A 144,179-nucleotide genomic window follows, 5' to 3' on the forward strand; every position below is an offset into this window, starting at 1 on the left:
GAAGGCTTGCCCAGAGACCTCAGGTTGTCCTGGCTGATACACAGCTGGTTCATCCAACACCCCTTGATTTCATTCTATTCTTTTCCCACCATCAGTCTTAGGCCTCTCCTGTGGGTCCACGTACATGCAGCCTCGTGTCATCAGTACCGGCCACATCAGTCAGCATGCAAGTCCACCCCTCCGGGGCCCTTGTCAAAAGGAGTCCCTAAGCCTTGGACCTCAGGGGACCAATTTGGCCACGCTTCCTTGGAATGGCCTGCCTTCTGCCAACCACGTCTAGTTCATTTTCTTGGCATTTGCAGAGTGTGGCCTGTTACTGGTCTAGGGCCGGTGATAGGAGGAAGGTGAACAGAGGAGGCTAAACGACACTAAAGATAGTTGTCCTTGGCAAGGAAAACAAAAACCCTACCCTCAAGATGACAGTAGTAATAAAAGGCACAATACATCATGCAGATTTTAGAACTTACAAAGATAGGCCGGGGGGGATACTCCTCTTCAAAAAGTAGCTGCAGTGCAAACAAGGCTGCCTGTAGGGGGTAAAAAGAACATCTTTATTTCTGAGAGACTGCATCCCTGGTCAGTCTAACTGGCTCATCAGAAGCCTCCCTTTTTCAATACTCCACTAGGTAAGATAAACATCACACTCTCTGGGGAAGAAGCATGTCCGCCCTGCAAGGTACAATCCCAACACGCCTTTCTCAAGTATAACACCGTGCACATTAAAACAAAACAAATGTCGGCTCAGAGTTTACTTATAAACGAGTATTTCCTCTGAGGAGGAGCTTAAGAGCTACACTCTTTCTTCCTTCTACCAGTAAAAATTAAAACTAAAGAAGAATGGGGGTGCCTGATTGGCTCAGCCAGTTAAGCGTCCAACTTCGGCTCAGGTCATGATCTCATGGCTTGTGAATTCGAGCCCAAGTCTGGCTCCGTGCTGACTGTGCGAAGCCTGGAGACTGCTTCAGATTCCGTGTCTCTGTCTCTCTCTGCCCCTCCCCCACTTGTTCTCTCTCTCTCTCTCTCTCAAAAATAAACATTAAAAAAAATTTTAATAAATAAATAAATGAATAAGAATGCCTTCACCTTCCACCATATATCCATGATAGGTACAGAAACTAACAGTGTGCATCACTGCAAAAAAGACTGAGCTCAAAATGGGCTGTAAAGTACAAATCCCAAGTTGTTGTGTACACACCCATGTTTTATTAAGTTCCAGGGAATTTATCTTCTCCTTTTTTCATTACATTTCTTGATTCTAAGAGGTGCACATTTTCATAATTTTTGGAAATCAGAATGCAACGTGTACTTAACGTAGATCTTCATTGTGATGATGGGGTTCTTTTGCATAGAAGGATATTAAATCGATGATATGAGAATTTTTTTTTTTCTTTTTTAAGAACTGACAAGTTGAGAGGCGCCTGGGTGGCTCAGTCAGCTAAGCATCCGACTTCAGCTCAGGTCATGATGTTACAGTTCGTGGGTTTGAGCCCTGTGTCGGGCTCTGTGCTGACAGCCAGCTCAGAGCCTGGAGCCTGTCTTCCGATTCTGTATCTCCCTCTCTTACTGACCCTCCCCTGCTCACACTCTCTATCTCTCTCTCAAAAATAAATAAAACATTAAAAAAAATTTAAAAAAAAAAAAAAAGAACTAGACAAGTTGATCCTAAAGACCTCATGGAAAATATACATGTAAGAACAGCCAAGAAAATTCTGACGGAAAAACAGAGGGGGAAAGAGGTTAATGAAAGCCTACCAGTTACTCAGGCTATTTTAATTATAATGCTATGGAAAATAGCAGGATGGGAGTGTGATATCAGACAGATTACTGGAATAGATTCTACCCAGACGGACTTTCGAATTTAGGATGCTCTGGGTGACATTCCACACGATTCCTACTACTGGGAAATAACAGGATACTTAATACACGATGTTAAGATAAGTAGGTACACCTTAGAGAAAAAAAGTACTAGTTAGATCTCTACCATATTCCTCACCCCAAAATAAATTCCAGGGATGTCTGGGGGACTGAGCCAGCATCTCAATGACTCTTGTTTTTGGCTTAGGTCATGACCTCTCTCAGTGGTGAGATCAAGCCCCTCTCTCAGTGGTGAGATCCACACCTAGTATGGAGCCTGCCTGGGATTCCCTCTCGCTCTGACCCTCCCCTGCTCATGCGTTCTCGAGCTCGTGCTCTTTCACTCTCTTTCTCTCTTAAATAACTAAATCTCAAAAAACATTATTTAAAAAAAAAAAAAAGGGCATCTGGGTGGCTCAGTCAGTTAAGCTTCCAACTTCAGCTCAGGTCACGATCTCACAGTCTGTGGGTTCAAGCCCTCTGTCGGGCTCTGTGCTGACAGCTCAGAGCCTGGAGCCTGCTTTGGATTCTGTGTCTCCCTGTCTCTCTCTGCCCTTCCCCGCCTCTTTAAAAAATAAACATTAAAAAAGTTAAAAATAAAAATTCCAGACACATCATGGGGGAAACCAGTCCCTAAGAATCTAAACAATGTCACGTCACACTCTCCTGTACCTGCACAGCACATCTACCACGCCCCCACACTGGTACAGTGGCTGTCCAGGGAGACCTGGATCCCAGGGAATAGGAGAAAGAAGGATATTGACTTTTCACTCCATACTTTTATGTATCTTTCACATTTAGAGCCATGTATATGTATTTACTACATCTGCATACATGCACCGAGTAGCTGTACCTGTAAATATTTACTTTCATAATTTAAAAAAAAAATTTTTTTGAAACTTAAAAAGATAACCTTTTGAAGTTTTTTTCATTCCACTGGCCTCAATTAGAAATGTTCAAGAACAGAATGGAACAGAAGACTTTTATTTAACTTTGACAAAGGCTGTGTTGGTCTTCTCACCGTATCGGGGGACTCATCACAGCCCCCACCCCACTGTCTCTTCCATCTCCCTTAACTCACCTTGGCATTGGCGGTATCAAAAATAGTTTCAATGAGTAGGATATCAACCCCGCCATCCAGGAGCCCTTGGGCCTGCTCTTTGTATGCTTCAACAAGCTCGTCAAATGCTACAGAAAATAAACCACACCGAGGACTTCAGTCATCAACATCCTCTCAGTGGCCAGGACATGTATTCATCTTTTCTAATGATACAACTAACTAGTGTAGAACCAAAAACCTACAAACCATACTTGCCTGAACTTGTCATCTACACAAAATTCTTTACCATACAGAGTATCACCATTATTCAGCTAAGTTTAATTCTTTTTGTTTTTTATTGTCTTGATGTTTAAGAAATTGACCTAGATTTACAGATTTTTCATAAAATCTCAATATAAGTGTGTTTATATATGCCAGTTTATAATGTCAACAGTGCTAGTATGTTTATATGGTTTAGACAGCTTTCTGACAGGAAATGGGGATTTAGTGGGTTATTCTATAAGAGACCAAGGTCTGATGTCCATATTTACCCAACTTCTAAGTTTCAGGCTTTTTTTTTCCAATAGGTTTTATTTCCTCAGCAGATAAAGAAACACCAAGACACCATGTACATTTGAAAGCAGGCTCAAAATAATGATAATGATGATGATGATACTCATAATAATAAGAATTAACTTTATTATTTAGGGGTTAACTACACTCCAGGGACTGTTCTAAGTCCTTTATGTCAATTAAGTCACAATAATCCTGAGGAAGATCCTGTTACTGGTCCCAATTTACAGATTTTAGGATCACTGAAACACAGGGATACTTGCAGAAGGTCAAAGATTATATACGAGAAATACTCACTAATGTTCCTGTAATCTGGTCTTTCCACTGATGGGGACACCGAGAGGGTCTTATTAGTTGGACCCAGAGCTCCTGCCACAAACCTCTTAATTCCTTTGGGAAAAGAAAAACAAGTGTAAAATCTCTAATAGGTTAAACTTTTTGTTGTGAATCAACAGGCTCTAAGATTTTCCCTCGAACACAGGTCTCTAACCCTTTATCCACAACTCTGCAACACAAAAGCACAAATGCTGTTCTTAATTCATTTGACAACAAAACGTGACATGAACTCTCCTGAACCACAAGAGGCTATTTATAGTCTTTACTGCACTTAGTGAGATAATTCATAGATTTTACTGCACACACGTGTTTGGTTATCCAGGACCCCACTGGGGAAATGATGAAATGTAGGTGAATGTGCACATATTATCACCAAGCCAGCCCAAAAGACTCTGAATTCTCGCATATCTGGCTTCAAAGCGTTTCAGTGAGTAACCCCTTTTGTATCACCACAGCCATGTTTCGGTAGATTATCTCCCCTTATTCTTAAGAAATCTTGAAGGTCCTGAACTTGACACAGAATCTATGAGAGCCCCTCACGGAAGCATTCAACTTGAAATGCTCTCCAGTATTGTGTTACAGGCCTTTCACTGTGGGAGGATATTTAATCAGGATTAACAATTATAAAGCCTAAATTAAAGTATGAAAGAGATCAAATCTTACTTTTTTAAAATAATCCTTTAATAACCTTTCCTCCAAGCTAGATTCCAGGTGCTTCTAAAAGAGCCTCCAATGTTATGCTCATTTACATGTCACGACAGAAGCTAAGGGGGAGGAAGGGGGGGTGCCCTGCCCCTTGCCTTTGGTGACAGTAACCACTCAGTAACCTGGGTTATGCTAGGTCATTTAACTGAAGACCACTGACTAGTTGATAACCCAGCCTTTGAACAGGTTACCTTCCCCAAAGCTGACCAATAATGTGGCCATAAGAAAAATGTCCTCCTCTTTCCTCATTTCAGGGGGGTCAATATTCTCTGACCTGCGGCCCTGCTGGGCTGACAGTCTCTGCATGTCCCTGGACTTAAGCATTATCTCTCAGAAGCAGAGCTCCCATGAACTGCTTCAGTCTTCATTAGTATGCTGTGTCTAACTTCCTAACAATTCTGCTTTATATTTTCTCCTGTTGGCAAAAATCTTACATTTCCAAAATCTTTAGTGGCTCCATATATTTCTTCTATTCCTTTCCCTCCCTCAAAGCCTCCCTACCAGCTGGCGCCCAAGTCATGTGAATGGCAGCCAGCCAGGAGGTTGGTTATTTCAGGGAGCCACTTTTCAAGTCCCAGCAAGACTAAATCTAATGCCACACTCCTGGGTGTGCAGCACAGAGCCTTCAAGGACATCAGTGGTAGGAAGCGGAAAATGCTCAAAAGGCAGTATCTCTTTACCTAAATAAGCCAATCATGGGGATGAGGTAGCTTTAAAGGGATAGGAGCAAGTACCTTAATGTTAACCAAGATAACCAGCTGGCTATCACCTTAATTACCTAATGATGTGCTTCCAAAGGGAGAAAAATAATTTTTGTTGCAAATATGCAAGGAAGCTGCTGCGGTCCTGGCTACAAAAGTAAGCTAGAGCCCCAGTACAGTAAACACAGCATCAAGCCTGAGCCCCCAGGCACGGAATAAGTTCAGAGATGCTAAGCACCTGATTAGGGAAGGGCAGAGAGTAACTTACACACAAAGACAAAGCAGTGTCTGTGGCGTGGCCAGCAGGCTGACAGTCACAGGAGGGAAAAGGGCCATAAGGACAGCACACTGTAGCTCAGAATCTCAGAGGAACCATCTCTGTGAACAGGAGAGGACAATGTTCCTTACCTGTCTGAACAGAGACCTCCTCGGCGGCTTTCCGGGCCACTGCCGCAGAGCACTTGTTCATCCGGTAGGCCTAGAACACCAAGCGCAGACATTAGCTGGCTCTTCTCTTCCTCCATACAAGTAAGGATCCTGCCCTTATAAAACCCAGTTTTATTCATTAAGGAAGTACAGAGGGAATTAACAGAAGGTTTGAATGAAATCTTAGCCAAGAAGGCCTATCAGCTGCCCCAGCCGTGAAGACAGCAGGAAAGAGGAGAGTTTTTGAGACCTGCTTTTAGCTTCTTCCCCTAAACCATGAGCAGTATAATAAACAGGCAATCCCTGGACATGTGGTATGTCAAAGAGTAAGCTGATATAGTTAAATACTCTGTGAATTAGAGAAAGGCATGGTAATGGGAAAAACACAAGCTTCAGAAACAGGCGACCTGGGCTGGAGGACCAGCTCTGCCAAGGGCCTGTGTGGCCAGTCCCCTTTGCAATGTCTCCAGCCTTGACTTCCTTCACTGGACAGTGGCTGCACGCAGTGGCTCCCAACTTTCTGCAGATCACTGACCTTTAGAATTTCATAAAGGGCCATAAATCCTCTCACTGGGAAATAAAATGTACAAACACTCAAAGTAATGCGGGCAATTTAAAGAGGTTTGTAGGCCTCTTCAAACCCTTTCACAGACCAGGTTAGAAGGTACTAGACTTGTGGTCTTCAGGATCCCTTCTAAGATTCTATGTGCCATGTATCCTCATAGTTAGCAATTCAGAAACCAGAATATCCTAAAATAGGGGGTGGCAAAGCCCCCGGGGCAAATCTAGCCTGGGCCTGTTTTATAAATAAAATGTTACTAGAATACAGGCAAGCTCATTCATTTGCATATTGTCTATTGCTGCTTTGGCATTATAACAGCAGAGTTGAGTAGTTGCTGTATATGGCCAACAAAGCCTACAAAATTTATTTAACTGGCCCTTTACAGAAAGTTTGCCAACTCCTGCCCTAAAATCACATGAAACTAATCATTTTCCCTGGATAACTGAAAAGACACATGATCTCACAAAACCCCAACATGAGAGAAATCAGTATTGGAGCATCAGAACTACCTGCATGAAAACAGAGGCATGTGTCGGGAAAAATCCACACAAAAAAGGGAACGGCAGCATCTACTATGTATTCCCATCATCCACATTTTACAAAATTTGAAAAAGGGGCATCATGTTGATCAAAAAGAAACCCGATCTCTACCCCACACCCACTAGGATGGGTACTTTCACAAAACAAAACCCAAAAAACAGAAGCTAACAAGTCAACACAGCCGTAGAAAATTGGAACCCTCGTGCGCTGTTGGTGGGAATACAAAACGGTGCAGCCACTGTGGGAAACAGTATGGTGGTTTCCCAAAAAATGAATTACCATATGAAGCAGCAATTCCCCCTCTGTGTACTTAGTCACAGGAAACAAAGATGCAAGATCATCTGTACTAAGTAGCAGCACTGTTCGCAGTAACCAAAAGGTGGATTCAACCCAAGTGTCCCCAACAAATGAACAAGAAAACAAAATGTAGTATGTATAAATATATATAATGGAGCATGATTTGGCCTTAGAAAGGAAGGAAATTCTAACACAGCCTACAGCATGAGTGAACTTGGAAAACATTATGCAAATAAGCCAGTTGTAAAAGAATAAACACTGTATATGATGTACCCAGAGGAGTCGAATTCGTAGAGAAAGAAAGACAGTGGTGGTTTCTGGGGTGGAGGCGGGTGGCGGGAGAACAGGGAGTTTCTGTTTAATGAGAACAGAATCTCAGTTCTACAAGATGACAAGAGTTCCTGAGATGGACAGTGTGATGATCGCACACCATGAACGTACTTAATGTCACTGAATTGTACACTCAGAAATGGCTAAGATCATCAATTTTAGGCTACGTATGTCATCCGACAATTAAAGAAGAAAAAAAAAGAAAATCAAATCTGCCACCTAGGACATAAAAAGCTCTTCCCAAACTGCACACACAGCCAATCATAATGCCTTGATCAGCCGCCACTGAATAATAAGTATCATTTTTATTTGATTATGTGCCCATAAGAGAAACCAGTTACAAAATGAATGGTCTGCCATGTTCAGAAGCAGAAGAGATTCAAAGTGCTTTGCAAGCCTGACCATGAAAAGTAGGTATCTAGGCACTGGCTGGACTCTGCAGCTTCTGGTGGTTTTCTCACCAGCAACTACCACCAAGGCAGCAAATGCTCAGGAACGTCTTAGACTTGAGGCACAATGGAATTCTTACCAAGTGTTCGAGGCCATAATCAGCTTGGGCAATATTAGTGCTGCTGAAAGTATTTGTTTCAATGATATCTGCTCCAGCCAGCAAGTAGTCCTGTAACAGGAGACAGTAAGGTCAGTGCTGTGAGTTTTAGAACGCCTGTCCCCCAACAACAAATACAATTTTTCATTGGCACCACCACCAGACACCCCCAACACCACTTACTAAGCATACAGCATGACACTAGGGGTGAGAGGTGCAAAAAAATGTAAACATTTCAGAGAAAGGAATGTGGTCTAAATAAACAAACTCAGAGTCTGAATTGACAGAGTTCACATGCTAAGCTATATGAACTAAATCAAGTTCCTTAGACTCTGAGTTTCAGTCTCCTCACTGGAAAGTACTAGAACCCAACTCCACACAGTGGCTGTATAATAACACAAGCATCAAGTTCTGGCCCGAACAGCACTCTCCAGCCTCGGCACAATCACCCCCACTGACAACTGCATTGTGAGCACCCAGTTCTGCCGAACTGTCTCGGCCCTGACATCCCGGTCCCTCTAGGCCAGAGCTGCACTCTTGCAGGAGCCTGAGGATCTCCACACCTTCCTGTGCTCCCTGTTCGAAATCCACCTTCCACACTTCACTCTTTGGACAACACCTTCTAACCTCAATCTGATGAACACTCTGGAATCTCTCAGCTCCCTAGATTTTCCAGTACTGTTTGCAGAAGAGCTGGAAAATGAAAACCAAGATTTACCTATTTACAAGTTACAAACATCCAAGATATCCACCAACTGGGAAATAAGCTAGAATTGATCCAGCTGATAACATGCTTTGTGGCAGCTAAAAAATACCGTGTGTATTTACATATGCTGACGTCGAAAAATCTCCAAAAGTATCGTTGACTAGAAACCAAAATTGATTGATATGTAAAGTATGACCACAAAGTTTAAAACATGCAAGTACACAAATGGTAATAATTTTCTACAGATACATGTGTATCCACATACACATACATATGCATATATACACATATAAACGCATAACAAACTGATCTGGAAAGACACACACCAACTAATGTAAGTGGTTAGATCAAGAGAAAAAACAAATTTGGAGTGGTGGTCAAAAGCAAATTTATTCTTACCTATGGGTTTTGTTTAATAAGAGCAAATTAAACTTAATTTTTCAAAAAAGAGCAAGAAAAATTGGAAACATTAATGCCTAGGAATAAATTCATTAAGTAACAATATATACACAGAGTACATTATGAAGTTATTAAAACATGTTTTAGAATATTTAATGCTCATGTATACAGATAAAAAAATCAAATTATAATACGGTATAAAGTAATCCCAATAGAATCCCAATTTTCTAAATTTCAATATAAAAAACTAGATTAAAATATAAATTAAAATATGTGAATAAGTTATGTATTGGTATTGATAGGTTCTGGTTTTGATTTTCTCTTTTATGGTTTTCCATTTACCTAGTTACTTCCTTTTTTTAAGCAATAAACACGTATTATCTTTACAATTACAGGGAAATTTTTTCTAAAATCACAACTTTCTCCCACTTTGTGTCAATTTGAAAATGTTTATAGTATACAGTTTAAAAAGTGTTTCTTCTAGCTCTTCAACCTCTTTCTATGTCTTTTTTCCTGGCTCAGAATCCCACTCAAGGGCCCTACGCAGAAATCATGCGATCAGGGGCAACATCCCTGCTCCTCCCTTTCCTCGTGGGGAAAGCTGCCAAGATTAAAGGACTTTAAGGAGAGCATTTGTAGAGGCAACAGAGGTGCTGAATTCTGTTTTGTGACAGTGATGCCTAAGGCACTCACAGGGCAGTCCTCGTGGCCTGCTCCCACAGACATTCTCCGGGTAGAACCAAAGTTGTGGCCACACCAGCCCTTGTGGTTCTTATAACTGCAAAATACATCTCAGCAACAACCACGGGGCACTTTGGGGAGAAAAAGGTATATTACTCACAAGTCCTGGAGGGTACCGGCATGCCCAGGGCCACACTGCGAGGGCTGAGGGGCACATGGAAGGGTGAGCACAGGCATGGGGTTCTGCTTCTTCTGGGGTATAAGGATGGGGTGGCAGTGTCACTCTTTATTACTGAATTTAAGGCATGAGAGTAGGAATCAAGGCAAGGAAAGAGAAAAATGGGGTCACTCAAATAGCTGGTTGTCTGGATCACCCAAGACTCTAAAAGCAGAACTTCATGGGTGGGAACAGCCTGGTTTCTTATCTAAGTGTTCAGTCAGTAGCTGGGTCATGTTTAATACGAGATTCATGTCTTTGAAATGGATATACTGGCAACCAAAAGCTTAATGTCAGGCACTTGCATTATAATCACAGAAACTTACTGCCAGATAACTACACTACGCCAGAACCTGGACATTCCGTAAAAATTAACCATTGGGGGATCTTATCTGTGGTCACTAACTCCACTAGAAAAAGTGTGAAAATAACCTGTTTCCTTTCTTCATCCACATGGTATGTTCTCTGCATTCGTAGAACTCTAGCTAGTAAACGTACCCCTAAAAATGGGAAACCCACCTACACTACACTAGAATTCCCATTATGAGCAAAGGAAAGGCATTTTCTTCAAATGAATGCCCTTCTCCATCTTACATAGAACGAAGTCTTGACCACATAATAAAATGATCCCTTCCATACTCAGTGGAATACTTAATCATGAAGTGATTTGTTTAGCTGAATTTTTTTTAAATAAGAGCCTGAAACACCTATAACAATGCTGCTTATTTTCTCTAGAAACTAAAATGCTCTCACTTAGCTGGTAAATATGCTTCTTCCTTCTAACTGAATCCAGACCAGGAAAAGTTAATTAAAACAGATTAACTAAAATCACGTTAATACCTCTTTTAGTCACAGTTTTGTGAAATTCCTATGATAACCTATACAACAATTTCATTGTGTTTATTTTTAAATTTTAAAAATATACTGTAACCAGTTACCTCCTCCTGATCTCTTTATGTTGACTAACCAATTTTATCGGACACAGAAAAACAGAATGAAAGGGGATGGGATTTCAAGTCAGGGAGGCTCCCTAATGTCAGATAAGTTCCTTAACCTCTGTGAGGCTCAACTTCCAAATCTACAAAATGAGAATAACTACCTTTGATTTTATTTTGTCAGGGCTGTCATGTGACAAGGAAAGTGTATGTGAAAACCCCAATTTGTCTGAGAACTTTATGGTATCTTACTGGACTTTAAATGCCTTGAAGGCAGAAAAACCACCTTTCTGAACTCCTTATCCTGAATGCTCATCACAGTGCATGACCTTTATTTGGTGTCCAATAAGGCTTCTTTGTGAACAAATCACCTCTTTCTTCTGTACCCTCCAGGCACTGGGGACAGTCCGCCCTCAGTACACGAAACAACTTACAGAATAAGGAAATGAACATGGATGACCCTTGGGGATACTTTACCTTATGGATTTGGTAAATGACATTGGGTTGAGTTACACTTAAAATGTCATTGTTGCCTTTTAGTGGCCTGGCGTGATCTTTAAATTCGTGACCTCGGAAGTCTTCTTCACTTAGCTTATGCTGCTGGATCATGGTGCCCATCCCTCCATCCAGCACCATAATCCGCTCCCGTAGAATGGCTTCGATCTCATTCTGCAGGGTTTTCTTCACACCTGGTTTAAAGAAAGTGAAAATCTGACTTTCAAAACTGAAAGGTGAAAAAGACAGGGGGAGGAGGTTTTTAAGAATTACTGGAAAGCCACAGAACTACACTTATTGGAGTCCCTGAAAATTCCTAATGTTGAGCCTCTTCCTTGGTTCATCTTTTCCTGGCTACCCTCAACACATTCCATTATCTGCTGTCCCAAACCTTCTTTTAGCTTCAAGTCCTTTTCCCTCTGTAGGGGATCCTACCTAATCCTGTCCAAAGAAGTCTTCTGTTGGAGCTCCAAAATTCACCCGCCTCTACCTCAAAATCCTCTTATAGCTTGGCTTACTCCATTTTCCTTCTCTCTCTACCTAGGGAGAGAGCACTTCTCTACTCACTGCAGATCTGATGGCAGAGGATGCCTCTAGACCTCCCATTTTCATAAAAAGTCTAACCATTTTTCCCCAGGTCCCTACTGTATTCACTTTTCAATCCAGAAATACAAGCTGTTTTCAGTCTTTAAGACAGTTTACTATTTACTATAAAACAACTTCGCCCCCACATATACAAATTCTGAGATCTTGTTAAAGGATTCATCATATACGCAAGAGATCAAAGTTTTTTTAACTCTAAACAAAACATCCGATTTTTTATGAAAACTTTGACACATTCTATAATTTATGTGGAAAATAAAAGCCCAGAAAAAAGCTGAATTAACTTTGAAAAAGTAGAGTTTATATACCATATAAACTAAAATATTATACCATAAAACTACATTCCCATAAGGAAAAATAAAATATAGGACATCTTCATTACTTAGAATAGGGAAAGACTTAAGACTCAAAAGCCTAACCTATAATATTAAAAAAAAACGATGAATTTGATTCCATAAAAACTAAGGATTCTTATTAAATGAAAGTCACCATAGACAAAAATAAACTGATTACAAACTGGAGGAAGATTCTGCAGTGTCTAAAACTGAAAGGGACTAACATCTATCATATACAAGGAACTCTTACAAAGATGTGAATAGTCAAGTCACGGGGAGGATAAATAATACTCAACACCTATTGAAGAGATGCTCAAACTCATTAGTGATTAGATGTGAATTGAAACAAGATGAGGGGCACCTGGGTGGCTCAGTCCATGATCTTTCAGTTCGCTAGTTCAAGCCCCACATTGGGCTCAGTGCTGACAGCTCAGGGCCTGGAGTCTGCTTCGTATTTTGCGTCTCTCTCTGTCTCTGCACCTCCCTGGCTCATGCTCTGTCTCTCTCTTCTTCAAAAATAAACATTTAATACAAATCAAAACCACACTGAGATACCACCTCATGCCAGTCAGAGTGGCTAAAATGAGCAAATCAGAGGACTCTTAATGCTGGCGAGGATGTGGAGAAACAGGCACCCTCCTACACTGTTGGTGAGAATGTACACTGGTGCAGTGTGGAGGTTCCTGAGGAAATTAACAATAGAACTCCCCTATGACCCAGCAATAGCACTGCTAGGAATTTACCCAAGGGATACAGGAGTGCTGATGCATAGGGGCACATGTACCCCAATGTTCATAGCCAAAACACGGAAAGAGCCTAAGTGTCCATCAATGGATGAATGGATCAAGAAAGATGTGGTTTATCTATACAATGGAATACTACATGGCAATGAGAAAGAATGAAATCTGGCCATGTGTAGCAACATGGATGGACCTTGAGGGTGTTACTCTGAGTGAAATAAGTCAGGCTGAGAAGGACAAATACCATATGTTTGCACGTATAGGAGGATTAGGAGGAACTTAACGGAGGACCGTGGGGGAGAAGAAGGGGGTAAATAGTGGGGGAGAGGGAGAGAGGCAAACCATGAGAGACTCTTGAATGCTGAGAACAAACTGAGGACTGATGGGTGTGTGTGTGGGGGGGGGGTGATGGGCATGGAGGAGGGCACTTGTGGGGATGAGCACTGGGTGTTATATGGAAACTAACTTGACAATGAACTATTTGTAAAAAAAAAAAAAAAAAAAAAAAAAAAAATTTAAAAAAAAAAAAAAAAAAAAAAACTATGATCAATATTGCCAATAAAACAGAAGACAAAAGCCAAAAAAATAATAATAAACATTTAAAATATTAAATTGTGCTTATAAAAAAAAAACAAGATGATACTTGGGGTGCCTGGGTGGCTCAGTCAGTTGCGTGTCCAACTTCAGCTCAGGTCCTGATCTCACAACTCATGGGTTCAAGCCCAGCATCTGGCTGGCTCTGTGCCGATAGTACAGAGCCTGGAGGCTGCTTCAGATTCTGTGTCTCTGTCCCTCTCTGCCCCTCCCCTGCTCGCTCCCTGTCTCTCTCTCTCTCAAAAGTAAACAAACATTTAAAAAAAAATTTTTTTTAAGATGATAGTTATTTACACTCAGTGGTTGAGCAATAATTAGAACACTGGATAAACTCAGAGAAAATGTAAACCCTTATTTGCTGGAATGCAGACAGCCATTCTGAACAGAACCCCAAGGGGTCTTCCTCCCAGACCTGTGGGTTTAAGTGTTCACTGTTCTTATATTCTCCAGTAAAGGATTATCTTTCACTGGCTTCTAATCACCTTTGCCCTCCAGAACCTTCTCATAAAAGTAAGCCACCTTAAGAATTCTTTACCTTGCCAGGAAGAGCAGTCATTGAGATCTTCCACGAAGAACACTAACCAAAATATGCTCGTGCTTATCTGCATTCAGTTCACTGTGTACAGAACATCCTGTACATTTTACTCCCGACTAGTCAGGTTCTTAACAGGGCACATCCTCCCCAACATCTCTCACAGTGAAAACAGCAATATGGAGTTTCTGCACATCCCCATTTAGCTGAGGCCTTCTGCTGTTGGTACATCTACATAAAAGGGAAACCACCTATTTCCTTTTTTAATTAAATGGGAAGGAGAAGGTAAGAAGTCATGAAGCAGAGGGGCGCCTGGCTGGTTCAGGTCAGTTGGGAGTCCTACTTCGGCTCAGGTCAGGGTTCCGTGGCTTGTGAGTTCGAGCCCCATGTCGGGCTCTGTGCTGACAGCTCAGAGCCTGGAGTCTGCTTTGGATCCGCTGTCTCCCCCTCTCTCTGCCCCTCCCCTGCTCATGTTCTGTCTGTCTCTCCTTCAAATATAAACATTAAAAAATTGTTTTAAATAGAAAAAAATCAAGAAGCAGACACATTATTCAAAGAACTCTATATAGGCCTCTGTACATCTTATTTGATAGCATCGGTGACAAAACGTTTCTCAGTTACATTTCTACTGGTTTCAACACCCCTACTGGAACCCTAGAGTCAAGAGGCTCACTAGCTCCCCTCTGGTAAATTTCCTTCTGAGACAGGAGTGCAGTATTCGCCCCCTGCCCAAGATGAACACCCTCACTCTGTCACAGGCAGCTGCTGTTCTGTCCTTATGACTGGTTCTCTCCTTGCTACACTGCCTACCTCATTCCTCACATGTTTTCATGGGTAGATTTGACCACAAGTTTTAACCAGGGATGACCTTACAGATCCAGAGCTCATTATAAAGCTGAAATTATTTTCGGTTCTTGAGCTAAACTAGTTTTTTTCCTCAGTGTTACTCTCAGAGACACCAACCTCACCATCAGCTACGATCACTACTTCCCATCACGACCTTTCTACCTGCTCATTTTGCACAGTGATAATCCTGTGTACACTGGAGTTCGCAGAACTACTGCTCTACCCCTGTTGTGGAAAAGAAACGTTCACTGCAGTTTCAAACGGTTCTCTGGGTTTGCTATGTCTCTCAGCTCGTGAACTTCTTTGGATGAGGACAACAGGTGCTCAATAAAGGCGTACTCCGTAAGAACGTTAACTCATGCCAAACTTCCAAAGCCCTGCTGGAACACGTTGCACCAAGCTGCAAAAAGTTTCGTTACTTTGATATTAAGAGCCTGTTTCAGAGACAGGACGCGGGGACCGGGCGGTGCTTCGCGGCTGCTGATGGTCTGGGGAGCGAGGGGTACAGGTGCGGAAGGAACCAAGCAGAACAACGTGGGCCCTCGGGCTGCTCCGCAGGCTCAAAGATGCCGCCCGCCCGCGCGCGCGCGCGCGTCTCCAAATGGGGAGGAGAATCACCCCGGGGATTAGGAGCCCACAGCAGGAGTCAATAAACAACCGAACCGCGGAGACCCGGTGGCAACGTTACCGGAAGGCGTCAGCTCCGGCAGCGCGGGTGACATGCCGCCGAGTCTCCTCCTCCTCAGGCCAGGGGCAAAGCCGGGAAGTCGCGCTCTACACAGGAGACGGCCAAGAGCGACGCCAGCCAGCGCCCGGGAGCCTGCCTCCGAGGCCCAGGTCGCTGGGGACGCCAAGGGCCCCAGAGCCCGCCGCGCCCCAGGCCTTGCGCGCACCCCGCGCGGCGCGGGAGGTGCCCCCACAGGACCTGGGCGCCGCGCGGGAATGACAGACGCACCCTCGGCGGCTACAACGCTCGAGCACGTGCTTTCTTCCCGGTCACCCGGCTTGTCCTCCGCGCGGGGCTGGCGGCCAGAAACGCGCGGCCCAAGGCCGGGTCGCGGGAAAGGAGCGGACCGAAACCAAAAAGGAGGAAAACGTGGCGTCCAGGACGCGGGACCAACGCTCTCAGCCCCCTTAGGCTTTGGGACACCTCACAACGCAATTAGTTTCTGCGCTCAATCTAGCCTCTGCGCGGGAGGTCCCGCCCCTTCCAGCCTATGATTGGTCTGTACGAGCACGTCACGGCTGTATTGGCTGATCTATTTGAACCAATCACCCGAGGGTTCGCCCCAGGGCTCTCTGGGAGTTGTAGTCCAGGATCCCAGGCAGTCAGTGTTAAGAGCCCCAAACGGTAAAGTCGCATGGAGGTTTTGCGCATCTCCGAGCCGAATATCCAGAAGTGCGGCCAGAGTGGCCTCTCCAAGTTTAAATCGTGGTGCGAAGTCGGCGCTGGTTTTCAACGTGTTGTAGTGTCAAGAGCCAGGACTGTGGAGTCAGAAGACCAAGTACCAGTCACAGTTTGCTACTGACTGGCTCTGGGCAACATAATTGATCTCTGAGTCAACACCACTCTACACTCTGTAAGCAAGAAATGATAGGGTGTCAGTAATTGCTATTGTATAAGGTCGTAGTAGGGAGAAAATGAGATCGTTTGAACGCATTGTGGAAACTCGAAGGTACATATAGGCATGTTAACTGTCACTGACAGTAAAATTTTATTGAGCACTTATTATGTATCTTGCATTGGATATGCAAAGAAATGCCTCTATCTTGGAGAAGGAACTCACACCCTACTTAAAACTAATAATTGAGCAGGACAAAAAGAGAATCATGTATAGGTGACACAAGAACTGCAGTACTCTAAAGGTCTTGGGGGGAAGCTTCAAGGAATTAACTGGGTCTTGAAGACTAAAAGTGTGTGCCCAGTGAGGCCATTTCTATTGGGAGAAAGTCCCTGGGTAGAACACAGTACTTGAGAGAATTTGAAAATAAAGGACGGGTTCTGTAAGGATACGCCTGGTAGATGGGAGGAAAGCAAATGAATTTAGAAAAATAAAATTGAGACCAAACTGCAAAGTTTACGAAGCTTTTATTTAAGTACAAATTTGCATGCCTTTCTTAACTTTATTGTATGTAATTATACCTCGATTTTTTACATGTAAAAATTATAATAATAATAATAATGTATATAGCATCTTTACCAAAAATAGTCATACTTGGAGATGGGGAGATCAGAGTGAGTGGGGAGAAAATGGAGCAAAGGAGAGTGTGAGAGGGATAGTATGGCCCTGAAAGGCTGAAGATCTTGTTAAGATTGTAAGGGCTAGTTTTCAATTATCGCCTGTCTCACAGTTTGTTGATGAGTCCCTCGAAAAATTATATTTTAGATACCTAGTACTTAGTATCCTCTATCTTAGTAGAAATTGCAGGAATTGTGTATCAAGTCTCTATTTTTAACAAGTCATCAGATACTTGCTTTATCAGCTAAAACAGACCAGATCTAGTGTTTTCTTAGTCTAAAGGGGCAGTGAATTCCTCGTAAAGAAACTGACACAACCTAAAGAAAAGTTCCAGGAACACTGTTAGGGGTTGAACTGTGTCCCCCAACGCAAATGTTGAAGTCCTCTAAATGCTAGCACTTCAGAATATGAACTTCCTTGGAAATAGGCCTGGTGCACATGTAACAAGTTAAGATGAGGTCCAAGTGGAATGACACTTAGTCCAATGTGACTGATATCAGAGAGAGATGTCTCTCATTAGAAGAGGAGAGAGACACCCAAGAGAAAAAAACAGCCACGTAGCAGCCAAAGCAGAGGTTGGCATGACACCTTGGTTTTAGTTTTCAGGACTGTGACACAATACATTTCTCTTGTTTGTGGCCCATCCCCCTCCCCTTTGTGTGGTACTTCTTTAGAACAGGCCTAGGAAACTGATACAAATACATCTTTAGATGAGGTAGACCACCAAGGCAAAGCTTCAATTTCTCTGTCTTTGTGGAAGAGAACCTATTTTCTTATTTTGATGATAGTCTGAAGCACATCTTCACCCTGACTCTCATTAAGCTCATCCATCAGACCCATTATAAGGCTCCAAATGACCCCTTGGGAGTTTGGGGCGTCTTTCCCAGTGGGTTTGTCTTACAGAGAAAGAAGCGCTGACTGGTCAAGCTATATAACCAAACCTCACTGTATGCCAGCAGTAAACTGTATTCTAGCTTTATACGTTATTCCATGGGCTTGCCTGTGTATGTCAAACCCATTGGGTTGAACTGCTGTCCTGCTAGTCAAGAGTCCTGAGACAGTAAACTGAGAGCCAGTTCTGGAACAAGGTGTTGTTTCCCCTGGGGTGTGTCAAGAAGACCATCGAAGATCCCTGACTCTGTCGTCCCTCCCTCAAATCCTTTCATAATCTCAAGACTTTGAGCCATCCTCAGAGCACATAGGTCAACAAGCACTTTGATTACCAACGTGAATTGCACTAATTGAGCTGAATTTACTGAGCGTATGATATACAGTCTTGTCACCAAGTACAGGGAAGTAATAAAAGAATATAGAGGAAATCTGAAGTTATTTTTTGTTAATTTTTTTTAACGTTTATTCATTAATGAGAGACAGAGCATGAGCATGGGAGGGACACAGAGAGGGGGAGACACAGAACTTGAAGCAGGCTTCAGGCTCTGAGCTGTCAGCACAGAACCCAAGGCAGGGCTCGAACTCACAAACCACGAGATCATGACCTGAGCCGAAGTCAGAAGCTTAACCGACTGAGCCACCCAGGTTCCCCAAGAATTTGTTCTTAATTAACTTTTCAATTTAAGAAGTACTTCTGATTCCCCTGCATGTTTATAATACAGATTTCCAGAATTCAAAGATAAGACTTTACAAAGTGTTTATCAGGTCACTTTCCCTTCTTGTATCTCATTCATAAAAGTAAAAGTTTAGCAGTTAGCTAAAATTTAGCTCTCGGTTCATCATCTTAAGTAGATTAAATGCCACATTACTATTTATTAAACAAAAATATTTGTACTCATAGGCAAAATCAAACCAAATCAAACCAACTGCTCCCCAAAAACCCAAAACCAAAAATCCAAATCAAAGCATATTTAAAAGAACAACCCCCTCCACCCTTTGGGTTTCTGAAAATGTTTTAAAGAACCTTGCAATTAAATTTACACAGGTTCTCCTCTCTGTCTTCTGAATAATGATATTTTCAGTGTTTGGAATTAAGTTTTGTCTAACCCATAACTTAACCATGTTGGACGCTGGCATTGGGCTGCCTGGGACCCCACTCTGCTTCTCTCAAGTTTTATGAGCCCTTGGGTACTTCCTTTTTTCTTCATTTCTGCCTCTCTAAAAGAGGAACAAATATATAATTCCTATTTTATAAGAATGAAGATTAAAATAAGAGACTGCACATAAGAACTAAAGAGTTCAACACACGAGAGCTAGTATTATCATGTAACTGGATCAAGCCCATGTTTTGCCTTCCAGTTGAGTGATGTCTACATATAGGTGCTGGCATAATGAGGCAGGTCAAAGATGAACTGCCTTTTGCTAATTAAGAATGTTTTTGTAGTCAGTGGAGCAGGTGGCTGATTTCCCCAGATGTCAAGTCCTAGAGAGAGATGGTAATTCTCTCAGTGCAGGAAAAAAGCAGATGCAAGGCCTCCCCGGGGCTGTTGGTGACAATAAAACAGCTTCACTTCAGGGGCCCTTGGGTGGCTCAGTTGGTTGGGCATCTGACTTCAGCTCAGGTCATGATCTCACAGTTAGTGAGTTTGAGCCCATGTCAGCTGCGCTGACAGCTCAGAGCCTGGAGCCTGCCTCACATTCTGTGTCTTCCTCTCTCTCTGCCCCTCCCCTGCTCATGTGCTCATGCTCTCTCTCTCTCTCTCTCTCTCTCTCTCTCAAAACAAATAAACATCAAAAAAAATTTCAAGAACAAGTTCTTTTTTTTTAAGTTTATTTTTAAGAGAGACAGAGAGTGGGGGAAGGGCAGAGGGAGAGGGAGACAATTCCAAGCCGGCTCTGAGCCGTCGGCACAGAACCGGACTTGGGGCTCAAACTCACAAACCCTGATATCATGACCTAAGCCAAAACCAAGAGTCAGATGCTTAACTGTCTGAGCCACCCAGGCAACCTAGAACAAGTTCTTTTTTCATAACTACAAAAGGAAACTGGTTAAGGTTCAGTGCTTAAAAATTTCAACAATCTAGGGGCCCCTCGGTGGCTCAGTCAGTTGAGCATCTGACTTCGGCTCAGGTCATGATCTCCCAGTTCATGGATTTGAGCGCCGCATTGGGCACTGTGCTGACAGCTCAGAGCCTGAAGCCTGTTTCAGATTCTGTGTCTCCCTCTCTCTCTCTCTCTGCCCCTCCTCTGCTTGCATTCGGTCTCTCTCTCTTTCTCAAAAATAAACATTAAAAAAATTAAAAATAAACTTTGTTTTCTGGCCCTGCCTAGGTGGCAAGAGGCAAGGTCCAATTAAGATAATCAGGGCGAAATTTAGAATTTCTATGGTATTTGGGATGTAATTCAGAGTTATTAAAAAATAAGAGCTCTTGGTGTCTGACACTTAAAAATCTGTTGCAATCCTATGAATTGTTGGCGTTAGTATTTGTTCCTTTGTTCAGCAAATATTTACTGACACCGGCCCAACACTGGAGCTACAATACTGAGACAGACCCAGGTCCTGCAGCCTAGAACGTAGGAAAAATGATAGATATAACATAATAAATTAGTGCCATGGAGGGTATCTCCATAAGCTCGGTGCTCTTATTATCCTATTTTAGGATGAAAAACACAAGGGAAAGAGAAGTTGGCAGATCTGACTGCAAGCTGTTTACACATAATTGATCACAGCCAGTTACAGATTTTGTTTCTTCTCTACCTACGTTCTTTACTGATTAACCTAAAAGAAAAGGAAAAGAAAGAAGAGAGAAAAGTTAAACCCAAGGTCCCATTTGCAGCTGGTCCTCAAATCTGGAAAAACTGGTTTCAGCACTCATGCACTTACTTTGTCACTAAGCTAAGACTTCCCTTTGAGCAGTTAGGGCGAGAGCCCTCTCCCCCCGAGAAACGGGACCTCCCAAATCGCTGGTAAGGTCCGCGTTACTCAGAATCCCAGGTCCTCATTTATAATATAGCTTGAGTTTACAAAACGTGGCTGCTTTCTTAGTAGTTAAATAAATGCCATCCATATTCCTGAAACCCTGGAATTTTAATATGCTACATTTTCAGTGGGAGATATTTGGGGCGACAAATACTTAATGTTCAAAGGAAGTTCAACAGGGGCGCCTGGGTGGCTTAGTCGGTTAAGCGTCCGACTTTCGCTTAGGTCGTGATCTCCCGGTTCGTGGGTTCGAGCCCCGCGTCGGGCTCTGTGCTGACTGCCGGCTCAGAGCCTGGAGCCTGTTTCAGTCTGTGACTCCCTCTCTCTCTGACCCTCCCCTGCTCACGCTGTCTCTCTCTCTCTCTCCTGGAAATAAATAAAACATTAAAAAAAAAAATTTAAAAAAAAAAAACAAAAAAAAACAAAGGAAGTTCAACAGACAGCCTCCCCAGAGTGTTGGCACAGGACCCTCCTGAGGTCTGGTAGGTCAGGCACCTTGCCTGCTACTGGGTCTGCCCTTTTGTCTTGCATATTTAATTAAGTCTTTTATTCAGTTTAAGAAAGTCTTATTTATGCGCAGACTGTTTCTGCCTTGGTCCCAACTACATTTACAGCAACATCGAATAACTGGTACCCAGTAGCAAGTGAATAAATGTTTGCAAGAATAAATTACTGGGGACTCCCTGGCTGGCTCAGCTGGTAGAGCATGCGACTCTTGATTTGTAGGTTTGAGCCCCATGTTGGGTGTAGAGATTACATAAAAATAAAATCTTAAAGGGCACCTGGGTGGCTCAGTCAGTTAAGTGTCTGACTTTGGCTCGGGTCATGATCTCACAGTTCGTGAGTTCAAGCCCCACGTTGGGCTTGGTGCTGCCAGCTCAGTGCCTGGAGCCTGCTTCCGATTCTGTGTCTCCCTCTCTTTCTCTACCCCTCCACAACTGGGTTTTCTCTCTCTCAGAAATAAATAAACATTAAAAATAATAAAAAAATAAAATCTTTTTTAAAAACAATAGATTACTGGAGAAATATGGAAGTCACCATTTTTCAGACCTTATTGAATAAACACTGCTAGTCAAATTTCACAGCAGACTATAAAGGACACAGAGAGGAGTTTGTTTTATTTTTACCAAGATATACCTGAAGCTGTAATCATTCTCTAAAATCGAAGATACGATTCTTTTAGTTTCCAATGGTAAGATAAATCTCACAAGGTTAACATTAAATAAAGCAAAATAATCTCCAGATCAAACTGAGCATAATTTAATGAAAGGTATTGATGCTGGTAAAGAAACGCCATGTTCCTCAGAAAATGTGAGAACTGGGTGAAGCTGAATATTGCTTAGGATTGGAGGCACAGAGAGTGTCTGCTTTGCTAGTGGGCTCTTTAACTTTCTGGTGTGGTGGGCATATACCATAGAGGAGATCCATACCTCAGGCTGTCAGGGTTTGACAACACTAGCTTTCAGGGTCATCCAGCTGCCGCCTGGGTGACCACTAGTCCTTCTCTGGGGACAGACAACCATCTTGGGACAGCTCTTTCCGCTTAAAGTAGAACAACAGTATACCTGGTATATGAGTGAGAATCCCCATGTATCAGTATCTGGTACTTCTAATAATATCTGACATAGTTTTTGCACTTGGATGGCCAGTTGGTATTAAGGACCTTGATATAAAGTCCTTATTAAATCCATCAATTTGGAGATCTTATGAAAATGAAATATTGCCTGAAAACACTAAAGTTACATAAATGTATGTTTTTCTTCAAGTAAATATTTAATCACCAATTACTTCTTCTATTTGTCAAACGGGATTAATTTACATTGCAGGCTTAATTCTGTAGTGTGTTAAATTGTGGAATTTTTTATTGGGAACTAATTTAATTTCAAATAAATTGAAACCTTTGGCATTATTCAGATTATCAAAATGTATCATTGATAGTGACATCAGAAGGGTGCCCTTGTGCCTCAGTGGTTGAGTGTCTGACTCTTGATTTCATCTCAGATCATGATCCAGGGTCTTGGGCTTGAGTCCCACCTCGGGGTTCAGTATGGATCCTGCTTGAGATTCTACCTCTCTCTCTTTCTCCCTCAAATAAAATTCTTAAAAATATTGACATCGGAGCTTTAGAAAGTCAATAAAACAAGTACTAAATAACTGCCTTAAGTCGATAAGTACTATGTCAGGTGCTTTGGGGGGATACAAAGGTGTTCAAAATAGGATTTCTACCCCCAAAGATCAAAGAGAGAAAATAAATAAGACAAAGCAGAAATTGAAAAGGGGAAATACACCTGAAAAACTACTGACTAGAGAAATGGAAGAAGTTCATTCAAAATATAAAGAACTGAGAAGGATTCAAGGAAGGAGACGGGTTTGGACCACAGTGTAAAAATTTGGTGCTATGGGACGAATGTTTGCTCCATCCCCACACCTCACACCAATTCATATGTTGGAATCCTAATGCCCAATATGATGGTGGTGGGATGTAGGGCCTTTGGAAGGTGCTTAGGTTATGAGAGTAGAGCCTTCATGAATGGGATAGGGCTCTAGACAGCTTGCTTGGAAAAGGGTATTCCTTGGTCACAAGCAATTGTTCGAAGAAGGGCACATAGATGTTCTAAGAAGCTCTGCCACACATGACATGTCTTTCTATTGCTCATGTGCTTGAAGAACTGTCTGACTGCCTACGAAATTCTTGAATCACAGCTTTTCCCCCTCAAAACTGTTTACTGTGTTGTCTTTCTTTTTCTTTTTTTCTTTCTGACAGCTCTACTAAGATATAATTCACATACCATGCAATTCATTTATCTTAGGTGTACAAGTCAACGGTTTTTGGTGTATCACATTATTAATTTTTGTAATGTTTTAATGTTTATTTATTTTTGAGAGAGAGAAACTGAGCACAAGTTGGGGAGGGGCAGAGAGAGAGGGAGACACAGAATGTGAAGCAGGCTCCAGGCTCTGAGCTGTCAGCACAGCTGACATGGGCTGGAACTCACTAACTGTGAGATCATGACCTGAGCTGAAGTTGAACATTTAACTGACTGAGCCACCCAGGTGTCCCACATTATTAATTTTTTAAATCCTTTTATAATATATAAAATAAACTTGCCATGTTGACCTTTTTTAGGTGTACAATTTAGTGGCATTAATTACAATCACAGTATTGTGCAACTATCTCCATTATCCATTCCCAAAACTTTTTCACCACCCCAAATAGCACCTTCATAACAATTAAGCTGTAAACTCCCCAATCCCCCTCATCCCAGTCCCTGGTAACCTAAAATCTACTTTCTGTCTCTATGAATCTGATTATTCTAGGTACCTCATGAAATTGGAATTGTATAACATTTGTCCTTGTACCTGAGTTACTTCACTTAGCATGATGGTTTCATGGTTCACTCATGTGTAGCATATTATCAGAGCTTCAGTCCTTTTTAAGGCTGAATAGTATTCCATTGTATGAATATACCACATATTGTTTACCTTTTCATTCGTTTGTGGACACTTGGATTGTTTCCTCCTTTTAGCCATTGTGAAGAATGTTACAATGAACATTGGTATACAAGGATGTGCTCCAGCCCCTGCTTTCATTCCTTTGTGTATAAATTTAGGACCTGGGATTGCTGGATCATATGGTAATTCTTTGCATAGCTTTGTGAGGAACTGCCCAGCTGTTTTCTGTAGTGACTGTCACATTTTACATTCCGACCAGCAATGTACAAAGGTTCCGATTTCTCTGCATCTTTGCCAAGACTTGTCATTTTTCATTTTATGGATAAAAAGTATCTCAATAGGAATGACATGATATCTCTTTGTAGTTTCGATTTGCATTTCCCTAATGATTAGTGATGTCGAACAATTTCATGTGCTTGTTGTCCATTGTATATTTTCTTTGGAGAAATATCTGCTTAACTCCTTTGTCTATTTTTGAATTGGGTTGTTTATTTTTTGTTATTGTATTATGGAAGTTATTTATATATTCTGGATATCAATCCCTTATCAGATACACAATTTGTGAAAATTTTCTCCCATTCTGTGGGGTGTCTTTTCACTCTCTTCATGGTGTCCCTTGAGGCACAAAAGCTCTGTTTTGTTGAAGTCCAATTTATCTATTTTTTCACATTTTGTGAACTATGCTCTTGGTGTCATACCCATTAAAACATTTTTATTTTATTTTATTTTTTTTTTAATTTTTTAAATGTTTTATTTATTTCTAGGAGAGAGAGAGACAGCGTGAGCAGGGGAGGGTCAGAGAGAGAGGGAGACACAGACTCTGAAACAGGCTCCAGGCTCTGAGCTTGCAGTCAGCACAGAGCCCGACACGGGGCTCGAACCCACGAACTGTGAGATCATGACCTAAGCGAAAGTCGGACGCTTAACCGACTAAGCCACCCAGGCACCCCTCATTAAAACATTTTTAAATCCAATATCATAAACATTTCCCACGATGTTCCTATGTTTTCTTCCAAGATTTTTGTAGCTGTAGTTAAGATTAGGTCTCTCATTCACTTTGAGTTAATGTTTGCATATGGTGTAACATAAGGGTCCAAATTTATTTTTTGCACGTGGAATCCAAATTTTCCCACCACCATTTGTTGAAAAGACTGTTCTTTCCCTGAATGGCCTTTCCCTGAATGGTCTTGGCACCCTTGCCAAAATCAATTGACCATACATGTCAGGGTTTATTCTTGGGTTCTGTAGTTTATTCCATTGGCCTATATGTTTCTCCTTATGCCAGTACCACACTGTTTAGCTTGGTAGTAAGTTTTGAAATCAGGAAGTGTGAATCTTTCAACTTTGTTCTTTTTTTCTCAAGATAGTTTGGCTATTTGAGATTCCTTGAGATCTCATATGAATTTCAGGGTGAGTTTTTCTTTTTCTATAAAAATGCCACTGGGATTTTAATATAGATTGCATTGAATCTGTACATTGCTTTGGGTAGTATTGACATTTAACAATATTCCAGTTCATGGATGTGGGTTATCTTTCCATTTATTTAGGTCTTCTTCAACTCACAGAAATGTCTTGTACTTTTCAGCGTGCAAATCTTTTACCTCCTTGAGTCAATCTATTCCTAAGTATTTTGTTCTGCTTAATGCTACCGTAAATGAAATCATTTCACTAGTTCCTTTTTAGGTTGTTTGCCGCAAATGTATACAAATACAACTGATTTGGGGGTGTTGATTTTATATTTGAATCTTTACTGTGTTCATTTATTGGATCTAACAATTTTTTGTGTGTGAAATCTTTAGAGTTTTCCATATATAAGGTCCTATCATCTATGAATGAAGATCCTCTTTCTTTCCAGCTGAGGTGTCTTTTATTTGTTATTCTTGCCTAATTGTTCTGGCTAGAACTTCCAATACTCTGTTGAACAGAAGTGATGAAAGCAGGCAACTTTGGGGGAAAAGTGTTCAGCCTTTCACTATTGAATATGATGCTAGCTGTGAGGTTTTTGTATTTCATATGATCTTTAACATCTTGAGGGAGTCTCTACTATTTATATTTTGTTGAGCATTTTTATCATGGAAGGGTGTTGAATGTTATATTCTTTTTCTTAAAATTTTTAAAAGTTTATTTAATTTGATAAAGAGAGCATGCAAGCAGGATAGGGACAGAGCCTGATGCAGGGCTCAAACTCAGGAACCACGATATCATGACGTGAGCCAAAATCAGGAGCTGGATGCTGAAGTGAGTGAGCCACCCAGGTGCCCCTATGATATTCTTTTGCTGTATCAATTCAGGTGATCATGGATTTTTTCTTCCCTTCATTGTGCTTCATTATGTCATGTTAGATAAAAAAGTTGAAAGTAGGCAGGGACCCTAAACTGAGTGGTTTCGAATTAGGATTGAAAGACTCAGCTGAGGGGTCTCTGTTCTTCTGCCTCTACCTTAGGCCAGGCCCTTATCTCACACTAGGACTCTTACAACAGCCTTTTCAAAATAGTCCTCATTTTACTGTCAGCGGATCTTGGAATGATTATAATTACCATACACGAAAGAATTTTCTGTCTTAAAACTGCCATAGGGGCTCCTGGGTGGCTCAGTTGGTTAAGCATCTGACTCTTGATTTTGGCGTAGGTCATGACCTCATGGTTCACGAGTAAACCCTGAGTGGGGCTCTGCGCTGACAGCATGGAGCCTGCTTGGGATCTCTATCTCTCTCGCTCTCTCTGCTGCTCCCCTGCTCACTCACTCTCTCTCAAAATAAATAAATAAACATTTTTAAAAATGCCATAGCATGTTATGAGGGTGGAAGGTGGGTGCTATTGGTATTTCTCTAGCTATCTCCCAGTCACTCCATCTGCACACTGCTCACTATGTGACCAGCCCTCCTGACACCTGCTTTCCTCAAGCACCTCCTTCATTCAGCAGTTGTTCCTCCTCATTTCTGGCCACAACCAACCTTAAGGATGTTGGCGGTGAGCAGTGAGTTCTGGAGTATGCCTGTATGTAACAGATGTGTAACATCAATGAGCTGCCCTGACCATAGCCATCAGCCAGGAGCCATGTTCTCTGGGAAATCCCTGGAGGCCCAAGACCTGGCACAGAAGAAAGCAGTCAAGCTTCAGCTAGTGGTGGGCATTGACATAAGCAGGTGTAGGCATCGACCAAGGCCATGTGTCCCTTGCCAAAGAAAACAGAAGCTTAGACATCATTTGTTCAATGAAGATTCACTGAGTGTCTGTTTTATGTAAACATTGCGATAAGCAGTAGGGATTAAGATGAATATGGCATGGTCCTCATTTTTGAAGAACTTGCAGTCTACTAGGAATAAAGAATTTCTTTTTTTTTTTTTAATGTTTATTTTATTTTTGAGAGAGAAAGAGAGAGAGAGCACAAGCAGGAGACGGGCAGAGAAATAAGGGGACAGAGGATCCGAACAGGCTCCGTGCTGACAATAGAGAACCCGACATGGGGTTTAAACCCACACACAAACCTTGAGATCATGACCTGAGCCCAAGTCACGTGCTTAACTAACTGAGCCACCCAGGTGCCCTGGGAATAAAGAATTTCTAATTCTGGACTTTAAACAAAAGATTTTGTTTGTCCCTGATCTCCAGACTATACATAACCTGTTTCATTTTTAACCTCATAATAATATTGAATGAGTACATATGCTAGGACATAAATATAAATCTTAAATGTAAATTCAGTGTTTTACGTTTAAATCCAGAGTCTTAAAGGCTTTCATACATCTGAAGCAAACAAATAGTCTGCTTCTTACCTGTTTATTGCTTAAGTAAATACTCCAGCAGGCTAGGGATTCATTTGATTTTGCAAATTTCATATATATTCCCATTTAATATTTTATTTTCTCCTGAACCATTTGGTATAGACCATCTCATGCATAGAACAGAATTGGGTGATTCAGACACCCAGACCTGAGGGGGAAATGTGTGGATTTTTGGTATATTGAAGAATGGCTCCTCCAGTCTACACCCTGGAAGGAAATGGAATGTGGCCTGCGTGTGGTATTAGATTAAGACTCAGAATTGCCTACCTTCAAAATTCATTTTAGAGTAATGGATAAGAACAGTTCTGGAAGTCCCAACTCTGCTAGCTGGGTGATCACAGTCACTTAGCCATTGTGGTCTCGGTTTTCTGTAGAATGAGGATCATAGTGAATTCAAGGGGACTGCTGTGAGGAACAGCTGTGATCATGGCTGTCACCTTTCTTCTCTGAGCCTCCTTTCTATCAAAGGAGGGAATTTGGATGAGATGATCGCTGGGCCATAATTTCCTGAAATCTTATTTATGTCTTTAAGTCGGTATTTCCCAAAACATGTTTCTCAGGAGGATTTTAGGTATGTGACAGGACATTCCTTATTTTTAATTTTTTAAAATTTTTATTTATTGTTTTGAGAGAGAGAGAGAGAGAGAGAGAGAGAGAGAGAATGAGCAGAGGAGGGCCAAGTGAGAAGCAGAATCTGAAGCAGACTCCAGTCTCTGAGCTGTCAGCACAGAGCCCTACATGAGTGAGCTGCAAGATCATGACCTGAGCTGAAGCCAGACGCTTAACCCACTGAGCCACCCAGGGGCCCCAGGACATTCTATATTTTAATAGTCATGGCAGACGAGGTAGAATTGACCAGAGGACCTGCACTGCTCAGGGGATATGCCTGACACCTGCAGTCAGATTTGCTCAGCCTCACAAACCCCAAGCACCTATCAAGATGCTAACTGAGCCCCGCCCCTCCTCCCCAACAGCTTTCCATGATTATCAAAAGTAAGTGGGGCAATGAATGGTTACTTTTATGATAACCATTTTGGGGCCATCAGACACAGGAAGAAGAGGCAATACAAGTTGAATTCCATAGCAGCTATTTGGTGTCCACAGAGCTCCCCAGTAGGATTCAGACCAGTAGATTCATGCAGCACATGAGCTTCTGGAGGAATGCTAGAACAGACCCCTCAGCTGGAAGGGGGAGAGAGCTGAGTGTGGTACTGCTGTGTGGACCCCAGACCGCAGACGCCCGCTGCAGTTTAAGGAGAGAACAGGCATTAGCCGTAACACCCTGTAGTCCATTCCTTGGGCTCAGAAGCACTGCAGTAGCAGGTTAGGAGTGGCTGGCTGAAGTGTATGTGGTTTCACATCCCAGTATAACCTGCATATCAGACACAGTGGGTGATGAGGGGCCGAAAACATAAAATGGCAAGGAGGGGTTCAAGGCTGGGCAGCAGCCTTTTCCCCACTGATGCCATCTGTAAATCTTCTTGTAAGAAAGTGATGTCATAATGGAAGGTCCAGGTGGAAGATAAGCCGTTGGCATGCTTCTCCTTCAAGAGCCATATCACATAGTCTCTTTTGATCAAACAATGTTCTCAAAAGAGGTCAAAATTATTTTAAAGAGAAGAAATGGATGGGTGGGGACAGGAAAAAGACAAAGAACCCTACCCCCAGAGATAAAATTATTCTGTGTCGCCAAAACTGCTTACATTCACTCTGATGGGAAAGAGTCAGAGGGTGCTGAGTGGTGAACCTGTGTAGAAAAGAGAGGAATGAAGCATGTGAAAACAAAGAATGTCTGAGAATTGTGCTTCAAATTAAACTATGCAGTGGTTGCAAATGAATGAATGAATGGATTGGACGAATGAGTGGATGTGTTGAGTTTGGTACAAAATGTCACTATCTTCCATGATCTCCCGGTTTGTGAGTTCGAGCCCCACATCAGGCTTGCTGTTGTCAGCCTGTCAGCCCAAAGCCCACTTCCCATCCTCTGTCCCCTCCCCCCACCCCTCCCCTGCTTCTGCTCTCCCCAAAATAAATATTTTATTTAAAAGTTCATAATGTTATTATTTGGGGTAAGGCTAAGCTGCTAAAACAGAGACAATAAATAGAATGGCTTAAAGCATACACAGTTGACCCTTGAACTGGTGCCAACCCTCCTCGCAGTTGAGAATCCACATATTAACTTTTGACTCCCCAAAACTTAACTACCAGTAGCTTACTGTTGGCTGGAAGTCCTACTGATAACAGTCTATTAACACATATTTGTATGTTATACACATTATATACTATATTCTTATAATAAAGTAAGTCAGAGAAAATAAGATATTATTAGGAAAACCATAAGGAGAACACATTTATAGTTCTGTTCCACGTTTCTATATATATGTTTAAAAACCCTGCATATAAAAGGATCCATGCAGTTCAAACCCATATGTCCAAGGGTCAACTGTATAAGTGAGTTTCTCTTTCCATGGTAGTCTTGAGGCGAGGAGCCCATGTCACAGGGGTGGATCTGTCAACAAGAAGCCAGAGGTCTTCTAAGCTGTGGCCGTTCCATTACTATTGGTACTATTCGTACCATTACTGTTGGTAATGCCTGCTGTCTCCTTCTCTTCCTTGTTTAGTCCATTACACTCAGGAAGTGTTGGGGGAAATTGTTTATTTTAACACACCTTTGCCAATATCTTTTGTAAAAAAAAAAAAAGCTTTTATATTATTATGTTCTTTAATTATATTTGCATCAAAAACTGGAGCTGCAGGTTTAGATAATTAAAAAAATGGAAAATGTCTCCCATGTAACCTAATTACCAAAATCACGCTAAACGATTAACTGAGTCTTCCTTTCTGTCATTAAAAAAAAAATCTGACTTTATATTTCAATTCAAATAAACTGTTAACATAGTTTGAGGAGTAGAATAAAAACCACTGAGAGATAAATGATGCAACAAATCTTGTAAAAGCAGCTAAGTCAGGATTAAAATGCTGTTGTGGTAGTACAACATTCTCGTTATGTAAATTTTTCTCATTTACTTATGCAACATAATATGCAGCTACAAGCCTAAGTTATTCATGAAGCAGAGGAGATGCTAAAAGGAATGTTACTCTTTTGGCACACATGTGCGCATAGGTATGCTGAACTCTGGTGTTGGGTAATAAATACAAATCATGTATAAAATTAAGTAATTTCATTAATATTGTTAGACACACTGATCAAACTTTTTCAAAGTACTTAATGAAAGAGTAAACATAGACTGGTAAAAATCAATTGGCCTCCTATCTAGTATAAATTGTAATTTTTTTTGCTAACATGAAATAGTACGTATTAAATATTTTATAAGATGAATTAAGTTCAGGACTGTAACTGGAATATTTTATATGCCTGGATAAATACGTCTTAAATAGCTTCTTGTGTAATGCATACCAAATCTATGCCTTAAATAGCTTCCTGTGTAATACATACCAAATCTCAAAAGAAGTCATGTAAAAATTTACCACAGATTTTGTCTGGTGAAACATGAAAAGTCGGAAAGCTCTCCTGTCCTGGCCCGTGCTGCTCTGGTTGTTTGGTGGTGGTTTTCTAACCAGTGAATTCATTCTAAGGATTGTTCTAGAGAGTAGCTGAAAAAAATTGCTTATGTTTTAAATACATGAGCCCAAAAAGCGTCATTTAGATGGTTAATATTTTGGGGCGCCTGGGTGGCTCAGTCTGTGGGGCGTCTGACTTCGGGTCAGGTCATGATCTCTCATGGTTCGTGGGTTCGAGCCCCAAGTCAGACTCTGTACTGACAACTCAGAGCCTGGAGCCTTTTTTGGATTCTATGTCTTCTTCTCTCTCTGCCCCTCCCCTGCTCGCGCTGTCTCTCTCTCTCAAAAATAAATAAAACATTAAAAAAAATTTAGATGGTTAATCTTTCTTACTGAGGCTCTGATTTTCCATCTCCAATCTCCCTCATGAGTAATTCATTCTTTTGGCAATCACTGAAGAGAGGGAAAGGGGAGGGAAGTGAACATCGCCAATAGTTTATGACACATGTATCTGATTTCAGAAGGTCCCCACAAGGACTAGCGTGTTCTACACCTGATGCCACAGTTCACCGTCAGCAGAGCAATGACTAAGACAAGAAAAGCCAGAAAGTTTTAGGGCTGGGAGTATGGTGGCTTGATTAAGCACACCCATTGTTTGGAGTCCTAGAGATTTTTACACCTTAGGTTAGTGCACCTTAGATTTAGAATAGGCGAGGGGTGTGCTTTTCTTTTGAGAAGCAGAAGGAGGGTTCTCCAAGCAAAAGTGACAAAGGAGACCCTGTGATATTAAGAAGGAGAACATCTGGGAAGCTGAAGATTGAGAAATGCATCAAAAGCGCCCATTTCCATGAAGCATTTGGACATCTTCACATGCACAGGTACGTCTGCTGGAAGACCACTACTCTCGAAGTCACTGATGAGTTTGAATTCATTCCTGCCTCTCTGCAGCCAGCCACTGGCCTGATTAGTTCCACCTTTTCTCATTCCTGCGTGTGCTACTAAAGAACACGGAAACTCACAGACATGCGTCTTCACTTGGTGCTTACTACCTGCCCTGTATCAGGTCCTGTACTAAATAAAGGTTGCACAGGGACAGGGAAAGACAGGCCCCTGCCCGTCGGTGATCTCAGCACAGCACTACCCCCGGGCACTGTGTGACATACTCAAAGCAGGAGCCAGAATAAACTCTGAAAGTAGAAGAGATTAAGGCTGTGAAGATGGGGCTAGATTAGGGAAGGCCTCACAGAGGAGGAGAGAGACCCAGAAGGATGATTGGATTTGCCCCACCTGGAGAAAAGCAAAGACCCTCCCCAACATCTGAAGCACTTGACCTAACTGTCAGACTGGATGATGTTTTGGAGATAACACTGCACAGGGATGGGTGGGTATGAGGTGTAGTGGGAATAGTGGCCAGAGGGAAGGCTGGTTCCCTAAGGGTACTCTTTGACATTAAGCATTGATCTCCCTGTATTTGTTTGCATGTCCCATTGGTGACAATCACAGGGCAGAGCACAGAGTCCCGAGGCTCAGAGAAAGCAGTGGTTCTCAGCTTCAAGTGTGTGTACATTAGATAGATGGGGGAGAAAGAGTGGTACAGAAGACTGGCTTCCCCCACTTCCACCGCTGAGTGGCCTAGGGTGGGATCCAGGCAGCCATAACTTTAAAAAGCATCCTTGATGAATCTAACATACATCTGGAGCTGAGACACAAGAGTGGGACATGTTGAGGAAAAAAACAGGGGAAGGAAATGTCCCTGGCAATGTGCACGGACAGGCCCTTGGAACTGTAAGGAAGCAGGAGGGCTCTGAGCACCAGGAAGGGTCCTGGAGCAGACAGTATGCACCAGATCAGGAAGTAGTTTTGATGAGGGCTAGAATTCTTGGTTTGGGCCATTGGTCACCCAGGTAGTTCTGAAATTACACACTTAAATGCTGACCATAATACCATTTCATCATTCATTCTGAGTATTCAAAGTCTCTTTCCCTTTACAGCTATGGTTTCTATAGCGAATCCTTCTCCATCTCTGGTAGCTCATCTTGTAAGGACCCATTGTGACTTTTTATCGGTGTATTTACCACTGTGGTTTCCTGGCCATGCAGAAGGATTTGCACATGTGCCTTGGTGGACACCCAGGCATTTCTTCTCCCCACTTGATTTTATCAGTAGGGATGTCTGCACTGCTGTGGGGATAACTTCAGAAAGACTGTAAGGTCCTGGGGAATCCTTGGCCATTGATTCCAACCGACAAATCACACCCACCTCCGGCTCCCGGTTTGAAATGAATGATGGTCTGTCAGTTTCTTAATATCGAGTTGTTAATAAACACAAAGGGCAAACGAAACCTGTCTCCTTCGATGCTGATTCCATCTGAAACATGAAAGTGCCCCAGACAGGACAGTATCATCACTGCACAGGGCCCTGGGTATTTAAGAAAGCTCAAGAACACAGTTGGGCACCCTCAATGTCTTCCTGTCACTTTTGTTAGCTTGGTAACAAGTGGCAACTTTGCCTTCAACTTCAAGTCTTTAACTTTGTATCATTTAGATTCCTTTTCTTTCACTTAAGGGCTGCAGGGAGGTCATCTGTCATCTTATTTCATGAATGTACATGGGTCAGGTACACAGCAAGAAAGAATCCCAGGCCAGATGTATCCATCTAAACCGAAGTCATTGCCAGTCATGTCTAGGTCACCAACCAGATGGCGCCAGTGTTTGGCCATTTGTAGTTGTCCCACTATTTACCTTCTCAGTAAGAGCTTCTCTTAATTCTTTTAGATTTTTTATTCCGATGATCCCTTCCTTTACCTCTGATCCAGTGGTTTTCAATTGAGCATTATTAGAATCCTCCAAGGGGCTTTTAAAAAAATAAGGATGTTCAGGTCTTAACCCAGAGCTTCTCGAAACTCTGGGGGTGAGAGCTAGATATGCACACATTTAAAAAATACCTATTGGCTTTCTGAAAGTGAGCTCCTAGGTAAAAATTCCTTCCTAATCCATTTAGTTTCCTCATTCATTCATCACATGCCTCTAACTGGCTCACCCCTAATTCCTCATTTCAAATTCACCCTCTACCTAAAAAGCCCATCTCTGACTCTTCAAGGCAGACAAATATGAACTCCAACATGAGTTTTAAAATACAATGGAGACTTCAAGTGATGAAGTTTGTGGTCAAGAAACTGGTTATTGTTTGGAATAATAAAAAACAGGAATTCTTTTCTTTTCCTTTTCCAAATGAAGTTTAATTGATAATTCAGCTTCAGGAATAAAAATAAGTTCTGAAATGAAGAGTATAAATATGTTTATTAAGTGTTTTTCAGAATTTATGTCTTTTCTTTCTTTATTTGCATATAGTGCTGATCCATTCTCTTGCCTGAATGTTGTAAAGAAATTAAAATTTTGGGTAGATGAGCTACCTATTCCCATCCTACAACACCACAAATCCCCTAGTAGCTTCAAAGGCAGAACACCTTCCCAGTTTTTCTGTAATGTTTATGGCTAGAATATAGCACCTGCTTGAAATAAAACAGGGACTTCAGAGTTCACCTAAACACGACCCCAAAGGTGTCTGACATTAAACTCATGGACTCGGATATTTTAGGAATTTGAAAACTACCATCTACCTACAAAAATGAAGCCCATGCAATTAAATTTATAAAGGCTGAAGGTTCTAAATGGGCCAATGTAGAAAAACGTATTAAGTTACCAGACAGTTATGAATGGAAAATATCACATTTCTCTTGATGGAAGTCTATAAAAATCTGAGGAAACAGACTGTAGGTAATGAGCACATTACTGCTTTTCTAGTAACACTTTAACTGCTGTTTGCAACTGTTTTTGCTTGTTTATAACTAATTTCCTGATCATTAAGGACTAAGATATAAAAAGAATTCCTGCTTTATTCTCTATGAACTATCAACAAGATGGAAGAACAGAGGGGGCGTTATGGCATATCGCAGCACAAGCAGAAAAATGAATGAACACTGACAGAATCAAGGCGGTGCTGGGAACACATGGGGTGTCCTCTGTGCGGAGGCTTTGGATGTGGACAGCACCAGACTCCCAACCTGTTAGGATGTAACATCTAATCCCAGCGTGGATGCACACCACAGGCTCACAGAAACACCTAGTCATCCCTGCTGCGCAAAGTGAATTTGGCCAAAGACATGTAAAACTTCTGCAGTGGAAGAACTTACCTCTGCCCCTGCTGAAAGGTAGGCCTTTCCTACTTTTTCCTAAGAACTCCTTCTCCTTACCAGGTCATAAAACCAGAGGCATAAGGCAGTTTAGCCTGGAGAGCTATACATGTCCCAGTCTCTGACCTGCTACCACAGACACTTACTTGAAAACAGAGCACTTATAGATGGAGGACCTGTACTCACAAGCTCTAGAAAAAGCATAGAAATGTGGACTCAATAAATAATCTTTAAAAACTTATTTTATCTAGTGCTTTTTTTCTTCCTCCCTGGCAATTAAACTGACTTTCCTATTTCCTGAGGAGGTCCCTACTTTGGAGGACTGTAAGGCATTGAAATCCACTAACTGGCTACATAGTCCTAAATACTGAAGAACTGACTATAGTCTCTACTTAAAAAGTTTTCAGTACTAATGATCTTTCGGGTAGTTTTTTTTATTCCCTGGACAATATTAAATGCAAATATGCCTGCTCTTTGGATGAGCAGTAAAGTAAAACACTAATTTCCCAAATATATTCCCCTAGGGATAATCATATAAACATATTAAATATGAAAAATATTTTTGAAAATATCAAACACTTGCCTAATTCATGATTCCCCCCCCCCCCCCGCCAATCTTGAATCTTAGGTAGTTTGTAATTTCCTGGTTTTATACTTTTCTTCTGTTCCTAAGGCCTTCTAATTTCATACTACAGGAGTAATTTGCTTTGTTTTATCAAAGAAACCAACAAAAACCTGCTATCTCATTGTATTTACCTAAAAATCCAGAAATAAAGAAACCTACTTACAAAGCACGCTACCTCATACGCCGTAGACCCTTAAATTTCAGCCAAGTTACACTGCTGTCAATCACTGAGCTGCAAAATATTTCTCTTTCTCTCTTAACTTAATAAAGCTTGTCAAAGGTTCCAAGAAACCAACTGCGACTTCAGCTTTTATTGCGTTCTGATGGGGTGAGTGGTTACAGAGCCCCAGCGTCACAGATCGCTCTCCCCATACAGGGCGGAGGAGAACGCGGTGTAATCCAGGGCGCCGGGCACGCTGCCTGGGCCGGAGTAGGCGGGCATCCTCTTGATGCAGTACTGGGCCTGATCTGGTGGCAGCTCCCGACGGAGCTCCTCTGCCAGGATGTACGGCTGGAAGAAAACACGCAAGTGCTGGTGAGATCAGTAGCAGAAAACACAGGATTATAAACGGTGTTAAGACTTACACACGGCCTGCATCTGTTTGATTTAAACAAAGGATAGAAGGCGGGATGGGGTGGGGAGTCTAACGGGGATGGTAGTGGACATGGACAGAAGGCTGCGTTCCACTCCTAAGAGTGTATCTGCAAGGTGATTTGTCTTATGGCCAGCAGGAAATTTAATATGTTTCATAAAGACAGAGGGAGGACACTCCCCGGTATTTCTCAAACTGAGCCATAATGCAAGGGGGAAATGCTACGGCCTAAGATTAGAACTGGAAAGATAGGGATAGTTGGTTTATATCACACACTGATGAGAATACAGGGATGGTTACTTAACGTGATCGTTCTCTTTTTTTAAACGTATGTGATATGTGTTTTTAGGAAATGGAGTCATTTTCCTACTTGGTTTATTAAAAAGCTAACTTTGCCACTGGAGAAAACCTCTTTTTAAAGCAAAATAAAATTGACATTTACAATGGGTTTTTTTCAAATGTAAAATGTCCAACAGGAAACAGGATAATTCTGGTAAACGAGACTGGTTGGGGGCACCTGGGGAGCTCAGTTGTTTAAGTGTCTGACTTCAGCTCAGGTCATGATCTCACGGTTTGTGAATTCAAGCCCCGCGATGGGCTCTGTGCTCACAGCTCGGAGCCTGGAGCCTGCTTTGGATTCTGTGTTTCCCTCTCTCTCTCTGCCCCTCTCCTGCTCTTTCTCTCTCTCTCTCTCTCAAAAATAAATAAAAATAAATAAACATTTTTTTAAAAAAGACTGGTTGGTAAGAGTAAAAAAAAATAAATAGCGAATATACTGTAACTTATAGTAGAGTTTCTTACAGTGCATTAGATGAGCTTTGCTTTATTATCTCCTCTCCCACTATCCTCACTCTCATGAAAACAGGATGAATTTTAAAACAAACATTAATTTTAGGATAGTTTATCTTGCCTGATGTTTTAAGGTAATAAGCATGGCTCTGCTGATGTTTTAACACCCTAAATTTCTCTTCCCTCTCAGCCAGAACACAGAGTAAAAGAATCATGTCCCACATTGAACTCATACATACTGAGATGTTATAGCTCGGGGAATGAGACTCAAGAATCTTGAACTTGCAATTAAATTCCTACTTCATTTCTAGCCCACACGCAATGAAAAGCCTGCCAATATTTTAAATGACCGAATGGTTATATTTAACTTTGCTCCCGTGGCTGGGCACAAAGTCGAGGTCATTGATCCTTAAGAAAAGGTTCCCAGTTCCATGGTAGCTGATTTGTGCTGTGTCTTCTTTCTGAGTCCTGTCTACCAACCCAGAACGTAAACTGGTGTTTAACCAGTGAAACACAAAAAAACCTCTACAAAATATGCACTTAGTTCTTCCTGTCAAATTCTCTGTAAGGCCCACACACAAATGCCAGCAACAGAGTGCCTGTGTTTTCTCTGTTCTGTGTTTGCCATTGTCAGGTTTACTTGCCGCTTTCTGAATTCAATGCTGATGTGGTACAAAATATCAGAGTGGTTTTTACTTGGCAACACTGTTTCTTGTTTTACTAAATAATGCCAGGGATTCCCAGAAAAGCAGAAGGAAATGTGTCACTGCAGACCTTATCAGAAGCCAGGATCCGGAAGGAGGCAATGACCTGCTCGGCCGTGTCCGTGTCTGCGGTCTCTCTAGTCATGAAGTCAATGAAGGACTGGAAGGTGACGGTGCCCTGTCCGTTGGGATCCACCAGGGTCATGATGCGGGCAAATTCAGCTTCACCCTGAGGCAAGGTTGCAAAGAAACATGTAATTCAACAGGACACAACCCTCAATGATGCCACTGTTCTGCTTTTACCTCCTGCAAATTCCATATCGTCTGAAAATTTAAATAGCGACTTAAGCTTATTGTCATGGAATGATGTTACAAGTTGCTTTAGCATCAAGCCATGTAGCTTTCAGGCCTTAACATACTTCCAGAAGAGGAATTCAGAGAGAGAGATGGGTCTTTTCTCGACTCTAACCAACAAGAGTAACATTGCTAAATGGAAGGCAGTTCAGAACATGGCTCTTGTGACTTTTATTTTAAGGGTCTGAGAGGAGTCAAAGCAGCTCATATTCAAAATACACATTAATGGGTAACAGAGAAGCCAGGGTGGACTGGCATTCTCTCAGCCCCTGGGGAAATACAAGAGTTTTCTTAGTTGATTTATTACTAAAAAAGTTTCTACCTTCTAAAATATTAGCAGGAAAAGCACTTGGGAAATCATCAGGCTACTAAAAACCAGTGAGGTGTATGCACTTTATAAATGGATGAACTGGGCAGTATGTGAATTACATCTCAATATGGCTGTTAACAATCATCAGAACGGGTGCCTTGGTGGCTCAGTCAGTTAAGCATTCGACTCTTGATTTCAGCTCAGGTCTCCATCTCACAGTTCATAAGATCCAACGTCGCACTGGGCTCTGCGTTAACAGTGTGGAGCCTGCTTGGGATTCCCAGTCTCCCCCTCTCTCTACCCCTCCCCTGCTCATTCTCTCTCAAACTTTGCCCCTCAAATAAATAAAAATTTTTAAAAACTTTAAAGAATAAACAAAAATCATCAGAAAACTTCACGTTCTCTTCCTTTACTAGAAAAAAAATCTGACCAATTATTAAATAAAGATACATGTTCTGGCTCTGTGAAATTCTTTTTATATAGCAGCAGGCAAGGCTTCAAAAATATCCTATACAATGAAAGTGCACTGATCCCAAACGTGCCATAATTTAAGTGAGTCACCTCCTAGAAGTCCAAAGTCAACAAAATACCGAATCTTAGCAAAATTTTCACTTCTGTCTTACCAAATCATAACCCATGGAAATCAAGCAGGCTCGGAAGTCCTCATGATCCATCAGGCCATTCTTCCTCTGGAGACAAACAAAAAGAAAAAAGAAGCTGAGTGTTGGGGACAAATCGAAGAAATGTATATGACCAAGTGAACAGAATCCAGTAAGAAGAAGGCCATGTTGAGCCCTCCCAAAGAGACTATAAACTTATAAAGGGATGGAGCTAACACAGGAATGTTACAAAATAGTTTCTTAAAAAGGAAAAAGGAGGTTGGTGGGGCGGGGGGGCGCCTGAGTGGCTCATTCAGCTGAGCGTCTGACTTCAGCTCAGGTCATGATCTCACAGTTTGGGAGCTGGAGCCTGTGTCGGGCTCTCTGCGGTCAGCCCACTTCGGATCCTCTGTCCCCTTCTCTCTCTGTCCCTTTCCTACTCGTTCTCTCTGCCTCTCTTGAAATAAACTTAAAAAAGGAAAAGGAAAAAAGAGGAAAGGGGGATAACCACCAGACAAAAATGAAAGGAGACTAGAAAGTAGAAGGAGAAAAAAAAAAACACCCAGTGCCCAAAGCATGGCCCAGTCAGGAACTAACTACTGCCACCTACCGATGACAGATCCTTAACAGTCTGGAAAAATCCTCATGCTCTCCTGGCCCCAGGCGGTCCTCTTTGTGAAGCTTCCCAAAGACACCAGAATTCCTAGAACTCCCACAATGGCAGAGTGACCCCCAAACTACTCTCAGGCTTGTGGGCCAGATGGAGCGGCCCGTCCACGCCTCAGACGGCCACGCTCGGAAATGCAGGGGGCATCTGCACAGATCAGCGTCCAAGAAGGCCCAAGTGGACGACGGCTGTCACAGCCTAGGAAAGGCTGGGTGAGGACAAACAGCGCCCTCAGCTCTACGGACCCCAAGGAGTCCCCACAAAGCCCTGGACGTAATAGGAAGTGTATACTGTGCTGGAGGTTTTCTTGAAAGTATTGAGGGGAGAGCTAAGGTTCAAACATCAATATAAACTTAAAAATAAGAAAACACCTTTAAGGTTATTTTCTGGCGTTTTCGCTTACCCGTGAAATGACCTTTATGTTTTCACGCTGGCACTTGGGCCCAGTCACTGGCCGGCCCTCCCAGGGACATCTGCTAGTGTGATGCTTCCCTACCTCACTGCCACTCTGTTTCATGCTGACTTCCCTTCATTCTCTTCCTCTGGTTCTTCAGCCTCCCTCACATGTAGCTAATTGCCCAGTCTGGGCCCTTCCCTGTTCCTGCTGTCCAGGCTCTCCTGCCACAAACACCATCACGTGAGGACCCCCGCAGGGCTCAGCCCTGAGCCCTAACTGGGTTGCCAGCTGGCCAGGGCACCTCTTCCTGCAATGCTCACTCCACTTGCACGGCACCCATGTTCTCGTGCCTTCGAGGCTTGGAAAGTCCACGTGGTTTGTAATCTCTCTCCTCTGCACCCCAATCCCGTGGTTATGTTCTCCCCGATTTCTGTCTCAGTGAGTCTCAGCTCTGCTCTCTTGTCCTGACTCGTACGTCTGCTATTCCCCCGCCCAGGAGCTCCTGTTCTTCTCCTCTTCCTTCTCCAGGAGCTTCGGTCCACACACCTCTGCTCACTTTCTCTCCCCGCCCCTCCCCTCCCGTCCCGTCCAGTCCATGGTAGCCACAGTGGCCAGGCATGTTTCTCTAGAACACAGCCACGATCAGGTTACATTTGTCCTCTAAAAGCCCAGTAAGAACTCCCTCAGGGCACACCCGCCGTGTCCTCTGCCAGTCCTACCCTTACTATTTAATGAGACGACGCAGCAACGTTCCTGACACCTCTCCCAACTAAGTTCAAGCAAACTCCATTTCCTCCACGACACACACTCCTCAGTATTTACACCAGTTTTACACCTGGGGCGTCTGGGTGGCCCAGTCAGTTAAGTGTCTGACTTTGGCTCATGTCATGATCTCGCTGTTTGTGAGTTCGGCCTCCACGTTGGGCTCTGTGCTGACAGCTCAGAGCCTGGAGCCTCTCTCTCTGGCCCTCCCCATGTTCTGTCTCTCTCTCTTTCTTTCTCAAAAACAAATAAACATTTTTTTAAAAAGGCCTTGGGACATCCTGCATTGCCCTCCTTCGGACTTTAGTTGCAAAAGACAATCTCATTATCTTGGATTCAAATAAATGTGCTTTTTCCTGTGAGGTGGCCCCAGCGAGCGAGAGAGGTCCTCCAAGGAGCGCAGCTGGGTTTGTGAGCGAACAGGGATCCCTGACGTGGACCCGAACACCTGGCTCAGGCCACCCATGGAGCATGTTCCTACACAACAAAGCGGTGCTCACAACGTGCTAACTTCTGTTAGGTTATGCCTCAGGCCTCAGTCAGAGGTGTGCAGTCTGAAATCTTCACCAGGTCTGAATTTGGGGCGCAGCCCAGACGCATTCAAGAACCACTTACTGATCACTGTAAAGCATACGCAGCATCCTGTTCAGGGGATGGGGACATCCTTTTTTAGGGGATCTTTACCAAATGGAACGCAGAAGTCCCTTTTAGCCATTATGATAAGCAAATTGGGAATTTTCTTATAAAGAATTGGTTTTACCATGAAAGACTCTTGAATACTGAGAAATGATGGGTGTGGGGGAGGGAGGGGGAAGATGGGCATGGAGGAGGGCACTTGTGGGGATGAGCACTGGGTGTTATATGGAAACCAAGTTGACAATTAACTATTTGTAAAAAAAAAAAAAAAAAGAATTGGTTTTAGGAACACCTGTGTGGCTTGGTCAGTTAAGCGTCAGACTTTTCACTACAGTTCATGGGTTCCAGCCCAGTGTCAAGTCTCCATGCTGACAGTGTAGAGCCTGCTTGGGATCCTCTCTCTGTCTCTCCTTCTCTCTCTCCCCCTCCCCAATGTTCTCTCTCTCTCTCTCTCTCTCTGTCTCTCTAACCCTCCCTGACTCGCATTTTCTCTCTCTCTCAAAATAAATGGATAAACTTAAAAAAAATCGAAATTGGGGGGCAACTCAGTGGCTCAGTTGGTTAAGCATCCAACTTCAGCTCAGGTCATGATCTCACAGTTTTTGAGTTCAGGCCCCGCATCGGGTTCTGTGCTGACAGCTCAGAGCCTGGAGCCTGTTTCTGATTCTGCATCTCCCTCTCTCTCTGCCCTTCCCCGACTCGTGCTTTCTCAAAAATAAACATTAAAAATCTAATAAATAAATACATAAATAAATTATCATAATTGGTTTTACTCAATATTGTTCAAATAAAAATACCAGGTAATATTTTAGAAGCAGCACTTAACTCTTTATATGCCTTTACCATGAAAACGATCATCATTCTGTTGGTACATCTTCCTTAAAACACGTCAGGAGTCAGTTTTATTAATTAAAAAATTAAAATAAGCAAACAAATTAAATTTTATATGTCAAGATGGTAGGTTAGGTTTTCATTAGGTGCTTTATCTATCTAAGTAGTTACTGAGGAATTGTATCTCAGAATTTTGATTTTGAGTCTTTAGAAAAGAACTAAGTCCAACAACCACACTTCATCAAGGATACACTTTCACTTAGAACAAATCTAGCTTTGCCATCAACTACAAAGGAATCCGTCAGGTGGCCTGCATAAACCACACATGAACCTTGACTTTGAATCATCTTGAGCAACATCAGAGCCTAGCACTTCATCTTTGGTGGCTTCACATTAATCATCCTGTTTCCCTGTAATTTTTACTGGGTGTTAACACTTAAACTACTAGCATGAGTATTACTTCAAATGCATGTTTTAACATCCCCAGTATTGCTTTTCGAGTAACTACAGGAAGATGTAGACATACCCTGTCAAAGTGGTTGAAGGAGGCCCTGAACTCATTCATCTGCTCCTGGGTGATGCCCTTGGCGTCTCTTGTCAGGATCTGGGTCTCCACTTCATTGATGGTTCTGGCGATGGTCGTCAGCAGCACCTCCCACCCAACACGAATGTGCTACCAAAGCAAAAAGGAAATGATCAGCCCTGGATCTTACCAGTGCATCAATCTTGTCTCCTCATTTTCATAGCCAGAGAGCAGACTCAAAGGGAGAAAAGCAGGAATTACTAAACTCTTTCATTATTTATACTTATTTCATTCTATTTTTTACTCTTTCTAAGAGTCTGTAGTGGAAACTGCTCAGAAGTGAGAGTGTGGGTTCTAATAGCACAACTGGCACTTTGTAAACAAAACATACAATACAGAGTCTATCTGTCATTACAAATATCTTTCCATTTACCAAGTAGCAGGACAGGTCCTGGATTGCACTGCTGGCTACAAGGAGAGTAAACTGGGCCAAACTGGTAACAATGTTAATTAACCATTTGTTTTGGCTTTCAAAGCAGTGCAATCAATTCACTGTCATGATGATGATAGTGATGATGGTGGTGGTGGTGGTGGTGGTAGTGGTGGTGGTGATGGTGGTGGTGGTGGTGGTGGTGATGGTGGTGGTGGTGGTGGTAGTGATGGTGGTGGTGGTGGTGGTGGTGGTGATGGTGGAAACTAACAATTTTACAGTGCTTGATATACTTCACAAAGCTTCTACACATATAGTGACAGGGAAGGCTTGAAGATCCCTAACTTCCACAGTACAGAACTTCACAGGAACAGACACAGACAACTGTGTGTGGAGGGGAACACCCCAAGAGAAGGTGAAATGGTCACAACTAGAAGCAACAACAGCAACCCAGGCCGGTGTGGCAGCCGTACCTCCATGGTGTAATTGGTGTGCTTGTTGTCAAAGACCAGGGCCTCCTGGATGAGCTGATGGTCTCCCTCCAACTTGTCGATGTTGTTCTTGTAGTTGATGATGTTGTGCTCATACTGCTTCAGCTGGTTCATCTGGTCTTCCAGCGCTCCTGTGATCTGGATGGAGCTCCGGGCAATCTCCTGACGGAAGAAAGAGGAGGGAAGAAACGGGTGAGTGTAGAGGCCACTACAGATGTCACGCCAGTGTTCAGCAGCAGCAAAGTCAATGGATTATCTCAGGTGGGGTAGGAAATGGGGCGGACCATGGTGTGAAAGCAGCTCTGGTTATAATTCATCTAGAGGGTGGGGAAAGTCAACTGAGATCCAGAAAAGCAAAGCAAGAAGAGGGGTGAGTGTTATCTCACCCTCCTTCCCCTAAACATCTAAGTCTCCCCGGGTCAGCACCACCCTGTTCTTCAGGAGTGGGGGGTGATGTATGTGTGAAACGAGCTGCCAGACAGATGTAAGACCAGCCAAATGTCTTATAATTTTATATGTTCTCCCTTTAAGAAAGGTTACATTTTATCCTCAAAAGGGAGGTTGGGAGAAACACAAGAAGGGCAATATATGTATGTCTCTTGGCTGCTCTTAGTGATAAGATGAACCCAGAAATCAGTGTCATCCAAAGATCACTTTCCCTTAAGTGTTCTGAAAGTGCACAGTATTTGTTTTATTTTTTAAAAAAAATTTAAAGTTTATTTTGAGACAGAGATAGCACGTGTGAGGACGGGGCAGATAGAGAAGAAGAGACAGAAGAGAACCCCAAGAGGCTCCCAACACAGGGCTCAAATCTGTCCAAACCAAGAGTTGGACACTTAACCAACTGAGCCACCCAGGAGCCCTTGAAAATACAAAGTCTTTGTGACTCTTCACATGTCCTCCTTAGGGACAGAGGGTTTAAAATCTACATCCCACAGAAGCTAAACACTGAGAAAGAGCCCCATCATCTTTAATGACAAAATGGCGGATGGCAATAAGAACAGCCTGGTCCCCCATTACTGTGCCCCCCATGCACTGCACCAATGGCCACAGGCTACAAAAGCTCAGGGACCCCAAAGAGTAAAGCCTAGCATGACATGAAGGGCCCTCATGGCCATGAATGGGGCAACCAGGGGCAGGAGAGAAGTCATTGTTGGGTCAACTCAGGGACTAATTCTGAGGCTGGGGAAAAGCTCTCTGTGAAGGGCACCACCCTACCTCCATCTTGTTCTGGATCCACGGCCCGATGGCATTGGCCTGTGCAGCAAACTGGCGCCGCAGGCGCTCATTGGCATGTTGGCGGGCCAGCTCCTCCTGCAGGGACTGATCCCGGATGGGCACGAGCTGCTTCACCTGTCAGGGACCAAGGGCAACAGCAATCAGAGGCTAGCTTTCAACAGGAGTGACCGAGATATGTGCTAATAGTCCAGAGTGGAGGGGTGGAAACAGACGGAAGGGGAGGGGTAAGGGTGGGGAGGAGGGTGAAGAGGGGGATGGGGAAGGTAAAGGGGAGGGGAGGGGGTGTCCCCACTACAAGAACTAAAGGGAGAGCTTGGTCTAGTCCTAACAGCCACCCAGTGCCTGCCGAAAACCTGGGTGCATCTGCCTCAGGGACACGGATATTCTCCCAGCCAGGGGTTCCCGCCTATAGCACTAACCCCACCCAGGTCCAGAGTGCAGAGGATTTGTGCACTTGACTGAGGGAAAGCAGACATCTTTATTTGCAATAACTCTAACTGAAAGTTAGTGTTTCCTTCGATTATGAATGTGGGCAGCAAATCCACAGTAGTATTTAGCAGTACTATGACTTGATCACAGTAGAAATCACAGACGTTCTCATATAACGTTAGTTATTGCCTGCTTCTCAAAATAGCGGGTACATGCATCCCTGCTTCAAAATGATCAGGTTTGCTGTTAGACCTTGGTTTTAAATGTGTTAGTACAGGGGCACCTGGTTGGATCAGTCAGTTAAGAATCTGACTTCAGCTCAGGTCATGATCTCATGGTCTGTGGGTGGTCTGTGGGTTAAAGCCCTGTGTTGGACTCTGTCCTGACAGCTCAGAGCCTAGAGCCTGGAGCCTGCTTCAGATTCTGTGTCTCCCTCTCTCTCTTCTCCTCCCCATCTGTGTTCTATTAAAAATAAAAAAAATTAAAAAAAATTTTTTTAATAAGAAAATGTGTCGGAACAAAAGCACATACATTACTATATTGCAGCCTTTTAGGGTTTTTTTTATTTTTTTAATTTTTTTTAATGTTTATTTATTTCTGAGAGAGAGAGAGGCGCAGCGTGAGCAGGGGAGGGTCAGACAGAGAGGGAGGTACAGAAGCCGTAGAAGGCTCCAGGCTCTAAGCTGTCAGCACAGAGCCCGATGCAGGGCTCAAACCCACGAACTCTAAGATCATGACCTGAGCTGAAGTCGGACACTTAACCAACTGAGCCACCCAGGTGCCCCTTATTTTTTTAATTTTTTAAAAAATGTTCATTTATTTTGAGAGAGGCCTCAATCCAGTGAGCACAAGCTGCGGGGGGGTCAGAGGGAAAAGGAGAGACAGAATCCCAAGCAGGCTCCACACAGCACTGAGCCCAACATGGGGCTGAGTCCCATGACTGTGAGATAATGATCTGGGCTGAAATCAAGAGCTGGATGCTTAAGTGGACTGAGCCATGCAGGTGCTCCTATTGCAACTTATAAAAACCATTTTAATGCCTATATTTTAACATAATTTGTTTCTGTTGCAACCTTAAGTGTTTTTATGAATTTACAAACATGATTATCAGAAGGGATCCACAGGCTTCCGCAGGCTGCCGAAGGGACTGAAGACACACAAAATAAGTTAAGGCCTTCTGCTGGGCTTGTGAGGTTTTCTTTATTTTTGTTTTTTAACATTTATTGATTTTTGAGAGAGAGAGTACGAGGGGGGAGGGCAGAGAGACAGAGGGAGACAAAGAATCCAAAGCTGGCTCCAGGTTCTGAGCTGTAAGCACAGAAGCCTGATGTGGGGCTTGAACCCATAAACTGTGAGATCAGGACACGAGCCAACGTCAGACACTTAGCTGACTGAGCCACCCAGGTGCCCCTCATGAGTTTAACTCCTATCTAATGTTGACTGCAGGAAAGTAATCTACCGGCCATCTCTTTTGTTCCATTTGTACACTGTAATCTGCACTTTCCTGCCGCACCTGAGTTCTCTGTGAACCCAGAGGCCCCACCTCAGAAGTCTTTTTTGGGTCTTCTGCAAAACTGTTTCCAAAGATATTACCATTCATAATGTCCCTTTCACAAAACTCCATGTCTCCAATTTGCTTTTTAACTTTGTGCTGGGAGAAATGTTTGTCCCACTAGAAGACATGACAGATTTCCCTTTTCTTCAGAGGAACTACTTAGCCTAACATCTTTCCCTTTCCATGTCGGCTGTCAGAGGCTGGAGCTAAATTTGAAGCTCAAATGCAGTAAGACGGTCCCTGACTCAGATAAACACTCTCCTTCCCATACCTGTTCTTCTCCTCATTTGCATTATTGATACCTATACACTTATTGCACGCATGTTTTTATATGAAGCCACCTCAAATCCACTTGGATTTATTCCTTAGAAGCCATGTAATAGCATACACACATAGGTAGGCTACAACTTAAGCTGTGAAAATATATTTTTCTTAAGCACAAGACAAAAAGGCTCAAATGATCCCATGTGGACTATAATTAAATCAGTGGACAGTTTCCCAAAATCTAAAAGGCTCTAAGTTAGCAGGAATACTTTCCCTCCCTAGTTTTCTGAGCGATTTTTCTGTATTTAAAATTCACACACATTTGGGATATGTCTATCCCATATTCTAAAAATTCTTTAATGAAGTTCTTACCGTAGGCAAGCTTGAGTGCACCAAATTTCCAGTGGGGGGTTTAAAAATAGTTTCCCTTATGGTATTAGCATCCTGGCCTACACTGATTTTGCCAACATTCTGTAAGATTTTCCTTAAGGAAAAACATTTCTCCTTTCCTTCCTTATAAACCAAGGCTGCCGAGTGGCATTTAAGAGTTTAACTCATTTCATCTGTTAGAAACAAGACAACTGACTCAAAATGGAGTCACTTAGGCTATGCCCCATGTCACCAGAGACTCGATTACAGTTTTAGGTCGCTCAGGAATGGAATATTAAACTGGTCAATCACCTGATCAGCACTAGTTAGGTCATCTGCCTGACAGACAGATCCCCACCAGCCCCTGAAGGAAAGTAATCTCACAATAACCAACTGGCTTTTTTTTTTTTTTTTTTTTGCCTACTATAATCTCCTTGTTCCTGCTCCCCTCTGCCCAAAAAAGTCCTTCACTTTGTACAGCTCGCCAGAGCTCCTTCATAACTGCTAGATGGGATGTTTCCAGGATTCAAATCGATTTTGGCTCAAATAAACTCTTAAAGTTTTACTGTGCCTCAGTTTATCTTCAAACATATCTGTGACGTTCGGGGCGAGGCAAAACCCTAATCATGATGCAAATCAGTCACTCTGGTTCTCCCAAGTGTTCACCTCTTCCCTCAGCCTCGGCTTCAGGAGTGTCAGCCTGTCCCACAGCCGGTTCTCAGTCACCTACCTTGTCCCACCTGGCCCGGAGCTCGTCCATGGTCACAGTGCTGTAGGGATTGCTGGAGCTGATTCTGATGTTGTAGCTCTGGATCACCTTCTCCACCTCGTTCTGGATGGCCATGATGGACTGCCGCTCACTGTCCGCCTCGGGCAGCGTGGCCTTGAACTGCTCGTGGGCAGTGATCAGACTCTAACCCAGAGACGGAAGTGGGGAAAACGTTATTACAGCGTGAATTTTACAGGCTTCAACGTTACCTTCGGCACACATGCAAATGCTTTTTATAAATGCAGGAATCTGTGCGGGAAAACAAATTCTGGATGTTTTAGAAAAGCTATTTTATGCAGAGAAGTTCATCAGTAATGGAAAAAAAGACACCAGGATGACTAAGTTATGGATAGTAATCCAAAGTCTTCAAAAACATTTTCTTTTTTTTAAAAAAATCATGTTTGATTTCACTATTTTTTATTTTATTTAGTGTCTATTTATTTTTGAGAGACAGACAGCATATGAATAGGAGAGGGGCAGAGAGAGAAGGAGACACAGAATCCAGAGCAGGCTCCCAGCTCTGAGCGGTCAGCACAGAGCCCAACACAGGGCTCAAACCCACAAACTGTGAGATCATGGCCTGAGCTACAGTCAGACGCTTAACCGACTGAGCCACCCAGGCACCTCTGTTTCCACAGCTACTGTTTAGGTCTTACCCTCCACTGACACCCAGAACTTAGCTGCCCTTCCTAACCTTTGCAGTCCAACACGAGAACGTAATGTTTGCGGTCTTTATATTTAAAGACCACCAGGAAATACATCTCTACTTCTTAAAAAGAAAAGGCCACAAAAACCAATTCTTTCCTCTACGTCTTTTCAAACCTCCATGGGGGCATCTGGGGGGCTTAATCAGTTGAGCATCCGGCTCTTGGTTTCATCTCAGGTCATGATCTCTCAGTTTTGTAGGTTCAAGCCCCGTGACAGGCTCTGTGCTGACAGTGTGGAGCCTGCTTGGGATTCTCTCTCTCCCTCTCTGTACCTGCCTCCCCCCCCCCCCCCAACACACACACACTCTCTTTCAAATTAAGGAAATAAATTTTTTTAAAAAGCCTCTCCTCTGGCCCTAACATATAAGACCTCGGCCCCTTGGTTCTGGTGTCTGAAGCTGCCACAGAGCCACCGTGTGCCACACTAACAGTTACTTTAAGTGCTGCAATAGGTAGATTGACCTTTCCCCAAACAAAGAAACTACTTCATGCACCAGGTATGGCTTCCACAACAAACAAGAGGTCTCGCTTATTCCAGAAATAAAGGATTTTAGATTGCTAACCTCTGCTTAAAGGGCACAGGCAAAAAACCCAGCATTCAACAAAGTAATTTCTTTCTCCCTCCCACCAGGTGCCAATCCTTCTAGAACCCTTCTGGGCAGGGAGAGGTGGGTCCAAATCCCAACCTTCAGCATTCCTTTACATTTGGATTCTTTCTGATGACTATCTATTTTATAGAAAGAAGAATTTGAAATTTTTTTCCTTTCTATTCCATTGTATGTCAAGTTCATTGTACACTGGTCTCTTAATAAACTGGGTCCTGGGTATTTGAGAGTAATTCTCCTCCCTACTGTGACTAGTGAAAAGCCTTATTTACAAACTTTGAAGTTCTAGAAATCAGAAGCAGAGCTTTTTGGTTTGTGGGAGACATGGGGTGCTGCTTTGTGGTTTCTTATGCTTTATGATCAGCAAAAGTATATAGAGCTTAGTAAACAGTCATATGGATATATTTGCAAAGCACCTGGGGCACCTGGGTGGCTCAGTCAGCTGAGCACCCAACTTCAGCTCAGGTCATGATCTCAAAGTTTGTGAGTTTGAGCCCCACATTGGCTCTGTGCTGACAGCTCAGAGCCTGGAGCCTGCTTCGGATTCTGTGTCTCCCTCTCTCTCTGTCCATCCCCTGCTCATTCTCTCTCTCTCTCTCTCTCTCTCAAAAATAAATAAACGCTAAAAAAAAATTTTTTTTTAATTTGCAAAGTACTTAACTCAGCAGCCAATAAGCTCACAACTTTCCGTGGATACCTCCCAAGAGCATATAAATTTTGTTTTACTCAATGATTCCACAGTATATTTTAAAAACAGGCCTTTTAGATGTATTCGCCATTGTGTGATTGATATTAACTTAGCTGCAGCCAAGAGCAGTATACCCCTTTTTAAGCTAAAGGTCAAGGGGTAATTTGGGCTTCCTAGCTATGCTTTTTTTGGGGAAAAACAAAAACAACAACAAACAAAATCAAAATCAAAAAAAGAAAGAAGAAACAAAACAGAACAAAAAAAGAATTCTAAGTTTTAAAAACTTCAGTTCGTTTCTAGCACAGGGAGAGTCCAGGGGTCCCGCTGGGGGCGGGGGTACCTGGATCTCCTCAATGCTGTGCACGATGAACATGTCCTGTAGGTCCTCCATCGCGCCTTCCATCCAGTTGTTGAACGGGGCGGCTCTCTTAGCAAACTCCAGGTGAAGCTGATCGATGGTTTCGAGCAATTTCTCAGTTCTCTGGAGATCAGTTAAACAGGAGTGTTACCGTAGATGGATAACAACTTTTCTCCAAAGACAGAAACATGAATTCCAGGACAGTGACCTCGCATCTGACACTGTGTTCATCACAACGCTCTCACCACCAGCACGTGTAACAAAGATTAGCCAACGTGCAACGATGAAACTGAGCCCTGCGGTCCCTGGAGCGCCTTCTGAATCAGAACGGGATTTAATAACATCCAGAGCAGCCTTGTTGCGAAAGAATGCTCTGCTACACACTGAAGCAGTACCTTTAAGGTCAGATCTGATTCCCTAATGAAGCCAGCCAGAACATTCAGGGCATCTTCCTCATTTTACAGACAACGGTGTGCAGAGAAGACACACGCCATTCCCAGAGGTCACCTGCCCAGGTGAAGACAGAGGAACTACAGTTTAATGTTCCTGAATCTTCATTCAGGATTTGATACAGAGATCTTTGCCTTTCTGGGCATGTGGAAGGACATGGCTTCCAACCACAGAGAACACTGTAACTGTTTCATGTGGCAGAGATGACATGGGTAGACAGGGAAAATGCCAAGCATCCCCTATCTAGAAGTCTCCCATAGTTATCCATTTTTTCCTTCTGTTCTAAAATCTTTGAGGGGGTCTCTGTTTTTCTCTCAACCTTCCTTTCTTTGGGTAGATAGGTTAACAGTCATTTGGGATCTAGGAAGCTCAATATCACGTATTACAAAAGTGTCATCAGATTCAGAAAAGTTCCTTCTCAGTATGTGTATGCATCTTCCATAGGGATAGACAATGAGGTACAGCTAACTACAGCCTCTTCCTGCTGCTTATCCAAGTCTTCTACTTGAATAAGGCCAAGTTCATCCTAGATCTGTTTCATATCCCTTTTTCCTCCAACATTTGTTGCCTTTTCCCTTTCCCCACCCACAAGTGAAGTTCTTCCTGATTCCCTGACTCAGCCACAGCTCAATTTATTCTTTAGAGAAGGCCCTTTGGAAATTTATTATAATCACTACCTGACACAAAATGGATTTATACCATAATCTTATTACCCCTGGATTTCTTTTTTTAATTCAAAAGTATGCTTCGCTGAAAAAAAATGCTACACTGAAAACAAAAACTATGCTTTTCTGGGGGGAAATAAAGCATTCTTCACTGCTCTATGGATAAATACGGTAGAAAGCCACCAACTATGCATCTCCCACTCTCTCCTGTTTTTCCTGTTCATGAGTGGCTCCTTTCATGGCTTCTTTCATGTTCTGCACACATCATGCCTAGGAAAAAACAAAATCAATAACGGGAACTTAAGAGCTTCTATGAGAAGATTTCATGTCAACAGGTGGCTGGCATGATTTCGTGTCAACAAGCTTCACCTCCAAGGCTTCTCTCCTCTTCTGAGTAAGCGTCCCCAATCTGTCCCACTGGTCACAGATTTTCTGGCACCGGTCGTTGACATTCACAGCATCATGATAGTCCAGTTCACTATGAGAAGTGAAAACAGAGATTAACTTTCCCTGATGCTGTGAGGAAAATGGACACAGGGTCAAAATAAACAAATTTTTTTTTTTTTTTTTTTTTTTTAGTATTAGAGATCTGAGAGAAAACTGGCAAGGTGTTTTGGGGGTTTTGTTCATCACCACCACTGCAAACAGGATCATTACTCTTTGAGAAATTACAAGAAAAAATAGTCAAACTCTTGCTGGTCAAACAGTTTTCCCGAATAGACAGAAATGCTGTCTTCCCAGTGCCCCAAGCTAACTCCATTCTCCCTTGGTTTTCTTGGCCAGGACCTCAGAGTATTATTTTTAAGTAATAAATGGACCTGTAAATGAAGCCAACCATCTGACCTGGAGGACAGTCCTGTGGGCCGCCTGAAGCCACAGTGACTGGAACATCAAAGTGAGTCAAGGGGGTGGGAGCTATCAGCTTGCACCTCATTGTGTCCTTGGCTCCCCTCAAAGGGCACCGGCCTCACAGCTGGGATGGAGCACCATGTCCAGAAGGGGCGCTGTGGCCTTATCTAGCATTGCAAGGACTTTGAAAAACTAGCAGAACAGAGCCCTTCCTCTTCCTGACAGAAGTTCTGACTTGTCTAATGCCACTGGTGTGACAGTTAAGAACAAAATGACTTCTTGCTAAATAACTACTCTTCCTCACCATGCATCCTAACAGGACCTTTGTAAGGTGAAGTAATCTGAACTTAGCATTAATGTTTTTTTGTTTTTCTGAGAGAGAGAGAGAGAGAGAACAAGCAGAGGAGGGGCAGAGAGAGAGGGAGACACAGAATCCAAAGCAGGCTCCAGGCTCTGAGCTGTCAGCACAGAGCCCGACGTGGGACTCGAACTCACAAACCGCAAGATCATTACCTGAGCCAAAGCTGGACACTTAAGCAACTGAGCCACCCAGGCACCCCTGAACTTAGCATTAAAACAGATTCCAAATTAGAAGGTTAACCTCGTATCTCAGGGGGAAAATAGCTGGAATGATGTATAAAATGTGATCGCCCTTTCAGTTAAGATAGAAGTTGGATTCACGGAGGTTCAAAGACACCTTTAGCAGAGACTGTCATGAACAGTCCAAGATAAGACAGCTTTATAGAAACTCCCTCCCCTCCTACCAATTCATTTCCCTGAGACGTAAGCTTGTTTTTTTCTTCTTTTGACCCTAACTTAAGGCAGTGGTTGTTCACCATGTGCTTTTCTTTTCCTCTTAAATAGTATTAACTTATTCTTATTGAATGTTATTGCCTCTGCTACTGAATGCATGAGGTTGTGATCTGAGTGTTCTTTTCAGTGGGCAAAGCTTGTCCAGCTCTTACGAGCAACTTTCTACATATACGTACACTTCACTAGTCTGAGACAGACTTAGCTTCTTGTGTTCCTTGCTATAACCCAAAAAGAAACCCAAAAGACACCAGCAGTTTGCACAGCCTTGAATACAAAATGGAAAGGCTACGGCTTTCCAAAGTGCAAATATTAACAAAAATAAAGACTTCAAGATCAAAACCAAAACCCAAATCCTACAGACCCATAATGGAGACACCAATGCTCACTTCCTCATAATTACCTTTAGGGGTGTACACATTTCTCCTTTTTCTAATTCATCTGTAAGAGTGCCATACATACCTGCTCTCAAGGAGTGAGGGGTCTGCATAGCTGTGCAAACTGGTTTTTACACACTTTGAGAGCCACATAATCACTTTGCTATTTTAGGAAAAGTAAAAATGACAAAGAAGTAATACATTAAGATGAACACAGGGGCACCTGGGTGCCTCAGTCAGTTAAGTGTCTTGGGTTATGATCTCATGGTTCATGAGTTCAAGCCCCACATCAGGTTCTCCAATGTCAATGCAGAGCCCGCTTTGGATCCTCTGTCTCCCTCTCTCTCTGCCCCTCCCTACTTGTACTCTCTCTCTCAAAAATAAACTTTTAAAATTTTTTCAAAAAAGATAAATGCAGATTTAAGTTTTATACGTGCTGCCTCTTTTGACCGTGTGAAGAAACTGGCACTGGGGATACCAGGAATAATAATACAAAATTACTACTTAAATTTTATGGGCAACACTTAAAAGCATTCCAAAGTACTCACAGGAACTGTTAAAGAACATTAAATAGCTTGAGTTTCTTTCATCCCTTATTTTAATTGTAATCGTTAACAAGCAGCCAAACACCCAACCTTCAAGAACCATGAGAGGCAAGATAATGTCAAGACCACAAATAAAGTGTACAAATCGGATTATGAAGATCACAAACAATTAAGAGCTTATTTATGAAGGCTAAAAAAATAGTAGGATACTCTTAAACGAGGCTGTAGCTGGTAATTAATGAGTTGCGAGAACACGGAAGTTATAAAAATGTAACACAATAAATGTTTATTGTATGTTTTTAAAAATTGTTTTGTGACAGTTATCATTATGCAATTTTGGGCGCTCAAACTTCTGAAGCTATATCAGTGGGAAGCAAGGGAGTAGGGAATGAAAATGTTATACTAATCAAAAGAATTTGTATATTTACCTTTTTTGGGTTTTTATTTATTCTTGAGAGAGAGAGAGAAAACATGAGTGGGGGAGGGGCGGAGAGAGAACAGGGCAAGAATCCCAAGCAGGCTCTGTACCAGCAGTATAGGGGCCGACTCAGGGCTGGAACTCACTAACCATGAGATCATGACCTGAGCTGAAATCAAGAGTCAGACACTTAACCCATGGAGCCACCCAGGCGTCCCTTTCTAAGCCTTTTTTAAAGACCCTCACCATTGGGGCACCTGGGTGGCTCTGTCAGTTAAGTGACTGACTCTTTATCGCAGTTCAAGTCAGGATATCACCATTAGTGAGTTCGAGCTCCACATCAGGCTCTCTGCTGGCTGCGTGGAGCCTGCGTGGGATTCTCCCTTTCTCTCTCTCTGCCCTTCCCCTGCTCAAACTGTCTCTGTCTCTCTGAAAATAAATAAATAAAATTAAAAAAAAAAAAGGCTTAGAAAAACTGCAGGGAGGTGTCTCCCCAGAGGGCAGCCACGGCCAGATGCTACATCAGGGAACAAGTGGACCTGGAGACTTCAACCAGCCAGGACTCCATCTGTGCAGGGTCCCTCCCATAAATAGAAAGCATGGAAATGAGAAAGCACTTATTTGATGACAAAGAAAAATCGGGGCCATCACGTCTCCTCCTCAGAGGTAAGGCAGGCATTTCAGTTTTGTCTTGGGGGTCTGAATGTGCTGCGCCCTGGCCTGGCCGGGGTGAGGCGGCCCCACCTGGCTGTGGCCCCCCCTTCCCCCCTCCCCCGGCCTCCACCTGTGGAAGGAGTGGGGGTGCTGCGACTGGGAGAGCGTGGGGATTCTGGCACATCCAGAGAACCCCAGCTGAAGTCTCCAGGTGGGATCCCCCTAAACTGCGCACAGGGAAGGAAGGGCAGGCCAGCCGCACCCCGCCCAGGAAATGCCCTGGAGAAGCTGTCCGAGGAATCCTCCCATGGCACCCCTGGCCTGTGGGGGGCAGAGCAGCCCCGCTGCACGCGCCTGCCCGCTGCACGTACTTAAGCTCCTGCGCGATGGCCGCTATCTGCTCCACCCGGTCCTGGTGTGCGGCCAGGTCGCTCTCAAATGCCTCGTGTTTTCTCAGCAGGGCCCGGACCTCGGTCAGGGAGGCCGACTCGTAGTCCTTCTGCAGCAAGATCTGCTCTTTGCCTGCAAAGGGTGCATAAGGGAATATGACTACTCTGATGTCACACATCGGCTTCCTTGCACCTGCAAAATTCTCGGTGATCCTTAGGATTCCAAAGAATCAAGAGAAGGACAAAGAATGATAGGTTTCAATCGGTTTCCAGGCTATAGCTGTGCTAACGCTGCCTGCGCCCCTCTGTGTTCCAAAAAAGCTCATGTCTACACATAAAGAGGGGAAGCATGCTGAGTCCACACTAAATAACAGGTCTGCATTCTTCATAATTGAGTAAGAAGTATCTGTGCGGTGTGATGCTCCATTAAGTCAGCAAATTAGTGCACATGAGTTAGCTGGGAAAGTTGAACACACGTTTGTACTCTACTGGCCTGCCCTCGGGTTCAGCCTTGACCCCACTTCTTTATGGTTGAGAGCTTTCTCTTCTCTCCTTAAATGCAACCTGTAGTTTCCTTCCTGATAGTATTAGAAGCTTTTCTCTTTGAAGCTCCACCTATTTCCCCACAAATATTTCTTAAGTTGAGCAACTACTGCGGTTATAACTGAACCCACATTTACTCCCTGGTTGATGGCCTTTAAGAATTTAATTCTAGGGGAGCCTGGGTGCCTCGGTTGGTTAAACGTCCAACTCTTGGTTTCAGATCAGGTCATGATTTTGCGGTTTTATGATTTCGAGCCCCGCATCAGGCTCTGCGCTGAGCACAGAACCTGCTTGGGATTCTCTCTCTCCCGATCTCTCTGCCCCTTGCCCACTCGTGCTGTCTCTGTCTCTCTCAAAAATAAATAAATAAAACAAAAAAAATTAAAAAAGAAAAAGTTTAATCCTATACAGCTACAAGTGGAAAGCAAATGTTCATATATTTAATAATGACAACATAGCACTTACTATGCGCCAGATACCAATTTAAATGCTTTATAATGTGGACTCATTAAATCTTCATTAAATCAAAAGCCTGTGTTGGAGGTGTGACTGCTATTCCACTGTGAAGAGGACACTGAGGCACTAAGCTCGTCCAAAGCGCACAGCTGGGAAGTGTCTGCACTGGGACTCCCGCCTGCCTGTCTCTAGGCCCACGCCCTCCAACCACAGAGCTGTGCGACATCAACCGTCAAACAGGACCAAAGCCAAAGGGAATCAGAGCGTGAGGGGAACCTCCCTGACCTTTCTCAAACTAGATTATGTGATGGGGAGAATGTTTTGTTCTTCTCCCTCAGCAAAAATTATGATCATAGTATCAAGGCTATGGAAAGATTTGCAAGGACTGAAAATAGATGAATCCAGCAAAATAAGGAAGCTAAGACTATAGAAAACAAGACCTCCTGACATTCCTCCTTCCAAGCTGATCTTCTAAGTGGGAAATTACGTTGCTTTGTGGCAGGAGCTAGGATCTGGGCCAGGGCTGCCTGACCGACAGGGAATAAACAGATACGTATGGATCAAACAGAAAGTAAGTGGGGAAGACAGAAGGAGGCCAGAACTTACATAAGTAAGCGTGGGAAGAATTCATTTTTGAGTGCCATTTTGTGAAAAAGTACATTATCTGCTCAACTAGAAAATACGCCTTCACGCCTACCTCCCAAAGAAATTTAGTACTGGGCCAGCAGGGCAGAGCGAGGGGAGGACCCCTGCCCACCGGGTCAGTGGCACTGGGGACAGGGTTGGAGACTGCACAGTGTGGCTCCGTCCACTGCTCAGCTCCGGCGTCGATGAACCCAGCCCCAGGCTAGTCACTTGCCGTAAGCCCACGTTTCATGCGTCGAAGCCTTCTGCCTGAACTTCTCCGCCAGGTGCTCCACACGCTCCAGCCTCCGTATCTCGTTGAGGAGCCATTCTTCGTACCCCTTCTCTGCCTGCTCCAGTCTCTGCCAGGCGCCGGCGATGTCCTGGGGGTGTTCGATGATGGGCAAAGGCAGGTTTGTTACACTCTAGGATTTCCTATAAATCCCCTCCACTCCAACAGCGCTCCAACAGCGTTTTCTTCTCCTTGCTCCCCTCCCCCCACCCCCCCCAACTATTCAACTGTTTTGGCTTTTAAATGCCTTCATTCTCACCGGGGCCGTTTACAGCTAAAATGGTTGTTTGCATCAGCCAGTAAATACCTGACACTTGTCCAGATATGGACAGAGAGGCTTACGGGGCTTTAATTTTCTGCCTAGAAAAACACGAAGCTGCAGAGTGACTCAATTCAAATCAACTACTACTCAGCGACTATGCTCAATCAGCTAGCCAGTCAGGCACCAACAGTCATTTCCTGGACATCACACACGTGCCAGGCACTAGGGAGGAATTTTTGTATAAGAGTAAGTGAAACCTGTAAAGTTCCCGGCCCCTGAGTGGTTTTCAGGATTGTCGAGAACGAAAGAGTAAGAGCAGTTAACCCTTGAACAACACGGGGGTTAGGAGCACCAACCTCCTGCACTGGTGAAAATCAACATACAAACTTCAACCTCCCCAAAATTTAACCACCAATTGCCTACTGTTGACCAAAGGCCTTACTGGTAACATACACACCTGATTAACACATATTTTGTATCTCATTTGGGTTATATACTATATTCTTACCATAGAGAACACTAAAAAAAAAAACGTTATTAAGAAAATCAAAAGGAGGGGTGCTTGGTTGGCTCAGTTGGTTAAGCATCCAACTTCGACTCAGGTCAAGATCTCACGGTTTATGAGTTCAAGCCCTGCATCAGGCTCTGTGCTGACAGCTCCAAGCCTGGAGCCTGCTTTGGATTCTGTGTGTATCTCTCTCTCTCTCTGCCCCTCCCCAATTTGTGCTCTCTCTCTCTCTCAAAAATAAACATTAAAAAAAAAAAAAAAGAAAATCAAAAGGAAAATATGTTTACAGCACTGTCCTGTGTTTATTGGAAAGAAATCCATGTGTAAGTGGATCCTTTTGGTTCAAACTTGTGTTGCTTAAGGGTCAACTGTAATTAAACAAATTCACTGCAGACAGTGATTGGCTGTGAAGTAAAAAAACAAATTGGGGTCAAGTGATGCTGAGAGACTAGTGTGGGGGGATGTTCCTTCAGGTAGGTCACTTGGAGAAGATAGACCCAAGGAGGTGTGGCATTTGAGCCAGACCTCAATGAGAGAAAAAGCCAGTCACATGAAGAGGTGGGAATCGGCACTGAGGCCTGAAGTAGGGATGGCCCCGTGTGAGGGGAGCAGCACTGAAGGCACGTGACACACTGTGGGAGTGGGGATCAGATCACATGGGATCCTATACTATAGGCAGGTTAATGAATCTGGATCTTATGCTAAATATTCTAGGAAGTCACTGGCAGATTTTGAGTAGAGACATATTCTGGTTTGCATTCTGAAAAGAGCCCAGCAGCTGCCATGCAGAGAATGAATGCTAGGAGCCAGGGACAGAGGCACTGCAGGGGCCCTAGAAGAGAGGGGGGGTGTCAGCAGACAGCGGGTGCTGTGCAGGTGCAGAGCGGGGCAAGGACAAGCTACAATCCGGACGCAGACCGGCGGAACTGCTGAGCAACTGCATGTGAGAAGGTGACAGACAGAAAGAGTCCAGGGTGACGCCTGGGTTTGGGGCGTCAATAACTCAGGGGGCATGATGACATTTGCTAAGACAGAGCACACCGCGGAGGGGCTTGGGGACAGGCCAGGTGTGACAGCGCTCTGAGACGTCCATGCAGGTACATGGACCTGGATGTCGGGGAGGCATCAGAGCTGGTGATGTACAGCTTGGGAGGCACTGGCGTTCAGGAGGTGAGGAGAGAGCCCATGGGGGTACGGAGGTGGAGAAGGGGGTCAGCCCCACGCCCGGGAAGCGTCTTCCCACAGGTGGGGGCGGGGGAGGGGGCAGCAAGGCCCCGAGCAGCAAGGACTCGATGGTGTGGGAAGGGAAGAGTATCAAGAAGGAGCCATGGTTAACGAGGTCAAAGTGGCAGAGAAGAGGGAAGTAAAAGTGACAACAGGAATGCCACCACAGATGCCGCTGAGCTGAGCGGGAACAGTCTCAGGAGGGGACAAGCCAGGTGGCTGCACGTGAAGGGCAGAGGAGTAAAGAAGCAGCAACGAGGTGAGAGGGGCTGCCCCCAAGAGCTCCCTGTCGATTGCCTGCCAAGAAGGGGAGTCCAAGGCCAGGAGAAGACTGGGTAGACTGGGAGGCGGCGACGGTGGCGGCGTTTGGGATTCTCGAGTCCCCTGTGTGCTGGCGCGAGTGACTCTGAGGAGCGGGTTGGCCACAGTGCAGGGAGGGAGACACATGCGGCACCAGCCCTGGGATGGTGCCCGGGGCCTAAGAGCAGGGCAAAGAGGGAACGAGATGTAGGTGCGGGGAGGCCCAGGAAGAGGAGGCCAGGCTGCAGGAGAGCAGGGAGGGGAGAAGGAGGGAGGTAGGGGCTGCTCTTGGCGAGGCCCCAGGTCAGGAGCAATGAGGGGTAGAGACCTGCTTGCTAGTGGGGAGGAGACATCAAGAATGAAGGTGTTACGGGGCCAAAATTATATGCATTAGCTGCAAGGACTGGAGAAGTCAAGGCCTTCTGGGCGGCCCATCCGAGAAGAGACTCCCTGAACAAATGGGGGCATCCGACCCAGCACTCACCGACACCATCTTGCCCTCGGAGGGCATGAAGGCAGGCCGGTTGCTGATCCGAAGCTTGGTCTGCAGTGTGTTGAAGTTGATCTCCAGCTGGCACTTCTCCTGGACCTTGGGCGGCTTGTGCTTACGCCGGTAATCTCGGAAGTCCTCCAGCTTCTTCTGCATGGCTTGCATGGTCTTCTCAGGGGCCCGGTTCTCCAGCCAGGGGATCGTGCGACGAATCCATTCCAAAAGCTGCTCCCAAAACACAGAAATGCTGCTGAAAATACCAGTGAACTGCCCCCCCAGTTAAAAAAAAACCAAAAACACAAAAAGAACAGAAGGACCTAACAATTGGAATGGATTCACCTAATGTTCCTAAGATTACAGAGGATGAATATGATACTCCCGATCGAGAGGAGAAATTAAAACGGCACCCCTCTGCACAGCGGCATGAATGAAAACCGGGGCCCCCCACCCCCCCCACCACCACTACCACGGCCATTGGTGATTACCCCAACGATGCCACACACAGGTCAGAAACTTATAGTCAGCACGAGTCATATTTTTACAAAAATGGGACATTTACAGGAAACTCGGGGACCGGACATGAGCAGACAAATGCTGGATGGAGCTTTCAAATGAAAAACAAAAACTTAACAGGGTGAAATGGAAAACCAGCAAAGACCTGGGTCTGGCTTAAAAATGCAACTGTCTTTTAAATAAGCTCAAATCTAACGAGGCGATTTACTAAAGAGATGTGCTGTCAATCTGGGACCGACTCTATGCCAATGTATATTTTAATTTATTATCTAGCTTTCAAGGATATACACAAGATCAACGTGAAAATGGTAGTGAATTCCTAAGGATAAAGTGTGTATACCCCCCTTGTCTTGAATTACCACCAACTTGAAAGGCCAATAATAATTTGCACTTATGATCACTTGGGAAATGACAGCAGGTAAGAATGAAAGCTAGTCAAAACGGTGACACACCCATAATCTAAGGGTCCGAGGAAGATTAAACGAAGGACCAGGGGAGACAAGAAAGGATATAATTACTGAGGAGTGTCTGTCCTTCGATCCTGGTGGTGCCTGAAGCTGATCGCTGGGGTTAAACAAAGCTGCGAAACTGAATTTTCCATAGTGGCAGGATGGAAATATAAATCCAGTATCTTCAGAAAGGACTACTATGAACCACTCCTTTGGAAGACTGATTCCCAGTATCCCGATGCTTCTACCAGGACGGACCAAATATTGGCTAAATTCAGTCAGAGCAAAAATTATTTGGTCTGTGATAATGTGTCACTGTCATGGAGGTCAAGCCAGAGGGGATGTGGCCGTGCACGGCACTCAGCCCATCCCTTGTATGGGGTAAGCCGCGGAGCGGCAGGACAAGGCTGTGCAAGTTGCTCCTTAAACTGTAATGTTGCTACTTAAGCTATAATCGGAACAAAAAGAACTATGTGGAATGTGCTATTCTAACCAAGAACTCGGCTGAAGAGCTGCAGGAGGCATCATGGAAACTCATGGGCAAGCACCTTGGATGGAGGGCCCTGTCTCCCCCACATTTCCCTCTAGATTTTCATAGACACACACAAGGCTGAGCCTCGAGTCACAAAAGTTCCCCCGACACCCAGTCGTTGTGTGGAGCAGGGCTTCTGAATAACGGAGGGTACCCTATGTGAGGACAGTAACCAGCGAAGCAGAGAGAATAAACAAGGAATGCAGAGTCATCTGGGGGCGTCCAACCCTGGGTGCAGAGCAGAGAATGGCATCACGTCTGCCTTCTTAAAACACGCACACTACCTCTGCACCTCAGGGTGGCTGGGAAGCCCGTCAGGATTGCTTTTGTGCCAATAAGTATGTTGTTATGCGATGGACCACCTCCGAGATCCAGTATAGTTCCCTATTTTTTATCCCATCTGAGATGAAAAATGCAAAGAAAGGAAACACCGATAGTTGGTGTTCGCCCTCCATGCCTCACCCTCTGGGTGGGAATGGACACGACTGCCGGTCACCCGCTTCCTTTACCTCACTTGCTAGCCTCTCATATTCTTCCATCAGCCTCTCATTCTCTTGATTCACAGCAAGAACCTTACATATCCTGTTAGCTGCTGTCTCGGCCTGTAAAACACAATAGGTAAACAGGACAGCTCTGTGACACGGAGGCGCATGCACAGAACAGAACGTGATAGGGGAGGAGGAGGGGGAGGAGGAGAGGGCGTGCTGTAAACGGTGCAGGTTCAAAGTTAGGGTGGAGTAAGACTGAGGGTATGGCTGTTTCACACTATGGGTCGTTTCACACCTTTTTTGACACAGACTTACACGGCTGGCTGAATGTACTGTGGGGAGTAATGGGGAGATACCATTAGTCTAAAACAGAAGCTTTGTAAAACATCAAGCAAGTTAGTGACAAATAAATGGGTCAAGGAAGCCAAATTCTCCCGTCCCTGAAGGTCCACCCAAGTACTCTACTGTCCTCCCACTGTGCTCTATTCTCACTCTCCTGGGTGAGAGCTCTCTAAATACCATTAGCCTTTGGAAGTCAAAGCAAAACATAATTGGGTCCTGAATATGTATTACTGCACCGAGTTCACAGAACACCTCTTGTCCTAAAATGGGGATGCAGAACTTGCTAGGTGGGATCCTTCCGCGGAACAAGATTTGTTTAACATGCACGAGAAGTCGTTGAGGTGTATGGAATTCTCGGCCGTCGCTTTGTGGAGGGGAACTTGGGCCAGGACTGGCAAAGTGCCCTGAACCATGACCACGTGACGAATCGCGAAGAGCAAGTTGCCCTCGGGACCTCCAGCCTGTCCCAAAGCCTTGCCGCTAAAGCCAGCCATAGGGGCCGTTTGTGCAATTGGCTTTATATGCTGATGACAGTCATAAAGAAATCTCAGACAACAACACATACTTTGTCACCCCAGTCCATGTGTTTTCTCCAAGTAGAGACTGGTGAGGGGGCAAGAGACAGGTGCACATGGAGGTAGCTGAGGGAGAATCACCCACAACATGTGTCTTAAGAAATGTGGATTTCTCTGAGGTTTTAACATTATTATCCTTTTGCTATTTCAATTAAGTTAAGACTAGTCTTGAAAGATCTCAGAACCAGTCACTGAACAGTGAAGGCAGTTTCCAGGCAGAGGAGAACAAGGGACACCAGAAAGATCCTCATATCTCCTTGACAAATGTCCCCTTCACTGTTCAGTGAACGTGGTGCCATTTTCACGGCACCTGTTTTTTCCTAAAGCACAAATGTTTCCCACAATTTACTAATGAAATAAAAGCAAGCTCTCAGAAGGAAGGAAAGAAAGGTGCTCCCAGGTTAGGCATCTGACTTCGGCTCAGGTTGTGATCTCAGTTTGTGGGTTCGAGCCCTGCATCAGGCTCTGTGCTGACAGCTCCGAGCCTGGAGCCTGTTTCAGATTCTGTGTCTCCCTCTCTCTCTGCCCCTCCCCTGCTTGCACTCTGTCTCTCTCTCTCAAAATTGAATAAACAATAAAAAAAATTTTTTTAAACCTTCAGAAACTGTCTAAAGTTAAGCTGTTACCAAAAACAATTCACAGTTTGCAACTTGCTATATTAGGTCATCACAAAACACTTAGAAGGATTCCAGGGTAAGATGTGAAGCGCACAAACACACACCCAGGTAGGCGCGTGCGCGCGCGCGCGCGCACACACACACACACACACACACACACACACACTAAAACCAAACAGCAGCCCGGATCGACACGTGTTGAATACCTGCTCCGCGCCCGCAAACGCGTGGTAGAAGCAGGAAACGTATGTCATGATAGCTCTTTCATCGGGCTTGGGAGTGTTCACAATGTCTGAAGGGAGGGAAGAAATAACACAGAAAACAAACACACACACAGATGAAGAGTAGAAACCAGGGTGAACAAGGGGAAGAACAAATTGGTTTACAGTGCTCCGTTTTCTGCGTGTTTCTCGGGCCCAAAGTGCTGGTGCTCAGGAAGGTTCTCCAGCCCTGACGTGGCTTGTGAACAGAACGACTTGGACCAGCATGGCTTTAAAACAACCAAACGGAAGGCCTATCTCCCTCCCCTGCCCCGTGATAAGCTTGTAAAAGTGCAGCTGAGGCATTCAAAGGGGGCCTGGGTGCTGCACACCAGGGCTTGCTATCACTTGCTAATGACGCGTGAGGCCCATGTCCACCCATCTTTTGACCACAATCAGGTCATCTGCCACTTCTGCTCTGAGCGACGCATGTGACCTCACAGGATGCTGGGAATCTGGGCAGCGCTCCATGGCCCCATCTCTCCTGCCACCCTCCCACCTTCGTAACTGTTGGCTTTATGGCTCCTGTGAGGAGGACGTTCACCGGAGAGGGCATGGCATTCAATGCCTTCTGTGTGTACTTACCTTGCCATTTACAGAAATCACCAAGGGTAACAAAACATCTAAAGAGAAGGATATACACGGCTTGTACTTATTGTGACTCTTGCTACCATCTGCACTAGCTGCCAAAATAACCAATAGGAAGAGAGAAAACAGAACCGTGTGAACACACATCCTTTCTTCTTCCACCTTGGCAACGCCATGTTTTTTGCTGAGTTGCTTTTTACCTTTAAACTCCATACAGTCACTGGACAAAACGAAATTAAGAAAAAGATACCCCGTAATTCCCTAAGGGTGAAAACCTAATCACTGGGTTTTTGGAGGGTATTAATAGAAAGAATGTGGGGGTTGTGTAACAGTATGGAATCTTCTGGAAAACAAACATGAACAGCATACTACTGCATGGACAGAAGGGAAGTTTCAAAGAAAACTAGACTAAAAAAGACAAATGACTGCCTCCTCAGAATCGGACAGGCCTCCTTACTTAGAGGAGAGGAGAAAAGAGAAAAATGATTGGAAAAAAAAAAAAATTAAGACACAGAAGGTGAAGGGTGAGTGGTGACTCATGTTTTACATCCTCACCTTCTGTGCACCAGCAAAAGCATGATAGTAACAGGAAACATAAGTCATTATGGCTCTCTCATCGGGTCTGGCAGTGTATACTAAATCTGTGTGGAGAAAAGAAGGTTAACTGCTCGGATGTTCGGTACCCACAGGCTTCGCCAAGTGCGGCCTCAGAGAAGCCAAAGCAATGAATCTTCCCCCCTCAGCCCCACACACTTATGTTGTCAAAACTTTGGCTCCAGTCAAAGAAATCATACCTACAAAGTCATTACTCTCTGTGTACTTCTGACAAGTGTCAAAGAGAAGCACACGGCTAGCACGGACAACCCCTAGACCGGCAAGGAAGTCACATCCACAGGCAGAATCAGAACTCAGGGATTCCACAGAATGCACACAAGCACCTTCCCTGAGACTCTCTACTGCTGCACACAAGGAGCGCCCCGGGTGCAATGAAGATCCCTTCTGCAAGTCCTCACAGAATGTACACACCCACGAATGTAAGCCCGGTGCTCACCGTAAGGAAAGGTTTGTGGAGGAAAATAGGGAAAAAGCTTCCAGAACCTTCTAAAAGCAGGGAAGATGGTTAAGATGAGGAAAAGTTTCCCCAGCGTTTATGACAGGTAGCCCGTTCATGGGAGAGAGACCCAAGTAGCCACTCAAAAATCCCCACTTAGGGTTCAGAGACTGACACAAACAACAGGAAGTGAGGTCAGCAGCAGTAGTTGGAAAGGCGGGACTTCACCAGAGGGCTGGGTGTTCTGAGAGGAGGTGGCCAGCAGGCAACGTGGCCAAAACAGGAACTGCTAATAGAACAGTGTGGTGATGAGAAGTCAAAGTGCAGGTGGCAAGGATACAAAGGGTCACATAGCAGGGGTCCTGTTGAGCAGTCATATCACAACATGCCCCACACTCAAAGGCAGTCAAGCTCATGACTTTGCCAGAAGATTCCTGTGAAATTACAAAGAAAATAATATAGTATGTAGGCCTTTTGCTGTATGTAGGCCTTTTGCTGAACCATTTGAAAGGAAAGGAGAAGAAAAGGAATGGACTAAGACGTGTCACAAGGTCACGAGGGAGGAGGAAATGAAGGCGCACCAGGATATCTCACTGACCTGGAAGGATACACAGGAAGGATTCATGCCCAGACCAGGACTCCGGAACTAAGGAAAAATCTACCCACCAGGAAGCATGTCAGCATGCCGGAGGAATAATGATGGTGACCCTGGACTCACCCTCAACTGCAGAGTATTAGGGAGGCATTAATTAGCTAAATGTCACCCGTTTTTTCCTCCCTTTAGTATTCTAGCTATTAACTCGAGTGGGTAAACCCTAGGTGGTTAATTACTCTATGGGAAGGTCAAAGGAGATACTACACAAGTGTAAATTTGGCTTAGAGAGAAGACAGACAGAAAGGAAGAGGAACTATTCTCCGTTGCTACTTCATTACTTTATTGACTTTTTCCCTTTAAAGAGCTTTTGAAAACCATACACAAATTTGGAGGAGAATATTCAAGTGTTAACACCCAATAACGTGGGTGTTTGATAAAATGGTTACTTTAAGGGGCGCCTGGGTGGCTCAGTAGGTTGAGCATCTAACTCTTGATTTTGGCTCAGGCCATGATCTCAAAGTTCATGAGATTGAGCCCCATGGTGGGCTCTGAGCTGAGCATGGAATTTGCTTGAGATTCTTTCTCCCTCTCTCTCTCTACTCCTCCCTCCATTTATGCGCACATGTGCTCTCTCTCTCTCTCTAAATATTTTTAAAAAAATTTTTAATGTTTTATTTATTTCTGAGAGAGAGAGACAGCATGAGAAGGGGAGGGTCAGAGAGAGAGGGCAACACAGAATCTGAAACAGGCTCCAGGCTCTGAGCTAGCTGTCAGCACAGAGCTCAACACGGGGCTCGAACCCACAAACCAAGACATCATGACCTGAGCCGAAGTCGGCCGCCCAACCGACTGAGCCACCCAGGTGCCCCTAAATAAACATTTTTTTTTAATGCTCAAATAAATGGGTAAAATTAGAATGCTACTTTAAAGATCACTGTTAGGAGTTGGGCTGTGTCCCTCAAAAAGATATGCTCAAGTCCTAACCCCCCAGTAACTGAATGTGACCTTATTTGGAGGTTGAAGTGATGGATGATACCACAAGCTAAGGAATGCCCGGGGCTTCTTGAAGGTAGAAGAGGCAAGGAAGAAACCTCCCCTCCAGGCTTTGCAAGAAGCATGACCCTCCCAACAGCTTGACTCCAGAGTAGAGCCTACAGAACCACAAAAGAATAAATTTCCGTTGTTTCAAGCCACTGTTTATAACTTACACTGCAATCTGCAAAAAATAAGGAGGAACAGAAGATTGACAATCGCCTCTGATCAAGTTCTTTGCTTTCCCCCAGCCATGTCAATCAGGGGACGAAATGGACCATAAGGGAATACTAGTATTAACAACAAACACAGTAACAGAAGTTTCCTGAGGGTAGGACCCCGCCTTCCACATCTCATGATCTCCCACAGGACCCAGCGGAGGTCCTGTTCATAGCGGGCGCTCAAGACACGCCTGTTGAGTGAGAAGCAAATCGCGAACGCGAACAAGTGAATTGAATGGACTGTCTCCACCTATCTGTGCTTTCAACGGTGTGCCACAGACACAATGCACACAAATTCATCACATGCAGAGGGCACAGAAGTTACTGGAAACCAGTCCCCAACGTGAGTGGTGCTCAGCTGCAAAATGCCGAGAAAGTTAGCTTCTTTCAGATTTAACTGAATGTAATTCAGACCCAAAATGAAACGCGGAAGCTCGAGAGACATACTGAGGGCTGAACGTTCCATATTCTATATTTCGATTCTGTAACTTCTGGCTGGAAGGAAGGATTTTTTTTCCTTGTGAAGTCCTGAACATCTCACAAGATTTCTTTGCTAAGCCTGTCTCCATTGGAAAGAGAAATAACGGTGTGTTGGTACAAAAATAAAAATAGTTTTTCTTTGCAAATCACAAAGCAAAGCATTCTGCCTCTTCTTTGCTAAAGCTGAACCTTTTACCAAATTACTTTCACATAGTTTTGCTGCATGGTTTAGAGCAGGTTTTTTAAAAAGAATTCGAGAACAAGGTACAAATAAAACTACCTTAACCCTCCTGTGGCCAAGGACAGGAACTTCCTCAGATTCTTAAGTACTTCAGATGTAACTTGGCTATAACGTTTTACAAACCCCCACACATGGCCAGAGCATGCACAATTCACAGATTTTATAGGAGTCAGTAAACACGATTTTCCTCTTACCTTCAGCATCCAGCATTTTGGGAATATCCAGGTGTTTCTCTGCAATTTCCATGGCCAGGTTAATATTTCCTATTGGGTCATCCTGCATGAAACATAGCATAGCCAGTTTTTGAAAATATCTTTTGGACAAGGGTTACAAGTAATACTTTTTACATACCTCACTTTTAGGAGGAGGTTTCCCATGCACGCCACATAAACATGACAGTGTAATTTTCCTTCTTACCTTTTCCCAATTCTTTCAAACATTTAGAGAACAACCCAAAATGACGTCAAAGCCACACAAGCCATGCACACTACAAATCACAAAATGTAAGCCAAATGAAGAGGCTTTGTAGACAGAAAAGTTGTCGGATATTCTCTCATGGACTGGGAAGAACCCTGAAGACCTCCAAGCTTATTTTCAACTCTACTGATGAAAACATTTAAGTGATTCCAGAAGAAATCATGAAACATACATTTTCCAGATTTGGAAGGGGATCATGGAGAATGTCCAACACCTTTGTTTTAGATGTAAGAAAGCTGAGGGGTAAAGAGGAGGAAAACATGGTAGTGGGTGAAACGTATGGATCCCTAAAGAATGTTAAAAGATGGCTACCAAGAGCAAAAGTTCTGCTTCAAGGGGCACCTGGGTGGCCCAGCTGTTAACCATCTGACTTCGGCTCAGGTCACAATCTCACAGTTTGAGTTCAAGTCACGCATCGGGTCAGCCCCACTTGGCGTGAGACCCGCTTCTCTCTCTCTGCACCTCACTCTCTCTCAAAAAATTTAGAATAATGATTCTGAGACTCTGTGAAAGCTATCTCATTTACACTGTAATTGAGAGAGATTAAATGTGGCAGTTAAGTATTTTCTTGGCTCAGATACTGGCCACGTGACCTTGAGTAGATTTCTGAATTCCATACTCCCTTCATCTGTAAAACTGGGATAATAATAGTACATACCTCATCAGTGCATTATGTTTTACTGTGCATTGTACTGAACGAGTATGTATGTATATGTAACATACACAAAATAATACATATACACAACATACATATTAGTACATGTATGAATATATGCATGTGTGATATCTATGCATGTGTAACCTACATATTAAGGCATGTGTACATATATAATAAATACATGTATTTATTTATAACAAAGTCTAATATGGACCTTTATAACTATTAACTGCTACTGTTAACTAATCTCATTTTTCAATCATCGGAAATGGCAAATTACCACAGGTCTGTGGACCACTGGTAATAAAAATCGACCATTAAAAACTGCTAATGAAACTCGTTCAATCTAGAATAAACCCTCCGTTTTGCAAATGAGATAGAGATTCACTGAAAAGAATATATACTATCTCCAAGTCTGAAACTTCTCAAAAGCACTCCAGAATAAAAGAATGTGCTTTGAAAAGCTGAGGCACTCTGGCAACCTTGCGTTACAGTACAGGTAAACTCCTCAGGAGGTAACCCACTGTCACTGGAGACAGGCCAGGAGGGAGGCAGTGAGCAGGTGACAACTATAAAGATGGCAGGGGCATCTCGGCGGCTCAGTGGGTTAAGCGTCCACCTCTGTCTGGCTCAGGTCATCATCTCACGGCCCATGAGTTCGAGCCCCGCGTCGGGCTCTGTGCTGACAGCTCAGAGCCTGGAGCCTGCTTCGGATTCTGTGTCTCCCTCTCTCTCTCTGCCCCTCCCGTGCTCATACTCTCTTTCTCTCAAAAATTAAACAAACATTAAATAATTATTACAAAAAATAAAAAGTCTTCCAATGAAGACTTCCAATGAAGTCTTCCAATGACCGTGCACACCACACAGGTGAGGGCAGCATGCAGCAGAAACGATTCCACAGCAAAACACGGCAACTAGTGAAGGGCCACGAAGCACACCAGCAACCAGAAGGAAGTGGGCCGTAGCCACCACTTGGGGGACCGTTTTCAGGGCAGGCAACACCTCGAGTCCTCAATCCTCACACATCGCTATGTCTAGGGCAGCAAGGATTGCCTACCATAAGGTTTAGAAGGGGCCTGGTGTCCTTTCTTCCATCACAGATTGACATTTTTAAACCACTGCTAACGAAAGAATTCTGAAACTAATGGAAACTTAAGTGCCCTAAAGCTTAAGCTTAAGCAGAGAATTAAAATGTCCTCAGCTGAATTTTCTGAAGAGAGGAAAACCAAACTGAATGACAAAAACCCTTTTCAAAGACTAAGGCTAATACCTCCTGTCAATGGCAAGGTAATTATGAAGTGTCCCTTGTGTGAGACACGGGCTAGTTAATCAATTCGGAGTGAAAATGTCTGCAGCTCAATCCTGCAGGAAAGGTAAAGGGAATTTGAAAAGAAGGCAGAGTATATTTGAACCTTTCTTTCCCCCCAAAACATAAATGCTTCACTTCTCAGATTTCCAATTTGGGAATTTAAAATCTCTGAGACACATCTCTAAAAACCTTCGGAGGAAATCAAGCCCAAGTCGACGAACATATCTTCATTTGGGCCAACAGGCTGGTGTGATTCTGATCTTGTCCCACCTTAATTATTTAATATTAATAATTAATTAATCGCTCATAGAAGGATTTTCCTGGTCCCCCTTCCCATTTGCACTGCGTGCACGGCTGGCTGGGGAGACGGTGCTGGCAGCAGCCGGGGTGTTCATGTAAGTTCGCTGCTGGTGTGCTCATTCTCAGGACGACATGCTGAGGGGTGAGGTGTGGGGTGACAAGGCATGCCAGGCCCCCAGAATGACCTTGTTAAGCTTTGAGTAGTCAATGAGGTCAGGCCGGTGTCTGTGGATGAGCGCACAGAGTCCGAGGCCGTCTTTCCAGCTGCACAAAGGTCAGGAAGAACAGGAACACGTGTTAATGCAGACAGAACAGCAGCAAGGCTCTGCCCTGGGTCAGACGGAGCCCTGAAATGTGGGACTCAAAGCGCCTAACGAACGCCCTTCTGCCTGACTTAACGTACAAAAGGGTAGGCTTCCCTCCCTACCCAACCCAGCGACACGTTGCGGTCCCTTCCTGGAACACCAGTCTTCTTTTCGGGACGTTTCTAGGGTCTGCTTGGCTCTTCTTCATATATGGCTTCAGGCTCACCCTTGCCAGGACCCCGGCCCACGCTGGTTCTGAGCTGGGAGAACTCGCAGTGACAAGAGGGAAGAAGCCTGTCTACTGCATCCCTGCTTCCTCTCCGGTCAGTGCCCTCCCATCCCAATCCCCTCCTTCCTCTCTCCTCCAAGCCTCCCATGTGGATCCGCCTGCAGGGTCTACCCAATAAACACACACAAGGATGTCTACCCCAAAATGTCCAGGACACACTTCTCTCCAAGATTCTTAGTATACCTGAAAAGTCACCTTGAGCTCCCAGGTACTGTGTCTTTCTCCATAAGATTCTTTACATTTACATGTTTTTTAAAAGGCAAAGGCAAGCAAGCACATAAGGGACTTAGGAAGCAGGGCCTGGACTTCTGGTCTGGTTCCCCAGAGACACCTGCGCTAACCCTTCTTTAGATGACCCTGGGCTGTGAGCCTGCCAGTGGGGACCAGGGGTTCACCGAGGGCTGTGAGCTGGAGGTCTGTTCCTCCAAGGGGTAAAGGGGGAGGAAGGAAGCCCCAGAAAGTGGCTGGGCCAATCTTGGGCCCAAGGAGGAGAGCAAGAAGGTCAACGAGAGGTGAGTCTGCAACCAGTTGACTTTTGCGCTGGCAGAAGGTCTCAGCCCTTCGCGGCTCCTCACACCCTCCACGAAGAATGTTGCCAGACAGGAAACCTCTTTCCCACCTCTGTATGCTCAAGGCCAAGCTCAGTGCCTGACCCTCAGTAGACACTCTACTAATGCTTGTCTGCCCACAAGAACCTCCCTGATTTTTCCTTGTGGGATCATCTTTACCCTTCATTTCTCAGACTGCCCATGGTGGCTGGGGACCCACTGTACAAAGGGTGAAAATACAGACAACTCTTCCACCCACAGATAATGACAGAAGACCTGCACAAAGAAGAATGCTGAAGCACGTGACAAAACCATGCTCTCAGACTGAATCCAGGCTCCTGTCATTCTGCAAACATGAGTGTTGTACTTCTCTTGAATCCCAGCACACAAAGCTGGCCGATGAAGGGTGTCTCCCTGTCGTACACTGTGAGGCATCGGTGTGCAGACAGCATGTTGTGGGAACACGCATTTCGCCTCAGTGTCTTCCTTACGGAGAAGCCCCCACCTTCTAGCTCTTTCCAGCACCAGGCGAAGATGACGGTGAGGTGCAGTCCCACACCCCCAAATTGTGAAGCCCATTCGTGTGCAGCAAGGCATTCACTTAACAATACCGAGCTGTTCTACCAGCTCCTCAAGTCTTAATCAGACCTTCCCCCGAGGGAGATCTTAAGCATTAGAGATTCTATGGCCTCAGCTCCACTACATACATAAAACACATCTCACACAGGAGCAGGAAGACACCAGTATAAGGAACCACTGCCCTCCCTGCCATCCAAGGATCCTCGTAAGAATGTTAGGACCCAGGGCCCTTGTTGCTTACCTGGTGTGGAAGTTCTGAATGTTCACATTTCTATAAGGAGCGGTTTTCCTTTGACACCAAAGCAGGAGACCTTCTTTGGCAGAAGTTTCTGTAATGGTAGCCAGGAAAAATTGTCCGTGTGGAAATACTCACTATTTAATGCACCCAACTCCTGGTCACTTTCTAAAAGGAGACCCCCAAGGAGGCCAACCACAAAATGTATCATCTCTTCTCGTGGTCTCTTAGAAGGGTACGGGCTGGAACCCAGCACCCAGGGACGGATTTCTGATGACACTTAGAAGACTTGAAAAGGAGGGGCACCTGGGTGTCTCAGTCAGTTAAGCATCTGACTCTTGATTTCGGCTCAGGTCATGATCTCACGGTTCATGAGTTCGAATCCTGCGTTGGGCTCCACACTGACAGCATGGAACCTGCTTAGGATTCTCTCTCCCCCTCTCTCTGCCCCTCCCTCCCCTCAAAATAAATAAAATAAACTTTAAAATAAAAAGAGGACAATTCCTTGAAAAGGGCAATGCAGGAGCAACCCCAAGTTATGATATCATAATTATAAAACCAGACTTCAGGGATTTGGGACATTTACTATTTTTAAAGGAAACTTTAAAAAATGTGTGTAGTTTATGACCTCACTAACCTGTCATTCAATTCACTTATCATTTGGAATCCTGGGTAAATGTAATCCACTAGAGGCCATGGTGTCTCAGATTTACTCCCTTACCCAGTGATTTGTATAGGCTGAAAGGCTTTCATAATTTCAGGTTTGGCCACCTGAGTTCTGACCAAGTGGAAACAACACCCCCCTGTGGTAATCATGAAGGTGTGTGGCTCAGACATCCTGCTGCTGGGAGCACAGGGCAGGCAGCTCACAGAGGTCCCAGCCATGACACTCTGAATCCACTCCGCGCTCCCTCAAGGCCATACTTCCTCAGCTGCTCCAGCCAAAGACTGAGTGAGGAAGGGCCCCTAGTACTGGGCCATTCCTGTGCATGTGGGGCTCCCCTGAGAGTCACTGAGGCCTAAGGGCTTCCCACCAGTCTATGAACAAGGCCTAAGGATAGCACTGCAGGTAAGACTCTTCTCTCCCCAGCCCTCCCTTCCTTCCTCCAGCATGGGTGTTGGCCAAGTGCACTGGCCATTTCCTGTTCTTCATAGGCATCCTCTTCCCCCGTCCCCCCGAAATCTCCTGCACGTCTGTTCTGTACTGAATGTTTGTATCTTCCTAAAATTCCGATGTTAAAGCCCTGAACTTATTTAGATAGGGAGTCTTCAGGAGGCAATCAGGGTTAGATGAGGTCATGAGGGTGGGGCTTTCATGAGGATTAACACCCTCATAAGAAGAGATACCGATACCGGAGCTCTTCCACTCAAGCCATCTAGGACATAGCAAGATGGCAGCCATCTACAAGCAAAAATGGAGGTCCTTATCAAAAACTGACCACACTGTCACCCTGATCTTGGACTTCCAGACTCCACAACCATGAGAAAACAAATTTCTGTTGTTCAAACCACTCAGTCTATGGTTTTTTTGTTTTTTTTTTTTTTTTGAGCAGACTAAGACCGCATCTAACACCCACCTGGCACTTGTTTCTTGGGGAACTCAAAGTTACATTTATCCAAATAGCTCCTCAAACCCACTCCCTAAATCTAGGATCCTATATGTATTTAAGTGTTAACAATTTAGAAAACCCCTTTAAACCTGTGGATTCTAGACTAACATTGGGCCTTGGCCTTCCATTTCAGTTAGAGCTTGAAGTTTATTTTTTTCATATCAAAATAAGTGTTCTGTAACTATTGATTTAAATTATCTATTCTACTTCAGACTTTCTTTTGACCTATGACCCAGTTGAAATAAACACACTCCCAAAATTTCATGTGCTATAGGAATAGCTTGAATGATTCCTGTTCACGTCTCTTCTCTAGAAAATTATTGTTTGGAAAAACAACTGAAAATTCTAAGACTTCATTCAAATACTAATTGATACAGATGTTGAAGTATGAAACTCCCTATCTAGTGGTCCTGGCCAATATAACTAATATGAAAAAGTATACCAAGAGGAAATTATGTACTGTATATAACAAAGTTTAAATGAAACAGACTAGAAAGGTAAACAGAGGTAAAGTAGATGAATAAAATCTCACAACTGCTATGGAAGTTTAAATTTGCCATTCACTGGGACGCCTGGGTGGCTCAATTGGTTAAGCGTCTGACTTTAGCTCATGTCATGATCTCACAGCTCATGAGTTCGAGCTCCATGTCGGACTCTGTGGTGACAGTTCAGAGCCTGGAGCCTGCTTCAGATTCTGTGTCTCCCTCTCTCTCTTTGCCCTTCTCTGCTCATGCTCTGTTTCTCTCAAAGATACACAAACATTTAAAAAATAAAATAAAACAAAATAAAAATAAATAAAAGTAGGGGCACCTGGGTGGCTCAGTCAGTTAAGTGGCCAACCCTTGATTTCGGCTCAGGTCATAATCTCTTAGTGATATCAAGCCCCACACTAGGCTCTGCTTACTTGGGACTCTCTCTCTCGACCCCTCCCCTGCTCATAATTTTTCTCTCTCAAAATAAATTAACATTTTTAAAAAAATTAAAAACAAAAAGCAGTATTTGTTCCTTAAGGTGGCCTTAACTATTTAAATATTTAAATTTGGAAGTGTATAAAATTGGTAAAGTTATCACGAATTACTGGTTTTTAATACAGCTTGAACTTTTAAGAAGCATTTTGTTATTTTCGCTGGAATGAAGGAAATGTACTTTAATAAAAGTACATTGTATGGAAGTTTTCAAATTCAGACTGTTTACTCATTCAAGCTGGCTGTCATTTCTGAGCCTGAATTATTGAGATTTTAATATCATTATGTCTTACTTCGATTTTAAATGACACGAATGGGGCTTCAATGCCAGAAGGGGATAATCTAAGTGGGTCAGAAACTCCTTAAGGGTAAACACCATAGGCTTCATGCCATCTGGTCCAACAGTAGATAAATTATTGGGTTTTTTTTTTTTAGTGTTTGTTGGTTGATTAGCAACTGACATTTAAAAAGACCAGCATCAGTGGGTATTCTGTCCTGGGCAGAATTACCAACAACACTCCCCTCACCATTCAGGTACCTGGTTACCTGTCAGGTGACAAATTACAGGATACTTATTGGCTGGACAACTTATACTGTCTTATTTAAATATGTTCTGTGGCTATACACTTTGTGATTGGAAGCCTAAACAGGCCAAGTTCTAATTTTGAGAATGTCAATTTGACACTTTACAACAGTGCTGAATTCATCAAAATATTTTGGAGTACTGTGGGTGTAAAAGACTAAAGATTCTCATCTTTCAATCTTCCACATTGCCAAGGATTACAATTCTATTATAGTGAGGGAACAGTTGTTAGGCCAAAAGATACAGTAACAATAGAGATTTTGTTAACAGAAAGAGAGACAGAAAGACAGAAAGACAGAAACAGAAAAGGATGTGGGAGGGGAGGGTGAATGAATGAACTCAGATTTCAACTGACTGTTTTTCTATACCTGAAAAAAGTGTCTCAGCTTCAAGTCTACAGCACTGTTATAGTTGTGGACCTACTAGTATAATAAGCAATTAAAAGCTCAAAAAAAAATGCTCATTTTAAAAAGCGACTTCTGTTCTGAACATGTGCTCATCTTTTCCAAAATGACTCCACCCCCATGAATGAAACAGTATTGCTGGGGTCTTTTCCCATACAAATATAAAACCTGTGAAAACCCAACTCCCATATCATTCATTAAATCATGTAAATGACGGTTCCACTTCATGAAGCCCTATTCGAATTTGACTTTATGAACTCAATTTACACAATCACTCCAAGTATCTTAATACCATCAGATTTTTCAACCACATCTCTTACCTTCAACTGAAATATCCTGAATAGCAAAGCGAAGGATGATGGTCCAGATCATACCCAGCGTCATTTTCACATTGCCATCCACAATTTCTTTGCGTGAGAAAACACAACAACAAATTAGTGTATCCATAACATGAACCGGTGCATGAACTTTTCCTATAACTTGTACATTTCCCCTAAGTTATGACTTCTGAGCTATCGGAAAATATATGCATACACGGAGAGACCGCTTTATGTTTTTCTAAGTGTGGCAGTGTGTCTAGCTATAAATACTGTATTCATAACCAAATGTCTCTAGTTTAAATGAATTCTGAGTTAATAAGAAGCACAAATCTTGCAAATGCATTATCACTGAAAACAACCCGAGAGTTTCTGAAGCATAAAGACTAGATGGGCGAAGGCTCTAAGTCATCAAATCCAAAGAACACAGGCTCTTTAGACCTGTGATCTTTAGACCCTGATCTTTCCAGCGGTCCCCCAGGTGGCAGGTTCACAGGATTCAGTTGCGGAAACTAAGGAACGGGAGTCTCAGCTCCTGGCAAACACTCCAGGGCCCCAATATCCCTATTAACTAGTTTTTAAGAGTGACTGGGAAGGTTAAGCTCTCTCTCATCCTGATAATCAGGCTGAAGAAGACGGCCTTATATTTGACTCTAGGCTTTACAAACAATCTCAGAGCCTGGTCTCCCATTCATGCTACCTTTTACTCTCATCTCTAGACACAAGAGCCTACCAGAGAGCCTGACATGAAGCAGGCACCACTAGCAGCGAAGGAAAGAAGTTGTCCAGTGGCAGGCACATCCGCCCCCACACTGTGAGGTCAGTGTGGCAGCCAGGGGTATTCTTCTCACACTCCATTTACCTTCAGCCCCGATGGACACCAGTTTCACGCCTTTGCTGGCTATGTAATCCAAGGCTTTGTTGACATTAGCAATTTTGTGGAATCGCATTTTTCCGCGGTCAGGTTTGGGCAGCCTTTCCCCTGTCGGATGAAAAAAAGAATAGCATAGGCACAGAGAAACTAGCTCCTTGACGTGGAACCAAGATGCCAAAACTCAGAGTCCATGCTTCCTTAAGTGGAAACAGGTGTCTGACTATTTCTGATGGGTCTCTGGCTTCTGTAAATCACCGTACAGAGGAACACGGACCAAAAAAGCTTTCAAGACCAATGGACCGATGTGGAGCCATATGCTTTTCAGATCCGCTGGGAGACTCCAGTTTGGCCTACATACGAGCCAACTTACAAAGGAGAACAGAGAAAAGCTGGTTGGGATCCCAGGAGCCTCTGGAGTTGCTGACTAGCTGTTAGAGGAAGTCAGGATGGCCTCGTCCAAATGACAGCGGTGGCCGCCAGGGCTCATCTGAGACACCTGATTATGAAGATATATGGATCAGGGCAGACTTGCCATCACCCTCCCAGTCATACTTCCTCCTGAGCGATCCCTTCTCTCATCCAAAGTCTAACCCAGCCAACTGAAATTCAAGGCAAAACATAACCCCTCTGGGATCTGAGCTCATGTTTTCCGAGTTCTGCCAACACTTATACCGGCTTGCTGCATGAAAGATGACGTCTGGGAGGTGCACTAGCTGGGCTAAGAGTAGAGAGGGCAGCATGGTGGGTAATCACATAACTGTCATTTTTTTCTTCTCTTATTTTGTTTCGAGATGGGTGGTACAAACACGATTTTAATAAGTCAGTTTTAAACAGAAGTTACTCCTTTATCAGAGCAGAAAAAGAAGTCCAGGCAGACCGCTCTCTGGAAAGGTTCTCTTTGCCGATAATACCATGTTCTTGCCTAGGTAGGTTCAAGGGAAACTTCTGGTACAGTCATCTCTAACCAGACACATATCTGTCACTCACACGCGGATGCACAGGATTTGGGTAGGATGGGTATGCAATGTCCAGGACCAACCTGAGATGACTTCCAAAAGCAGCATGAGTTTAAGGCCATTCCTGAAGTCCTCCTCGATGTTCTCAATCTGGGTGCCAGCTTTCCTCAGGTGGGAATTACACCAGGCGGTGAAGGTCTGCAACGAGAACCAGACACTGCTGGGCACAGCCCCATTGGCAGTCAGCCCCACTCCATGCGGAGGAAACTGACATCCTACGCACTCTGGGGAGTCTAAGAGGCTGGAGCTCCTCCGGGGAGAATCTGGTGGGAAGAACAACTTGGAAAAACTAACAATTTTATTAGTTTCCCCTTTCGGGACAAAAAAATCATTTATTTAATATGCCAGCCTGAGGAATTTGTGCCTTCTGTTTAAAAAGGTACCCTGTTCAGGGGAGTCTGGGTGGCTTAGTCAGTTAAGCATCCAACTTCAGCTCAGGTCATGATCTTACTCACAGTTAGTGAGCTCAAGCCCCATGTTGGGCTCCGTGCTGACAGCTCAGAGCCTGAAGCCTGCCTTCAGATTCTCTGTCTCCCTCTCTCTCTACCTCTTACCTGCTTGGACTCTGTCTCTCTCTCTCTCAAGAATAAACATTAAAAAAAAAAAAACAAAAAACAACCAGGTACCACGTTCAGGGGCACCTGAGTGGGTCAGCCAGATGAGCGTCTGACTCTTCATCTCAGTTCAGGTCTTGATCTCACATTTTGTGTGATTGAGCCCTGCGTCTAGCTCTGCACGGACAGCATGGAGTCTGCTTGGGATTTTCTCTCTCTCTCTCTCTCTCTCTCTGCCCCTCCCCCCACTCATGCTCTCTTTCTTCTCTCAAAATAGACTTAAAAGAAAAAGGTATCACATTCACACCTACGCCTTCACCTTCTGAAAACCTCTTACTTTGTAAGAAATACAGACTACATCAGAGTGTGCTTATTCCCTGCACAACAAAAATAAGCTTGCTTGAAGAATGGATGAATAAATAATGTTTCAGGAATGTTCATAATGTCTTACTTTAGAGCAGAGGGTGGGCGGTATTGTGTCGCAGAAAGGAGAAGAGAGGAGGGGACCCATAACCACTAATTACCTACATCTAGTTTTTCCTGAATCCACAACAATATTAAGCTAGTAACTAAATTAATTAAACAAATTTGCAGTAGAGTCAATCATTAAAAATGATAATGGTGGTAGTAACAATGACTTCCTACTGGCATATTCCAGGCCCTGGGCTAGACCCTGGACTTCAAAGACCATTAGATACAGCCCTGCCCTGGGAGGGCTCACAGCCTAGTCATGTTAACAAATTATGAAGACAATCTTTAGCGGAAAGATGGACTATATATGAAGTGACATCCAAAGTCATTCTGTTTATTTTTCAAGCTGCTTTTAACTTGGCTTCCACTTGTGCACGATTTCCTGCCAAACCCATTTTAGAAGTGCTCCTGGCAGCTGCTGGCTAAGAATCCAAACTGTCCCCTGTCTCACAACAGCTGTGGGACTCAAGAACAAAATGCCCGGCACGTTACTCTGTGGGGAGACACATAAATAGGGTCTGTGTTCTAGATGACAAAATGAATCCCTAAAATATAAACAGCTTCCATGCAAGGCCACAAAAAGACACCATTTCCATACAAAAATGATTTTCTTGGGTAATAAAGATTTACAAGTCTGACTGTCAGTTTTTTTCAACAAATATGTGACGGCATTAAGTTCAAGGGCAAAAACGTAGGCATTTTCTTAGACTTAGAAGAATTCATTTTACTCTGAGAACCTAAAGTAAATAATTAGTTCTCCTAACACACATCTAAACTTTAGTTAACTCTAAACAGAAGAGCAACTTGAAACCATATACTTTAGATTTTTCCCCAGTCGATGGGATAGCCACTAGCCGTGCATAGCTACTTACATATAAATTAACAGAAGTTAAAAGAAATTAAAATGTTAGTTTCTCAGATGAACAAGCCACTTTTTTAAAAAATATAATTTATTGTCAGGTTGACTAAACTAGTCTTTGACAAAGCAGGAAAGAATATCCAGTGGAAAAAAGACCATCTCGTTAGCAAATGGTGTTGGGAGAAGTGGACAGCAACAGGCAGAAGAATGAACCTGGACCACTTTCTTACACCAAACACAAAAATAAACTCAAAATGGATGAAAGACCTAAATGTGAGACAGGAAACCATCAAAACCCTGGAGAGGAAAACAGGCAATAACCTCTTTGACCTTAGCCAGAGTAATTTCTCGCTCAGCACAAGCCACCTTTCAAGTGCTCAGAAGTCCTATGTGGCTGGTGGCTATTGAGCTGGATGGTGACCATACTGAACATTTCCAGCATCACAGAAAGTTCTATGGGACAGAGTTACCCTAGATAACCCAACTTTGGTGTCTACAGCTAAGACTGTTACACAGAGTCCACCATTTATTTATTTCAATATTAACTTTATCTATTTACTTTCTGAATAAGAAATAAAGTTCCTTGGTTCAAAATCCAAGTCAGGGAGCCTGGGTGGCTCATGGGGCACCTGGTGGCTCGGTCGGTTAAGCATCCAACTTGGCTCAGGTCAGGAACTCACAGTTCAAGGGTTCAAGCCTCACATTAGGCTCTGCACTGTCTGTGCAGAGCCTGCTTGGGATTCTCTCTCTCCCTCTTCCTCTTTGCCACTCCCTCACTTGCTCTCTCTCTCTCTCTCTCAAAATAAATAAATAAACTTAAAAGAAATTCAAGTGGTACAAAGGGTATGAAGGGAAAACCATCCCTCTCTTCCTATTCCCAGCCATCCAGCTCTCTCCCCCAGAGGGAACACACACATTCTTTTTTTTGTGTGTGTATCTTGTCCATGATCTTCAACAGATATATAAACACACAGATACACACGTTGTGTTTTGTGCCTTCAATACAAATCAGAATATACACAGTTTGGTACCTGTAATTTTCTTCCCCACTTAAAAAATATAACTTAGAGGTCATTGTGAATCAGTACAGATCATTTCTTTCCATGACTGCATAGTATTTCACTGTAGCACATAAACCACACTTTACGTAATTAGCTCCCTGTGGATGGACATTTAGGTTGTATCCAGTTATCCTTCAGTAAAATACATCCCAGGCCCCATTTTAAGCAAGCAAAACTACTTTACACATGGTTTGGGATTTTTTACTCACAATACTGAGACTAATTATATATCTAACCCGTTGGGACAGGTGTAGGAAAATAGGCCATGATTTTTTAAAATATAATTTATTGTCAAATTGGCTAACATACAGTGTGTACGTACAGCGTGATCTTGGTTTTTGGGGTAGAGTCCCACCGTTTATTGCTTACATACAACACCCAGTGCTCATCCCAACAAGTGCCCTCCACCATGCCCATCACCCATTTTCCTGTCTCACCTGACTGCCCATCAAGCCTCAGTTTGTTCTGTGTATTTAAAGCTTTGCGCAGTGGCAGTATCGTAGCCAATGAGGTTTATCCAAGGCGCGATTATTGCTAATTGTTCTGTGTATTTAAGAGTCTCTTGGGGCGCCTGGGTGGCTTAGTCGGTTAAGCGTCCGACTTTCGCTTGGGTCACGATCTCGCGGTTCGTGGGTTCGGGCCCCGCGTCGGGCTCTGTGCTGACTGCCAGCTCAGAGCCTGGAGCCTATTTCAGAGTCTGTGTCTCCCTCTCTCTCTGACCCTCCCCTGCTCACGCTGTCTCTCTCTCTCTCTCTCTCCTAGAAATAAATAAAAATATTTAAAAAAAAAAAAAAAAGAGTCTCTTGTGGTTTGCCTCCCTCTCTGTATCTATTTTTCCCCTTCACCTCTCCCATGGTCTTCCATTTAGTTTCTCAAATTCTGCATATGAGTGAAAATATATGGTATCTATCTTTCTCTGAAAGACTTACTTCACTTAGCATAATACCCTCGAGTTCCATTATCCATATTGTTGCAAATGGCAAGATTTCATTCTTTCTCATTGCCGTGTAGTATTCCATTGCGTAGATAAACCACATCTTCTTGATTCATTCATCAGTTGATGGACATCTGGGCTCTTTCCATGATTTGGCTATTGGTGAAAGTGCTGTTATAAACATTGGGGTACATGTGCCCCTATGCATCAGCACTTCTGTATCCTTTGGATAAATACCTCGTAGTACTTTTGCTGGGTAGGAGGGTAGTTCTATTTTTAATTATTTGAGGAACCTCCACACTGTTTTCCAGAGCAGGTGCACCAGTTTACCTTCCCACCAACAGTGCAAGAGGGTGCCCGTTTCTCCACATCCTCTCCAGCATTTGTAGTTTCTTGAGTGGTTCATTTTAGCCACTCTGACCAGTGTGAGGCGGTATCTCAGTGTGGTTTTGATTTGTATTTCCCTGATGATGAGTGACGTTGAGCATCTTTTCCTGTGTCTGTTGTAGGCCGTGATTTTTAAAAATCGATTTGACAGGCAAAAAATATAATTACATAAAACATTTGTAGAGTTCTTTTTGTTCAGATTCCACTTAAAATGAGCAACTACTGCTGGTGCAAATACCTTATCTTGTGACCACGTGATTTAAGTCCTTTCATAATAAAAGTCTCAGAAACACTCCTGGATAGAACCCCAAAGCTGCTCATGAAATCCATGCAAGCTTCCTGACCCCGCTATGCAACGCTGTGGAGGTCTATTTGATCCTACCTTTTTATAGGTCTACATGCAGGGAAGGTAATTTACCAGAGGTAATTATTCCTTTGTGCAAATCCAGAGAATGAATCTAATCTAAAAGGTCAATTTATTTAGTTAAGTCTAATGAAGGGTCCCTATCTTTAATGATCATTCTTAAGAGCCAATAAAGGTGGTAAGTAACCAGTTGGAATGTGAAGAAAGGACCCCGACAGCTCTGAGATAATAGCTTGCAAAGGGGCCAGTGCACTCTGAAAACGAATGTGAAGCTTTATTAGAATGTTTAATTTTCATTCTATTTACAGTTTTAATTACCATGGTCTATAAGGACTGTTCTTACACATTTCCAATCGTCCTCGGTTTCTCTGAAAAGCCTGCTAATTACGGAGGAGACAAAGCAACAACAGCAAGAATAACCCCCACACATTTTACCTGAAGGCTCTTTTGTGGGTTCTCTTGCTGGTTGATAGCAACATTCATCTTTAAAGTGCATGGGAACTAAATCTTGGAAGACTAACATGGGGGAGGGTAAGTCCACATGGTTTTTGAGGCAGGCTCCTTGGGTCAAATCAGATGTCCTTTCTTAGGAGAAATGATACTCTATGAACCAGACACAGCCCACCAGGAAAAGAGGCGACTGTCTCCACAGGTCACAGCTCAACCCAGAAACTGTCAGGCTGCAGGTGAGGTCCTCCAGTCTCCTCTTCTGCTTCCTCTACCTCCCTCCTGGAGAACAGCCCGTTCCCCACTCCTCTCCACCTAGCAGTAAGTATCAATGTTTTCTGCAGCTCAAAGACAGGCACATAAAAACAAAACTTTCAGGGCCATACAAAGATAACCAAGATGGGAAACCAAAGAAACATCTACAGATGTTCCTGACTTATGATGGTTCGACTTCTAATTTTTTTACTTCACATCGGTGTGAAAGCCGTTCACATTCAGTAGGAACCATACTTGGAATCTGGGATCTGTAGTTTTTCCTAGGTTCATGCTATGTGGTACAGTCCTCTCTTGTGATGCTGGGCAGGGCCCGCAGCTCCTGGCCAGCCACAGGACCACGAGGGAACACAACCAATACACGAACCAACATTCTACACCCATGTACACGGCCCTTCTGTTGGCATGGTATTCAACCATGAGATGGTCAATACTTTATTATAAAACAGGCGTGGTGTCACATGCTCTTGCTCAACTGCAAGCTAACAGAAGTGTTCTGAGCATGTTGAAAGTTGGCTGGATCACTCTCAACAATAGCTAAAACATGGAAAGAGCCTAAGTGTCCATCAACGGATGAATGGATCAAGAAGATGTGGTTTATCTATACCATGGAATACTACATGGCAATGAGAAACAATGAAATCTGGCCATGTGTAGCAACATGGATGGACCTTGAGGGTGTTATGCTGAGCGAAATAAGTCAGGCAGAGAAGGACAAATATCATATGTTTGCACATATAGGAGGATTAGGAGGAACTTGACGGAGGACCAAGGGGGAGAAGAAGGGCGGAAATGGTGGGGGAAAGGGAATAAGCAAACCATGAGAGACTCTTGAATGCTGACAAAAACTGAGGACTGATGGATGTGGGGGGGAGGAGGGATGGGCATGGAGAAGGGCACTTGTGGGGATGAGCACTGAGTGTTATGTGGAAACTAATTTGACAATAAACTATTTGGAAAAAAAAAAAGAAAGTTGGCTGGATCAACTGATGAATGGATCAAGAAGATGTGGTTTATCTACACAATGGAATACTACATGGCAATGAGAAAGAATGAAATCTGGCCATTTGTAACAATGTGGATGGAACTCAAGGGTGTTATGCTGAGTGAAATAAGTCAAGCAGAGAAGAACAGATATATGTTTTCACTTATAAGTGGAACAGGAAAAACTTAACAGAGGACCATGGGGGAGGAGAAGGGGAAAAAATAGTTGGGGAGAGGGAGGGAGGCAAACCATGAGAGACTCCTGAATGCTGAAAACAAACTGAGGGCTGATGGGGGTAGGGGGAGGGGAAGGGGGGGTGATGGGCATGGAGGAGGGCACTTGTTGGGATGAGCACTGGGTGTTATGTGGAAACCAACTTGACAATAAACTATAAAAGAAAAAAAAAAGAAAGTTGGCTGGGCTGAGCTAGGATGTTTGCAAAGTTAGGTATAGTGAATGCGTTTTGGACTTACGGTATCTTCAGTTTATGTTGGGTTTGTCTAGATGTAACCCCATCTAAGTCAAAGAAGATCTCTATCTCCAGAAGGGAAAGGCTAATAGTATTTGGAGTTCTTATCACCTTCTAAAGCAGCTCACATGAAAACAGAAAAGGTGAGAAGGCAGTGGAAAGCGCTGTCTTGACATGTATATTCCTTAGACAACAGGGGCAAATATCAGCATCTCTTCCCGAAAGAGAAGGAATCACCACCAGTGAGGCACCGGCCAGGATATGCGGTCATGTGGGCACAGATTGGTCTTCCTGGCCATACAGTCATGCCCTGGCCATGGCACAAAAACTCTTCAAGCAACATGGTGCGAAGGAGAAGGGCCCAGAGGTGAAGTTCCCATGGTTTGTAGGAGTAGGTTTTCACACAGAAAGCCTGAAGGATATTCAATCAGCAGTCCCTCCTCTGTTATATTCCTAAATGTAATCCAGAGGCCCAGAAAATGTTCTCCAGCCCCTGAAACATGGCAGCTGAGAACAATATCGGTTGAAGGAGTTTCCCAGGAGTACCTGTTACCAAGAACTGTTGGTCCCATTCAGTGGCTGGTGAGGCCACTCCTTTCATGAAGAACTAACTTACTGGCAAAGTCCCTAGTTAGTCCACAAGAACTATAAGACTATTGTCTTTCTCAAAAGTAATTTCTAGGACAGTGTGCTAAATGGTGAGAAAAACATACTATGTCCTCACTGAAATGCTGAGAGACGCCTGTGTTACTGAAAGTTATACATCTGCATTTGATTTCTTTCTCAATTAATTAAGACTACAGACATAACCACCCACATTGTAGACTTTTCCACAGAGAGAAAGGGAAGGTCGTCTCTTAATTGAGACGAGTAATAATTCTGGTTATTGACATAACAGAAGTTCACATCTCTATCCGGAAGAGATTATTACCCAGATAAGGACAAAAATCCATCTTGAGTCTGACATGGTTGTCTGAATAGGAGTCCATTTCATGCTATCAGTTAATGATTAATTCTTTCGGCAATTCGGTTCTGGGCATGGTCTGCCTAACTTTTCAATTTACTGTTCTGTTTTCTCCAAACCAAAAATACGGCAAGACAACATCTACACATTTCCTTCATGCTTTTTAAACTAGCTTTGACTCTGATGATAATGACATAAAATATTCATTTCAGATCACATTTCCTGAAACATGTCCCCAGAAAGGCTTACAGGATTTTTCTGAAGGAAATAGAATAGGGCCCACTGAGGGCTGGGACATTCAGGCAGAGCCCATAGCATGAGGCTCAGGGGATAGAAAGGTCTTAGCTTTCAAGCCCACCAATTATAAAACAGCACTGCCTGTCAGGTCCAAATCAGTCTGGGGCAGTGTCAAAGAGCTCTGTGATTTTGAGACTGCCGATAGCTCGCTTTGCTTTGCGAGTGAAGACATCAGGAGGCTCACCGTGTGGATCCTGGCCTGCATCTCGTGGGGTGGGATGAACTGGCCCCAGGTAAGCCGGGGCAGTGGGCCCCAGGAGAGGTGAAGGTCAGGCCCGGCCCCGCCTGCAGTTATGGCTCAGAACCCAGATTCTATTTCTGACTCTGAATCTGTATAACTATTTGTCCTTCATGCCCTGACACTTTCCCAGCTACAAAACATGGGATAACTGTCACGATCAACTCTATGAAATTGTTGAAAAGGTTATCAGGAGGAGAGGAAATCTGAAAGCCGGTCAGCCAATGCTACCTACTGCAGTGGTTCTGAACACTCTCTCACGTACACCTACTGGAAACTACTCTGTGGTTTAAGTTGATTTTTCTAAAAATGCTCCATTTATTTTTCTATTTACAATAATCACTTTAATAGAATGCTCTTTTCCACTTCATAGACTCCCAATTTGCCAAGATTCCTTCTAATCACTTTCCTGGGTTTTTTTGTTTTGTTTTGTTTTTCTAATATTTGAAAAGTAAGGAGTAAGGAGCAGCTAGAAAGCTGCAAATTTGTAAAATCTCTGGTTAAGGCAGAAGAGAGGGCCAGAGCTGTTCCTCTGAAGTAAATGTTGTTTCAGCTTTAGTGTTGAAAAAGGAGACACCACCCACACAAAGAGCAGGGAGCCCACTGACAGAGAAGGCAGAAATTCCCACCCCTTGTGGCCTGCAAAGGCAGAACATTCTGGTTCACTACAAAGCTTCACTGTCCCCTCAGCCGAGAGAGATTCCAGTCCACACACCACAAGAGGACGTGCACTGGGCGATCCATATGAGGGGCACTCCAGAATCATATCAGGAATCAGCAACACGGCCTTATGTGTAAATATTCAGACACATAAGCATCTTGGAAAACACTTAAGGAAGTGGACCCAGAAGTCACTCACAATATTGACTGGTCAGCACAATCATCTGATCTTGAGAAAAATCCCAAACTTTCAAGGTTGCCAAGTGCCCAGGTAGATCTTTTAACGACTCACACAACATTATAAAAGAATTTAACCAGAGAAAGAAGTATGTAAGCATTAAAGGGTTAATTTTAAGGATCCTGCTTATGCTACAACCAATTGCAAGATGTCTTGGAAGTCCATTTGGAGCCCCAATGTTCTCAAAAGTTGCATAACCAGAGACGTAACCACACAGTCGGTAGCCCTTTTATTCTCTGCCCACAAATCTCTACTTAGTGCTCCAAGATCCTGCTAGATAGCATGGAATGCGACAACTCAGGTCAGCAGTCGCTGAAAAACAGCAGCCCTAAAATCTGAAGCCTGGCTCTGTGATGGGCTCAGCATCTGGCGTGAGCAAGTTGGCTCCTCTCTCTGTAGCTTGTTCTTCCCCTAAGGAATGCACGGTTGACCTAATTCAACTGGTTGACGGTGATGCCTGATAAATTAAACAGAATGCAAAATATGTCACAAATATAAATGCTGTAGAAACACAAAAGAACAGCACTCAGCGATGGCAACAATTCAGAGAGGGCTGAGGTGCTCTGAGGTTTAATTTAAAAGGGAATTAAACCATTGCATAGAAAAACAGACAGCCTATAGTCACGATCTAAGTCTACGGAGCATGAGATATTCCACCTCCAATAACTAAGCATAAACTAGCTGTTCCTTCGCACATTTTATAAACTGTTGCAGGAATACAGAAAGAAAAGGGAGGCAAGAAGGTCTGGGATCCAAGAAGCCAGAAAGATGCCAGGCCTACATCTTTCCCTGATTTTCCACAAGTACTCACACCACCGGTCAGAGAATAAAGAGCATCATTAGCATCTTTAACTTCTTCGAGGCACAAGGTGTTCAGAACCTTATTTTTGGCTGATAGCAGGAAAAAATTATGCCCATGTATTTTTTTAAATGTATTCCCAAGAGGCAATTAATATAAAGGGTTACATTTGCATCAAGACTTGGTTCCAAATACAGCTCAGTATAAAGAGTCTTAAAACTAAGTCTTGTAAGGGGCACTGGGGTGGCTCAGTAGGTTGAGCATCCCCCTTCAGGTCAGGTCACGATCTCACTGCTCATGAGTTCAAGCCCCATGTCGGGCTCGGTGCTGACAGCCCAGACCTGGAGCCTACTTTGGATTCTGTGAGCCTGCTTTGGATTCTGTGTTTCCCTCAAAAATAAACACATAAAAAGTTTTTAAAAATTAACTCTTGTAAAAAGGCAAATCCATTTCATCCTGTTGCAAATGGCAGACACACACTAGTTTCTCAGGCTTTCATATGTCTGCAAGCACACACCAAAATGACCACAGTGGCCTCTAATCCTGTCTTAATCACCTCTGTATCACTCACAGAACCCAACACCCAGCAAGCATACCTGATTCACACAGAGAGGACTAGCACTTATTCGAATTTTCAATACTTCAAACAGTAGCAATTCAGTCATAAACAAGTTAGAAGCTCAACAGTACCAAAATATTGCTTTTTAAAAAATGTTTATTTATTTTGAGAGAACAAGCAGGGGAGGGACAGAGAGAGAGGGAGAGAGAACTCCAAGCAGTTTCCATGCCTGACTTGGGGCCAGAACTCACGAATCGTGAGATCATGACCTGAGCGGATATCAAGAGTTGGGTGCCTAACCAACTGAGCCACCCAGGCGCCCCCAAAATATTGTTTTTATTAACTTGAGTCCCAGGGACACTCAGAAATACAAAGCTAATTACTCAAAGACAAAGTTAGTGAGGAAAAAAAGCAGCAGCCTTTTCCCATTGATTCACAGGCCCCCCAACAAGCTATCAGCAAGCAGGGTTCGGGGTCTCTTGTACCCAAAGTTAGGATATCCCTAGCAATCTCAAATGTGGGGAGGAGGGTAGAAGAACCCATGAACAACTCAAGGGGGGGCTGTCCACATTAAGAGTCCTCTAGGGACTTGGTGGGAAAACAGAAAAAATACTGTCAGAAATACCTGACGTGGGACACCCCCTGAAAAAAAACAGTTACAAACAGAGAGGGAGAGAGGCAAACCATAGGAGACTCTTAACTACAGAGAACAAACTGAGGGTTGATGGAGGTGGGGGGGCAGAGGAGAGGGGAAAATGGGTGATGGGCACTGAGGAGGGCACTTGTTGAGAGGAGCACTGGGTGTTGTATGGAAGTGATGAATCACAGGAATCTACCCCCAAAAACCAAGAGCACACTGTACACACTGTATGTTAGCCAACTTGACAATAAGTTATATTTTTTAAAAATAATAAAATAAAAATACTGGTGTAAGTGATACACTTATAAGCGGGGGGTGGCTTGGCTCTGTTCTCCTGACAGTGCCTGGAGCATAGTACACAGGAACTATTTGTTCAATAGGATCTCATTTGCCAGACTTTCTGGGACCGAGTAAAGAGGATAGCAATCAGATTTTTTTTTTTCTGACTGAAAAGATAAAAAAGACTGAGGAGTTTAAAATCTGTTATCTGCTCAAGTTCCAGGTTTTTAAAAAATTATCATGTCAAACTTCATTGCGGAATCCTTAAATGTTAAAAGAGACTCTGTAATCTTGCCAAAAAAAGAAGAAGAAAAAAAAACCTTGTAAAAAATAAAAGACAACCTCATGGCTGAGGGTATCCAAAAATAGAATCACACTAATGGATGATCTTTTAAGTGGGTAGGTTAAAGATGGCTCTCCCAGCATTTGGAAAGATAGTTCTACCCATGTCTGGTTTTCATCAGAAATTCTGAACCGTGAATTTTAGGCTTCAGCCACCAGGTTACTAAGACTGACTTCCATTTAGGTCCTGGGCTGTTCAGAATACATAAAGAAAGATTCTATAAAGCCCTAAGGCTGCCTAACAGGGAAAAAAAAAAATGGTTTTCAGGTTTTTTTACAAAGCCAAATCTAGCCCAAACTGATCCGGCTCGAGGAATGGCCTCTCCGGTATGCAGAATCCCCTCTACAACTTCCAGAAAAGAACAGAACAGATTAAAGTTTCTGAAATTTGGAAAGGGGTAAGGAAAGCTAATGAGGCTACTTTGTATCGGGAAAAGTCTGGGCTTCAACGGGAAACCTGTGCGTTGCCTCCTATGCTATTCCAGAACTCCTGTCATAGATAAAGGAGAGCAATGCAAATAATTCTTGCCTATAGGCAAGAAAAGCATTCTGTTCGGTATAGGGACCATCCTTCTTTCTGCCATAGGAAAATGTCTGCTGCCCTTTGGACATTCATCTTGCTATTTCCTAATCTTTGGAATTAATCTTTGTGCCTGTTCTTGGGATTTTCTTTTGAACCACTCGTAACTCCTCCCCATTTTTCTTTGTTAAAAGTTAATCACATTTTTAACGTGCATTCTGTTTTGTACTTGTGTGAGAGTCATGGTTTTTAACTGTACTTAAGAATTGTCTTTTAATAGTTCAGGCTTTAGGGTCTTTTTTCTAAAGAGAGGTCAACCTTCAAACACGCTGAAGTATTCATTATTCCAATCGAAATGTTACTGATTTCAACGAAGACAAGAATGACCTGTGGAACTGACATCTATCATTTGCTGATCTTAAGTTACGGTATGTTTCCCTTGTCCTGTAAAAATGACAACTGTCCTAAGTCTCGGCTTACTGGATTCCTTTCCCATGTCAAAGCCTCCATTTAAAGTCTAATATGTGTCCCCATGTTCCCTCTCATACGAATCACCATAAATAATCCTAAATTTGGGTTGAATTATTTAGCACGTTTTCCTGTTTCATAAAGATCTTACATTTATCTAGAAGCTCAAGTATTTCCATCTGTTAATTTCCTCCCCCCAAGAAAATTTCCCACAAACATTTTATCACCACTTACAGGAGTCCTTATTACTCATGCTCTCGATTTTCATTTCTCAGCTACAGTTACTCATCTCTGCGTCCCTATTATCAGCAAAGTATGTGAAGTAACGCAGCAAGAACATCAAACACTTCTCTGCTCCACCGATTCTTGGAGTTTTGAAACAAAAAAAAATTGTTTCAAATTTTTTCAAAACAATTTTTATATAAAAAATTTATAAAATTTATCTTTAAAACTTTTTATTTAAAAAAAGTTCTAGCGTTATCCTTCTAAAGGACTGTTAGCAAATGATCTTGGTAAACCACCCCTCCTTTTAACTGTTAAATGGAAAAGAGCGCAGGTTAGAAATAGGCAGATTCTTTCCAAACTATTCTAGGGCTGGAAGCATATGTTAAACTAAACCAAATCAAGTATCTTCAGTATCAAAGTCTCAGTCATTCTTGCTCTAAGAGATTTTTTCAAAAAGGTGGGGAGGGGGCGCCTGAGTGGCTCAGTCAGTTAAGCGTCTGACTTCGGCTCTGGTCATGATCTCACAGTTCATGAGTTCGAGCCCTGCATCTGGCTCTGTGCTGACAGCTCAGAGCTTGGAGCCTGTTTCTGGTTCTGTGTCCCCTTCTCCCCCTCTGCCCCTCCCCTGATCATGCTCCATTTCTCTCTCTCTCTCTCTCAAAAATAAATAAATATTGGGGCACCTGGGTGGCTCAGTAGGTTAAGCGTCCGACTTCGGCTCAGGTCATGATCTCACAGTTCGTGGGTTCGAGCCTCGCGTCAGGCTCTGTGCTGACAGCTAGCTCAGAGCCTGGAACCTGCTTCAGATTCTGTATCTCCCTCTCTCTCTGACCCTCCCCTGCTCATGCTGTCTCTCTATCTCTCTCAGAAATAAATAAAAACATTTTTAAAAATTTTAATAAATAAATATTAAAGAAAAAAAATTTTTATGAAGGGGGGTAAGCTCAAAGTAGCACATGGAAGCTCTCGGGTGCCTGGTCAGCCAAGACAGAGCATTCCCCAAGGCAGGAGCCTGACTTAGCCACCGGCCGGGCGTTCTGCAGGGTCACACCTGCCTCCCTCCAAGCTGGCACAAGCTATGTGGAGAATTCCTTTGAGGACTTTCTGGTAAGCAAGCATCTAACGCTCCCAACAAACAGCCTTACATATGATTGATCCTGAGCTATGCTTCCCAAAATAACTTGTTCCCTTGCAGCCTGGGTAATCGTGTGCAAGATGCAGCTCTGTGACAGGGCAGACCCAACTGTTGCTTGGTTTTACACAACAGCAACATTTATTATACTTTTATTATTCTCTTCTTGAGGATGAATTTAAGGCTTTTCTTTGGAAAAACAAACTGATTTGTTTTGGAGCCTGCTTTGGATTCTGTGGATTCCATCCTTCATCCGGGGAATGGAGGGGGCAGTTCACCATAATGTTACTAGTTTCAGGGACCCAAACAAATGGCTGCCTCTTAAGGGATTAAAGCATTCACTTAGAATGAAACAGCTCTCTGAAAAACACCACATTCTCCGCATTGGTGTTTTGGGTCAGAGCGCGATCCTAAGTGAGGAAGAGTCCCCATCAGGTACGTCTACAGTGTTCCTCTCTATGTGGGAAAAGCTCGGGTTAGCAGAAGGGGTGAAAAAAGGGGAGCTGGGCATTTCCAAAGTTCCTGCTCACTCCGCCCTGGAGAGAACCAGGCTCTGATTTCTTCCTTCAAAAAGTTCTTGCCTAGGGCTCATGCTGAGTGGAGAGTGTTCACAAAAATATACAATGAAGCCTTCATATCATGAGCCATTTCAGACAATTACATACTATGGTACAAAATTCATACACATATGCTTCCATACTATAGCATAAAGTGTTCTAGTAGACAATATGGCAAAATGTTAACACCAGTTTTCTCTAGATTGTGACTTTTAAAATTTTCTTATCCATATTTTCTGTAGGGAACGTGTATGACTTATGCAAAAATGTATCTTAAAAAAGTAACTTGGGAAATTATATACAATTTGTTAGCCTAGATTTCTTTGGTCTTCATCCTGGCTATCTGTAATTATGCTAGCTAGCTTTACTTCATCAATCCTCCTTAGTTTTCCCTGAAAAAGAAAAACTACATAATTGGATACAATTAAGCAACCCCAGATTCCTGAAGTTAATCAATAGAGTGCTGCTTCAGGATTTTTTTTTTAAGTTTCACATTAAAATCCCTATTTCGACATCACATTTCAAAACCCTAATGGAGAAGGTACACGCTGTCCAAGTTCTAGGACCGCGGAATAGAAATCCTTTGGAGTCCATAATATCCAGTTACCCAGATGCCAGGTACAGCAATAGAGCCCACTGTCACACACCAGGTATTTCTGACAGGATTTTTTCCTGCCTCCTCACCAAGTCCTTAAAGGACTCCACCAGCGACAGCCCCACCTGCGTCTGATTATAGAAACACAGGAAATTTTTACAGTAATCATGACTTTATCACACAGTAAATGTGCTTATCATCACTGCGCTCCCAGATTTTCAATATACATGTTTTCAAATATAAATATATATACCTATATAGGTATACACACACACACACACACACACACACACACACACACACACACAACTTAAATTGCCTAAAGAATAAAGCTAGAGTTTGACTCTGGTGACTATGCCACATATTAAGATAACGTGTGACCCTTCATTTTTCAGACTTGCAAAATAACACAGCACATATTAACATCAAACTGTCTGAAGTTTGGGTCTACACAGTACTTATGAAACCATATAGATAACATATCAAATACCAAAAGCACATGGCGGCATGCATTTCAGAGGGGGATCTGACCCACCACTGGGGGTCAGTGGCTCCGTGTCCCTCCACACACAGGGCTCCACCCCACGGCTCTCTGCAAGGCTTGGTCTTCTAAAAGATACATGAATTAAAAGATTCGGAAATTACTAGACTCTAGTATATAAATGTGTCAAAATATAATAAAACTCACTTCACCATTATCTGCATTTTTCAAAGTTCAGAAATAGACCAGTACTCTGAGAAAAGGCATTGCTATCCTACATATACATTACTTGGGTCTCAACATTATTTTTTTTTAATTTTTAATGTTTTATTTATTTTTGAGAGAGAAAGAAGGAAACAGAGCACAAGCAGGAGAGGGGCAGAGAGAGAGGGAGACACAGAATCCAAAGCAGGGTCCAAGCTCTGAGCTGTCAGCGCAGAGCCCGATGCGGGCTTCAAACTCATGAACTGTGAGATCATGACCTGGGCCAAAGTCAAATGACTAACCGACTGGGCCACCCAGGCGCCCCTCAACATTATTTTAGTGTTCTCTGAGGCTCTGCATGTACGTCCTCAGAACACAATGACCACAGAGTTTGCGTCCAGCTTGGACCACTTCTGAAAGTCAGAGGAAATATGGTTATTACTATGGCCCCAGCTGAGACCTTCCTGGGCGGACTTGGATGCAGTCTCCCTAACTCTTACTCCACTTTTTCGTCATATCCCTTTATGAAGAACAGAAGACCTGAGAAACGAACACCACATCATACACCTTAAGTTTGTACAGCGTTGTATGTTAATTATATCTCATTAAAGCTGGGGAGGAGGGGGGGATATAAAATAAGTAAAATGAATTTGTTCAAGGAGTGAGATAGCCTGTAACTGCGGCATGCATGCACCCCACCCCCATCACTTTCAGGACTCCCCAAGAAATGCACACATGTAAGCAGGCAAGGGCCTGATCTAGGTCTAAATAAAATCCCCGGAAGCAGTTTTGGCAAGACTGCCCCTAAAAATAACCTTTCCCCAAGAACCCTTTAAATGTCTGTTCTCTCCTTCCTCCGGCTGTACTCTGGGGGTGGTGGAGGAAATAAAGATACAGAAGTATCAAATTCAGCATCCTCAGACATCTTCCCCACCTCCTGTCTCCAATCCAAACTCCCTGTCCAAAAAGGTGAAAGCAGGAGTCATTCGAACTAAGAGGGAACTAGACCAATAACCCTGAAAGAGGTTATAGGGTCATTTTATCAGATCAGTTTGCAGCAGGAGGAGAGAGATACTCCTTACACACAGCGCACACTCCTATCAGTACAGACACATGGGCACAAACTCAGCAGTGAACCATTCACATTTGCAGGACGCTAAGAGGCTTTGCCTCTGCCCAAAGCACTTCACGCTAGGCAGCCTGAAATCTATCCTGAGGGTTCTTCCTGGAATTAGACAATGGGGTTATTGTACAAGAAAGGTTACCTTTAAAATGCGGGTGACCTCTGGAAAGGCAGGTCTTGGGAATCTTTTCACTTAAAGGAAGAAGGCAAGGGATGCCTGGGTGGTTCAGTAGGTTAAACGTCCGACTTCAGCTCAGGTCATGATCTCACAGTTCGCGGGTTTGAGCCCCGCATTGGGCTTTGTGCTGACAGCTAGCTCAGAGCCTGGAGCCTGTTTCAGATTTTGTATCTCCCTCTCTCTGACCCTCCCCTGTTCATGCTGTCTCTCTAAATAAATAAATAAATAAGTAAAAAAAATAAATAAATAAACAAACTTCAAAAAGAAGATTAAAGGGAGAAGATGACAAATGGCCTCCTTCAAAGTTCTGCTTTGTGCTGACTTCTTTCAAAATTTTTTTAGGGAATAAAACACTTGTTGAACATAAAAACGTTTTTCCTTTTAGAACTGGGCATGCCTGGTAACCATTTCACAACATATGCATATATCAAAACATCCTATACACTTTAAATGTATACTATTTTTATCTTTCAATCAATTACACCTCCATAAAGCTGGGGGGAAAAAAGAATCAGACATCGCCATCCATGAAACGTGTTTTCCTTGGCCAGCTGGGTTCAGAAGGATTCACTATGCTCTGCATTCACCCTATTTTTGTGTATGTTTGAAACTTTCCACAATGTGAAGTTAAAGAAAAGAAGAATATATTTTTTTTTTATTTTGTTTATTTATTTATTTAGAGCAAGCCAGGAAAGGGCAGAGAGAGGAGAGTCCCAAGCAGGCTCCACACTGTCGGTGCAGAGCCCAATGTGGGGGTCAAACTCTTGAACCGTGAGATCATGATCTGAGCTGAAGCTAAGCGTCGGATGCTTCACCAACCGAGCCACGCAGGCGCGCCAGTAATTTCTTTTTAATGTACAGTCCTTGGCACTGCCACTTCACAATGTTCAGGCTGAATCTTGGTGGGATCCCAATCTTAGAGAATGTTCCCGTCCACTAAGACATCGTGCCTGCAGGGGGAGAACTGATCTGTGCTCTCGTCTCTTGGATTCTCATTTGCTGGTTCCAACAGAGAGTGGACTCGAGTTCTTAGGCATCCTGAACTCTGGCTTCTTTTGGAACGGACTCAGACAGACCAGCAGTTAACTCCAAAGGTATGGCCTTAACAGAGTGTCCTATTGAACTCTATCCAAGATGTTTTGTTAGCTTTTCCTGTGGTGCCTTTTCTCCTCCTGTGATACTTCTCTTGGACAAATCAACTGCAACAGAGCCTGACCTGGAGAAAAACCTTTGAATGACAGTATTTACCATGCCCTAAAATTTAGTTTTCTCATTTCATCAGATGCTCCCAGGCGTATGCATTTAGGAATGAAAAATTCACAGGCACACACACCCTTCCACATAGGCGGCAGGTTATTGGTAAGTGAAAAATTAGGAATACAGAATCCCAGGCTTCTACTCGGAGTTGTAGGTTATAAGTCTGCGTACAAAGCAATTATTTAAAAAAAAACAGAAAATGTTTAGTAGTTCAAAGCACAGCCTTCAGAGTTAAGCAGCCTGGCTAAAAAACTCAGCTCTACCCCTTCCGGACCAGAGGATGCCATAAAATATCAGCTTCTCCGCATGTGATAAAGCTTCTGTTGTGAGACAGGGCTGTATCTTTGTAATCTGGAATTCGGTGTGTGTTTTCGGCTACACTTCCCCACCTCAACAACCCTTGGGCAAATCACTGGCTCAAAAGGAGAATAATACTCCGTTCTCAACAGCGTTGTGAAGATTGAATAAAATAATATCTATGGTTAAAACAGTAACTGGTAATTCTGAATAAATAACTGCTCTGCCCTATAGTTTGGAATACTAAGGATAATAGGTCAAATCTCCCCCCCCCCCCCCCCCCGCTTTTTCTTAATTCTTCACATTATCACTTTTACTGCCTTGGAATTTTTTTTTGTTTTGCTGTTATACTGAAAACAAAATTTTTCGTAAATATCTTTCCATTTCAAAATTTAACAGAAGAGATCGAAGTATGCAATAAAATAAACAGCCACTTTCTACTTCATAAATTTCCAATAATAGAAATTACATAGTTGCAAAATGTAAAACACATAGCTTTGCGTTTTTCCAACTAACAAATCTTTCCCCACACCCCAGCCCAATCTGACCCTTACCCTCTCACCCCTGCCTCCTCCCAAAAATGTGTTTGTTTCAAAATAGAAAAATATGATCCTCTGTATATGACCTCTAAACTGATTACAATTCTGAATATGTCCTTCATCATTTTTGTGACCAGTACTCTCCAACACCCCAAATACTACTAATAATCTCTAAAATCCTTAAGACCAAATCTCTAAATGAGGGCAACAATTCATTTCACTTCCTTAATTTTATAAATAACATAGAAAAAAAGGAAACCTATCTGAGGGTTAAATTCTACATGTAGTAGAAGATGAAACAAAGTCTACTGTTTTCAGCAATCCTCACGAATTTTTAGACAGTCTTCCTCAGGAAAGCCTGCCACTGGCCATTTCAACTGCAGTTAAGTGGTTCATGCCATGGACCTGAGCATATCACCATAAATAATTTCTTACGGCTTTTCACTTCCTTTGAAAGCATAACTCAGCTCATCGGCTAAAAGATATCCCATCCCACAGTGCCAAATCCCTGGGTTTCTCTTCCAGCAACTAAATCAATTCAAATGCCACATTCAGACTGGCGAAGCTCAACTGGAATACCAAGGTGAGATTTCTCCAGAAAGAAAATCAAAGACGCTGCAACAGTTCAAGTGCTTCCAAGTCTTCTAATGCATCCCCATCTTCACGCACAGGAGTCTTGCTCCCAGGTGCAGGCAAGGACACTGCTTCTTCTAGAGCCATTTTTTTTTTTAATGTTTATTTATTTTTGAGAGAGAGAAAGACAGAGTGCAAGTCGGGGTAGGGGGGCAGAGAGAGAGAGGGAGACACAGAATCTGAAGCAGGCTCTAGGCTCTGAGCTGTCAGCACAGAGCCCAACGCAGGACTTGAACCCATGAACCATGAGATCATGACCTGAGCTAAAGTAGGATGCTTAACCAACTGAGCCACCCAGGTGCCGCCCCCCCTCCCACCCAGAGACCTCTTGTCTTCTCTAGATCTTCTCCCATGTCCCCCCTCCTCCATAGTTTCACCATTGCCTAAGAGCAGGTAACTCCTATACCTAAACCTCTAGGCTTGACCATTCTCCTTGATATTTCCATTGGATGTCAAGCCCCCAATCCAAACTTCACATCTTTAACTTCTATCAAACCCAATAATCCCTTTACCAAATGAACACCAAAGGCATTAGAGATAAGGATAAAAATAATTAGAATTCAATTCTATGGTTTGGCTATCACATGGTATGGGTCAAGGATCTCAAATATAGCTGGACATAGTGGTAACATAGTTTTACTGGGTTGAATGGAAGAAATTGCAATTTTGGGAAGTCAAAGTGGTCAATATCAAGAATGTCATACATTCAACTTAGTATATGTAAAATAATTCAAAATTTTTATAAAGAGCAATGACAGTGCCTAACTTCTAAATACTTATTTTTGTGGAGCAGTGGTTCAGTAAGTTAAGCATCCAACTCTTGTTTGGCTCAGGTCACAATCTCATGGTTCATGAGACCAAGGCCCGTGTCAGGCTCTGTGCTGACTGTGCAAGGTCAGCCTGCGATTCTCTCTCTTCCTCTCTCATATACTCTCTCTCGCTCTCTCTCTCAAAATAAATAAATAAACTTTAATAACTATTATTTTCACATCTTATTTTACTATCATGAAATAACTTAAAGACTCCTTATGACTCTAAAAGGTAGGATTTCTTGGTTTCCTAATCTCAAATATAATTGTCTATATAAGACTCAATCACAATTCACATAAATACAGTTCTCATTTGCCCCAAACAAGGGTATATTCACCTCTTTGTCCATTTGGTCCTCAAAATCACTAAAAAAGGAGAGGTTTTTTTCCCAAGATTGCATGCCTTTTAAGAAAAAAATGGTCACAGACACTACTAAGAATCTTTTTTCAATGTATAATGATTCCTAGGGATTGTAACTAACACATTTAGCTGCTAGCAAAAACAAACAAACAAAGCAAGACAGCCCAAAGTCATGCTAACTTCTTAGTCTTAGACTTGGCATGTCCTTTCCAGGACACATATACTCTTTAGAATCACCCATGTCTATTCTCTCTTATCCAATTCCACTGGGAAGTACAGCATATTTTCCAAAAAATTGGTTTTACCACGTTTGGTATACAAAAACACATATTTGAATTTATACTTATCTGAATCATGAGTGAATTTGTAATTTTCTTCATTAAGTGGGTAAAGATTTTCAAGCTGGAAAATAAAACTGGTCATTTCAAATCAACTTCAGGTTATCAGAAACTTTGCTCATTAAGATGGTGACACATTATAATTTAAATAGATCTGCATGTATGAACGTTTAATTCCAAAATTGTCTAAATTGCAATTATTTTTAAATTAAGCAGCTTGTCTCTGAAGCTCAATCTTAGACTAAGAATTAAGTCAGACAACCCCATCATGTTGAGAAAAATACTGTAAGAAAATATTTTTTAAAAGCGCCACAGAGTAAGCATGAGTTGGACTTAATACATGTATAGCTGAAAGGGTTATAAAGTCCGCAAAAACAGGTTTTTAATTATTACATTTAAAATTTTTAATTGTACTAAATACTTTTCAGAAATAGAACTCAATCTTTTTCATTCCACAAATGCATTCAGAGTCTGAGCTGACTCAGTGCAGGGCCTGGGGAATGAAAGAGTGCTTGCCATAGCCCTCAGAGGGACACCAAGACACCACCACCAGGTGACCCATGTTCTAGAAAGCTAGCCTCCTGCATGAGGGGCCTGATGGAGGAGGAATTCCAGAATGAGCAGAGGAGGTAGGCGCTGAGTATAAGGCCAAGGGGTGAATCACTAATGGTGAAGACTGCTCTGTGGGGCTGGACCTTGAGCCTATGGGGGAGAAAGGAAACAGTAGACAAAGGCTACATGAGACCTGGCCTCACCAACCACTGGATGGGTCCAAATTCTCTCCTGATGGCAATAAAAAAACCACAGAGGAACTTTAAGCAGGAAATACCATGACCAGGCTTGTGTTCTTTAAAGACCATTCCTGCCAACATCACGGAGAAGAGCCTGGAGAGAAGCATGAGCTATGGAAGGGTGACAAAACAGGAGGCCACCACGTGAATCCAAGCAGGAAACACAGAAGTTCTGAAGACCTTAAAGTCTGTAACAGGTGGAAGGGGCCGGGTCCAGAAGACTTTAGCAGGTGGGCTCCATAAGACTGAGAGCTAGAGGGAGGCACCAAGAATAACTCCCAGGATCCCGCTTGGGTGACAGGGAGGAAGATGTCTCCATTCACCATGACAGGAAACCACGCAGGTGGTCCATTCTGGAAATAGTCTCTCCTTTCTTTCACCAGCCTAGTTGAACGGGGTGTCCCTCCTGTGCGCTTCGCACTGACCTGTCTCTTCAACTGGCTGTAAGCTCCTTAAGGCCTAAGGTAGTGTCAACTTGATTCTCTATCCCTGGACAGGAAAATGTCCAACGATGAAAGAAAGAATGACCGTGCCTGTGCTTCATTTATATTTTGTTCTTCAGTAGGGGTGCAGGTTAAAAAAAAAAAGCAAGTTTCTGATCTCGAAAATTGCAAGGAGGGGGACGGGTATGTGCCCCCAGATGTGCATTTGTGTAGAAAATGTTCCCCCAGACCTCTCTGGAAAGACCAATCCCTTGCACTGAAGATTTTTCTTCCCTTGGAATGTGTCTAGCACAGCAGTTAGCAAACGCTCCCCCTAATCTTTGCTCTCTGTTCTTTCTGGAAGAATTAGTACCGTTCCCAGGGAAACAGTGGTACAATTCTGACTGTCCTCCAACGTATTCCGTACCGACTCCTCTGCTCATCATGGTGGCTCCCCCGCCCACTCGGGGACTGTGACTTTTCTGTAGGTGTCTCCCAGCTGCAGCCTGTGACTGCAGAGCTTTCTGACAGCGTTCTGAAGCCACGTTCATTAAGTTTCCCAGCTAAGAATTATATCCGTCCTCCCACGCTCTTGGAGAATCTTCTTTTGAGTTCAAGTTTCTTCCCTGGTGAACTTGGCTGAAGGGGTGGGGCATGGCCCAGAACACATCCCAGCATCCCCAGGGAGGGTCTGAAGACAAAGAGTGACCTTTCTGCCTTACAACTTGTGCATCTGTGATTATCCACAGCGAACTAAGCATGTATTTGGAACTGTCCCTCAAGGGGCAAAGGTGTCTTGGCTCTCATACTAGAGTCTGCCTTTCTACGCCCATCGACATCCTTCTCTGGACATCAAAGGCCCCTTAGAACACCAGCCCTCCCTTCAAGTGATGGCCTCAGGGACACATGACTTGTCTGCAGCCTTGGAGCGTACCCCCCTGCCTGGGATAACATATCCTGTAAATATGTAGCTTTCTATCTCCTGGAGGGTAAAACAATTCTCATCTGTTTGCTTGTTCCTTATCGATACCACGGACTTGACTTTCCAGTCGAGGAGCTCTGACGGCGGGATTATGTCTGCTTAACTGGATTTACACAGCAGACTCCCGTGGGACCGGATGGGGCCATTTAATACTTTTATAATCCCTCCTGACCACTCTCAAATTGATGCCTCCCTCCCCATTTCTCCTACCAGCCCCTAGATCTACACCTTGCCACTCTACCCTACGGGTCCCATCTCAGGCTTCTGCCTGGGTCTCCTGGCCTCAGGCCCTCCCACATCCAATTCATTCTGCAAACAGTCCAGCTTCTTCAAGCACGGCCCTCTGGAGCTCCATCACCTGCGGCCCTGGTCCCCTGTAAGCTGGCCCTCTCTCTTCTCTCTGAATTTCCACCTGCATCATGAGCTTCAGCCAAGCCTGTCTCTTCCTGCTCCCCCAAGCACATCACAAGCAGCAGACACATCCAAGAATATGGAGCTGGGTGTCCTAGGCTGGCCACATAGGCTGGCCTCCTTGTAGGTTCTCACTCTCTAAGCTTGTCCCCATAGGCCTATGTCAGAGGGTGGTGAGAGGTGTCCAGGACACAAAAGGGGTGAGGGTGCTTTCATAGTAACAAAGGGGGACATAAACACTTATTATGATAACATCACACTCAACACTGCTCCTCTCCCTCCCCCCTACCAAAAAAAATAGGCTCTTCCCTCCACTTCTCTAGGCAGGAATGCCATTTCCTCTCCTCCCCACTCAGCTGATATTTAGTTACTACTCAAAATTAAGGCCCAGCCCAATCCCACTCCTTTACAAAGCTACTTCCTCATTATTCTCAACCCACAAAGACTTTCATGATTTGACCCCCTGTAATTTTTGCTCTTTACACAATCAGCACTGGCACTTAATGTTAAACAACATCTTATCTTCTAAATGTTCAAGTGTGTAAATCCTCTCTTTAAAAGTACATCCGGGGGCACCTAGGTGGCTCAGCTGATTGTGTCTGGCTTTGACTCAGGTCATGATCTCACAGCTCATGAGTTTGAGCCCCGTGTCTGGCTTTGTGCTGACAGCTCAGAGCCTAGAGCCTGCTTCGGATTCTGTGTTTCCCTCTCTCTCTGCCCCTCCCTCATTCCCTCATTCTCTCTCAAAATAAATGAATAAACTTAAAAAAAAAATGTGCATCAGGGGAAGGGGGTGCTGGGAAGTTAGTGTTTAGTGGACACAGAGTTTCAGTTTGGGTGGATGGAAAAGTTCAGGAGATGGATGGGGGTGATGGGTGCATGGCCAAGTGAATATATTGTCACTGAACTGTACCCCTAAAAATGGTTAAGGAGCACCTGGGTGGCTTAGTCAGTTAAGCGTCTAACTTCAGCTCAGGTCATGACCTCACAGTTAATGAGTTCGAGCCCCACATCAGGCTCTGTGCTGACAGCTCAGAGCCTGAAGCCTGCTTCAGATTCTGTGTCTCCCTCTCTCTCTCTCTGCCCCTCCCCCACTTGTGCTCTGTCTCTCTCTCAATCTCTCTCTCTCTCAAAAATAAATTAGCATTAAAATCTTTTAATGGTTAAAATGGCAAATTTCATATTATGTATATTTCACTGGCAATAAAAACACAGAAGGGTAACAAAGTCAGTAAGGAACAAACCTATGCTTCATCAGCCCTCAGCAGTCCAAGTGCAGAGCTAACCACCATCACACCAGTTGCTAAAACTAACAAATAGTTGCTACATAAGGATAATAACATTTGAACATGTATAGCATCTAGAGCCCCTTCAACATAAATTAGTTTAACCATTGGATCCTGAAAAGCACGAGGAGGTGAGAAAGGTCTCATGTATCTTTATTTTCTGGATAAAGAAACAGCAACTTGAAGGTTTAGGGCCTTGATCACGGTCAGAGAGTACCAGGGAGCGTGGGATTCCTCTGGGTATCATGAATCTGAAAGCTTCACAAGCGTTTCATTAACTGTTCACCTTGTTGGAACATACAGTGCCTTTTCGAGAAAGTTCACAAGAGTTTCATCAGCCGTTCACCTTGCTGGAACACATAGTGTTTTTTCTCCTAGGAAAACGCATGCAGAGGCAGACTGCAACGTGCAGCAGGAAAGAGCCTTCACCTTGTGCCCTTAATCACCAGCTTCTCTCCATGGAACACTGGGAGGGGCAACTCTCAGGTCCCTGGGCTCTGTTTAACCTGGACCCTGTGGGCAGCTGCTCTCACACATGTCCGTCCATGCTGCCTGAACTGACACAGCGACATATTAACCTGGATGGCAGGCTGAACAAGCCTTGCTCCGGGGTGAATGGTGAATCGGTCCATCTAAATTATAAATATCCACAAGAACTTGACTTTCCCTCCAGAATGATTAAAATCAGTGAGAGCTGCAAATATGGAATAAATGAACCACTCTCTCATTCTCTGGACAACTGGTAAAAAAAAAAAAAAAAAAAAAAAAGTTTATCCATCCTCTAGCCATAAACAAATTAAGGATGTAAGGACCCTTTATACTTTAAAACACACAGTCGTTTCCTTAAAAGGCCCATGCGAGGCTCCCAGAGTGAAGGACAGTGCCCCACGCTTACAGAGATAGCACACATATTCGGCATTGCTGTTCTGACAAGTCACCTCCCGATTAGGCTTCCGTTGAATTGAAGGTTGAACGAAGTTCCTTGGTTCCAAGAGAAGCTTGCTTCTAAATACTGAAGCTCTAGAAGTTTCAAAAGTCCACTGAAGACAGCCTGGCTTACATGAATATGAATATCCCTACCCCTGTTACTAAACCCCCCTGAATGAGGAGAGCCCTTTGAAATGCCTGTACATACTTAGGCTAAATTCAGTGTCTTCTGAATTGCCTCCTTTTGGAAAAAGTACCATGCTTCCTCCAAAAAACTGAAAATGGAATTACCACATGATCCAGAAATTTCATTTCTGGGTATAAAACCAACAAAACTGAAAGTGGGGTCTTGAAAAGGTATCTGTATACCCGTATTTATACCAGCATTATTCACAATAGGCAAAAGCAGTCCAAGCGTCCACCTACAGATAAAGAAACAAAAAGTGGAATATACACACATCGGAATATCATTCAACCTTAAAAAGGAAGGAAATTCTGACACAGGCTGTAACACGGATGAACCTTGCGAACATTATGCTAAGTGAAACGAGCCAGACTCGAAAGGACAAATACTGAATGACTCCACTTATACGAGTTCCCTAGAGTTAAGTTCTTAGAGACAGAAAGTAGACCAGGGGTTGCCAGAGGATAGCGAGAGGGGAGAATGCAAAGTTATTCTTTAAACTATCCAGAGTGTAGTCTTGGAAGTAAAAAGAGTTCAGGAGATTGCCTGCATAATGCAACAATATGGACATACCTAACTATGATGAACTGCACACTTAAACATGGTTAAGATGGTAAATTTTATATTATATGTATTTTACCAAATTTTGTAAAAATCATCGAAAAACAGAAAACAAAAAACAAGTACTCTACTTTATTAAGTCCTTCTGTAGCACGGAATTCCACACCAGGGAGCAAGGATTACCACAGCCCATGAGACTCTCTGAACTGTGGATATAATTAGGCACCGCATCCATTATAACGCCACAGACGTCATCAAGTGTTACCAGCATCTGTTGACAGATCTCATACCCAGCATATCACTGAAATGGCAAGTGTGGAGAAAGTAGCCCACAATAGAAACAATGGCATTTTATCCCTGTCCTGTTCCAACAGTTTGTCTCATACGACATAAATAGAGGCCACTGCCCGGCTACACTGAGCTCACAGTTCAATATTATTTTATTGACCTGAGTAGGTTCGATACCAAAAGGAGAAACACAAAAGAGTTCTCTTCTGGATCTGTTCAGACCTGTGTGCTAACGCAGTGGGTCCCCTGCTCACACCTGCAACATCTGGGACACTCAATCTATCTTAAGGGGGGAAAAAACAAGTTCTCACTTAAACTTAGCATTCTTTTGAATTGGGATCAGGAAGTATATCCACTTTTTAATAATATATGTCAAAGGCTATACAATTATCATAGTACATTCACGCAGGTATCCCAAACTTTAAAAAATTACAATAATTCCATTATATCAAAAAATATTGTGAATGCATTAAAAAAATTAAATATGGCAGGAGATATATGTCAATGTGGCTTCTGGAAACTGACATTAGCTCTATATAGCTATTGTACTGTTAAAAAAAAAACAGAAAACAAAAGCAGAAACCATTGTGATCAGACTATTACTCCTAAGAATGACGGGCAGACTACTCGCCCAATTCTTTAGCTATTTACTGTTTCCTATACAAAAACAAACAAACAAAGTTTAAAACAAAGACTTAGGAGTTAAACATGAAAATGTACCAATCAAAACTTTAGGAACATTTTTTAAAGAGAAACACTCATGCTAAAAATTAAAGTCACTTTTTAACTTCTTGCTGTTTGTCATTGCATCACCTAGTCCAGATGACATGTTCATAATCCCTGTTTTCCCTCACAGTGTCATTTAAAAAACTGTAGAAGGTTTGAAAGTTTAGTTTCCTTTATAGACTCAACTTCTATTTATCACTTCCATTCTCTTGTGTCCAAGAAGGTGGGGATGGTGGAAGTCTTAGGAAGCAAAGGTGGAGAGGGCATCAGAGCTTTAAAGTAACAACAGTGAATGTATTTTACCAGAGAGGGTAGACAACCAAAGAGAAATCTTGATATATAAATAATGCTGGGCTATTTGATAATTATCCGAATAGGGAGAGATCCTTCCAGCCAACACTGCTCACTGGGAGAGAAGTACAGATGTATGCGTGTCCCATAGTCATGCACTAATTCGCCATGTAATATAGCACACTGGCCCACAGTGACAGCTACTCAGAGCACTTCCCATGCACACATATGGTCAACAGAGGTTATTCACTTAAAAGGAGATCTTTAGAAAGGAAATCCACTTTGCTCCACCCCCAGAAAGGGGGGGGGGGGAAGTGTAGGGCACTTTGCTTTTGTCATGACACTGTCATGGGTTCGCAGGCCTGTGATGGTATGCCTGACTCCTCCAGGCTCTGTGCCCAGTCAAACAGGAGGTGGGTTTAGCCTCCCGGTGAACATTCTCTCCTTGTTCCAGCCAAGGGGATCAAGAAGAAACCTTGAAATAGTGGAATATTCCACTGGGCCCCCAGAGAGCGCCAACCAAGATGGGCAGGGAGCTTTCAGAGCTGGCTGACTCCTTCGTCCCCGTGTGCTTACCTCAATGAACCACAAATAGAGTGTGAAATAATTATTACTTCATTGGTGAATGCCTAGTGTTCACACAGCATCCTTCTCTTAGGAGCCCAAAACACTTAAGAAATGATTTGCAATATACTCTTTGGGCAGTCCTGTGACTATCCCAATGACACTGATGTCCATCTGACAGTTTTATTTGAGGAGGGACGGGCTAGGGGCAAATGAACACAATCGTGCAAGGAAGTATAACTCTTGTGGCCAAGGTCACAGACTCAAGAGGTCAGGAGCAGACTGACCGGAGACTCTTACAGATTCTGGTCTAACACTGGTTAAAGCAGAAACACACGCACTGCTCCTCTTAACATTTTTCGTTTTGTGACTCTTATATTACTTACACGCGCGCGCGCACGGACACGCACACTCGCGCGCGCGCACACACACAGGGCACCCGATTTCGTGCCTGTCCCTGGACGTGTTCTCCTACCTAACGGGGCGCGCGGGCTACGATGGCAGTGGACAACACAACACCTCCGCCGCGCGCCCACTCGCAGGTGCACGCGTGGGCGAGCCCGCGGGGACCGGGACACACAGACGCGCGGGTCGACCCCGCAGACGGCGGGCACAGGGCCCTTGCTGACCTTCCTCTGCTGCTTCTCCCAAGCCGGGTCCAGGAGCAGGTCGCGGTCCCACTCCTCCTCCTGGATCATGTACTCGTCATCTTCGTAGACGTAGTTGTACTGCACGCCGGGCTCTATCTGGTTCATGGCGCTCGGGGGGCCGGGGCTGCAGCGGGGCGCGCGGGGCTCGGACGGGCTGACGGACGGACGGACGGGCTGGCGGAGACGCGGCGGGGCCGGCGGGGCGCGCGGAGCTCGGCAGAGGCGCGGGCGGCGGACTGGCGGGAGCGGGGTGACCTTCGCGCGGCTCCTCTCGGGGCGGCACGCCTAGACGCTGGGTCGCGGGCGAAGCACCAGCTCGAGCTGAGAGCAGCTGCCGCGCCGCTTAATACCCGCGCCGCCCGTCACGTGGCCGCCGGGCCGCGCCCCCGCCCCGCCCTCCGCCCGCCCCCGCCCCTGCCCCTGCCCGGGCTGCGCCGAGCACGTGCTAGCGGGCTGGGGCGCGGGACCGCTGGGGGTGCCCAGTCGCGCGGCTGCCACAAACCTCCTTGGCCGCGGGCTGAGCCTGCGTGGCACCAGCCCACGCCTCCCGCTTACCCTTCTGGCTAGCGGTGGGCTTGGCTTGCGGGCGCCTAAGTCGGTTGCGAGGGGTGGGGGGAGGGGGCGGAGAGGGATGGGTGCATGCTGGCCAGGGCCGGAGCACCCCTGGCCTGGATCCGTGACCACCTCCAATGCATCCAAGTTTTCCATATATCATTTGCATATTCACGTTTTCCACATATTTCCATAGATAACACACACACAACCCTGAAAAGGAAAGTTTAAAAGCTACAGAATCCCCTCTTTTTTTTCTCCCCGTCATCACCTGGGGAAATCAAGGCAAGGGACTTGGATCAACCATGTTAAAATGTCAGGAACCAAACCAAAGGCGGGAAGTGTCGGGTCTCACCTGCCAGTCATAAATTTAAAAGAACTGACAATGGATGACAAGTAGCCAGTTTCGTGCTACACTGAAAACTCGCCTTGATATGTTGCACATAAGCCTCTTCATTCCTGTGGTTCTGGTTAGCTGTTCCCTGTCAGTTATGCCCCGGAGGAATCGAGGCGAGGTCCTTTAGGACGAGTAGGTTAAAATTTTCTTCATCCAATATTTATTAAGCACTTACTGTAATCCAGACACTGTGTTAGGCGCTGGGGTACTAGACATGAGCTGATAAGGAACTTGCCTTCTGAAGTTCATGTCCATATTGAATAAAAGTTGCCCACAGATGCTCCATAGCTGTTGGTGGTTCGAAACATTTTAATTTCTTAACATGGTTCAAGCTGAAACTATGCCTAGATTTATCATCGTTCTTTAGAATTTTTACATCACTTTTATTATTTTCAGCTTTTTGCAAAAAGACTTTGACAAGTTAGCATACACGCTGCATTAACATTTTGAGAAACGTACTCGCTTGAACATGAACTCCATGAGGGCAGAAATTTTGTCTTGTTCACAGCTGGAATTCCCAGCAACTAGAAGGATGTCTACTCCTTAGTAGTAGCTCAAATATTTGTTGAAGGGATAAGCACTCTTGGAAACAGTGACTGAACTAATTTGCCTGGATTTAAATTTAAGATTTTAAGTTTATAAAAACTTTATATTGCATTATAGTCATATTCTCTGAACGAGTTTATCACTAAACATTAACATACATTAGAAACTGTATCAACAGTTATAAAAACTGTCATCTCAGTCTTCAAGAATTAACTGGGGGACCTCAGATTCCAGATGAGATGGAATAAAAGAAGCCAGACTTACCATCCTTCCTGAAACACCAAAATCTAGGGGAAAAAGATCTATAAAACAAAGATTTTCAAGACATTGGTCATCAGGTAAAGAAGGATGGTGAGGGAAGGAAATAAAAAATATGACAACTATGATTGCCCCAGTTTATTGCCTAGAGATAGATTCTAAGATGCAGTACAGTAAAAAGAGGACCCAGGCGTAGTTCAACGGTTTCCCTACGTTGGGAGTTCAGAGAGACCAAGGTGTCTAGATTTTGCAAGACCCAATTACAGAAGAGGAGAGAGCTGCAAAGAGACAGAACCCTGGAGATTTCCAGAGACTACCCCTCTAGTCTGATCCGTGAATGCATGAGAGAAAAATACCTGAGGCCAAGGAAAGGAGCTGCCAAAAGAACTGGAAGCAAGGTCCTTGGAATTCATAAAGGGCCGGAATAGTTCCTGTTTACTTAGCCGGAGTGGAAAACCTCATAACTCACAGAGCATCACATGAAGTATTCAGAAGTGGGGGGAAATTACCCCTAAACTAAATGATATACAGGACCGGCCTGAAAAAGCTCAAAAGCGAGATCTAAAAGGACGAAAGTGTTTGTTTCCAAGTCACTTAACTCTGTCCCAGAAGAAAGCTCACAAATACGCAAAAACATTCAACACTTAAACCAAAGTAAAACTTGCAATTTCTGGCACCTATCAAATATTACCAGATGTGCGAAGCAGCAGGAAAGGTTCGTAATAAGGAGATCACTCAAAACTGACCCAAAATTGACAAGATAGAGTTAGTAGAAAAGAACAGTAAAGTAAGTTATCACTGGGGGCGCATGAGTGGCTCAGTCAGTTGAACGTTGGACTCTTGGTTTCTGACTCAGGTCATGATCTCGCAGTACGTGGGTTCGAGCTCTGTGTTGAGCTCTGCACTGACAGTGCAGGGCCTGCTTGGGATTTTCTATCTCCCTCTCTCTTTGCCCCTCCCCCCTCAAAAATAAATAAATACCCTTTTTTTTTTTTTTAAGGAAAAAAGTAATTGTCCCTGTATTCCATATATTCAAGGAGCTACAGGAAAAATTGTGTTAAGTAGAGACACGGAAGGTGCTGGGGAAAAAAGTCCCAAATTGAATATCTAGAGCTGAAACATATAACATCTGAGTTTAAAAATACACCAAATGGATTTAACTACAGGGTACACCACTGTGTAAGAAAAGATGAGTGAGCCTGAAAACACAGCAATAGAAATAATCCAATATGAAACCCAAAGAGGAGAAAATAAGCAGAGAATCAATGAAGTGTGGGAGAACTTGAAGCAGCATAGAATCTGTGTAATCGGAGTCCCTGGCGGGGGAGCGGAAGGAGGACAGAAAAAAATAAAGAAAAAATGGCAGAAGTCAAGATATGAATAAGGAGACTTCTACTGCTGGCGCAGATGGAGTAAATGAGGGCCCGGATCATCTCTTCTGAAATAACCCCTCCCTCAAAAGACAAAATATTTGAAACAGTGGTTTTCAGGACACTGGACAGCAGACAATGAAGTACAGGAATTCTGAGAGATGGGAAGTGAATGAAGAGAGTCCTCAAATGGCCTCAGTTTACAGCCTTGAGAGAGCCTGCAGGCCAGGACATTGAGGTAGGGTCTAGGGTTCTCAGAGTTGAGGACATGAAGCTGAGAGTCTAAGCAGAAATGTGGCTGGTATTCACAGGACAGTGTATCAGAGTGGAGAGCACCACACAGAGCTCTGGAGACCTTCAGTGTCTCGCTATTTGGCAGAGTAGTGAGCAGAGCAGAATTATAAGGAAACAAGCCAAGTGCAGGGAGACAGCCATCTCAGAGGAGTAAGGGGAACGGCGCACAGCACTCACGCAGGGCCAGGCGGGTGTCTGCTCCAACCTCAGGGCAGCGAAAACTCATAATTCGCAGAGCTATGGAGCAGAGTAGAGTACTTAGGAAGGACTTGCCTCAGTACTGTGGAATTAATTATTCCTCTGCTACTTGTAGAATGAGCATGGCTCTAACAGCCTAGCAAATCATCAGTCATAAAACATAAAAGCAAGACCCAAAAGGATAAAACTGTCACCAAGTGACTGAACTATTTCCAAGTCACTGAACTACACAACAGAACAAAAGCTCAGGAACATTTATAGGAATACAAAAATATCCAGCACCCAACAATGTAAAAACCACATTACCTGGCAAACAATCAAAGATTCCCAGAGGTGAAAGAGGGAGAAAAACATAAGCCATGGTAATGAGAATAACAATGAATCAAAACTGACCCAGGGCTGACACACAAGTTAGGAACCAGCCAAGGACATGAAAACAGTTATTACTACTATGTTCTGTATATTCAAAAAGTTAAGTAGGGGCACCTGGGTGGCTCAGTTGGTTAAGCTTGTGAGTTTGAGTACCACGTCAGGATCTGTGCTGACAGCTTGGAGCCTGGAGCCTGCTTTGGATTCTGTGTCTCCCTTCGTCTCTGCCCCTTCCCAGCTCGTGCTCTGTCTCTCTCTCTCCTTCAAAAATAAATAAACATTAGAATTTTTTGTTAAATTAAATAGAAACATGGAAGATATGTTTTAAAAACCTAAGTGAAACTTTTAGACATGAAGACTACACCATGTGAGATGAAGAATACTCTGTGGGATTAAGTACAGATTAGACATTGCAGAAGAAAAGATTAGTGAATTTGAAAGCATGGAAATAGAAACTATCCGAAATACAGAGAGAGAAAAAATAATCCAGAAGAATGAAAAGAGCTTCAGTGACCTCGTTGGAGCGGTGATCCACCGTGAGTCCTGAGGATGCCTACATATTCTTGCAGGTATGCTAAAATTGCAGGACCTGGGCACCGGTTTATCTAGGCCATCTATCAAGGTTGTATTTGCAATGAGCAACCTTGACAGATGAGATAATGTCTACCCATAAATAAAGAGCAGTCTTGCTGCTTCTTGCTATGAAAATCATAAATCCCCAAGTTCAGTGTTCCTCTCTTCTAATGAAACCCACTGTGTGAACAGGCTACCATTGGATCTTTTGCGTCACCCCTGTGAAACTTGGGAATTATGGAAAACCAGCATGAACAGTGAGATAGATCATATTCAGAGCCATAAACAACTCTCAATAAATTTAAAAGGTTACAAGTCTAACAAAAGTAAGCTTTCAGACCACAGTTGGATTAAATTAGAAATCAGTAACCAAAAGATCTCTAGAAAATCCCCAGATATTTGGAAATTAAATAACATCTAGGTAACCTAAAAAATCAAAGGTGAAATGGAAAAAGATATTAGAAAGTATTTTTTTTAACTGAGTGAAAATGAAAACATAAAAGATCAGAAGTTGGGGGGTACCACTGAAACAGTCCTTAAGGAAAAATTAGTAGTATTAAGTGCTTATATTAGAAAAGAATGATCAGGGCACCTGGGTGGCTCTGTTGATTAAGTGTCCAACTTTGGCTCAAGTAACGATTTCATGGTTTGTGGGTTCAAGCCCTGCATCAAGCTCTGTGCTGACAGCTCAGAGCCTGGAACCTGCTAAGGATTCTGTGTCTCCTTCTCTCTCTGTCCGTCCCCTGCTCATGCTCCATCTCAATAAATAAAACATTAAAAAAATTTTTTTAAAGAAAAAAATGATCTTACATTAATGACCTCAAGCTTCCCCCTTAGAAAACTAGAAAAAAGAAAGGCAGAATAAATCCAAAGTAAACAAAAGAAGGAAATAATAAAGATCAAAGTTGAAATCAAGAAAACATGTAAAACAGAAACCCAGTAGAGGAAAAACCAAAAGACATCAGTAAAATTGATACACTTAAAACCACATTGATTGTTAAAAAAAAGAAAAAAAAACACAAATTATCTATATCAAGAATGAAAGAAGTGACATCATTACAGATTCTATAGATATTAAAAGAATAATATGTGAATATTACTAACAATTGTATGCCAATAAATTCTGTAGCCTAGAGGAAATCAACAAATTCCTTTAATGACACAAACTATCAAAGCTCATTCAAGAAGAAATAAAAATTCTGGATAGCCCTGTATCTATTAAAGAAACTCAACTGGTAGTTTAAAACTTCTCCCATCCATCCCACCCCAAACACACATAAAATATCTTAAGAACAACATGCCTTCTGTGGTAAATTTTGTCAAACATTTAAGAAAGAAATAATACCAGTCATATACAACCAGGAAACAAAAGATAAAGGACTGCTTTCCAACTCATGCTATAAGACCAGTATGAGTCTGATACCAAAGGTAGATAAAAATATTACAAAGAAGCTATAGGTCAATATCTCTCATGAAAATAAATGCAAAAACTCTCAACAAAATTTTAGCAAATTGGATCCATTTTCATTAAGTGAGATTTATTCCAGGAATTCAGGATTGGTTTGAATATTCAAAAATCAATCAATTTTTACTGTTTTAATTGAAATATAGTTGGCATACTATATTATATTAGTTTCAGGTGTAGAACATTGTGATTCAACATTTATGTACATTGTGAAATGATCATGCTGAGTATAGTCGATCATCTATCAACATACCAAATTATTACAATATTATTGACTATATTCCCTATACTATACTTTACATCTTGTGACTTGTTTATTTGAAAACTGAAGTTTATACCTCTTGACCCTCTCCACCTATTTCACCTATATGTTATCCCTTTCCATTCTGGCAACCACCCATTTGTTCCCTATGTTTATGACTCTGTTTCTGTTTTGTTTGTTTGTTTGGATTTTTGATTCCATAGGCAAGTGAAATCATATGGTATTTATCTTTCTCTGTCTGATTTATTTCACTTAGTGTGATACCCACTAGGTCCATCCATATTGTCATTAATGGAAGGATCCCATTCTTCCTTATGGCTGAATAATATTCTATTGTTAAAAATATATATCACATTCTTTTCATCCATTTATCTATCAGTAGACACTTAGGTTGCTTCCATATCTTGGCTGTTGGAAATAATACTGCAATGAACACAATGGTGCATATATCTTTTCAAATCAGTGTTTTCATTTTCTTTAGATAAATACCCAGAAGTGGAATTGCTGGACTATAAAAACAGATAAATTTAATTTGCCATATTAACAGACTCAAAAAGAGGACCCATATGATTATCTCAATAGATACGAAAAAGCATTTGACGAAATCCAACATCCATTACTGATAAAACTCTTTGCAAAATGGATTATAAAGAAACTTCCTGAAGCTAATAAAGGGGATATAAAATTAAAAAAAAAAAACAGAAAAACTATAGCTAACATCAAACTTACTATTAAAAGCTTAAATGCTTTCCCTTTAAAATAAAAAATGAATCAGGACTAAAACAGGTATATCTGATATCACCACTTTTATTCAATATTGTACTAGCAATTCTAGCCGGGGCAATCAGTTAAGAAAAAAAAAAAGTCATCCAGATTAGTAAAGAAGAAATAAAACCCTTTATTCACAGTGATCATCTGTGTAAAATATTCAGTGGGTTCTTCAAAAAAGCTACTAGACTAATAAGTGAATTTATCAGTGCTGCAGGATACAAGATCAATGTGCAAAAATAAATTGTCTTCAGAAATCTCTGGGTCTGGTCGGCTTTATTGGACAATTCTAACAAAATTTAAAGATGAAATAACTCCAGTCCTACAGAATCTCTTCCAGGAAATGGAAGAGAATGGAACATTTCATTTTATGAATTCATTTATGAAGCCAGCATTACCTTGGTACCAAATCCAGGCAAAACAAAACAATCCAAAACATACAAATGAAAACAAAACAAGAAATAAAGAAATAAAACTACAATCCAATTTCCCTCATTAACACAGATGCAAAAATCCTCAACAAAATATTGGGAAATGGAACTCAGTAGTGTGAAAAAATAGTAAAAGCACTTGCAAATCACATATATGCAAGTCACATAAAACCAGAACGTATATCCAAAAGTATATTAAAAACTCTGCACAATGGTAAGAAAATGATCAGTTCAGTGAAAAGATGGACAAAAGACTTGAACAGAGAAATCATTAAATAGGATATACAAATAGCAACTAAGCACATGGAAGAATGTTCAACATCAGTGGTCACTAAAAAGATGCAAATTAAAGCCAGGAGGGGGCACCTGGGTGGCTCAGTTGGTTAAATGTCCGACTCTTGATCTCAGCTCAGGTCTTCATCTCAGGGTCATGAGTTCGAGCCCCACATTGGGCTCCACACTGGGCGTGAAGCCTATTTAAAAAAAAAGAAAAAAGAAAAAAAAGCATGATGAGATACCACCCCCACCTATAAAGACATCTAAAATTAAGAAGTCTGAACATGTCAATTGTTGGCAAGGACATGGAGGAATTAGAATTCTCCTATATTGTCAGTGAGAATATCAAATGTTACAACCACTTTGGAAAACAGTTTGACAGTTTCTTAAAAAATTAAACATATGCCTACACATAGCTCAGCCATTCCATTCAACATGTTATGTTCAAAAGAAAGGAGTGCATGTGTCCATACCAACAATTGTACACTAATTTCATAGCAGCTTTTTTGCAGCAACCAAAAACTGGAAATACCCCAAATGTGCATCCATGGGAGAATGGATTAACAGTTGTGGTAAATTCATAAATATAATACAATTCAGCAATAAAGAGAAATGAACTATCTCCAAATAATGATGTTGAGTGTAAAGAAGCAGACATAAGAAAGTCTATACTGTATGATTCCACTTATATAAAATTCTAGAAAATGCCAACTAGGGTGAGAAGGGAGGCTTACTAGGGGGCATAAGAAAACTTTCTGGGGTGCCTGGGCGCCTCAGTCCATTAAGCACCCAACTCTTGATTTCAGCTCAGGTCATGATCTCACAGTTCATGAGACTGGGCCCCGCATCAGGTTCTGAGCTGACAGCACAGAGTCTGCTTTGGATTCTCTCTCCCTCTCTCTCTGCCCTTCCCCCACTTGCACTTTCCCTCTCTCTCTCTCAAAGTAAATAAATAAACTTTAAAAAATAAAAATAAAAATTAACTGTGTATTTCCCTGTTGCCTAGTTCTTCCAATGTATCTTACAGGTTTCCATTTTAAAATTCTGCCCATTTTGGGAGATCCATCTAAAATGCCTTCTCCTCTAAAACAATGCCTATTAATTGAAGCCCAAAGTGACTCACCTCTACATTCTAAATAACCTTTAGATATGTAACTAACAAGTACTGCTTTTAATGGTAAAAAATAATATATATTTTTACTCCTTTATCTAGAGGACTTACTTTGTACAGTTTGAAATACCAATTACACCTGATACAAAAAAAAACAACAATATCTGCTAGATGTGCATAATTTTTAAAAAAAATTAATAAATACAGTTAACATTTGTTAATTGCTGTATATCAGGAACTATGGAGAATGTTTCAGATGCTACCTAATTTAAATCTCACAAAAACCTGTGACCAAAGTAAGTGTAACGATCCCCACTCACAGAGGGAAAACCTATAGCTTAGGGAAATTAAGTGACTTGCTCAAGATGGTAGCACTAACAGTTGGCAAAAGCAGACGTTGAACCCAGGAGTGCTGTTAAACACTAGCAGGTGATCTTAGGGGATCTGGTTGAGATCAACTAACCAGCAACAGAACCACAGTTAGAAGTCACATCTCCATTCTCACCGTCTCTTCATCAAAGTTTCTTTGAGGTCAACTGCCTCAACTCTCACCCTGCCATTCTCTCACCTCAAGCTAATGAAAAGTCCCATGGCTCAAGAATCACAGTCTCAGGGAGCCTGGGTGGCTCAGTCGGTGAAGCGTCCAACTTCCACTAGGGTCGTGATCTCACGGTTCATGGGTTTGAGCCCCGCGTCGGGCTCTGTGCTGACAGCCAGCTCAGAGCCTGGAGCCTGTTTCAGATTCTGTGTCTCCCTCTCTCTGACCCTCCCCTGCTCAAGCTGTCTCTCTCTTTCTCTCTCAGAAATAAATAAAAAACATTAAAAAAAAAAAAAAGAATTACAGTCTCTCTCCACACCTCCAAAGTATCCTTGACATGAGTAAGAATCCAAATAGCCTGCCAACTAGATTCCAACCTTCGTTGTCTCCTCCCTTGCTGGTTTCTTCCTTCCATCATCGCCTCCTATGATGGCACCTTCCCAGTCTTTCCCGCCTTTCTCAGGCCTTCCCAGTCCCCTTTCCATTCTCCTGGTTCACTGCAATCACACAATCCTTGCTTCCCAGAGAAACTTACATTTGATTTCATATTGATTGTATAAGATAATAACTAACATTGTGAATTACCTGTTCTTTCTTTCTCTGAATACATATATTTAGGCCATTTTTATATATGGTAATAACTTGTAGATTCATAGAAACTGAGGAATTTCAGGTCCAGTAGATATTCGCTAGGCCAGCTCCTGCCCGCTATAGGAATCAACTGAAGAATACCATTTGAAGAAAACCAAATGAAGAAAACATTTTTAACTTGCTTACCTGCATTGTTTCTAGACCTATCAGGTGGCTGGTATGACTGGGAAATAATTTTCTAGTTGCAGGAGACTCACCACCTCAGAAGTGACTTACCTGGAAGTAGATTCACTGAATCTTAAATTTCAGAGATCTTCGCTTATACGGCCTTTCGAAGACTTTGTACCAAATTTTGAGTTCATAATTTTGTGTTCTTTTCTCTTAAATAAGGCCCACCAAACTAAATAATCTATGGGTCCCTGCACTCATTTTTGGAAAAAGTAAGGTCGCCTCTGCCCATTAGTAGTTCCATCTGTCTTCTGGAGCTAGAGAGAAGATGTCTAACCTGATTCCACACGATCATGTTTCAAATATTTTAACACAATCAGCAACAGGCAGAAAGTTTGTTTCTATTATCTCATGACACTTGTTTACCAGATTTTTCGAGATTAATAATATTTATTAAGGGCTCTTGTTGTAAACACTGTGGTAGTCTTGTTACATAAAGTGTCATTAAATCGGCACATCCACCCAGGAGGAAGGGGCTATGATTCCCATTTTACCAACAAAGAAACTAGGATATGAAGAGGTTGCAGAACATGTCCAAGGTCACACAGCTCAAACGTGAAGTAGATTATTACAAAACCCATATATTCAACAGCTATGTCATAGTACCTTCTTATGTTTTTTTCCTGAACACACTCCAGTGTGTGTGTGTGTGTGTGTGTGTGTGTGCGTGCACGTGTGGGTGTGTGCGTGCGTGTGCGCACACGCGTGCAGGTTTCTAAAATGTGAACTCCATGCAACCTTTCTGGAAAGGATTTGTTATTACTTATCAAAAATTGTAAATATACTCTTTGACCCAGAAACTGTATTTTTGTGAATCTAGATAGATTATGGACAAATGTCCATGAATCTCTCAATTTTGATGTCTGTGATTTAGAAACGAAAGACAATTTTCAAAAGCGATTGATTTTGTGGAAGAAAATTATACGTGCCTATAAAATGTTTTGCATTTAGAAGAAAACACTCCAAACTGTTCTTACCAGAGAACCAGGGAGAATAGGTAGGGGGTGGAAAGATGCGGGAACTTCAACTATTTATTTCATACAGTTTTGTACTATTTGTTTTTTACAACGAGTACATGTTACACTTATAATAAATGAGAGCTCGTATTTCTCGAGCTGTGCTCTCTCCAGCTCAGAGAACAATACACGACCAAGAACTGAACATCACATCCATTAATCCAGCTTAACTTTGCATTTAATTTTTTTGTCCGCCTACAGCTGGTTTCTATTGAACTTCCCATCAGTTAAGATACCTAGGTCTTTTTCTCACAGAACCAGAAAGCGGTGTGGGTAAAATGACACGAGATAAAAACCCAATCCAATTGTTGTTACTTATTGCCAAGAACAGACTTAAAACAACAGCAAACCTTGGCATTTTCCACATTTGTTCGTGCATCAACCCACATCCTCTTTTCTATTGATGATTATATTTACAGTTCTCTTGAGTTGCCTGAAGTTCAGAGTCCCTCAAGGAAGTGAAAAAGGACAGGGGGGTGGGGTGCAGATACAGCTATTCAACAGCACTTTGAAAACATATTTCACTTTGTTTTTTTTTTATAACTGTACATTTATAAATGGAATGCTTTTCCCTAACCTTACAAACAATTAGTGTTGACAGATTCTTGCAGAACCTTTCAGAGTTTTGTACGTATATTCACACAACATGAGTATTATTTTCTAAAAACTTAAGATAGGATTAAACTACATGAACTAGTATGCAGCATCTTGCATCTCAGACGAGATTGGTACGTTTAGGGTGGGACAGCCATAGGCTATATACCTCTCTATATCTTTCAGGCAGATCATTCTTCCTAGAGGCAGCACCATCTCAATAATGTTTATTTAACCTCTTGACCATCAGTCTTTGTGTGTATGCAGGAGGGATAGAGAAGGGAGGGATATGTGTCCTCCTGAAATTTCAGAAGGCAAGGAATATCGGAAGTCCATCTGCTCCAAAATTTACATCCCAAATACTCCACTAACTGGAGAGCCATTTAGGATGTAGATGTTGTTTTTGCAAATTACCTTCACATCACAGCCCGGAAAGCACCGGGTGACAGCAGCCCTGTCTCACGCATTCCTGGACTTCACATCCCATTGGCTCAGTCCACCAGGCTCTAGACTCAAGTGCATGGCTCCTTCACACCTTGGATTGTTACTCCAGCTCTTAGTACCTGCCTCAATTCTTTGCCCTTGTTTGGGCAATGCCTTTGGACTCCCTCCCTTCCATCTGACTCCACTTCCCCCCGTTCTCCATTTTGGCAGATTTGAATTTCTTTTTTTTTTTTTTTAAAAAATTTTTTATTTATTTCTAGGAGAGAGAGAGAGAGACAGCGTAAGCAAGGGAGGGTCAGAGAGAGAGGGAGTCACAGACTGAAACAGGCTCCAGGCTCTGAGCTGGCAGTCAGCACAGAGCCCGACGCGGGGCTCGAACCCACGAACCGTGAGATCATGACCTAAGCGAAAGTCGGACGCTCAACCGACTAAGCCACCCAGGCGCCCCTGCAGATTTGAATTTCTAAGGAAGAGACCCTCTCCCTGCCACACTTGCCCTTCAGGATCCACTGAATTCAGGTTAGCCCCAGGAGAGCATTCTCCTGTGGGGGCCGGGAGGTTGGGTGACATACAGGGTGGGTGGACCATTTGCAAACACCCATTTGTGCCAACTAGTTTATTCGGGAAATGTTCAAGACGACTTGGTGAATTTGAGTTTAGGTTCTAGGTAGTCTAATTTAATTTGAACTTCTGGAAAATGAGAACACTCAGGTGGGTGGGAAGTAGGATGTGAGATAAAGGGCAGAGCTGTGCTAGAAGGGAACAAGGAGGAAGTGAAAGAGGTGGGCCATGACTTTTGCATGCTTTCTAATTTTGATGGAACTTGGGTGACGGAATAATTCCTTAAAAGCGACTTTATGGGGCGCCTGGGTGGCTTAGTCGGTTAAGCGTCCGACTTTCGCTTAGGTCATGATCTCGCGGTTCGTGGGTTCGAGCCCCGCGTCGGGCTCTGTGCTGACTGCCAGCTCAGAGCCTGGAGCCTGTTTCAGTCTGTGACTCCCTCTCTCTCTGACCCTTCCCTGCTCACACTGTCTCTCTCTCCTAGAAATAAATAAAACATTAAAAAATTAAAAAAAAAAGCGACTTTAATGCCGTGTTATATATCACATTTAAATGCCGTATTGACATATTTTTGGTCCCTTCGGCTGTCCGTGTCTGAATTTTAGATGTCAGAACTAGTATAGGAAAATGTACGAATAATATTGACCACATGTCAAGGGCATGCTATTTGCTAGGCAGGTGCAATAGAACAGCCTCTGGCACATAGTAGACCATTAAAAGGAATGACTGTTAACTCAATGAGTAAATCAGTGCCCAGGCAGTAAATACTGCAGTTAGGATTCAAACATATATCTGCCCAATTTCAAACTTCTTAGCCCCTGTGAGTCTATCTCATTTTAGCTGGTTGATTCTGATCCAGGCTGCTCAAATATCCTCTGATGCAATTCATGAATTTAGTCTAGTGATTCTCCCCAAGAGAATACAAGGAAACCCAAGGCAAAAGAATTTACCAAACAAGTGCTTGGGGAAAGGACGTTCAACTCTTGTTCTTGGATGACTCACCTCCCTGGGCCACTCCAATTTAAGAATACTCCGATATAACAAGAGGGGAATTGTCTTTGAATCAGCTCTGGCTTAGCCAAACAATTTGGACAAGGTAGGTCAAAAAGTTCACTTCTGTATTCAGCACGTATTTTTTGAGCCTGTTCTAAGTATCAAGGACCATGGTTGGTGCTTGTGATACCAAGAACAAAGCAAATTACTGTCTTCCAAGGAGCTCACAGACTAAAGGAGAGAGAGTTACACAAAGGAAGGGCTGCAATACAATAATTTAATACTTGTAATGGAAATATATTTAAACATGTACAGGAAGACAGGATTCAGGTGAGACAAAGCAGACTTTTCAGAGGAGGCAGGGTCTGAGCTAAGATGTGAACGATAAGCAGGAGTTTCCCAGGTACAGAAGCTGAGGTTGGTGCTTAGGAAGAAAGAACAATGCTTGCAAAGGTGTGGAGCCCTGGTAGAGAGAGCCCTGAGCATGAGAGTCTGATAAGAGTTGGCAGTGTGGGCAGAGCAGGAAATTCTACTGGACACGTGGGCACATAGCCTGGTCCACACCTGGGGTGGCACCTTGTATACCACACTGGACGGATTTGTTCTGTAAGCCAGGAGGAGCCCCTGGAGATTTTGCCCAGGGGATCATAATTGGTTCATCAAGTTAGAAAGATCATCCCAGCAGCAAAGGATATGGTGGGAGGGAGGACAGTGATAATTGGGATGGCTCTGGGAGACATTTGGAAAGTAGAAGAAGATATTTTAATGGATTCAGTGGAGGCAGAAGAAGAGAGAGAAAGGAATGTAGATTCCTTCCTAGTTCCTGATTTGGCCAGTTGGGTACATGTACCATTCCTTGAGACAACAGACGGAGAACAGGAGCAGGTAGTATGGAGAAGGAGTGGGGAAGATGGTGAATTCATCTTAAGACGAGTCCAATAGTCAGACTCAACTTGTGATCTCAAATGCAGGAGAGAGATCTGGTCAGGAAAGGCTTGGGAGGCTTCAGCTCTGGCATGGATGGCTCATTGACAAGGTCCCGCTCAAGCATGTTTGCAGAGGCGAGGTCCCATGCTCAGAACAGAGCCTAGTGCTGGGACCACCCTTCACTAGCAGAGATTTCAAAAAATAGTTACTGTTAGCCTGCATTTAATGAGGTTATACAGATCTACTGAATACACTAAAGGGCTGGTTGTTTTTCTTTGGCATAAAGCCTGAAATTTTCCTGTTCTATTGTCGTTTTCATTATTTTGCACGTGGTATTGAGCAACGTGCTTTCTTTTTTCTGAATGCTCATACAAAATATGCTTCCTTTCTCAAAAAATCATAAAATCCCCAGGAATTTTTATTTCCTTTATCAGAGAAAAGTCTTCAAATGCATCTTTTTAAAGACCCATTACTCTGTGTCTCTTACCCAATCCCTCATAATGGACCCTGAGAGTCTGAATACAATGAAAAGCCAGGCAGTGGAGAAGATACAGAAAGACCACAGCTGTGGGGCTATTAAAGTTCCCTCCTGGAGGACTGGACGATAATAAAGGGACAGGATGATGAGTTTTTTTTTTTTAAATATTTTTATTTATTTCTAGGAGAGAGAGAGAGAGACAGAGTGAGCAGGGGAGGGTCAGAGAGAGAGGGAGACGCAGACTCTGAAACAGGCTCCAGGCTCTGAGCTGGCAGTCAGCACAGAGCCCGACGAGGGGCTCGAACCCACGAACCGCGAGATCATGACCCAAGCGAAAGTCAGTCACTTAACCGACTAAGCCACCCAGGCGCCCAGAGTTTTTGTTGTTTTTCTCAGTCACAGAGATAAGCCAGGTTCCAAGTCCCTCCTGTAATTTAGTCCTTAGGGCAGCTCAGCTGAAAATAAGACAGTGCTTTGAGGCAAAAGGCAATACAATTTTCTCACTTGATAGAGTCTTAGAATCGGAAACTCGCTTCTAAGAGCAGAAAGAGTACATTCCCCACTTGAAATTTTATTTTAAACGCCACTTTGTGCTTGGGTTAATTGCCTTTGGTCTAAAGTTCTATGGTAGACGGAGGACCCCGTTTCTTCACCTTCTCTTCTAACATGGGAAATAAAGGAGATACAACTTGCAGAGAATTCGAGATAGCGGACTCTAGAAATCAGGTGTAGCTCTCACACTTCACAGATCAGGATACTGAGGCCGAGAGATTAAGGGGCCTGCCCCCACTCTAACCATCACTGCCATCTGGAGTAGCGGTGTGCTGGGGCAGAGAACTGGAATTAGAGCAGGCTGACCCAGGTCCCGGCTCTGCTATGAGACTCCAGGAAGCCTTCATTACCTCTCTGAGCTAGATTTCAATACATACAGAAAACGAAAACCTTGAGTTAAGAAATCTCTACAGTCACTTCAAATTCTAGCATCCGTGAGCGCTTTCTTGTTGGTTGCTTGGTTGGTTGTGTTGATGTGTGTATTTTAATTGCACTTGCATACACTGGGCCATGCCATCACGCCAGGTGGGAGCTGTTGCCTCATTCCTGAGCCGATGATGGGTGGTCACAAGTGTGGGAGGGACACACACAGAACAGCCAAGTGTTTCTTTTAAGCTCAGAGGCAACATTACCTGGTCACTAGCCCAGGACATTTTATTTAACCGCTCTTTCCTGCCCCTCATGCAGTAACTTCCGTCTTTTACAAACATTGCTGACCCCCTGCTACTCCAAGAATGGTCTGTTCTTTGCTGACCTGCCTGGGACCTCTTAGACAGCAGAGCCTCAGGCTGAACCCTAGGCAGACTAGACCTCACAAATCAGAATCTGTCTTTTAACAGGATTAACAGGCGAGAGGGCACGAGATAAAGTTGGAGAAACACTGTGTTCGAGCATCCTGTGCTGTAGTATTGATCATAATCCTTTTAATTATATCATCCAGTCAATGCCTTTAAACTAAAAATAAATAAGTTGGAGACTATATGCACAAATGACTTCCCGTAAGGATCGAGTTCACATCTCACATTACCGGCACTTGAGAGTTCAGAATTCAGCCTTATCACTTACTCCTTGTGTGAGGCTGGACAAATTATTCTCCAAGCTTCAGCTTCCCGAGCTATAGGGTGTGAAAAATCTCTGCCTCGCATACTTTACCAGGAGTACTGGAGTAATTATAAAAAGCAAATGATACATATGCAAAAAAATGTTTATAAATGTTTAGTACCATAGAAAAGCAACTTTTAAGAAAGGGGACCATCCTGACTCCACTGATAATAGAACAGGTACTTCTGAGAAGGTGATAGGATGGGTTTTGTTTCTAGAGAGAAGTTATTACCTGCCTCATGAAGCTTATGAGACAATGGAAGGCCTCTTCCATCTACCTCATTCTCCCTTCTGTGAAATGTCAAACTTTTTCTGATGGGGGCAGGGTATTGAGAGAAATACAATAAAATAAGTCAATCAGTAGGCTGGATGAAATACTTAAAAACATCTCTGCACACGCATTGATAAACTGGAAATAAAGTAAAACATGCCCAGAAGGCAAAACTAATTGAAAGTAAGAGCAATGAGAAATTACTAACATCTAAAACCAAATTTCAACCTGAGGACATTTGCTAAGAAAGGAAGAAAAGAGTGGGATCTCATGGGCATTCAGGGCACAAAGCACAGAAGGCAAAGGTTAGGACAAAGTCAAATGCAAGACTCCTCCTTGAAAAGTTGAAATTCCAAAGGGGCATACGATCAGCGAATGAATCACTGGCTCATGTGGTAATTCTATTTTTAATTTTTTGAGGAGCCTAATACTGTTTTTCCATAGTTGCTGCACCAATTGACATTCCCACCAAGAGTGCACAAGTGTTCCCTTTTCTCCACATTCTTGCCAACACTTGCTATTTCTTGTCTTTTTGATACTAGCCATTCTGACCAGTGTCAAGTGATATCTTGGTGTGGTATCGATTTGGATTTCCCTGATGATGAACGATGTTGAGCACCTTTCCATGGACCCATCGGCTATCTGTATGTTTTGGGAAAATGTCTCTCTTCTGCTCATTTTTTTAATCAAAAAAAGTTTCTTTTTCTTGGCTACAGAGTTTTATGAATTCTTTATATATTTAGGATATTACTCCCTTATCAGTTACATGATTTAAAAACATTGTCTCCCATTCCACAGATTGCCCTTGGGTTTTGTTAAAGATGGAAAAAATTCACTTTAAAATGTGAAGTCACAAAAAGGTTAAATGTAAAAGATGGATGTCAGGAAGTAAGGGATGGCAGATTTTTACCCTATTTGCAAGTCAATGATCTAAACTGCTTCAGTTTCATGGATGCTGGCAGAAGACATGGGGCCCCCGATCAGAGATAAAGGACTTTATTGCTCACAATGATAATGTAATCAGAGTATCAACATTTTCACATCCATTTTCCAAGTCTCAAATACCAGATTCTGTGAATATTAAATAGAAATTAGAAAGAAACTTAAAAAAAATTTCCTAAGGAAAAAATTCAAGTCTTCCCAACTGTATCTTTCTTTCTTGTGTGTTTCTTTTCCTCTCACACAGAATGCTTTGCTTTTAACGTTTCTGGTCAACAGTTGTGTGGGGGGACTTTCTCAACAGTAAGCAAGTCTTCATTCATCACCAGCTGGGTGTCCTCTGACTGAGCTCAATTCTGATGCTATTTACCTGGAGATAGTATCAGATCCCACAGATTTAAGGTCTCCGTACCACAAGACTGCCTCCATCCCACAGATATACTTCAGATATACTTCAGTTGGAAGCCTGGGTTATCACCTGTGCTTCTGACCAACCAGTTATTGATCGGAAGTTTCAATGACCCTCTCTATGGGTTTGATTTATTTGCTAGAGTGACTCACAGAACTCATAGAAACACTTGGGTTTATCAGTTTATTAAAGGACATAATAAAGGATACAGATGAATAGCTAGATGAAGAGATACTTGGGGGAGGTCTGGGAGGGTCCCAAGCACAAGAGCTTCTATCTTCGTGGAGTGAAATGCATCACCCCCTCACTCCCCACCCCACCCCTCGGTGTGGATGTGCTTGCTAACCTAGAAACTCTCTTGAGTCCTGTACTACTGGGATTTTATGGAGGCCTCTTGACATAAGAATGGATTAATTATTAACTCCATTTCTAACTCCTCTTCTCTTTCTGGAGGATGGATGATAAGGCTGAACTTCTAAACTCCTTTTTAAAATTTTTCTTAATGTTTTATTCTATTTTTGAGAGAGCGAGAGAGATAGTGTGAGCAGGGGACGGGTAGAGAGAGAGAGGGAGACGCAGAATCAGAAGGAGGCTCCAGGCTGCCAGCACGGAGTTCAACGCAGGGCTCAAACTCACGGACCATGAGATCATGAGCTGAGCCGAAGTCAGATGCTTAATCAACTGAGCCACCCAGGCACCCCTGAAATTCTAAGCTTCTAATCATGGCTTGGTCTTTCTGGTGAGCAGCCCCTGTCCAGGAGCCCACGCAGAGGTGCCTCATTAGAACAAAAGACGTTCCTAATGCTCTTACCACTTATGAATTAGCAAGGTTTTTTTTTTTCTTTTTAAATGTTTATTGCTTGAGAGAGAGAGAGAGAGAGAGCGAGAGAGAGCGAGCATGAACGGGGGAGGGACAAAGAGAGAGGGAGACACAAAATCTGAAGCAGGCTCCCGGCTCTGAGCTGTCAGCACAGAGCCCTCCCAACACGGAGTTCAAACTCATGAACCATGAGATCATGACCTGAGCCAAAGGCTATCGTGTGATTGTTGTGCCCGAATCATGAGTCCCAGAGACCTCCAAGGAGCCGGCACCGATGCAAGTACAAAAGGGTCTTTATTACAAGCTCGAGCAGGGGCTCACCAGCCTGCCGGTGTCATGGCAGCAAGGTGAAGCAAAGAACAATAACGAATAGGGTTTTTAAGGAGTAAGGGATGGGGGTGTTAGAGTACACGTAGCATCATCACATAAGCACCAATTACAATTACAGCTTTGACCATTCAGTGTCTGTGAGGTGTTCATTACTTTTGGTGGGACCCAATCATTACTCTTGAGAATCCTTTGAAAATGACCAATTATGAAGTGAGTTCAAAGGGCCCACGTGGGGTTCAGACAAGTGGTGAGAAATTGGCTAGTTTGTATCTGCAGTTCCCAGCCTTGACTCAGACCATAGGAATGTTTCTTTTTACTTTTAGGTTAGCTGAACTGAGGGCGGTCTGAGGATGGTTTTAGCCTTGAACAGTCTGAGGCTTTTCCTGGGGCTGGGACTGGGGCTACGTGCAGCCCGAGGTTACTCTTAATGGAGGACTTAATTTTTGGCTCTTCATGATTGGATGTGTTAAAGTTACTTTCGTGTTTCATTTTTGTATTAACTATAGCTTTTTACAGCCTAGTTAAGGTTTAACTTTATTATGGGGTTTACTCTGTAATTCACTTTACTTAACTGAGTGAGCCCCCCAGGCGCCCCTTTCCCTTTATTTTTTTTTATATAATATATTGTCAAGTTAGCTAACATACAGTGTGCACAGTGTGCTCTTGGTTTTGGGGGTAGCTTCCCGTGGTTCATTGCTTACATGCAACACCCAGGGCTCATCCCAACAAGGGCCGTCCTCAGTGCCCGTCACCCATTTTCCCCCTCCCCCCACATCAACCCTCAGTTTGTTCTGTGTATTTAAGAGTCTCTTATGGTTTGCCTCCCTCCCTCTCTGTAACTACTTTTTCCCCTTCTCTTTCCCCACAGGTAAATCACATCCTCCTGAAAATCCTATTGGTTTTCTTTTTTAAATGTTTATTTATTTTTGAGAGAGAGAGAGAGAAAGAGAGACTGAGCATGAGCTAGGGAGGGTCAGAGAGAGAGGGAGACAGAGCCTGATGTGGGGCTGAAACTCACAAACCACAAGATTAGGATCTGAGCCGAAGTGAGACCCTCAACAAACTGAGCCACCCAGGTGCCCATATAAAAGTTTATTTTAAATTTTTTTTTAATGTTTTATTTATTTCTAGGAGAGAGAGAGAGACACGTGAGCAGGGGAGGGTCAGAGAGAGAGGGAGTCACAGATTGAAACAGGCTCCAGCCTCTGAGCCGGCAGTCACCACAGAGCCCGACGCGGGGCTCCAACCCACGAACCGCGAGATCATGACCTAAGCGAAAGTCGGACGCTTAACCAACTAAGCCACCCAGGAGCCCCATAAAAGTTTATTTTAAAACACACAAATAAAAGGAATGATATACTGCTCTGTGCTGTAGGTCAGAAAACTCAATGTCGTTAAGATGTACTTTCTCCCCAGACTGATTTAGAGATTCAATGCAATCCCAATCAAAATTATAGCAGGCTTTTTTTAAACATCGAAAAACTGATTTCAAAAGTTACATAAAAATGTAAAGAATCTGCAGAGGCCAAAACAAAATTGGAGAAGAACAAAGTTGGAGAGCAAGCACTACCTAATTTCAAGCATTTTTATAAAGCTACAGTAAACAACAAAGCAATGTAATACTGACATAATAAGAGACAAATAGATCAATGGGACAAGGTAGAAAGTCCCCCAAAATAGATCCACATATGTATGAGCAATTAAAAAAAATTTTTTTAACATTTATTCATTTTTGAGAGACAGGGACAGAGTACAAGTGGGGGAGGGGCAGAAAGAGAAGGAGACACCGAATCCAAAGCACAGAGCCTAACACAGGACTCTAACCCACGAACCATGAGATCATGACCTGAGCCAAAGTCAGATGCTTAACAGACTGAGCCACCCAGGCATCCCAATGAGCAACTAATTTTTTACAAAATTGTAAAGGTATGCAGTGGAGAAAACCTAGTCTTTTCAAAACATGGTGCTGGGACAAATAACCATAGGAAAAATAAGCAAACAAAAGTTTAAAACTAAACAATATGAAAGAGTAAACTTTGATCCATACCTTATGTCATACACAGAAATTAACTCAAAGTGGATCGTAGATCTACACACAGATGTGTAGATGGTCTGAAAGAAAACCCAGGAGATAATCTGCCCTTTGGTTAGACAGAGGTTTCTTAGATTAATACCAAAAGCATTACCCACATAAGGGAAAAAATGGATAAATTGGGTTTCATCAAAATTAGGAAATTCTGCCTGTCCAAAGACACTGTAAAGGGAATAAAAAGATGAACTACACTCTGAGGGAAAATATTTCCAAATCATATTTAGTGAAATAAGCATATCTAGAATATATAAGGGGCACCTGGTGGCTCAGTCAATTAAGCATCCAACTTCCACTCAGGTCATGATCTCACAGTCCGTGGGTTCAAGCCCTGAGTCAGGCTCTTATGCTGACAGCTTGGATCCTGGAGCATGTTTCAGATTCTGTGTCTCCCTCTCTGCCCCTCCCCCCTCTTAAAAATAAACAGTTAAAAAATTAGAATATACAAATATTCCAAAACTCAATAACAAGAGAAGAGCCAATCCAATTAAAAAGTGGACAATATACTGGAAAGACCCTTCATCAATGAAAACCTAAGGGTGGCAAATAACACAGAAAAGATGTACAAACATCAATAGTTATTAAGAAGATGCACATTAACGGGGCACCTGGGTGGCTTAGTCGGTTAAGCGTCCGACTTTCGCTTAGGTCATGATCTCGCGGTTCGTGGGTTCGAGCCCCGTGTCAGGCTCTGTGCTGACTGCCAGCTCGGAGCCTGGAGCCTGTTTCAGTCTGTGACTCCCTCTCTCTCTGACCCTCCCCTGCTCACGCTGTCTCTCTCTCTCTCTCTTTTCTAGAAATAAAGAAAAAAATAAAAAATAAAAATAAAAAAAAGAAGATGCACATTAAAACCACCATGAGATAACATTACCTACCTACTTGAGTGGCTAAAATTAAAAGAAGACTTAATATACCAAATGTTGGACAGGAAGCAGAAAAACTGGAACTTACACACAGCTGATGGAAAATGGTTTGACAGTTTCTTAAGAAGTAAAATATATGCCTACCATATGCTCCAATCAATCCACTCTGAGATACCCACTCAAGAGATAAGAAAGCATATGTCCCTACAAAGATGTGTGCACGAATTTCCATATTTGTTTCAGCCCCAAACTGAAAATACACAAAGCAGCCATCAACAGGTGAATGGATAAAGTCATCATGATCTAACTATGCTGAGACAGGCTGAAAAAAATTGCACCCCGAAGACATTCCTGACGCCTGAAATGATGTTTACCTGATTTAAAAAGTCTTTTGTATATAGGATTAAGTTAAGGATTTTGAGGTGAAGAGAGAATCTTGGTTTGTTCAGAGGAGACTTAAATACCATCAGAAGTGACCTGAGAGTGACCCGCAGAGGGGCAGGTCATGTGACCCAGAGGCAGAGTCCCAAGGAAAGGAATGTAGACAGCCACCAGGAGCCAGCAAAGCCAGGGGATAATTTCTTTCCCAGAGCCCCGCGCGCGTTGTCTTACTAGATTTCCGACATTCGGTCCCCGGTACCGTGAGAGAATGAATACATTTCTGTTGCTCAGAGCCATTTAGTGGCAGTTTGCTACAGAAGTCCCAGGAAATAAAGGGATGAACACATGATCTGCACGAAATAATATGGCTAAATCTCAAAATAAGTATGCCAAGTGGAAGAAGCCAGGCAATAAAGAGTACATACTGCATGATTCTATCTATAGCAAATTCTAGAAAATGCAAAGCGTGGTTACAGAAAGCATATCCATGCTTGCCTGAGGGATAGGGGAGGGCAGAAACTAGATATTACAAACAGGCACCAGAAAACTTTTGGGAGTGATAGGTATGTTCATTTTCTTTTCTTTTCTTTTAACGTTTATTCGTTTTTGAGAGACAGAGTGCAAGCAGGGAAAGGGCAGAGAGAGAGGGAGACACAGAATCCCAAACAGGCTCCAGGCTCCCAGATGTCAGCACAGAGCCCAGCACAGGCTCAAATTCATGAACTGTGAGATCATAACCTGAGCTGAAATCAGATGCTTAATCGACTGAGCCACCCAGGCTCCCTTCATTTTCTTAATTGTGGTGATGGTTTTACAGGTATATATGTTTGCAATTTTATCAAAGTATACATTTTATGAGTTTTTCCTTAAGTTTATTTATTTATTTTGAAACAGAGAGAGAGTACAGGTGGGGCAGAGAGAGAGGGAAAGAGAGAGAATCCCAAGCAGGCTCTGCAATGACAGCACAGAGCCCAATGTGGGGCTCGAACTCATGAACTGTGAAATCATGACCTGAGATGAAACCAAGAGTCGGACACTTAACCAACTGTGCCACCCAGGCGCTCTGAACACATGACACTTTTAAGGTGTTATAAGAACATTATCATCGGGGCGCGTGGGTGGCTCAGTCAGTTGAGCGTCCGACTTCAGTTCAGATCATGATCTCACGGTTCATGGTTTCGAGCCCAACGTCAGGCTCTGTGCTGACAACTCAGAGCCTGGAGCCTGTTTGGGATTCTGTGTCTCCCTCTCTTTCTGCCCCTCCCCCACTCATGCTGTGTTTCTCTCTGTCTCAATAATAATAAACATTAAAAAATATATTTTAAAAATTTTTTAAAAAGATTATTATCATCAACATAAATCATACTCAAAAAAACTGGTTTTGAACAACTAAAGTCGATTGAAGACATTTTAGGGAAAGCAAAAATCTGAGAGAGTCTGTCATCAATAGACCCTCACTGAAGGATTAGTCTAAAGAATCGAAAGGAAGGGGAATTCAGTCAGAAGGTCTGAGAAGCAAGGAAACACAGCCCAAAAAGTGGCAAATACAGAGGTAATCTTTTCTTTAAAAACTACAAAACAAAATAGTGATGTCTTAATGGTTAAAAAGTCAAAATAGAATGTGCAGACAATGGAATATTATTGGTACAAAGTATACTAACAAAGCATACCATTATAAGTACAGTAAGCTAAGTAGTTGCAACAAGCACTGTATGTGGTCAACAAAACCTAATAGTGTTTACTATCCAGAACTTCACAGAAAACCTTTGCCAACCTCTGCCCTAAAAAAAGCACAAAAGTAACTGGAACGCTATTTCATTTTCCCTTTATAACCCAAAAGCCACTTGATCTTACAAAGCCACAATGTGACAAGAGAGGTCAGTGCCAGACTGCTTGAACTGCATGCATGAACACACAGCCATGTATCTGGGAAAATTCCAGACTCAGAAGGGGACTTCAGTATTGACCATGTTTCCCCACCATTAACATTTTACAAACTTCGAATATGGAAACATCACGTTGATTAAAAGAAAACCAAATCTGCCACCCTTGACCCATTAGCATGGCTCCTATACAAAACAAAAACAAAAACCAAACACAAAGCAAAAACAAACAAAAAAACCCCAAATGCAAAAAAATGAAGAAACCGCACACAGAAAATAATAAGTGTTGGCGAACATGTAGAGAAATGGAAGCCCTTGTGTACTGCTGATGGAAATATAAAATGGTGAGGCTGCTGTGGCAAACAGTATGGTGGTTGTTCAAAAAATTAAATATAGAATGACTGTATCATCCAGCAACGTGGAATTGCCATATATGGTTTGGCATATACCCCAAATAATTGAGAGCAGGGACTCAAAGAGAAAACCCATTATACCTATGTTATAGCAGCATTATTCACAATAGCCAAGAGATGGAAGCAACCTAAAGTGTCCATTCATGGATGAATGAATAGGCAAAATGTGACATGTTATATTATATTATTATTATATATAAGTATATTATATGTGATACTTATAATTATTATAATAATTATATTATTAATTAATTATAACATTATTAATCCTTTAAGAAAGGAATATTATTCATCCCTAAGCTGGAAAGAAATTTTGACACATACTACTACATAGGTTACCTTGAGAACATTATGCTAAGTGTGATAAGCCAGACACAAAGAACAAAGACTGTAGGAGCACCTGGGGGGGCTCAGTTGGTAAAGCATCTGACTTCAGCTCAGGTCACGATCTTGTGGTTCACAAGTTCAAGCCCTGTGTCGGGCTCTGTGCTGACAGCTCAGAGCCTGGAACTGCTCTGGATTCTGTGCCTCCCTTGCTCTCTGCCCCTACCCCACTCATGTTCTATCTCTCTTTGTCTCTCAAAAATGAATAAGTATTTAAAAAAAATAAGTGTAATTCCACTTATATGAAGTACCTAGAGGGGTCAGATTCACAGAGACAGAAAACAGAATGGTGGTTGCCAGGGGCGGGGGAAGGAGGGAATAAGGAATTAGTGTTTAAAGGGTATAGAGCTTAATTTTGCAAGATAGAAAGGTCCTGGAGATGGGTGGTGGTGGTGGCTGTATGGATGACTGTATGTGACATGAATGGACTTAATGCCACTGAACTGTACATTTGAAAATGGTCAAAATGGTACATTTTATGTCATGTATATTTTACCACAATAAGAAATAACCAAGATGGAATGTAAAGATGTGGCAACAATGACGAGTACGTTAGGAACAGGTGCTCAGCAAGGGCATGTTCCTTGCACGGTCCAGTGGGAAGATGGGGATGTCCTATAACTTTAGAAGCTGTTAACTTATATATCATGTTGTGATTTGCCTATAGTTACTATAGAAAGTAGAAATACAATGTGTAACTTTCAAATAGTAAAGGGGAAAAATTGGATTGAGGAAAAAAATACTTTATCCATAAAGAGATGAGAAAAAAGGGAAGGAAGCAGAAAAATAGAATACGTGAAAGTAAATTTGAATGTTGAGGGAAAGAACTCGGGAGGAAGAGTGAGGATTCCAGGGAAGAATGGGAAATGGGGAAGGGTCTCAGGTGGGGGTTCCAGGGTGGATCAGAGCACACAGGGAAGGGGTAGGGTGGGAGGCGGTCTCCACCAAGGAGGAGAGACCAGGGAGTTGAATTGCACAGATGCACATTGGCTTGTGGGCATGGTCCCTGGACCATAACCTTTAGGGGGCAAGGGCATCAGCCCAGAGTGAGAGGAAGGGTGAGGGGTGTGAGAAGGCTCAGAAGTTCTGCTCACAAAGGGCAAAAGTACTACGAATGGAACGAGAGATGAACTCACCTTTTCACAATGGGGCCTCGTTTCTAGAATCCTGCTTCCAGACCTTCGAGACACTTAGAACTACAGCTGAGCCTGACTCAAAGTGATAAAATAGGAAACGAAAATTTCCATTTCATTTTTGCTTCATGAGCCATCCAACCTTCCTGTTTTGCAAATAGTCCTGTCGAATTAAGTCATAGAATTATGGAAGCTTGGTATGGTCGAGCTTAGAGGAAATTGGAAATCATTATTACAGATGAGAAAGTCCCAGAAATATTAATCCAATTCTCTTCCCCAGACCTCTGCTTTATTAATTTTATTTACAAAGAAGACTGTGGTAATACAAGATGATGAGCAGTTAGCATTTCTGCAGGATATATTTTCATTGCATTAAAACTTAAAATAAGGGGCACTTGGGTGTCTCAGTTGGTTAAGAGCCAAACCCTTGATTTTGCTCAGGTTAAGACCCAGGGTCATGGGATCCAGCCCCGCTGAGACCATGAGCCTGCTTGGGATTCTCTCTCTCTCTCCCTCTCTTTTTGCCCTTCTCCCACTCCCACTCTCTCTCTCAAAATAAATAAATGAACTTTAAAAAAAACGTAAAATACAATTTGCCATTTTAACCACTTTTTAGTGTCCACTTCAAGACATTAAGCATGTACACATTGTTGTATAACCATGGCCACTCTCCATCTCCAGAACTTTTCCCTCCTCCCAAATTGAAGCTCTGTGCCCATTAAGCAGGATTAAAGAAGATGTCATTCTCTCTCTCTCTCTCTCTCTTGAGTTTTTTATTTTGAGAGAGACAGAGAGAGCATGAGCTGGGCAGGGGGAAAGACAGAGGGAGACTCCCAAGCAGATTCCAAGCAGTCAGCATGCAAAGCCAGACACAAGGCTGGAACTCAAGAAACTGTGAGATCTTGATCTGAGCCCAAATCAAGACCCTCCCAGGTGCCCCAAACAGGATGTCATTCTCAACCCACACTTTGACTGGTTCAACAGCATCATGTGCATAACAACAGCATCTGGGGCCCACTGGAAGCCTTCCTCACTTATTTTTAGAAAACTTTGAGGGGGGGGTGATCCTCAGGTACTCACAAAGCAATTTGCTTGCTTCATCTCCCCACCTCACCTTCCTCTGCCTCTTGTCTTATGGAAGGACCCAGGATCCACTTTCAATGATCGCCCGACAGCAGGACACTGACCTCGGAGCCCCAACGCTTTCAGGACCTGGGATGTCAGGGTATTATCTGAGTCTGCGCAAAAGACAGGAACGGGCTTTGTCATCAGCTTTCACATCTGGAGCACCACTTAGCTCTGCCTGCATCCGGAGTCTGTTCTTAAAGAGACCTTTCAAGTTCAAGGCTTCGTGCTCTTGCTCAAGACCCCTTCACCTGCCTCAGTTTTTCAACTGCCAATTCATCCTTTCCTTTTTTTATTTTTTATGCTTCCTCCCCAACCACAGCCTCTTCTGTCCACCTCTGTTACAGATACAATGTCCGGTTGTGTATTAGTGGAGGCAAACTGCCGTGCGCAGGACTATGTCTCTGTGTGTGCATGTTGAGTGGGAGAGGGAGATGGAGATGGGGAGACAGGCAAGTTGTCACATACCCTGAGGAGCCAACCCAAAAAACCAACAATGCCCGGTCACACATTAATCACCCCTGGGACCAGTTGCATTAGGCTCTCAAAACTTAATCTCCGTAAGCAAGATAAATTGAGTTGTCTAGTGCATGGTCTTGAAGAGCTCCCTGTGCTCAGAAAGCTGATGGCAATCAGCTAGCACTTCCATTGTGAGCAACACTGTTTTTTATATTGTTTCCCTCACTATAAAATTAAATGGTGTTGTCCACCACCTCCCCGCCCCGAGATCACTTTCAACAGCACTGTATTCAGATGCTAGAAAAGTTGATGTTTGTAAGATAAGAAAAAAAAAGAAAGAAAGAAAATCGCAGACTATTAGGACTGGAATATGCCTTTAGAGATCAACAATACAATCTCCAAATTTTATGTGGCAAAAGAGTTTATTGATGTAAATTTAAAACAAATTTTCAATTTCAGTATAATTGATGCACAGTGTTATTCAGGTTTCAGGTGTACACTATAGTGATTCCACAATTCTGTACATTAGTGCTCAACATAAGTGTAGTCTTTTTTTTTAATTCTTATTTATTTATTTTGAGAGAGAGAGGGAGAGAGAGAAAGAGAGAGAGAGAGAGAGAGAGAGAATGGGCAGAGGAGGGGTGGAGAGGGGGAGAGAGAGAATCCCAAGTGGATTCCTTGATACCAGCTCAGAGCTGGACACGAGGCTCAAACCCACCAACCAAGAGATCCTGACATGAGCCAAAACCAAGAGTCAGATGCCTAACCTGAAACACATGTAGTTTTAATCGTCCTCACCGATTTTACCCGCCCACCTCCCCTCTGGTAACCAGGCTTTAGGTGACTTTAAAATTGAGACCATGTGGCTGGTCTTTTGATACAAATCAAATGTTCTTTTCAGTACTTCACTCTGTTGCCTAAATTTCAGATCTTTGATGTGAAGCAGTGATTCTCAACCATATTTTAATTATTATCCCTTCACCCAGAACCTTTTTAAGCCTTTTTCCCCCCGTGACATTGAAATACCAGAGATAATCTGTATATATGTTTATTTATTATATGTGTGTATGCGCTTTCTACATAAAAAAGAGGACGCTTTATTTCACCTCTTCACTGAAAATGCATGTGTTAAAGTGATACAGGGTGAGGCAACGGTGTGATTCTGAAAAACACCACCACCAAAAAACAAACAAAAAACTATTTTATGTCAGGGCACTTTCAGCTGCAAATAGTAGAAAATTCAACCAGAAGTTGCTTAAACAATAGGGAAAAGTGTGTATTCCACATAACAAGAAATGTGTAGGTAGGAATTTCAAACTTAGTCCTTTATTCTACGGTAAGCTTATATACTTTTAAAAATGTTTTAAGTTTACTAATTTATTTTGAGAGAGACAGAGAGAGCCAATGGGGGAGGGCCAGAGACAGAGAGAGAGAGAGAATCAGTCCCAAGCAGGCTCCATCCACACTGTCAACATAGGGCCCAACCCTGAGCTTGAACTCATGAACTGTGAGATCATGACCTGAGCCAAAACTAAGAGTTGGACAGTTAACCGACAGAGCTGCCTGGGCGCCCCTACATCCCTTTTAATTAATAGACTTATTTTTGAGAAGTTCTAGGTTTACAGAAAAGTTGAGATGAAAGTACATGTACTCCCTCCTCTAAGCCCCTAATGGTTACCCTAGTTATTTGCTTTTATCATTTAATTTTATTTTTTCAGCATGATAAGTGTACTCTTTAATCCCCATCCAGTTTCCCTCATCTCCCCACCCTATCCCCCTCTGTAACCATCAGTTTGTTCTCTATCATTAAAGAGTTTGCCTCTTGGTTGGTCTCTTTCTCTCTTTGTTTTTTTTTGTTTTTCCTTTGCTCCTATGTTTTGTTTCTTAAATTCCACACGTAAGTGAAATCATATGGTACCGGTCCTTCTCTGACTTATTTTGCTTGGAATTATACTTTGTAGCTCCATCCATGTTGTTGCATGGATTTCATTCCTTTTTATGACTCAGTAATATTCCATTGTATGTATATATATCATATCTTCTTTACCATTCATCAACCAATGGACACTTGGGCTGATTCCATAACTTGCCTATTATAAATAATTCTGCAATAAATATAGGAGTGCTTGTATCCCTTTGAATTAGTGTCTTTGTGTTTGGGGTTTAAATATCCAGCAGTGCAATTACTAGATCATAGGGTAATTCTATTTTTAAGTTTTTGAGGAACCTCCACACTGTTTTCCACAGTGGCTGCACCAGTTTGCATTCCCACCAACAGTGCCTGAGCATTCCTTTTTGTCCACATCCTTGCCAATATTTGTTGTTTCTTGTGCTGTTGATTTTAGCCATTCCGACAGGTATGAGGTGATATCTCATTGTGGTTTTGATTTGTATATCCCTGATGATCAGTGATGTTGAGCATCTTTTTATGTGTCTGTTGGCCATCTGGATGTCTTCTTTGGAGACATCTGCTCGTGTCTTCTGTAATTTTGTAATTGGATTTTGTAATTGGATTATTTGTGTTCTGGGTACTGAGTTGTATCATTCTTTATATATTTTGGGTACTAACCCTTTATCAGATATGTCATTTGCAAATATCTTCTCCCAATTACCCCTTTTATTAACATCTTGCATTGCTGTGGTTCATTTGCTGTAAACAGTACACCAATGTTAACACATTATTATTGACTAAAATCCATAATTCACATTAGGGTTCGCACTTAGTGTTATATATTCTGTGAGTTTTGACAGATGTATAATGATACATAGTCATCATTACAGTATCATACTGAATAGTTTCACTGTCCTAAAAATGTCCTGTGCTTCATCTATTAATCTCCCCTCTCCAAAAACCCCTGTCAACCACCGATCTTTTTATTGTCTCAATAGTTTTGCCTTTTCCAGAATCTCATATACACAGAGTCATACAGGATGCAGACTTTTCAGATTGGCTTCTTTCACTAAGCAATATGCATTTCAGATTTCTCCACATTACGGCACCTAGGTGGCTCAGTTTGTTAAGCGTCTGACTTTTGATCTCAACTTGGATCTTGATCTCAGGTTCATAAGTTGAATTTCCGTGCTTGGCTCCACGCTGGGCATGGAGCCTACTTAAACAAAAAAAAAGATTTCTCTATGTCTTTTCGTGACTTGATAGTGCATTTCTTCTTTTTTTTTTTTTTTTTTAACTTTTTTTAATGTTTATCTTTGAGAGAGAGACAGGATGTGAGTGGGGGAGAGGCAGAGAGAAAGGGGGAGACACAGAATGCAAAGCAGGCTCCAGGCTCTGAGCTGTCAGCACAGAGCCCAATGAGGGGTCTGAACTCACAAACCACAAGATCATGACCAGAGCTGAAGTCAGACACTTAACTGACTGAGCCACCGAGCACCCCAGAGAGCCCCTTTCTTTTTATTACCAAATAATATTCCATTGCCTGGATGTCCACCATTTGTTTCTCCATTCACCAACCAAAGGACATCTGCCTTACCTCCAAGTCTTGACAAATATGAATAAAACTGCTGTAGACATTCATATGCAAGTTTTCATGTGTATGTAAGTTTTCAAGTCGTTTGGGTAAATACCAAACACTGTTGTGGGATCATATAGTAAGAGCGTGTTTAGTTTTGTAAGACACTTCCCAACTGTCTTCCAAAGTGGCCGCACCACTTTGCACCCTTGCCAGTAAGGAGAGTTCTTCTTCCACATCCTCATCAGCTTTGGATTTTAGCCATGCTCAGAGACATGCAGCGCTATCTTATTATTTTCATTTGCAGTCCCTAATGTCAGATGATGTAAAACGTCTTTTCACATGCTTCTTCACCACATGTATATCTTCTTTCTTGAGGTATCTGTTCATATATTTGGCTCATTTTTAAATCGGGCTGTTTCTTTTCTTATTGTTGAGTTTTAAGAGTTCTTTGTATATTTTAGATAACACTGTTTGGTAAGAAGTGTCTTTTGCAAATATTTTCTGCCAGTCTATGCTTGTCTTTTTACTATCTTTATAGCATCTTTCACAGGGTAGACATTGTTTTGATTCGAATGAAGTCCTAATTATCTCTTTTTTCTTTTCACAGATTGTACTTTTTGCGTTGTATTTAAAAACTTATCACTGAACCCAAGGTCACCTAGACTTTCTCTTGTTATCTTCTAGCAGTTTCACACATTTGCATTTTACATTTAGGTCTACGACACATTGTAGGTCTTATTATTATTATTATTATTATTATTCTCTGCAAGTTTCTGTTTTAATTATTGCACTGTTGACTGTTCTCCATTTTACACTATAAATGGCACTCTGAGAATTAGATTTTCCTCTTTACTTTTTTAAAGAATATTTTTAATCATTTTTATTTATTATTGAGAGACAGAGAGAGACAGAGCATGAGCATGAGAGGGGCAGAGAGAGGGGAAGACACAATGTGAAGAAGGCTCCAGGCTCTGAGCTGTCAGCACAGAGCCTGACACAGGGCTTGAACCTACAAACCATGAGATCATGACCTGAGCCAAAGTCAGACGCCTAACCGACTGAGCCATACAGGCGCCCCTCCTTTTACTTCCTATCCCACAGGTTCTCCTGATTCCTTCCATAGGCGTTTTTCCTACAGTAATCCTTGTATAACATCTGTATTATTTGGACTCAGGCAGTGACTTCTTTCTCATGAGCATATGATGCAATTAGTAAGATTCCTAATTTTCAACTGAGGAATAGGTCAGGCCCTAAAAGAAACTAACTTAGTATGTGTCTAACTCAATATGTATTACCCAACCCCAGTGAAGGTGCACAGCTAAAAAGCTGTGAAGTTCAGAAAATGCCCTCAAATGGACCATTCTGAGAAAGCACAGTGCTCTAAGTGGGCTTCAGCCGGTGCCGCGCTATTCATGAAGTTGCCCTCGCCCTTTGTAGTCTGACACACATGGTGACAGGTGGGGAAACTACAAATAGCCTTGGGCTAAGAATGGAAAAAATGATAAGCTGGGGCCAAGGCTTTGAAAGTGACTTAATGACAGGAATGCAAGGGGTAGGCCTGACTCTCCAGACGAATGTGTTACAGGTCTCCCAAAGAACCTTCGAGTGCGGAGAGCTTTGGCCACAACCCACCCTCAGGCTGCCTGCTTAGACAAGGGTCGTAAACTATGAGCCTCAGTTCTGTGATGGTGCTGGGATCCATGAGTCCATACACCGTGTCTCAGAAATACCGGCTTCTTTAAAAGAACATCCGTCTTTGTCATTACACCAGACTGAACCACTTTAACTGCACATTTCCCGGGCTGATCACGCTGTGCTGCTTCTTGCTGGGTTTTGATGCTATGAGAGAGTGGAAAGCAGCTTAACTCACCTGTCAGCTGGATCAGATTACCTGAAGGCCAAGTAAAAGGCCACAGATGGGGGTTTAAGAGCTCTGGGTTTTAATCCCAGCTCCACTTGTCTGCTCATTGAACACTTTTGGCATTTTGATTTCCTCATCTTTAAAATTGGGATATGAGCTGGCTTTACTGGGAAGATGGCTATGAGTAATTAATGAACCAGCACACTTGGTGCTCTGTAAATTATTCCCCAGATGAACACATGAACTATAAGCCTCCCTTGGCTTCACCCTGCCCATACTTTCCTCAAACTGTGTGATGATGAAGCCACATGAGCCCTAAGAGAGGTTCCGTTCCAAAATTGGTCATTTTGGCCACTGCAACTCAAAACATGGCGGTGGTTCTCAAACCTGTGCGAGACAGAATCACCTAGAGGGTCTGCTAGAACACGGATTGGGGCCCAAGACTGGGCGTTTCTAACACGTTCCCAGGTGTCACTGCTGCTAGTCTCCTGGGACCTCACACCTGAGAACCACTGGCTGGTGGTAGCTGAGAAAACCCTGGCAGAAGCAGAGTTGGTGGATAAAGCATACCGGTAACCTGGCCTACTTCCAGAGTATCTGTGCAGTCCCACCGGCCGCCTACCTCCCCCCCCCGCCCCCCGACCCCAAGGGCCTCATGCACGGTTAACGCCTTGCTGTCACCAACCACTTGAATTTCTTCATTTTTGAACGAGACCCTGCATTTTCATTTTGCATTGTGTCCCCTAAATTAGGTAGTAGCCAGTCCTATTTATAGTTT

At 43.0% G+C, this 144,179-nt stretch overlaps 2 protein-coding genes and 1 non-coding gene across 5 annotated transcripts in view; 1 reads left to right on the top strand and 2 right to left on the bottom strand.

The window, feature by feature from the left end:
• The window catches only part of MTR (5-methyltetrahydrofolate-homocysteine methyltransferase), a 102,525-nt gene extending 86,378 nt beyond the window's left edge, over positions 1 to 16,147 (bottom strand). Inside the window, exons 1-7 of the mRNA XM_039247166.1 lie at positions 15,682 to 16,147; positions 11,326 to 11,537; positions 7,893 to 7,982; positions 5,617 to 5,686; positions 3,764 to 3,856; positions 2,936 to 3,042; positions 468 to 527 (exon numbers count right to left, since the gene is read on the bottom strand). Coding sequence (XP_039103097.1) covers positions 468 to 527; positions 2,936 to 3,042; positions 3,764 to 3,856; positions 5,617 to 5,686; positions 7,893 to 7,982; positions 11,326 to 11,537; positions 15,682 to 15,715 — 666 coding nt within the window. The 5' untranslated portion in view covers positions 15,716 to 16,147. The remainder of the gene's footprint in view (positions 1 to 467; positions 528 to 2,935; positions 3,043 to 3,763; positions 3,857 to 5,616; positions 5,687 to 7,892; positions 7,983 to 11,325; positions 11,538 to 15,681) is intronic.
• A 20,829-nt stretch (positions 16,148 to 36,976) lies between these two features.
• Positions 36,977 to 109,783, bottom strand: ACTN2 (actinin alpha 2). Of its 3 annotated transcripts, none has more exons than XM_039247189.1 (21): positions 109,658 to 109,783; positions 80,082 to 80,196; positions 79,031 to 79,150; positions 78,172 to 78,258; positions 74,296 to 74,383; positions 72,519 to 72,597; positions 69,784 to 69,865; positions 65,328 to 65,413; positions 63,609 to 63,701; positions 61,600 to 61,830; positions 58,765 to 58,912; positions 56,889 to 57,039; positions 53,234 to 53,342; positions 51,732 to 51,872; positions 49,353 to 49,535; positions 45,985 to 46,119; positions 44,749 to 44,928; positions 43,849 to 43,995; positions 40,054 to 40,119; positions 38,837 to 38,995; positions 36,977 to 37,191 (listed from the first exon to the last, which is right to left on the bottom strand). In XM_039247189.1, exons 1-21 carry the CDS (start codon positions 109,781 to 109,783, stop codon positions 37,033 to 37,035), a joined length of 2,685 nt encoding a protein of 894 aa, XP_039103120.1. In that variant the 3' UTR covers positions 36,977 to 37,032. The 3 variants fall into 3 exon arrangements, with proteins under 3 accessions (XP_039103120.1, XP_039103121.1, XP_039103122.1); XM_039247190.1 differs by lacking the exon at positions 65,328 to 65,413 and adding an exon at positions 66,525 to 66,610 and having other exon boundaries at positions 37,033 to 37,191; XM_039247191.1 differs by lacking the exons at positions 72,519 to 72,597; positions 78,172 to 78,258; positions 79,031 to 79,150; positions 80,082 to 80,196; positions 109,658 to 109,783 and having other exon boundaries at positions 37,033 to 37,191; positions 74,296 to 74,381.
• On the top strand, positions 83,481 to 83,623 carry LOC120241833. Its single transcript, XR_005530962.1, has one exon. It is a non-coding gene; the product is annotated as a U4 spliceosomal RNA (small nuclear RNA).
• Positions 109,784 to 144,179: the final 34,396 nt, after the last annotated feature.

Source organism: Hyaena hyaena, unplaced genomic scaffold, assembly GCF_003009895.1.
Source record: "Hyaena hyaena isolate Hyena2069 unplaced genomic scaffold, ASM300989v1 scaffold_288, whole genome shotgun sequence".
NCBI lineage: Eukaryota > Metazoa > Chordata > Mammalia > Carnivora > Hyaenidae > Hyaena > Hyaena hyaena.

Bases quoted from the DNA above. Each gene is read 5' to 3' on its own strand.
- ACTN2 (XM_039247189.1), bottom strand. From the start codon at position 109,783: ATGAACCAGATAGAGCCCGGCGTGCAGTACAACTACGTCTACGAAGAT. The intron at 58,913-61,599 runs GTGAGTGCTGGG...GAACACCCCCAG, and splicing joins CCGAGGGCAAGATGGTGTCG to GACATCGCCGGCGCCTGGCA. The intron at 57,040-58,764 runs GCAAGTGACTAG...CACCCTTTGCAG, and splicing joins GCATGAAACGTGGGCTTACG to GCAAAGAGCAGATCTTGCTG.